This window comes from Trachurus trachurus, assembly GCF_905171665.1.
Source record: "Trachurus trachurus genome assembly, chromosome: 1".
Classification (NCBI taxonomy): Eukaryota; Metazoa; Chordata; class Actinopteri; order Carangiformes; family Carangidae; genus Trachurus; species Trachurus trachurus.
In genome coordinates, this window is record NC_139891.1 from 6,609,849 (window position 1) to 6,731,744 (window position 121,896).

A 121,896-nucleotide genomic window follows, 5' to 3' on the forward strand; every position below is an offset into this window, starting at 1 on the left:
AGTAAATGAGAATATTCTGCATAGATATTCTTTTTTTGTATGTCCGCTTATTTAAGGCAAGTGTTTATAGGTCTCTATATGTTACACACATCAAGATATTCACATCCAGTTTTTTCTAATAGGTAAAGGAACTTCCTGGCCACAATTATGTCAAGTTTCAAAGCTGTCAGAGCTTGTGTTATTAAAGCAGACGTGAGTGATATATTTGTGTTAATATAAGTCTTAAATAGTTATATCTTCCGACAGCAATCACTTAGGCTACATATGGCGCATTTCCACTAGCACGGCTCGGCTCGGTACGGCTCGGCACGGCACGGCTTGGCTCGGTTTGGTTGTGTTTCCATTACAACTGAGTATCACTAGTACCGCCGTGACGTCATTTACACGTCGCCGAGCAACGCTCTAAACTCTGTAAATATATAACTTTAGCAACATTTGAAACATTTTCAGGCGAGAAAGTAGTCGTTTAGATCCCCAACGTGTTGAAAATCTGACAAAATACCAGCTGTTTACAATTTTGTTTCAACGAAGTCGGCGTTACTAAAGCTAGCCGTAGTGAGCAACGCACTTCCGGTTATTTTCACAAAATAAAATACCCGTTGCCTTTTATCATAAGGAAAGCCATTACGATAGAATTGGTGCTTTTACTTTGAAAACAGGAAGTGAACCTACCCTCGCTGTAGCTAGCTTTAAACCGCCGTTTTGACTGCTCTCGTCTCGTCCCGTTAACGGCATTTAACCGTTCAATATGCCTTACCGGAGAGTCTTGCCAGCTCTGAGATCGGCCTGGTTCATTGTAAAACATTTATTTATTGATGTAAATGTGGTGTTTTCTGTGCGTACAGACCCCAAGGCAGTGCTGCTCGTGTGTCTAACCACAAACAAACTGCTGCTACAGCCACAATTGTTAGATTTCATCAATGAGACCAACATTTAAGAGTTTAACCAGCCGGTGGTAAACCTCTAAAAGCCATCGGGTAAGTTAATTAGCGGTCTGTTCTCCTCGGGGTGACGGTGGTAGGCTGGCCGGCGGAGCACGTCAGGAGCCGGGCTGCTGCCTCTGTGATGTCGCGGTCGCTGCTCGGACCTGGAGCTTCACACTCGAAAAACATCGGGGCAAACTTCTAAACAGCCGTCGTTTGGATAAACTAACCGCACATGGGGATCTAAACAGTTACTTTCTCGCATGAAAAAATATTAAAACTTAATAAAGTCACGTAATATAACAGAGCCAGTCTAAATATTAGAAGTTCTCTGGTAATAACAGGCTTCAGGCTTCAGCAGGAACATTTCTGTTGTCGGTCGTCGCTTCCAGTGACGACACTCATCGGCCAATCAGTGGAAGGCAGTCGGCTGACGTCACGTTTTCGTAACGCTTCGGCTCGCTTGGAACCAGGGCTGAGGTGATACCAAAAATGTACCCGGTTGCAGGTACTGCGTGCTAGTGGAAACACGCAATAGCGCGCCGAGCCGTGCCGTACCGAGCCGAACCGTGCTAGTGGAAATGCGCCAATAGAGTGTTTGGACTGAAACACGGGTCTCTCAGTCCCTCTGCTCTGCTCTGAGCCGAAGAGAAAACATTTATCGTATCCCACAGTTTTTATCCAATGAGGAGAGAGAACGGCATGCAGGGCTGTGTGTGCAGCCAAGGAACGCCGTGAATGTGGTGACGTAGCGACGAGGACTGTTATGGTGCGTTCAAGGAAACTCGTATTTTTCCGACCGTGAAGTGGTACCAGTTCGATCTGGTACGAGTTCACCGGTCGGAAGTTACGAGTGGCCGTTATAGTGACTTTCACCGGTAAAACAGGTCGGAAAAACACGAGTGGGTTGCCTGGAACGCTACAAAGTCGTAAGTTGTGACTTGAAGCTGTAATTTACGATTTCAAAAGCCTGCCTGGAACGCAGCATTAGCGAAAACGACCGGACCACTTACTTCTGCTTTAATCTACATGAGTTTATGTGTCTTAACTCCCATACGGCCAGGCTGTATTTTTGTTCTTTTTTAAGTTTGGGGTGTATGACAATATGTATCAATTTAACAATGTTTGCAGTAAAATATTTTAACCTAAGAATCCATTTCATATATGGGAGACCTTGGAGATGAGGAAAAACATTGTTAGGTTTTGTTCTACCTCCGGTAGGGGTATCTCAAAAACTAAAGCCCTTTTTGACAGTTTGTCACTAGCCTATTAGCCCAGGCTCCCTGCTCCTCTCACCCACAAACCAGAGCCCTAAGCTGGGCTGCACAGTGACCTACCCCTTCCCCCCGGAGCTTTGCACCGGGGGGAAGGACGGCAACGATGACGGCGGTCCGATAGCAGCGGGACCGGCGGCGGCGGCGATGGTAACCCGGCGGGACCGCCCGCCACCGGACACGGCAACAGCACCGCCCGCGGGGGCAGCGACACGGTAACGGGGGTCGGGACCGACCGCGGCGCGGCGAGGAGGATGACCGGTATTGTTTAGCGTATTTTCAGAGTGTTTTCCATTAGTTCGTAACTTTAACATGACAGGCTTTGTCATAGTGTGCAGTGTTGTGCAGAGTCAGAGTAGTGTGGCGCTGACTGTCTGTAGATTGGCGGAACAGGTTCACTCACAGACGCATAGTAACAACGCTGCAGTAACATGTGAACTGCGGCTTGATTTGTGAATTTGTGACAAATCTGCGGACGGAAGTGCAGCACAGCTGTTGTTCGGTACGGTAACCAGTTAAATCAGACACCAGTTGGGCCATAACACCGGTATTTTTGAAGCAGCAGGGAGCAGTGTGTGTTTTTCTGCCTTGTCCTAAGCCGCGGACAGCGGGGAAGTGGATTGTTTTGACCGCCAGGGGGGCGTTCCATACGGGCCGTGACGTCACATGAAAGCTATCAATAGCATGGTATGCGGTATTATTGCACCTTCCCCTTTCATTTCTTTATCTTTTTAGCACATTGTTTGTTAATCAGTAAATTACTAATCTCATTGCAATGTTGCTTTTTTAAAAGACACTACTAAAATGAGATGTATGAGGCACTAGAAGTAGTTTCTAAGAGAATTATATTTTAAACATTTTGGGGTCAAACCGCTGCACCTGTCTGGCTCCAGACAGGCGCAGACAAGGTACTTCCTTGTGTGACGCCGCATGTATATCTGAGGTTAAACTATAATTGTGCTACACCTGCAGACATCATGTAGCCCTCAGTGCATTCTTATTTTTTAATGCGAAAGTGAGCTAAAAATCAAATACAGAGTTAAGTGAGGATGGTGTAGGGTAGCTAAAGTGTCTGGACCAAATATCTAATTCTGAGTCATCCAGTACATTGTGTTGGGCACATCTGAGAACAAGCTGATGTGGTTTTGTGATGAAAGACAGCTCCCTGGAAAATGAGGAAGAAAGGTTCTGTAAGGCTTCTGTAGTTCCATCTTACCACGTTCATCAACAGCTTCATTACAGACCAGCAACTGAAATATGGAGATGGTTATCCATGACGACAAATCTGAGACATCCACGGAATATGAAAATGTCCACAATGTTAATGACGCATTAAAGAATCGTCCTGGAGAAGACAGTGAGGTTCAGGCTTCAGCACCTGGTGAGACAGAAATCTTAAATGTTTTGATGTTGACTCACATAACTGAACATAACAAGGAATCTCATGTCGTGCTTTAAACTGAAAATTAGAATTTTAGCAATGAAGCCTACAAAGGTAAAATGAGAGACTCAGTTTGGTTGTTCTTGTTGTTTTATTCATTTTCATATAGCTGTGATGCTCACTTATACTGCAACGTGTAGACTTACGTAGTTCAAACCACAAAATCTTATTGAGTCTTTAAAAAACTCCAGTTGAAGTTTTACTTATTTGTTGTTTACAATGCATTTATAATGTTATTGTATACAAGTATATAATTTGAGGACAGACTCAAGCAAAATTCTGAACATTTCTATGAAAGAGGAAGTAAAAGGAAAAGGCAGATTTGTTGTAATTTCATGCACTATTACTTCCTATTTTTATCAGATGTTTGGACTTGAACTAATATGATCAGGATCAGTGAAAGTCGGCACTTGATGTAATCATGATCATGTTACTTAAAGCAGAAGTAAGCCGAATGTTTGTGTTAATATAAGTCTTAAATAGTTATATCTTCCGACAGCAATCACTTATATAGAGTGTTTGGTCTGAAACACGGGTCTGTCAGTCACTCTGCTCTGCTGTAAGCCGAGGAGAAAACTTTCCTTGTATCCTACAACCTTTATCCAATGAGGAGAGAGAACGGCATAAAGGGGCGGTCCTCTCTGTGTGTGCAGCCAAGGGATGCGCGTGAATGTGGTGACGTAGGGACGAGGCCACGAGGGCGGGGACTGCTAACTCCATCAGCTGACAAGAAGTTAGCCAAAACCACCGGATCGCTTACTTCTGCTTTACGTAACTTACTGTAAAATGTTGTGTGTGTGTGACACAGGAGTCAGACTGTTCAGACTGGTTGCTGTGACTGTTGGACTCCTGTGTATCCTGCAAGCTGTGGTCAACATTTCCCTGTGCCTTGTTCTCTGTGAGTCCTGTTGACAAGCATCTTTGTTTCTAATTTGACTGCTCCCCTCTGAATGTTACATCACAGTTTCACATACAAAGTATGAGAATTATTTGACAACTTGGGTGTAAAAACAATACAGAGTGGATTATGCATTCAGGGGTAGTAATGTTTACTATAATGAATCTTTGTTGTACAAAATTTTTTTCTAGTAGTCCTGAGAGTTGCATGTAGAAAGCTACAGACAGAAACCAACATCACAGCAGATGGATCAATAACAAATATGGAAATTCAGTTTCAGACACTGAGGCCAGATATAAAAACCTGACTGAAGAGAGAGCTGGTCTGGAGAGGAAGCTGGAAACCTTGGGTGAGTATGAACCTGTAAGCCTCTGTAACCCCTTTTTCCCTTAGTGTTTATAAACTACACTGTGGTCACACCCAATAAAATAAAACAGGTCCTAGGTTCTCAGCTAAAGATGGTGAATTCGCTGTGGTTCTGAATTAAACAAGGGAATTTATCATTAGAGTGGGAAAAAGGAAATAACTAGCGCGGTGCCTCCACTGAAAACTTACTATGCTAGGTGATTTATGTAAGCCCTCAGAAATACAAATTACTCTTAAAAGAATGTTAAACCACAATATGTAAAAGGTAAGACACAAAACATTTATTTTCATTAAACCCTTTTTATAGTTTGTGGAATGATACCTTTAAATTTAGCAAAGCTTCAGCAAATAGAAAAGAATAAACAAAAACACTTCCTGTATGCTTTTATCAAAACAGTAGTACCTGAAGCTTCAAAATGCTTTCTTTTTACCCTTTTTATATCAAAAGAACAGTTTCTAGTTTATTTCAACCAACCAATAATTTTTCATCACCAAATATATCTAAGTTTTAATCAAAAGAGTGTTTTTAACCCTTTCACCTTACTTAACTGAAATGAATTTGTTTTAGTTTGAGCTCAACCCAATCTTTTAAATGAAAATAATAAAACCTATGAATGAGATCTTTTAGCTTAGTTTTAAACCAAATCACTTATGAAATAATTAGGATGTGTTTTTAATATTTCAACTGTATTCACACCTTTTAACTGTTCAAAATGTGATTTCAATAACCCACATGCATAGAAATATCAACCATAGTGCTTTTGTGCATTCAAAACACAGTAATTGTACCCACACCTGTACCACAGTATTTTTCAGTTCACACAGATGATAATGATACCAGAAAAAGTCTAACCCAAGCGCTTGGATAATTTTCCTAACCGTTGGGGCCCATTTGAAACGTTGGTGCACATGAAGTTTTATCCAGTTGTGAGAAGAAGAGTTCACTTTGAAACCGAGTCTGTTTTAACACAGTCCCGTGCCTGTATCCTGCACAGGGTTCCTACACATTTGAAATTTCCAAATTCCATACTTTTTCCAGACCTTAATTTCCAGACTTCTCGGTAAAAAAAAAATCAAATTATTTGTGATATTTGAGTAAATAGATGTGCATAATATTAAAAAAAGCATGCAATTTATCATTTGTTTTCATTATTATGAATGGATATGCCATTATGTAACCAAATCATTTCCTGGAGATTGTAGCTAAGTACAATAGCGCATATGAAATAATTAACCCAAATAACTTCAGATGAGACCAAACCCAGATAAGTATTAAGATAAATATATTTCCATACAATAGTTTCCATTTTCCATACTTTTCCAGACCTGGAAATGTATAAAATCAAATTCCATACTTTCCATACTTGCGTAGGAACCCTGCCTGCACTCGGTATCGTTCCAATGTCAAGTACTCACGCAACCTCTTGTTGTAGAAGCAACATGGCGGTGTAGCCAGCCAGGCCACAGAGCGATACCTGCGACACGTCCTCGTTCCCTGCTGTCGACTCGTCTGCTCGTCCGGTCCGTCCGGTCCCGCACGAATGTCCGGTGGCGACTTCCTCGTGTCCGTGTTGTGCAGTGTCTGGTTTCTCTACCGAGGAGCTAACTGATAGCAACACTGCTAAGCTAATCTAATTGATAGCAACACTGCTAATATAATCTAACTGATAGCAACACTGCTAAACTAATCTAACTGATAGCAACACTGCTAAACTAATCTAACTGATAGCAACACTGCTAAACTAATCTAACTGATAGCAACACTGCTAAGCTAATGTACGGAGATAATGGCGGAGACCACGCTGTCGCGGCTCGTAAAACTATACATCGTGTAAAGTAAACACAGTCAACTGAGATAGGCCTACATGACAAGAATATGCTGACCGGTTAAAGTCTCTCTGGCAGTGCAATATCTAGGCCAACCCAGAGCGAGAGATATAACAGTTATAGAGCGATAGATAGTTATATCTATCGCTCTGGGCCAACCTTTAGTCCGAGTCTCCAGACATCTCTTTCTGCTGAGGAAAAACGCAGCCAGCCACCTTCACTGTCCCGGTGAACTGTGGGATACTTCCTCCCGGAGAATGTTCTAGTCTCTTTTTTATTAAACAGGAAAAGTTAACCTTTATCATTTTTTTTAAAGACCATAGAATATTTTAAAACAATATAATACATGAATTACAGAGTTAATATATGAACAATATTGCAAAAACGAGAAAAAAACAGAGGATTCTGGGAAATGAAGTCCTACTTTACTGTCTTCTAGAAGCAATATAAAAGGGATAATCTGTATATTTTTAACATAACTGAGATTATAGAAACCCAGTAAAATAAAGAATGAATATTTATACACATTTTATACACCCCCCCCCCCCCCCCGATGTAAAATAAAATAAAATAAGGAACATCATACTGTAACTTCTTTTACATGAAATACTTTATTATATTTCAGTAATTTAATAACAGAATGGAACAAACAATCAGGAGAATCTGTGTATGATTACAACATATTTCTTCAGAACTTGTACTTTTAAAAACATAATTGTGTTTTTAAAAGTACAAGTTCTGAAGAATATGTTTTTTCTCATTGTTCCATGCTGTTTTACAAATTCATTGTGACTGATATTGCCCTGCTGTATATTATGTATTTAATGTTTTAAAACTGTTGATATTCAATCATCTATTGATATAGGCTTATAATTTATTTGTTTATCTATTTAAATACACAAATAAATGTTTAATGTGGCCCTTGAATTTAGTTGATTTTGTCACATATATGAATTAAATGCTTAGCCTACTCATTTATTTAACATTTTCATTATATCAAAATTATTAAACCCCTTAAAATCAAGAGGGCTTCGCGACCCCCCCTGGATCTTTGGCGCCCCCCTTGGGGGGTCCCGCCCCCCAGGTTGGGAACCACTGTTTTAGAGAACCCTACACCTCATTGTGTTATTTGGAAAGATCTCAGTTAAAGGGACAGTATGGGACTTTATTGGCTTTTTATTGACAAAAATCAAATATCGCTTTCATAAATACGTATTTCACTGAAGTGGAATCGCGCCCGCATACAAACGAGCGCTTTCTCGTACCTTAGAATGAGATGTTACAAGTCGTTACAAACATACAGGGGGGGGTTCACCGAACCTTCTCTGCCATGTTAAATCGCCATGTTTTACGTTCAGTGTCACCGTGGCTGTAAGTAACCTCAAACTCGGGCCGCCGGAGCTTCTCGGCTCGGGGAGAAAGTTTTCCAGACAGCGCCTGTTAAAACTGTCACCACCGTGTAGCTAGTGTGAGGAAGGACGGAGGCACTGGTGTTGCCTTCAGGTGCAGTCAGACACCTGAATGACGCCGTGAGTGACGCCGTCGGCAAACCAACTGGATGTTATTTTACTCGACGAGAGAAAGCCGGTAAAACGTGGGTCAGGTAAACAATACGACATCACCATGACAACATATTGTCACGCCTGTATTGTTTTGCCTTGTGCTGGCGGACCGTTTGTTTACATAGAGGCTTGTTTATCCTGATACATGCAGCGTGTGTTGTTTTTCTGACTTCTGCCCGAGTTTACGTAAACGCAACAGCAAGAATACGTGCCGACATGCAACCGCACCGCTAGATGGGGGTAAATCTCACATACTGTCCCTTTAAATATTTTAATGAATAGGTTCTATCCACCTCAAACATGAAAAATATGTTGTTGCAGAACTGAATAAATACTAATGGAATGAATACATCATGTCCTAATGGAAAGTTAAAGTGTTTAAGTGAACTGTTGATGATATAACTGTAAGAGTTTGAAAAGAAAAGTCATCTCTTCTCCTGAATCGACAGTTTCACAGCTCAGTTCCCTGACTGCAGAGAGAGACCAGCTGAAGAGGATCAACTCTGGTAATAAAAATGAAAATGCTATACAACACTAATGGACTGGATCCAAAATTATACAAGAACAATTGTTTTTATTGTATGAATGTAATCTTTTTGAGAAGAGTTGAGAGTTCCATGTAGAGAACATCAAGAGTGAAACCAACAATGCAGCTGATATGATGATGGATTCATGAAAGCCTCTGTTTCAGATACTGAGACCAGATGTAATATCCTAAGAGATGAGAAAGAAGCTGTTGAGTTGAGGATGAACACCACTGGTAAGTGTGATGACAGAGTACACAGATCTTGAATGTTTCCTCTTCAACTGGCTGACTTAAAGCAGAAGTGAGTGATATATTTGTGTTAATATAAGTCTTAAATAGTTATATCTTCCGACAATGCAATCACTTACATAGAGTGTTTGGACTGAAACATGGGTCTCTCAGTCCCTCTGCTCTGCTCTGAGCCGAAGAGAAAACATTTATCGTATCCTACAGTTTTTATCCAATGAGGAGAGAGAACGGCGTGCAGGGCTGTGTGTGCAGCCAAGGAACGCCGTGAATGTGGTGACGTAGCGACGAGGACTGTTATGGTGCGTTCAAGGAAACTCGTATTTTTCCGACCGTGAAGTGGTACCAGTTCGATCTGGTACGAGTTCACCGGTCGGAAGTTACGAGTGGCCGTTATAGTGACTTTCACCGGTAAAACAGGTCGGAAAAACACGAGTGGGTTGCCTGGAACGCTACAAAGTCGTAAATTGTGACTTGAAGCTGTAATTTACGATTTCAAAAGCCTGCCTGGAACGCAGCATTAGCGAAAACGACCGGACCACTCACTTCTGCTTTAAGAAAAATAATGGTAACCTGTTCTCCTAAATCAACAGTTTCACAGCTTAACTCCCTGACTGCAGAGAGAGACCAGCTGACGAGGACACTGAGAACCCTAGGTGGGTATGAGACTGAAATCAGTTATTATCTATAATCAAAATAACAGTGGAACGTTGTTTTGTTTTTTGTTTTGTTGTTTACAGTGGAGGTACCAAGCAGAGTGTGATTCTCTGAATTATTATAGCTGACCAAAGTCTTGTCTTAATGCCGTCTGCCTGTGTTTCTGAGATGTCAGGAACTTGAAGTTACTCTGTTGGATAAGGCTTCTGCTGGCTGTGTTGGAAAAACACAAAAGAAACATGATTATTAACAGCACAGCACATTGCAACAGTTCAACCAGTAGCTGTTGCTGCGTCCCCTTTTTTCAACATTACAAACTGCCCTCTCATCCCTAATAAGAAATAATTTGTTAATTCTCGTTAATGAGACATTCCTGTTGTTCTCTTTGCTCAAAAAGGATGGCAGCGTTTTGGCGATAGTCTCTATTACATTTCTTCGACTGAGAAGTCCTGGAATGAAAGTAGAAGTGACTGTGTTGAAAAAGGTGCACATCTGATGATCATCAACAGCAGACAAGAACAGGTATATGTATATGTGTGTTAAAAGTATATTGATGAGTGATACATTAGATTGATGTTTTATTCTCTCTGTATAAAAAAGGAGTTCACAAGACAATTGACTGAATCTGCATGGATTGGACTCACTGATGCAGAGAGGGAGGGGACATGGAAATGGGTTGATGGGACTGCGCTGACAACAAGGTTCACACATTTTTCAGTCTCTAAGCATGAAAGAGTAACATTTTCTTGTGAGAAAAGAAAGTCTTTAATACATTACATTTGAACAGTACAACTCAACATGTTAATGTTTCTTGGATTGATTTTTCTAAGAGAAATACATATTTTGTTTATGGGTTTCAGCTACTGGGCAAATCGTGAGCCTAACAATAAAGGCCATGGAAATAAAGAAGAAGACTGTGCAGAAGTGACACCATTGTTAAAACAGTTTTACTTGTACCCGTATGACGGTGATAAAAGATGGAATGACAGAGGATGTGAGGAACCAAACCGCTGGATCTGTGAAAAGACACTGGCTCCATAACTCAGCACTCAAACTCACTGGACGTCTTTGTTCTGTACCTCCATCTCATTACAACTTGTTCAACCAAAAAAACTAACACGTTTACCTACTAATCCATTTATAACTTTTGTTGATGCAAAATGACTTACTTAATTAACAAAGCTAAATGTGAAATAAAGTGATCCCATTCTACTTCTAAGAGCTGGTTTATGTCTGATTTGAATTTCCTAAAAAGTATATGATTTGCATTCCATCCATGGTGGAAAATTCAGCACTTTCCTCTTTGAGTAGACCACATACAGCCATAAATTGTTATGTTATTATCATTTCTATTATGTGTGACAAGTGGTTAGATCCCTGGCTCCTCCAGTCCACATATCAAACTATCCTTGGGCAAGATGCTTAACCTGAAAACGTATCCCCAATGCTAGAGTGTGTGTCATTGTTAATGTCAATAGTCTGTACTAGTGATGGAGTCAGTCAGTTGAGCCTTCATCTTCCCTCAAGGACGGCTGTAATCAGCTTGTGTTGTTTTACTACAGTGACAGATTGGTGCTACTGAGACCTCTTGTGGTAGAGGATTGTTACCACATCCTGAAGGAGTAGAAAGTCCACATGGAGGCCATACTGACAAAAGGAATTATCTTGACAGATTGAAATATTGGAATTTGAGAAAAACATTGGGTTGAATTAACTTGTCTATGTTTAAGAGATTATTTTCAGAGGAAATTTTCTTGTGACACCTGTAAAACTGGCTCAACTTCTGAGGTGCATTGAGAGGTCAAAACTTAGCACTTTTGACTAGATGAAACACATGTTAGTGTTTAAACTGCAGAAAAATATGAACCCTGTGCTTTTGTTTTTGCTCACACATTTCACATGTTGGCTGCCAGAGGCTATCAGTTGGCTCCACCTGCAGGTTCTGTCAGCTTCAGTCTGGACCTCCAGCCATCTCCAGAATCCTGCAGTGGCAGCTCCGCCTTCTGTTTCCTCCACCTACAGTTGGACAGCTGTAATCCAAATATTCACCTACAGCCTTTTCAAGCTGCCAGCACTTGTGCAAACACAACTACTATCTAAAGTATCTGCTTGCAACCTACAGCAACTGCTTCTCCACATCCAGAACTTTAGTTACATCCACTAGTTACCTCCCTGCATCTCTGAGACTTTTCCATACTATACTGTTGCTCTTCCCTTTACCTACTGCATGTCTCTCAGTGCACATTGCTCATTGTTGTTTCACACTTGATATAGTCTTCTATATCTGCCTAAACACAGAATAATGATATTGTACATAAAACCCAGTGTAGTACTATTTCTTTGATTTTTATTTTTCCCCATGCAAGAAAAGTTACACGGCTACATGGTCATATGAACAACAAAAAATATTATATAGTACAATAAGACAGATAAATATTTGGTCCTTATTCCACCAAACAGTTGAAAGAACAGATGATATCCCCTTTTACCAAACGTATCTTGTTTTAGTATAACAAGCACAAAGAACAAAATATATAACCTCCATCCTTCCACCTTAAAACAGGATATATTATTCTTTTTTGGAAAAATGCAAACCTGATATAGGTTCTGCATCACACAAGAAATTCACTATATCCTACAATTAGATACATACAGTATGTGTGTCTGCTGAGAACAACACAGACCGACTATTATAGCACTGCTTGAGAAATTGTTAATAAGTGACATATAGTGAGTGGAAGGCATCTTAAACAAACAGTAAGTGCATCTTCATTTTATAGCAGCTATTCTACATTTTGGAAGCAAAGATGAGAGCTGAGTGCTGCAGATGAGAAGCCCAGCAGATATTCAACAGATTCATAGATCTTTTACATCTTTAACCCTCTTAACATCTTTAAAGGCTGCATTCCTACACAAGGTGAGCAGCCACAGACACATTAAGACAATATCATTCAAACAGGTCTTTCCTTTGGGAAACAGAAACATGGAATGTCTGAAGATGGTAATTATTGGTAAAAAAAACAAAAAAAACAAATAAAAGGAATTTAAGGGTAAAACATGGAGTAGCACCCGAACAGCCAAACCATCTGTGATTGTCTGTCTCGTGAGGAAAGGAAGTGCCCTTTAATGACCTTTTGATTGACTCTGCTATGACAAATTCTTTACACCCAAAGCCCTTTCAAGCTTCATATTATAAACCTAAATGTAGGTATGATCATCCTTCATCTGTACCGTGACTTGAGATGTGTCATCCTAAAATAAAACTCTCTGGACAGAGTAAAGCACAATTTGACCATGTGCAAATGTCACTGAGCTGACGAGGCGCCTCCTGCTGGCAGTGATGGTCTGGTTCTCTTGGCAGCAGATTCCTCCACAGTAAACGTGTAGTTATACTTGAATAAAAATGAAAACAAAGCAAAGTGAGTATATTCTTTGTTGAAAAGTGGCGTACTTACTTTTCCATTAAGAACTGATAGATTTAGATCATAGGTGCCAACCTCATTTTCAATGTCTTGGAGAGACTTTATACGGATGTTGCTCAATGGGGAGTTCAGCTGACGAGTCTACGAGGGAGTTATGACAAACAGTACATTATTTGATGCTTACGAGGAGAGATGGAGAGATAAATCAAGAGGGGTAATGTTTTACGCACCATCCCATTTGCCTGGGCATCATATTTTGGGTGCAGAGAAAAAGGAACTCCATCTAGAGCTGCAGAGAGGGAAAGCAGGTCGCAGGTGAGGGATTTTGTGATACATCAATAATAATGTTTTTGCGTTTGAGAGGAGACTGGGAGAACCTGTGATTGCTTGGAAACTGCTGTCAACAGGTTTGTCCAATTCGTCCTTGGAACTGAGGCTGTGGCGTCTCTGACTCAGTTTGGTATGCGGCAGTGGAGGAGGGTTGCTGTGGAAACAGTGGCATTTTTCTTATTTTGACCTATATTCTTAAATAAGGGGGACCTGCTGTGAAATGATGTTTCACCTCTAACACGTCTATAGAAGAAGCTCTCCTTCTGCAGATTATGAAAGAGTCTTGGAGAACTTCTCTGTATATTCAATGTTAAAATAAAGTACTATACCTGGGTCTCAGTGGTAGAGGAAGCTTTGGATCCAGTGACATTTTCTGGACGTCTAAGCTCATACTGCGAGGTTTGGCTTGGGGCACGGGGCTGGTAAAAAGTCCCTTTCTGCACCATAGCACGTAACCATGGACGTCTCTGAGGGAAAAGGGGCATTTAATGATATGTTTAAGTCTGTATGGTTAGGTAGTGGATGGATAGTTCAAAGGAAATAAACAAAATGTCTGTGTGTGTGAGTGTTACCAACCCCACATATGTGTAATGCTGCAACATCATTTTGCTTCTGGCTGTCAGCTTGATGTCCAACACAGCTGAGTCCACACTGCCGACCGGGACGACGCGCACACACACCCGCTTCTTCTTTGAAACGGTGGACTCTGCAGACACACACACACACACACAAAAAGAGAAAAACTGTGAGTAAAAGCCACACATAAAATCTGCATCAAATTTTAGGAATGTGTGTGTGTACAACTGTGTGTACTCACTGGCTTCAAGGTGCTCTGCTATGAAGCAGTAACCATGAGGAATAGAGTCCTTGTCTGAAATAATCTGAATATCTGACACTACCATACCACCTGTCAGGTCCTATAAAGAGACAGAGACACAGCCTATGTATGAAGACCTAAAGGATAAGTGCAAGGGCTGGTGGGAAACATACATGTTGCCCTGAGGTAGAACTAAGATAATATCATTACAGTAGTAAAGAGCAGGGCTGCACGATTAGTGGAAATATCATTGAAATCTCAACATGGTCAAGTGAAATAACCACATCCCATGTACAGCAAAGGTAAAACATGAGTGAAACATTGTGGTGCTGCACATGGCCGAAGGGGAACATGCTTGTTTGGTACCAGCCCAAGCAAAAGTCACAGCATCATCATCTTAAAAATATTTGCCAATGATAATGAAAGTCAAGTATTACCATTTCAACTAAAATCGTAACTCGCAAATCTCAAACTTTGCCAAAGTAATCATTATACAGTGGGGGGAAATAAGTATTTGATCACCTGCTGATTTTGTAAATTTGCTCCCCGACAAAGAAATTGACATCTATAGTTTTTCTGGTAAGTTCATTTTAACAGAGAGAGACAGAATATCAACAAAAAATCCAGAAATAATATCATCATATAAAGGTTATAAATTAATTTACATTTGATTGAGTGAAATAAGGGCAACAATCAGCAGGGGATCAAATATTTTCTCCACTGTATGATTTGTTTTGCATGTGATTCAGCAGTTTCCAAAAAGTGGGCGGGGCTCCTCATCACTGTTACCTTGCTGTAACAGAGGTAATACCCAGACCTCATTGCAACAAAGCTGCGAGTGAAGTTTGCCGCTGCACCGTCCTCTGTGATGCTGATCTGCAGGGGAGAGAGAGAGAGAGAGAGGAAAAGTTATAAATAACATCAGCAGCATTCCTCATTAAAGTAAAAGTAGCCAATTAACAAGTTGATGCATTCAGAGAGCTGTTTATGGCAGTGGTGTGTAAACACTTGGACTGGTAAAGTCACAAAGTCACACTTATACATTCATTTTACTACTTTCCTTCAGGCACCACTCCCATTTACCTGCAGTCAGTTTGATCCTAAGAATGAGGCCGTGGCTGAGGCTGAGCATTTTCACTCACTGATATACAATAAGACTTTTATATCCGGAGACGGACATTTACAGTCAGTCAACAGCACTTTTAAATAACATCTGTTTCCCAGAGGTCGAGCTAAACACTCAGTCTGTCCTGCTTAAAGTTTCCAACAACATCTGACTCAAAGAATGCAATAGAGTCTTATTACTGGGTCCTGCTGACACACAGTAGCCTATATTTGTGACCGTCCTATGTCTATAATTCAAAACACTGAAATAATAGAAACATGTGTTTCCCCTTTTTGCTTTCATTGTGAGATTTTTTACTGTAGATTTAAAAATCTCATCTTCCTTTCATTTTAATCTGGAGGAACAGATGTCAAATGTACAAATGAATGTGTTACAAGCAAATACAGCTGCTTGCATACTAGCTGAGGCTAAGGACATAGCAGCCTTGTTGGAACCGCTCTGGCTACATGTCAGAGTGGATATTTCATCTTGTCAGCTACTAAAAGCATGAACGCTTTGGTGTGTTGACACCATTGAACTATTGTACATAGATAATTGATATCACTTGTTAATCTACATCTCTGTTCTTACCATGGTGAAGTCTTTGGGGCAGGTGCTGGTGTTGGAAGTCCACGCCACGGATGTAATCGGGCGGACTACCCCACGCTCCATCATGGACATCTGGGGAAGAAAAACAAAGAAATGTCTAACAGGATTATAAAAACGAAAGAGGAGGGATTCAAAGCCACAGATCTATCTATCTATCTATCTATCTATCTATCTATCTATCTATCTATCTATCTATCTATCTATCTATCTATGACACCCCAACTCTTTGCGTGTGCAGGAATGTCCCCACTGTGGGACCTTATGGCATCACGAGGGCCAAGTCCATTGTGTCCATGTGACAAATGTGAGGACTATCATAGGTAAACAGGAGCTACGATTCAGTCTGAGAATTCATGCCATTCCAAGGCTGCATTGTCAAGACTGAGAGATCCAGTTCAGTCTAAATAGCTGCGTTATCGTTACCCTTTAAGGACAGAGAGGAACTGTTCAGCACGAGAATACATCCCTAAATCCAGCTCCAGATTAGCTGATGAGGAAGTGGAAGTTTACTCTGGGAAGTTCAGCAGGTTCCTTTAGGCTATATGAGATGTGTTTTTCTGCAGAGTGTCCCCATTTTTGTAGAAAGCACTGGTGGCTGATGAAAATCTTCAATGTAGCCTATCATCATATTGTGATACTGCATGTTGTGCTATGCTACATTTTTGCTAATTAGAAACAAATCTGTGGTATACTTCATAAATAAAAGAATAACATAACACGTTTGTAAAAATCGCATGAAAATCCAAAATGGGCCTTCTAACTGATTTGATGGTAAATATTAACACATGGATTTATTCTGATTATTAGTAGCCTATCAAATCGTCAATACTGCAGCAACTCTGAACTTTTCTGTGTTATCACTGTTTGAAATGTCACGTTATATGCCTGAAGGCAGCTTTATCCTGTCTCAAAGGTGTGAGCATGTATCAGGAATGTATTGATTGATTGGCTCGCCTACTTACATACGTGGCGCCAGAGCGATAGCTAATAATTGTATGAATCCTATTTTTGGACCAGCCAGATGCGGGTCATCAATCCTGACTGACAGTTTAACTGCTTTACAGCAACTCTAACGTTATCATTTTTACATTGTTATATTTTTCACAGGTTACCAGACATCCATAACAATAATAAATAAAGTAGCCTATTAATAAAGGCTGTTTTTAGAGTCTTATTCCATGTGTTTAAATGACAAAACGAGTTCACCTTACAACAGCAGCGATTGTTCCATTGACAAAACTTCGCTGTTTCTGGTTCAAAACGAGCTCGAATGTTTTTGTTTCAGGAGCCAACGAACGAAATCTCAGAAATATCCACTTACTTTGAGTCCGTGTCCACTTCTCTCTCTCCGAGGTGTTGTGCTTTGCTGGGCAAACAACTTTTTAGTTATCAGCCGAAATGTCTTGGTCTTCCTCGTCAAAGCAGGAAGTACTGAATCCATTCTGACTCCAAATCCCGTCACACCACGGGGCGGAACCTCAGGTGTCTTTAATGCATACTCAAACATGAACGCAAGAGGGCAGCATGTGACATTGGAGGGTCCATTGTCAGAGTTCTTCTTTCTTTCTTTCTTTCTTTCTTTCAACAAAGTAGACATAAACACTGTGTCTGTCTGATTTAGCTTGTCTCTGAGGGCCAGGGCCGGCTCTAGGATTTTGGTGGCCCTAAGCAAGATTTTTGTTTGTGGCCCACTCTAAGCGCAAACACCAAATCACTGGTTAAAACTGAAAACAGACATGTTTATGCCCTCTGAGGTTTGAGGCCATTTTCTCAACTTTTACATATTTTCTTAAATTGATCTTTTTAAGATACTTGCAGATGTAACAATACTCAAGTGTTTTATGTCTAAATATTAGAACCTCCGCTGTAAGCACACTGAGGCCAATTTGTCCTAGAACACTGTATAAAGAAATAATTTCGGCCAAATGCTGGAAATTTGGGGTCTGCTTTTTGAAAAAAATTCAAATCCCTTGTGAAAACACACCTTCAGTCATGAGAATGAACTGTTTTGGTGCTTGAAATAGGATATGAATACAGTAGCTAATATAGAAGTGTAGAAAACAAGTCTAAAATGAAATTGCTTTTTGAGCACAAATGTTGTCATTCTGCCATTCTATTTTCACCAAATGTCTCAAATGTGAGATAAAAGAAGCTGAATATTGACTTCAAATGACATATAAAGCTCATAGCGTGCACATGCAGACCTCAGGATGTTTAAATGACTTGAATGAACCCCAGTACCTTTCTGATCATGTGGCCCCCCACCTAACGGCTGTGGCCCTAAACAACCGCATAGAGTGTTTATGCCAGGGGCCGGCCCTGCTGAGGGCTCTGGATGTTTGTGCAGCTGCTGAGAGAGCAGAGGTTTTAGGAGAGAGAGGAGTGTGAGAGGAAGAATAATAGAAAAGATGTGGGTCATCCCTCTTTGCAACAGACCTAAGAATCTGCATGACGTATTCCTTCATCAACTTGATTAATTTATTTTACGTCATTGCCACATAGCCTTCACTGTACTGCTGTTGTAAATATTCACTAATAGGCTACTCACTAGGGCACTAATGTGTAATTATCCACTGTGGAAAATTGTTCCCCTAAAAAACTATTTTTGTAGCATTTTGTTTAAAAAGTGTCCATCAGTTTTGGAGAAACCGGGCCCTTTAAGAGATACAAGAGACACCAAATAGTTCAGACCTCTTCTAAAAGATTTATGCTTCTGGCTAAATTCAGCAGGCATGGCATGGAGCTGAGTGCCACAGAGAGAAGAATGAAAAAGATGGACTGGTGATTTAAGTCCTTTAATGGGATTTGCTGAGAATAAACATATAATGGTGCTATCTTTATCTTTTTATGCTTTCATGCGAATATTTTATGTTCAGACATAAATAAATATTAATAGGCTATAACAGGAACAGCTGGATCAAATCCAGAGAGGGACTATTTTAAACGAGCACACTATTTTGGCGTCTTATTCTTATTCCCATGGTGACAGCACAATCAGTTGTGAACCAATAAAGTGAATAATCTGATGAAAAAATATCCAAAGATCAAGAAAAAGAAGAGACTCTTTATTTTCATCCTCACACAACATGGAGGCAACGTACACAGGCTCGCTCCATCTGAACATGTGAGTTCTTTATACCATTAGGACTAGGATGTATCACACTCCTAACAGACACAGACTGGACTGAACCTGCTTTAATGTGTGAGTGTAAAAAATTGAGAGGAGGACACTTGATTGGAGCATCCAGAGGTGCTCAGGCTCAGGTCCCTGTTGGCATGGCAACAAAGAGAGCAGACCACATGGGTCAGATGTAGGGGGGGGATGTTGGAGCAGGTGGACTGTTCCATGTTTATGACCAAAGAAATTTGTGTTTGTTCATAGTATTAAGCTTCACTGGTTGATTGGCTAATTGATGAAAATGAGCCAATCTGCTGAGACTAAACCAGGAGGAGAGGGAGGCAAATAATAATAAATATATAGGTCTTGTTGTTGGTGTTTTCTGCCATCTTGACGCAGCTCTCCGTCAGTGTGCGTCGGCGGGCTCCGGGGATTGCAGCGGTTTGATTTGAAACCGCGAAGAGCCCGTCGTGACAGTGCTGTTCACACAGCTGCTGACCACTTCTCTGTTTTTAAATGTAAATGAAATGATCTGTTCAGGATATTGAGACTGAAGCTTCACGTTGTGGCTTCTGAAATGTTACATAACTTCACCACTGGTTCTTTTATTTGTGGTTTCATCATGATAATGTCAGTAGGCCTAAATTGTTCAGTATAGCCCAACACCAAATTATTGTAGCCTTCTTTGGAAAAAAAAAGAAAAATAAATAATAATCATGTGTTCATTTTGATTAGGAGTTGAACTTGATTAAACACCAGCAGGTCACAGAGGCAGGGCTGTTGCCAGGAATTCTGGGCCCCCTTAAAGAATACTAAAGTGGGCCCCTATACCCCTAACTTATCCAGTTTTTTTTTCTTAGATTGCGTATGTATTATCATTTTTTATTTAGCCTACTTTGTTTTTATGCTAATGAAGCATTACTAGGAGTATTAGTTAGGGTTTTATGCAGAATAAATCAGTCATAAAAAGATTTGACTACTGGGCTTTTTTGTGGGCCCCACTGGGCACTGGGCCTCTAGAATTATCATCACCTTTCTCCCCTATACAACGGCCCTGCACAGAGTTCTTTGTGCATGTGTGTAATCTCTGTGTGCACACGTGTGACAGTGTAGACTTGATTGATCGGACTGAATAACTTCATCCCTATGAGAAGCTTGTGCTTGAGTTCACATGAGTGAGTGCATGTGTGCTGCCACCTCTGCCCCTGATAGGAGGCCGACTTAATGGAAAAGATGAATGAAGCCCAACACTAGAAGCCCATAACTAGTGGCTGAAACTGCTCTCACTCACTCTCATTTACTAACACTCACACACAGGCAGATTCACGATGAGGAGGAGGACACACACAAATGCACTTGCTGGCAATTTGCCTCCCTCTCCTCCTGGTTTAGTCTCAGCAGATTGGCTCATTTTCATCAATTAGCCAATCGACCAGTGAAGCTTAATACACAAACAAGCATGACGTTACTCTGAATGATGTTAGTTAGCCTGAAATGTTCAGACAGTCACACACATGCACACACACTTGAATTCCAGCTATAAATTTCATAGGTAGGAAAACTTTCAACCATCTCACACATTCTGAAATTTGTGGTTGTAAAGAACAAATTTCATCTATACAGTGATGTGGCCTTGTTAACAGAGGAAAGATGTCTGTCTAAATCAAACCAGATAAAATCTTACACAAATTAAGGTCTGGATAGTGTGGCATTTGTGTGTTTAGTGTAGTGTACTTTACCAGCCCTTGGCAGGTGATCTTTAAACACATCTTCTCCATCTAACTATCTCCTTCATTTACTTCAGAAAGATACTCTCCACTGAAGTCCTTCCAACATCCCACTGATCGACACACCCATCACCAAACGAAGCTCTGTGGTCTGTGGCCTCCCCTGGCCCCTTGCCCCATCGTTAGAGGTATTGTTCAACCTTTCCTGGGAATTTTTTTTTTTTTAAAGGGACAACGAGGAGTCTCATATTAATGTGGATGAATCTACGTCCACTTGTTAATGGGTCAATTTTCAATAAATATGTTGTTTTGTCTTTATAGTAATTTTGATATTATTTAGTGGTCGGCTCGCCCAGCATTTCCTACTTTCGGTTTCGCAAACACTGCCCGGCGGGTCATAGGAATAACGCTGTCGAATCACCGTTTATGGTCGAAACTACGACGGTATCTGATCGTCTTTGAACCTCCGAATTTTATTCTTGATCAATGAAAACATTCTTAGCAAATGTTTTCGCTTTTTTCGATCTTGTGCCGGTCCAAGAATTTCACCGTGCGCGCGTAAGCTCATGGGTAATGTAGTCTGAAAACACTTTGCTTTCCAAAACTCCTCATTGTCCCTTTAAGTTAGTACATGGCATAAAATTTGATTCAGTCTTTAACTCTTTGAAAAGTGTTTATGTTTCAAACATTTGTAAGCACTTTGTACTTTCATATTGTATGAATTGTATTGTTGTATTGAATTAATTGTACTGAAATACTACAACTGTTGTTAGTGAAACTATGAATTTCATACTTGAATTTGATACTGTTTTGATTTTTTAAAAAGTTTATGTATTGCAAAATTTGTACTGTTTTTGTGTGTATGTTTTTAAATAAAGAATTTGAATTTACTGCATATCACTGTAAATATTTTTTATTTTACAGTAATCTACAGGCCACTGCAGTTCAATAATATACATCAATATTTTCAGTAATACATTTCTTACTGTAAAACGGTATAACAGTAAGGATAATTTACTGGCAGCACCGTTGCCTGCTTCATACTGTAGTTTTTGTTTACAGTAACATATTGGCAGCACCGTTGCCTGCTTTATACTGTAGTTTTCATTTACAGTAACATATTGTAGTTTTTGTTTACAGTAACATACTGGCAGCACCGTTGCCTGCTTCATACTGTATTAGCCGTTTACAGTAACTACTGTAACAGTCATTTACAATAATAAGCAGGCAACGGTGCTGCCAGTATGTTATTGTAAAACAGCAGGAAAAAGGCTAACAGTGGTGAAGTTATGTAACATTTCAGAAGCCACAACGTGAAGCTTCAGTCTCAATATCCTGAACAGATCATTTCATTTACATTTAAAAACAGAGAAGTGGTCAGCAGCTGTGTGAACAGCACTGTCACGACGGGCTCTTCGCGGTTTCAAATCAAACCAGTGCAATCCCCGATTGCCCACCAACAACAAGACCGGAACTTAATCAATATTGTTTTCAGAATAAAAGTAACAAACCAAAACACTGAAAATTGTTTCATATAGGCTATTCATATTTTATCTGTTTAACAAGACAGAGAAACACAGTAATATCACAATTATTATTATTTCAGAGAGGTTAGTTTTAATGAAGTTCCAGGCTGTAAAATCATTTGGCTGTGTAGCTACTGGACAGAAATTATTATCCATGTCTAATATCCTCATAAAAAGTTGGCATGTGTTTATACAGCACTGATGGTTGACTTGACCAGAGCACACATGCCTCCTTAGATCTAATTCTCCACATTGAAAACACGTGGAATTGTATTTTTATGCGCCAAACAGAGCTAGACCCGCGATATTAATTTGAAATACTTGAGCGGAAGTTACCTCTACTGATCTTGTGTGAATTGACAGTGGACAGTGCCGCTCCGTGGTGTTTCCCAGGGAGGAGTGGAGCCGCGGAGCCCAGCGCCGTGTGGAGGAAAGAAAGCAGGACTGAGCTCCATCTTATGGCACAAAGGCCGCAGTGTGGAAGCACTGGACCGAACCTGGTGGATGAAGAATACCTTCACCAGGCCGTCTCGTAGCGGCCCACACTTTCTTTTAATGACCGAGCAGGACTCATGAATAGGAGGAGAGGAGAGCAGGCAGAGACGGCGACACCAGAGAAACTCCCAGGTCGTTAGATAATAACATTTAACACCACTCGGGGAATGCTGTGTGGTTTATTTAAAGCGTCTTCTTTTCCTATCTAAGAGATAGAGAATTGGAAAAGGATCTTGTCATCTGAGAGGCAGGACTGAGTTTGCTTTGTAAACACCCAGTTTTGGTAATTGCTGCCGTTTTATTTCTCATATCAGACCTGACCCACTCTCCTTGTGTGTCCACCACCAGTTTATTCTCCTCTTGAAGCTCTTCCAGTTCTTCCAGCTCCTCCCAGCCTCCTGCTCCTCCTGTTCACTCTCCACAAAGCAATACAATCATATTGTATAGCAAAGAAGAACTACAATCTGCAAAGCCATAGCTGACTTATTTTTACCCTGTTGTTGAAGAAAATGGTAAGATTGCTACTCTGTTGTGTGGAAAGACATCCCTCTGTCTGAAGCAACATCTGCTCTCACCTTTGAGACCTGTGTGTGTTTTCCTGAAAAACTTTTCAGCTTCTCTGTAATCTAAGCGCTGAGAGCTCCCGCTTTGTAGACCTCCTCCTTCCATCTCTCCCTCCACACTAGGACAAGAGCCACATTGGAGCTATGGGGGACCAGGGCCACGCTGGACTAACTGGACTGTCTCAGCGGGATGCAGGTGATCCTGTTGCCATGGGGAAACATCATTACCTTGGCCAGCCGCAGCAGGACATGGGCCACATCCTCCAGCAGATCATGGCCATCACGGATGAGAGTCTGGAAGAGTCCCAGGCCAGGTAATAACAGAGGAACAGCCTGATAGAGGAAGACATCACAGTATCCCTCTGTTATATATAATACCAATCCCAGCCCCCAAATAAACAACTTTAACCCCACACATCTGATGTTTTTCAACTTCTAATATTAGCAACAGATGTTTTCTTGTTTTTAGAACCACCTCTGATTGACAGGCCATTAACGCAGAATGACAAAAATCATAGACGTTTAATCATAGAGCTCTAACTCTGACTTATGATCCCTATGTCACAATGCACATACCCCTATTACACCTTGAAGTTCCTATGGGGTGCTACAGTGCCAAGATAATATTACAAGACAGCACTGTGATTTGTATTGTGTCAAATGTGTGTACATTAGGGGGGAAATGCATGCACTTACACTAAGTTAAGTTAAGTTGAGTTACACTAAGCGGCTGAAATTTAGCAGTTGTGCTAAATCCGGCACATTTACACTGATGCTTAATGCGTCAGTGTTGATGCACTGTCCCAATCCAAGAATATTCAATTTACTATGATATGACACAAAGAAAAACTGGCAGTCAAAGATCTTTAAGGTTCATCTGCTACATTAGGAAACACCCGCAGTTTTAGAGTAAAAATTGCACTGTGCCATAGTGTGTAGCGTCATCCTTGTCTAAGTGAAGAGCTTTTGTACTTTACAATACAGGGACCTTTAAATTCACTCTTTATCATAATACTTATAATGTCTGCAGATAGTGAATGTTTCCCTCTCTTCATTTCTCCTTTGTCTCTCTCCTCACTGAGGCGCGGTGCGTTCAGGCTCAGGCCTGTTTTCAGTCAGGTCTGGTTACACACTCAGTTCAGCACTAACTTGCTTTATTCAAGATCTACTGTTGTTGTGTGTCAGTGACTGTAACATGTGGTCTGTAGAAGCTACCAAATAGTGTAACAAGCTGTTTCTCTGCTCTTCATTCCCGTACAAGGAAACACGCTGTAAACTGCCACAGAATGAAAGCAGCCCTCTTCAGTGTGCTGTGTGAGATCAAAGAAAAGACAGGTGAGTTGTCCGTTTGTTATGTTTCCACACAAGCCAGTGAAGAAATAAAGGTTTGCATGCTGATAAGATGAAGCTCTTTGAGTAAAGTCGGGATTGTAGTTGAGATTAGGTCCCACAGTTTACATACTCTGTGTCATGTTGTGCTTCCAGTGTCAGGCTTAAAGCAACTCCATCAAACTAGCAGGGACAGTGAATACAAGTGTGGGGGTTGTAAAAGGGAAATAAAAATAATTTCATGATATTTTGAAGATGTAATTCACTGTGATTTGTATTTTTGACATTGAGTCTTATTATGACACATCTGCAACAGAGCGTGAGAGAGAGAGATTGGAGACACATAAGATGATTTTGTATTAGTCTACCTGCTCATTCACCTCTTGCTCTTTGTTATTAATGCATTGTCTCTCTTTCTCCCTCTCTTGCTCTTGTGCTCAGTGTGTCGCACACTCGCGCCTTCACTTTGTGGTGGGATTTTTCTAAAACTCATCCTCTGCTCGCTGCCTTGGTGGTTTTTGGTGATGATCTCCTCCAAATGCTCAGATGGTGCAAAGGGCTAGAGGCTACTACTGCTGGAGGGGCGTCATAACAACAGACGCTTTTGACTGAGAAATTCATTGGAGCAACAGGATCATCTAATCTGGGTGATTAATATGAGGAAGTAGCTCTGATTTCATGTCAATTACAGGGTTAAATGGAGCAGTGTCAGGATTGTTGATGCAAACATTTAGAGCCAAGAAGATCTAAATATTATATTTTGATCCTGATGCACAGCAGTGGTTTACTTCATGTCTGAGTGGAGTGATTCTTCCATACAAAGCACAGGGAGGTTTTTGAGCTGCACAGGAACTCATTATTAACTCACGTCATTCACTTGAAACAGGGGAGCCTGAGGTTGGCAGCAGGTGGTACAGAGGTTCTGTGCAACTTGTTGTCTGTTATCCAGCTTTTTCACACGCGCACAGCTTGTGAAATTTACAGAACTGTGGCACAAAACCCCAAGTCAATTTGTACCTATGGAGGATGTTCTTCAAAAATGGGCCACAAATACAGAGCATGGTGTTTTAGTTTCTGCGTGGTCCTCCCAGTGTTACTCACACAAAAGTTAACAGTGGATTAACTGGTGACTATTATAGAGCTGAGTGTTTAGGGCTGCAGGACAGTGTATGAGATATTGACTCAAATAAAAAGAAGACATTTTGGATGAAAAAAAAAAATCTAATTGGCTTTTATGAAAGTGAAATCAAAACTCTCACAGCACAGCAAAAAGACAGGAGAAACAGTGTGAAGCAGCTAGCCAAACACTCTACCATGCAATGTTTTTAATTTGTAGGCTAACAAATCTTGTTTGATAAAAGGTTTCTGTCGCCTACATCTGTACCAATCAGTGTAACACGTCACATGACAGCTGCAGTCCAAAACACTGCTCAGGTCATGCACCACCACATCCCCCTCCTCTGGGTATTTCTGCCCATGTGCCTCATTCCTATTTCCTCCTCTCTCCCCTCCTTCCTTACATCTTTGTCATGGGAATCCTCAGGTAACACACTGTTATTTTTGTACATCCGCCTATTTTGTGCATGAAGGCGTAACAGTGCTCAAAGCAGAGAGATGGCGTCAGAAGAGTAAGGTCAGTGATGGACAGATTGATGGATGAGTAGGACATGGAGGCTGTAGTGGTTGTGTTTTCTGGTTTGGCAGACAGTTGATAATCTCCAGAGTCAGTCTGTCAGTCAGCCACTACAGTATAAACAGTTCACCACCCTGGGCCCAAACTGGACTCAGAGAGCTGGATTTACTGCACCGCTGCTCACCTCCTGATGTACACACAAACAGTGTGTGAGTGTCTGTGTGGATATTTGCCCAGTGTCAGTAAGTGGGCAGCCTCGGAGGCTGGAACAAACTAATTAGGAATCAATTAAAGAGATAGTTCACCCAAAATTCAAATTTCACTCATTATCTACTCACCCTCATGTCGACTAAGGGGGCGGGAGAATTTTCAGAGTCCTCCATACCTTCTCTGAGTTACGGGGGGGTCCGTGCAGCAGTATTTGTCCATATAATGGTTGTCAATGGATACCAACTTTTTTCGTCCAAAAAGACACACCAAAAAACATCCAAATACCTCCATACTGCTTGTGTGTAATGTCCCTCTTGTATTGAAGCCCCGTTGAAGCCTGTTGCTGTCTTATAAAGCATTCTGTAAATCTGCTTTGTCGCTTGATACTTGTTTGACAGAGCGGTAAAAAAGTGTGTGTGAATGCGTGCATGTGCGTGCACTGTAAAGGGGAGACAGATGCGGAGGCTGTCATTGCCATCGTTATGGGATTATCTGTGTGAGTCGATTCCTTGAACTGACTTTTAATTGCCACCTAATTTGCATAACAGCGTAAATTAACGACGTCTCAAATGGGCCCTCGTTTTTCGCAGAGTCGTTAATCGCTCCTTGCTAACTGCTGTTAATTATGGCTGTGTGTGTGTGTGTGTGTGTGTGTGTGTGCAAGCTGGAATACCTGTGTATGTGTGTCTTTTTTTGATGTGGGGATGCCAGGTGAAAGTGGCATTGCTACCACAGCAACAGATACTGTTTCTCTTTTCTTAAATCCCGCCCCCTGTCAGTGTGTTTTTGTTGTTTCTGTCCTCTCCTCTCTCACTCCAATTAACAGATGAACAGATGCTGCTTTAGACTTGAAGTCAACGACACACACACACACACACACACACACACACACACACACACACACACACACACACACACACACACACACACACACACACACACACACACACACACACACACACACAGGTCACAACATCCACTGTTAATTGTTGGCTCTTCCTGAGCTGTTATTAAACTGGGTTTCCCTGAACTTAAGCTGCACTGTCTGCTCCAGTCGTGTGTCTGAACCAGTGGTAAACCAGATAAATAGATACATTTCTTTATAGATGATTATAATGTTTCCACCAGAAGATCAGTTAGTGGTTACTGGAAGAGACTGGACCAAGATAGAGCAAGTCTAAAGCATGTGAGTCGGAGAACTGGTTTCTTGAGCAGATCAGTGAGGCGCATTTAGAAACATATTTTATGAAAGATCCTAAACGTAACTTGGAAAGAATATGTGGGTTTATGTATTGTGACTTACTGTCACCACATTCACGCGCATCCCTTGGCTGCACACAGAGAGGACCGCCCCTTTATGCCGTTCTCTCTCCTCATTGGATAAAGGTTGTAGGATACAAGGAAAGTTTTCTCCTGGGCTTACAGCAGAGCAGAGTGACTGACAGACCCGTGTTTCGGACCAAACACTCTATATAAGTGATTGTTGTCGGAAGATATAACTATTTAAGACTTATATTAACACAAATATTCCGCTTACTTCTGCCTTAAAAAGCAGTGACAAGCGAATTAGGTGCTAATGATAAAATAATCTTATTTATCCATTTACATGGGAAAGACTCAAACATGTTACTTACCAACAGGAATTGCAAGTGTTTTGAAGCAGTTAAAACTTGGGTTGCTAGTGGGTTGTGTATGGTCCATATCATAGAGATGCAAATATAAAAAAAAACTGATAATACATAATTTACATAATAATAACCAGTAACTCTATTGAGTGGTTGATTGGGGAAAAAAATGGCTGTATTGCATCAGACACTGTCAAGAATGTCTAAGTAACAGAAAAATAAATTTAAAATGATAATATCGCCAAAGTGGCGATAAAAACTTTAGTATTCTTTCAGGGGGCCCAGAATTCATAGCAATGGACCTGGCTGTGTGCAAATAGTTATTTTTTGCTTCTCATTTTTCAGCCTTTATTGAATCTATTGATGAGTTTCACTCTTTGAGCGTATAAAAGTTGATCAATGGATGACCCAGGTAGAATATAAAAAACAAGGACTAAATCAATATGAGATGTGGCTATTGACAGTGTCTGTCCATCTCCACAGCTCTGAGCATCCGAAGCGTCCAAGAAGAAGTCCCTCCAGACCCTCAAATCAGACTGGACAACATGCTGTTGGCAGAGGGGGTGTCGGGTCCAGAGAGGGGCGAGGCCTCTGCGGTGGCAGCAGCTGTAGCAGCAGCGACTGGAGGTTCACCTGACGATGGAAGTTACGAACATGCAGACTACAGAGAGAAGCTCGCTCAGATACGACAGATCTACCACACTGAGCTGGAGAAATATCAACAGGTTTAAAATTTTCAGCAAAGCTGTTAGGATAAGAAAATATGCACAGTAACTATGGAATAATTACACTGCACTGTTTTTTCTGAATTTAGTATTTATCTTTTGAGATATTTCCCCTCATCTACCTCCCCCTCCTTGCATGCAGGCCTGCAGTGAATTCACCGGCCATGTGATGAACCTGCTGAGGGAACAGTCCCGCACACGGCCCATCTCACCCAAAGAGATCGAGCGAATGTTGGAAATCATCCACCGCAAGTTCAACGCCATCCAGACGCAGTTAAAGCAGAGCACATGTGAAGCTGTCATGATCCTACGCTCCAGGTTCCTGGATGCCAGGTTATCTATTTTCCTGACACCCTCCTCTTAGCCGTAGTCGTCCAGTGTGTGTCACAGTGTGTTTACAGTATGACACTGTGCAGAAGCACATTTGCCGTCACCTGACAGCTGCATGTTGCAATGGCTGCTTTTCTGACAGGCGGAAACGAAGAAACTTCAGCAAGCAGGCAATTGAGATTTTGAATGAATATTTTTACTCCCACCTGGCAAACCCCTACCCCAGTGAGAAAACCAAGGAGGAGCTGGCCAAGAAGTGCTCCATCACTGTCACTCAGGTAAGAGAATCTTTGGAGTATTTAAGTGAATGAAGCACAGATTTAGTACTTTGATGTGGTTTAGTGTAATGAATCAAGATGAATCTCTTGTCTCATGATTTACTTTCTTCATTTTTTTTTACTGCTTTAACTCTCTGAGGTGGCCAACTGGTTTGGAAACAAGAGGATTCGATATAAAAAGAACATCATGAAGTTCCAGGAGGAGGCGAATGTGTATGGTGCTAGTGGGTCTTCACAGACGAGCCAAGCCTCCTCCCCGGCCACACCAAACTCAGGTACAGGTACATGCACACGCAATATTTTTTTTTCGTAGGATAGGTCCGGGAAAGTCCCACCTTCCCCGCCTCTGATTGGCGAGATGAACTCTCCTCCGATTGGTTGTTTGATTTGGCCGTGCAACGTCATCTCACAACAGTACTGCAGTAAACTAAAATATACACAAACTGAAATTCCTAGTGTGTTCAGACGCCATGGCGTAGCGGTTTTAAATTTATATTCCAAGTTTACATTTTGAGTTTGAGAGAAGTGTAATTGTGCCATTGGTTAGGTTTAGGCAATGAAGAAAGGAGTTGGTTAAGTTTAGTAAAAAGACCAGGTAGAGTGTAGACAGGCCAGATAAGTAGAGAGTCCAGGTAGATCTAGGCACTTATCACACTTTGCCGACAGCCTGCGTTTCACAGCCGTTTCACAGCCAAAACAAACAACCAATCAGGCGAGAGTCCTTCTAGCCAATCAGAGTCGAAAATGGAGCCCATCTAGCCAACCAGAGGCGGGAAAGGCGGGACTTTCCCGGACCTATCCTACGAAAAAAAGAAAATTGCACATGCACACACATCTGTGGCCCCCTTCCCTGACAATGTAGTGTTATGAATGAGACACACAGTGCACACACGCCCACATCACACCCACTCAGGCAGGTCATTCATTGGCTGGACCGGAAGAGGCGGGGTTGGGTACCTGAGGGCGTACGTATGCATTAAGCGACGAACGGTGCACCTGTGGAGAGACAGACGAAGAAGCGAGAGAAGAGAAGAAGTGGCGTCTCGTCCCCCTCCCCTCGGGTTTTGTTTTGTGTTAACTATTGTTTAGAGACTCACCTACGCTCGACGAAAGAGACTTTTAAGAAAACCTGAACGCTGAGCCACAGAGGCGACGCAGCCCTCGCGCTTGGGCTCGCCGTGAACGCCGTCGGGGAGAAGCAGGTGAAGGCCTGGCGTCCGGTCCCGTCCCAGCCAGCCACCGTGAGTAACCTAACCTTGCTCCTCGATACAGGTCCAGCCATCCATCTCATCACACACTACACCACAACAGCACACAGGTAGTGAAGTCGTAACAGTAGCTACTATAAATCCAAGAGAGGAGAGAGAGAGATGTATAAAATCATGTCAGCCTGGGTTTGATCTGAGCCAACTTGGACAGGTCATTTCAGACTGTATCAGTGTAGCATCAGCCTCATGTCCCACATTCCTGTCTTTTGTCTGCTTAGGTATGTAGCGCCTGTTACCTGGTCTGACTCATGTGCTCATAAAATCTGTCAGTTTGTACTGTAGCTGGAGGGCCGTCCCTTCCTGTTCAGGTTGTGGTCATGTTTTCATGTTTGTCACATTCTAAAGTCTCTCTCTCCATGTGTGTATAATCTGCTAACCCTAACCCAGCCCCGTGTTACACTCCTGACTGGAGCTTGTGAGGAACCATCTTCTCACTGTCTCCATGTGAGTAGCTACATACTTACACACTGTTGCTATAGTTACACAGTCCCTGACTGAGTAGTCATGGCAACAGCCTTTCCCAGTTTTTGCATGTAGTACGCCATTACATGTGTGTGTGTCTGTGTTTGTGTGTATAGTCCTTTAACATGCTACATACTGCACTGTAGCAGCTGAACCTAAACATTCACACTAAGATGTAGTAGGGTTAAAAAAAAGAGCAGGTTATTGATTGTGCACTTTATGTTTTTTAGTCATTTATTTGTTTTGTTCATTGTTAGTTATTTTTGTGGAGAGGATTTTCAGAAATAAAAAAGCATTGCAAAGCTTCTTGTTCTAATAGCACATGATGATTAGATTATGTAAGCGAACATAAATACAGTGAATGTGGCTGCAACAAAACAACTTTTTCTCAATGTAAATGCACTGAACTTGACAAAAATGTATAATATTACTATAACACAGTCAATGTACCCACTGAATGTACTGAATGTCTGTTTCTGCAGTTTGCTGGTGACTGGCAGGACAGTGGTGAACTCGCCTCACCCAAACATCTTGGGCAACATGGTGGGTGGGGCATCACCTCCACCTGATGCTGCTGCCCCCTCCCTGCACCTCATCCTGCTGCTCCATCTATATACAAAGTCAGACTGTAGGCTGACCTCCAGCTGAGCCTTGAACAGACTCTCCAGCGATTCCCCAAAAAACACAAGTCTTTCTAAAACTTTGTGGTGCAGATCCTGTCCTCTGCCTTTAAATGTTTCATCCTTTCATATTTTCACAAATATGTAAACACTATTTCTTTTTCCAAATAATTACTCATTTGTATTCACATACAAAAATAATTGTCACTTTTTTCTATTAACTTCACTGTGAAGTTAGTTTGTATGTTTCCATGAACCAGATGTGGATTCATCATTTTATTTTACACAATAATGATAAGACAAAAAAGTAGTCATTTCTAGATATTAGAATAGTTTTTGTTTTCACTTTTTACGTTTCTTTTAAAAAATTAAATTGTGATAGAAAATGAAGTGAAGCATGCAAGCTAGTTCAGGCAGCCAACTCGCTGCAATAAACATTTTAATTGTGAGTTCTGACTGAAATGTTTGAACTGTGCTACAACCAAATCAAAATGAATAAACACATTGTTGCTTATTGGATTTTTGTACCCTCTGTCGTTTTGGGATTGTGTGCTACTGATTATTCTGTGATGGTAAATACATAATAACCAGGCTCACAAAATAACCTTTACTCTACAGCTTCCTGAATTCTCATTTTTGCTTTTACTTCTTTCTTCTTCTAGCCCATTTAGTTTTATCATCAGTGCTGAATATAAGTCCTGATTCCTGGTAAACAGAGAACTAGCTTCAAATCTAACTGATAAATAATTTGTCCTTATCTCTGCGTGCTGCTGATTCTTAGTGTGAACAAAGGCATCACTACAAATGTAATTATTACAATATATTGCAATTGTATTTGTTAATGCAATGCATAAATGAGATGACGTAATTAAAAGTAGAATTATATCATTATAGCTTCCCAGCAGCCACAGAAGGGTGTTATGTAACTGTATAAAATTACACACCCCCCTTAAAAGCTGCAGTGTCTGGTTTTGGTAAACGTGTAATTTGGTGTTTTAAATATTTCATTTTTCATCCTCAAAAGCATTATTTCAGTCTATTCAGACTCAATTATGCCTGAAATCTCAAACTCTGTGATAAAAATCAGGTCAAAAACAAAGGACGATTGTGCTCTGAGTGCCCTTTGAATTCACTTTCATCAGCTGCTATCACTGCTGTGGTCAATACAGACACATGGAGAGTGAACTCATTTTCTTGGAAAGCAGAATAATACTCTGAAGACTGAAGTGATGAAATCATTGTCCCCAATGTGCAGCAGTTTGACACGCTTGCAAATGAGTCCAGCTTTTGTATTTTTCATCCACATAGTCCTATAACTCCTCTACATGTAACATCAGTGCCAAACACAGTGTTGCAGTGAGACTCTTCATACGTGACTGTTCCTTGCAGAGAGTGTTTGAATAAGGGAGGGGGGTAATGGTAAACCAGGGGTTGAAGGTTGAAAGTGATTGTATGAAAAAGAGACAGGGACAGTCAGAGAGAGACAGAGGTTGCACACTGGGGAGAAAGTGGGGTTGTTCTCTGCTCATCATGGATTTATCATCTGGGGCTGTGATCCTGTTTTCTCTATTATGTACAGGTAATGCATCTGATTTGATCTTAACAACAGAGACACATCTGTTGTAATGTAGCTGCTATAGCAGATGTGTATTTCACCTTGATGGTTGTTCTGTGAATCTGCTTCATGAGATGTGTGTAACATTTCTTCATTGCTACATACTTCAAAACTGGTGCGCACATGGCTAAAACTTCACCACTGTGATTCTCCATTACCCTGGATAATCCCTTTGCCTTGCTGCTTGTGCGTGTTAGGGTTAGGGTTAGTGTTTTTTTTTGTTTTTTTTTTAAATTATTATTAGAACAACTCAATACTAAAAAGTTCCCATGAAAGTGCATTTCCTAGATTATCCAGAATAAAGGTGACAATCAAAAACCCCACAAACAAAGTAGAAAACTCAGAATCACAAAACCGGAACAATCAGCAGGACCACCATATCTCAAACCACCCTTTAATATATATTGTAAAAGCCTCTCTTTTTTTTTTTATCTATAAAAGAAAATACATATTCCTCTCAGACATATCATGTCATAGAGAGATATGTATTTTTCTTTTAACAGAACCTTGTAGTTGCTTTTGGTTCATTTTCTTTCCTTTTATTTTATTTTTTTGCTTTGTCATCTGATTCTGTTCAATCCATGTGTTTGCTCAAGTTGTTTGCTTTGGGGTGGCGTTTGTTTACACTGTATTTTACCCAGGCCTGTCTAAAGGTCCACAGACTTGCACTGTACACATCTGTGTGTGTGTGTGTGTGTGTGTGTGTGTGTGTGTCTGTGCAGTGGCTGGCCAGGCTCCTGTGGTCACCGTGGAGCCCCGGGCTGCTACTGTGCGCCAAGGGGAGTCTGTCAGCTTCAGGTGCCAAGTGGGCAGCGGTGCACAGCCAATCCAGCTGGAGTGGAAGAAAGCCAACAACCATGCACTGCCAGGTCAGGAGGAGAAACACCTAAACACAAGACCTGCTGTCACATTATCACAAACTGTGGAGTTCATTCTGTTTTTCCTGCAGACAATGCTAAGACGGGCCCTGACGGCTCTGTGCTGACGGTGGCTAACACTCGACCTGGGAACCAGGGCCAGTACCGCTGTGCGGCTGCCAACTCTGCAGGCCGCAGCACTGCCACAGCTGTGCTCAATGTCAAACGTGAGCTTGTCTTTATATCTTAGTATCTCTTCAGCAGCTTTGTATGTCAGTGCACTTGCATAGCTGGAATCTGTTTTTATCAAAAGCAAAATTAGAGAAATAGATTTTTAATTTTTTTATTAGATTTTTGTTCTTCAGTTAAGGTTTTTATTTTTAATTAATATTGATTTGATTTAATCTGTTTTATTGTTTAAAATATATTCTTCACATATTTAGTGTACTGTATGAGCATGACACAGTATGGAACAGCAATACAAGACTGAATAAAATGATTGGACTGGCAATCAATTTATCATCTTTACATAAAACTGACTAATAATAAAAAGGATGAAGGTGACTAAATATCACCAACACTAATATTTTGATTGATGGACAAAGATTATAGGTTTAAAAGGAGTTGACAAAATTAGCTATATTAATTCCCACAAACCCCACCTCCAGCTGTACTGCACTGTGTGTGTACAAGTACACCTGATATTGTTTTGTGTTCGGTGGAAGTTCTTTTAACCTAAACTATGCATACTGTACGTGTGACCATATGAAAACAGTGTGAAAGGTGTCTCTGTAGTGATGAACATAGAGAGAATTATCACCCAACAGAGCTCTATATAGTGAGTTTCAGCATAGTGTAACTTGTTTATTATTTCATTGGGTCTTTTTCTGCTGGAATAGACAACAACAGGTGAACACAACTGGGTATTAGATGGTGAACAAAGTGACACATTTCGCAGCAAAAGTGATATTTCTCTGAGGCAAAACAGAGAGAGATATGTGTCCACAAATACAACTCCAAGTGGGTGTGTGAAGTAACTATCTCATCTTACTATGAAAGATGGACAGGTCAGTGTTGTGTTTACTACTTGTTCCTGTTGCCCTGAGGAGGCTGAAAAAGTAGAGTCTCTACAGGGTTAGGTCTTATAAAGTGCCTTGAGATGTGTATAAATGTGTATTATGATTTGGTGCCATACAAATAAAACTGAACTGAATAGCTAGATGTATCAGTCACATCCCTGTGTCCCTTTCTAAGATGCTCCTAAAGTGCGGCTGACCCCAGCGGGGCCCCTGCGAGTCAGGATCGGGGCCTCTGTGTCAGTGGAGTGTCGTGCCACAGGCAGACCACGCCCCACCACGACATGGAAACGCCAGGGCTCCACCTTGCAGCTGGTTACCGTGGAAGCAAATGATGTCAACACTATACAGGTGAATTATGGATATTTTAAAGGGATAGTTCACCCAAAATTCAAATTTCACTCATTATCTACTCACCCTCATGTCGACTAAGAGCTGTGAGAATTTTCAGAGTCCTCCGTTCCTTCTCTGAGTTACGGGGGGGTCCGCGCAGCAGTATTTGTCCATATAATGGCTGTGAATGGATACCAACGTTCTTCGTCCAAAAAGACACACCAAAAAACATCCAAATACCTCCATGCTGCTCGTCTGTAATGTCCCTCTTGTATTGAAGCCCCGACATGAGAAATTGTTCCGAAAAAAATTAAATAAGTCTTAATTTTAAGCTTGCTTGTAGCGGAAGCTCCCAGTGTCTCGGTTCACTGCTCTTCTTGTGTACTGACCGGTGGAACGATTTCTCATGTCGGGGCTTCAATACATGTCTTTTTGGACGAAGAAAGTTGGTATCCATTCACAACCATTATATGGAAAAATACTGCTGCGCGGACCCGCCCCCCGTAACTCAGAGGAGGAACGGAGGACTCTGAAAATTCTCACAGCTCTTAGTCGACATGAGGGTGAGTAGATAATGAGTGAAATTTGAATTTTGGGTGAACTATCCCTTTAAGTAATGCTGCAGTGTATTTTCACATTTGAAGTGAATAAATGTAACTTTAGCGTTGCCATCTCCGTCTCCAGTGGGCCGCGGTGCGTCCAGAGGACTCAGGAGTTTATATCTGCCAGGCTGAGAACAATGAAGGGGTGACGGAGGTCAAAATTGAAGTGATCGTTGAAGGCGGGGCTGGAGCACCAGTAGCTACAGTGAGCAACACAGAGATGACAGTAGTGGAGGGACAAACTGTCATAATGGAGTGTCAGGCCACTGGTGAGATATCAGCATGCTTAAAAATGTCCCAGCGGTGTTCTCACTTCTCATTTTCATTTTCATCCTCCTTACTTTCTCTTCCTCTTTCCAGGTTCTCCTACACCTGTCATCGCCTGGTCCAAGCTCCGAGCACCGTTGCCATGGAAGCACACAGTGGCTGGCGGTATTTTGACACTGACCAGCGTGGGGCGCCAAGATTCGGGGCAGTACATCTGTAACGCGACCAACATGCACGGCTACAGCGAGGCGTACACGCAGATGGAGGTGGACAGTGAGTGGACAGAAACAGACACTGCACATCCATGTTGTCCATCACGCACAGAGAAAAATAGGGGTACAGAAGGGGGACATTTCTGTACTTAAAAGTACAGCTCTGTCCTACTGTAGCCTATAGGGCCAATTATTGTACTCCAGAGTACCTATGTGTACCTTTTGGTGGTAGAAAAGGCACATAAATGTTCCATAATGGCAAAAGGTACATATGTACTCCTAAGGTACACGTATTTACCCCCTAAAGGTACATTATCAGAGACAGTGTGTTAGAAAAAATTAGTAGCCTAAGTAAATAAGTCTGATAACCTATGAGGCGACTATTAATATGATTTAACATAGGGATAATAATTAAACATTCAACTAATTCTTTTTTAAATATATGTAATGGAGGTCCGCAGGTGTGCCACAGTCACGAGGTACCAGTAAGGAGAAGTGACAGGTTGTGGCGGTAGCGGTACTGGAAGTAAACTCACTCACCCATAAAAGACGTGCTAACCAATTTGTCAAGTGGTTGTCAATGTCTTGGCGAAGTGGTTAGCATCGCCACCTCCGATGCGGGAGGTTGTGGGATCGTTCCTCGCTCAGGGCAGGTTGCAGAGCAAACACACACCAGTTACATATATACAATAGACTGTAAAAAGAATGGACGTAGCATCCGTGACGTCACCCATTGGTTTTGGGGAGTCGTTTTTTGTGACTCAAATATGGCGGCCTGAAAAGCGCCATGTTGGATTGGCCGGCCGAGAACCCGCCCACTGGCCTCGAAGCAGCTGTCCACGGAGCTGCTCGGACCTGTCACTCAACGTTTACGCGCCCTAATTGGCCAGAGTTTTAACCTAATAACAGTAAAACGGTAGAGTTAAAAAAAAAAATTTGCCCCCCTCAGAGTGTGTGCGGGGGTAGAAACTATCGATTGAGACCAAAAAACGTTCTGACACCAGGCTTTTAACATGTTTACTGAGGATGTAAAGTCAGCGATTTTAACATGGGGGTCTATGGAGAATGCTGCTTTCTGACACCAGCCCCCAGAGGAAGCCGAGGGGATTGCAGTTTTTTGAACGCGGAAGTGAGCTTCACTTCTCAGACCAACAACTGCCCCCTTGATATATACCCGTTAGATGCTAGGTGCAGAATTGTACTTAAACTGGTACATTTTGAAAAGGTACAAAAATGTACCGGCACCAATGGGTACAAAATTGTCTCTAAAAAAGGTACGCCTGGAGTGACAAGGGTTTGTACCTACATTTTTGTACTTCTATTTGGTTGACGGCCGCCGTCCTCTCCTCCATGCAGCTCCTCCGTACGCCACCTGCCTGCCCGACCAGGTGAGGCTGCGGCCCGGCGACGCCCTGCAGCTGCAGTGCCTGGCCCACGGCTCTCCCCCCATCCAGTTCGTGTGGAGCCGGGTGGGCAGGGGGAACATGCCCGCAGGAGCACAGACCCCCAAGGATGGAAGGCTGCTGGTCGCCCACGTTAAGCTGAGTGACAGTGGAACATACAAGTGTGTTGCCACCAATCACATCGGCACCAGTGAGGCAACAGCCAAAGTCGTCGTGAAGGGTGAGCTTTATACTTCAGACAGGTCTGACTTTCTCCTCTTTCTTTTATCTGCTAATTGTGTTTCTTCTCTTTCTTTTTTTTTTACAGCTTAATCCAGTGTGATCACACTCTGTCTGACTTCTACAGCGCTCACAATTTCCACAGGCCATCATGGTTAATACTGAGAACAGATGAAATTATATTTAATAAATTCATATATATGTATAAAGGTGAAAGATATTGATACAGCAGTTTCAATTGTTTGTTTTTATTGTGCATAGAGGGTTAATTTTGTACTTTTATAGAAAATTGACACTGTTGCCATTGTTGCTCCTGTCTGGTGTCTTTCTTTGGAGCTCTCACAGTGTGTGTGGGAGTTGTCTCTTCTGCTGGAATGCCTCTGCTCCATGTCTTCCTCCCTTCATGTTGTCTGCTGAGTTTACACTGTTGCGCTTTCAACTCTGAAAGAAGGGCACAAAACAAAAACGAAACCTGATTTACTGAAAATAACCTTTGCAAACTCAATAAAGATGATTTTGATATATTACAAAATTGTTCTTTATTGTACATCCAAACTAGGGACTGTACAAAACTTATTAGTATGGGAAGGGGAGTCAGAGAAGTGGGAGGTTGATGTACCTTTTCTTTAGGCTAAAGGATGGAATGGTGTTTTTCAGTCTTCCCTTTCAGTACTGATAATCATAAATATTTATACTATACTTTTTTTTTAACATTAGTAACAAGACCATACAGGGTTTCTAACCTAAAATCTTGTCAGAAAAGAATTGGCATTGGCACTGTCACTCTGTCACTCACTGCCAGTCGGAATAAAACAATAGGTCACAAAAGATCTTTAAAAAAGATTTTTTATTTTTTTTTATTTTTTACATGAGGAACTTGAAATCAACACATAATTTTGAGAACGTCATTGTTTTTTTAGACACCCCTCCCTCCACCCTCAGTAATTTTCACATGGTCCCTTTATGTTTAAATTTCCCCATGTGCATAATGAAACCATGTCCAGCTGAAGTCACATCTGAGCATCACTTTAACCACATGGTGGCAATATGCAGCTTTACAGCACACACGTTGTCTTCAGGCCAAAGAAAAGCAATTGAGCCCCTTAACAACTAGGGACAGTTGTGTTGCACAGTCAAACAAATTATTGCTTTCCAAATGACTGCATGTCATCCTTAATTAGAATAATAATGATAATAATAACAAAGCAAAAAATCTGGCTGATCACTGCAGGCCCATATGAACTGTAAACTCAGGAACAGACAAAGTTCAGTTTGATTAGACAAATGTGTTGCAAAATGAGGCACTGAGGTTAAACTGGTTAAAAAGAATGTCGAGCAGCTCCACTTAAATGAGGTGTTAGCTCGACATTTAGGGATTGTGGCTGCAGCAGAAGGCTGGAAAGAGAGCGTTACAGAAGTGAGCCTGCGTGTCATTGGGGCCTCCCTTGTGAAATACCTCCAACGAGTAACAGGCTTTTACCCTTTCCACTATTCCCCCCTCTATCTTTACAAGCATCTTCAAAGCTGGGAAGGAAACATCTGCCCTCTGTCACCTCATTCCACCCCCTCACTTCACAGACGGAGAGAAGATGAAGGAGACAAAACAAATGCACTACGGAGGATGGTAGAGGAGGGAAGCACACATACATTTCTAATTTAAAGAGGTTAAGAACCACTGAGGTGTAAAAGACAGAGGGAGTATCAGACAGAGAGGAAGCCGTAAGTCATTAAAACCACCCCCTTTCTTCTCTGTGGGCCTTTGTATACATATTAACTAGACGTAGACATATGCTCTCTAATGGAGTCTGATATAAACAAGGAGATTCATAAGAGTTCAGATGACGCTCCAGAAATAGGAATTGCGCACACACTCACACAGATAGTTTGTCACAATTTCAGAAGCATTACGTTAGTTTATATTACTAGGAGTACACAACAGCGCTACATTTACTCTGGACCACACGTTGCTTAAGAGGCTAGAAAGAAAAAAAAGGTCAGTTTTTTGGGCCATATCAAGTCAGCATACAAAGAGGGGTGAAATTTTCTTATTGCTTTTGTTAAAAGACTTGCGTCATGTCCCTGCAGTAATAATATGGGAAAACCAGATCATTCAGGAAGGGACCAATGAGGTGAGAGCTTCCTCAGGATGTGACAGGTGGAAGAGGGGCGCCTGTCAAGTCTGTTGCTATGGTTTCCACTCGGTGAACTCAGATACACTGAGGTGCGGCAGAAACAAGAGTATGCAGAAACAAGAGTTTTTTTTTTTTCTTTTTCAGGAAGGCAGGCTGATGGGGCGATACAGAGCAGCCTGTTGTGTCAGCATAAAGCCACACACTTTGCTTACTTTGCTTAAACTGATTTGACTTTGTCAATAAAAGGTTTGGTCATATGCTGTAATGAAAGAGGAAGTGAGTGTGTGAAAATAGGATTTAACTTCTGACAGGAAATGCCTTCATTAAAGGTGGCCCAGTGGCAAACAGATCCCTGAGGAAGGAAGTACTATGGGGTGCATAATGGTCAACTGAAGGACTATTTCTCTCTCCTGGAGCTGGATAGATGCAAATCAGCAGACAGAGAAAGGTAGAGAGTAGGTAAAATGAGTGAGACATTCATAACATAGAGTAAATAACTGTTTTTATTTTTGTTCAACACACCATCAAAACCTGTGACATGAGTTCTTGTGTAGATGAAAAAGAGGTTCTGAAATAGGTTTTTAATTTAGATGTTTTGTACTTGTGTAAACTTTGAAAGACCTGTTGTAAAAAGATAGAATAGAGACACATAGGGATGAACGTATTGTAGATAAATGTCCGTCTGATACTTGAATCTTGCACATGCACTGCAAGCGTCCTTTGCTGCATCATTTTCACACCTTTTTCAGCATCTGCCACAGATTTCCTTCAGCAGACTAATCATGACTTTCATACCGTATGTTTTCTACTGTGTAAAAAAACTACTGTAAAAAAAAATCTGATTTTTCATAATCATAAATATTTATACAGAAAGATTCACTTCAATGTGATTTTTTCCCCCTTTTTTAAACATTTGTAACAAGAGCATACAGCGTTTCTATATAACACTGCAGTAAAATAATGGATTCAGACAGCAAGGCATTCACGTGTCATACTGTATAACCTTCATGACCAATCCTGTTGACTTGTATGGATGGGGGCGGGTAAAAACAAACCTAAAATCTTGTCAGAAAAGAATTGGCATTGGCACAATCACTTACTCTGTGTCACTCACTGCCAGTCGGAAGTAAATAACTGTTTTTATTTTTGTACTTGCTCAACACATCAGAGACCTCTATATGGTTGTGATCCATCAAAACCTGTGACATGAGTTCTCGTGTAGATGAAAAAGAGGTTCTGAAATAGGTTTTTAATTTAGATGTTTTGTACTTGTGTAACCAATGTACTTGTGTAAACTTTGATAGACCTGTTGTAAAAAGATAGAATAGAGACACATAGGGATGAACGTATTGTAGATAAATGTCCGTCTGATACTTGAATCTTGCACATGCACTGCAAGCGTCCTCACTTTGGCTCCTTTGCTGTAAAGCTGTGCATCATTTTCACACCTTTTTCAGCATCTGCCGGCCACAGATTTCCTTCAGCAAGACTAATCATGACTTTCATATGTTTTCTACCGTGTCTTTTTCTATAACTGCTTTCCAGAGTTAATAGTAAGGCTGCTAAGGATGTTGTAACACAGCCAGATCTATCCGGCCACAAAGAAGCTGCTGCTGGTTGTTGCTATGCTGGGCATCATAAACACAAGCCAGTGTCAGGATGTTCTGTCATCATCACAGCTCTGAGCACTTCACCTGAAACTCAGACCACAAAAGCGGCTCCGTTAATCACACATAGGGTAAGCAGACTTTTACTAGCCCACTTCTTCCTTTTGACATTATGTCAGTGGTGTTTGTGGTACCAGAGAAAAGCCACTGGGGGCGGAGGAAAAGCTGAGGTTGAGCGCAGCTACAGGTTAAAAATACAGGGTATAAAAGCAGAAGAGAGAGGGACTCGCTCAGATTCAGATCGAAAAGCCACAGCAGCACAGCAAGCCTATAGCACAACATGTACACAACACATCACAACACATGGTTGTCATGACATGATGAACAGCAACATGCTGTCCTGTTTCCTCTGTTTTTAGTGTTACAGAGTGTAGAATGTAAAACAAGTGCTGTCACTTGCTATCAACAACAAAACAAGTGTAATATAACAAGCTATTTTCTTTGCAATTTTGACTACTATTATTAGGATTAATAATATTTTTGTAGCGACCCACCATCAATAATAATGACATAGGAAAACAGGACTCATTTTTTGCCCATTTACAGTAATTCAACTAGAAAAGATATGAGCATGAGGAATGTTGAGTCAATTCTGTACATTCTTACTGAGAGCAAGAGCCTGCACAACCATGAACTCTCTGTAACCATATGAGTTTTCTTTGGTTTCACAAAGTTGTATTAAGTGAAGAGTTAAGACCATTGGAGCGGGACAGCAGAGATAGACACAACATCCTTGTGACGGGGTAGAAAGCAGTAGGAGCTGGACGGAATGCAGGGTGATGACACTTGAGAGGAAAAAAGAAGTAAAGACAAAAACTATGCGTGGAGAGAGAGAAATAGAGGGGGAGAAAGAGAGATAGAGGGGATGTGGCACTGGAGTGGATGGTGACACAGAAAGTTGAATCTACTTACTGTAGCTGTTCCCCACTTCCACCACTGACTGTTGGAAAGTAAAAAATATATGAGAGTTGACCAGAGCTGGTGAAAAACCATTGAAAGCTCCAAAGCTCTTTTCCACTGCTCGTCTGTCTCGATGCCCGAGTCTCAGGATGTAAACAGCAACTGCAACTGTGTGATTATGATCCACTGACTGCGTTTCCATATGGAAAGATCCTGTTTGTCTGAGTGTGTGTGTGTGCCAGTGGTTCCTGGCACTAACATGTGTGCATCTGTCAGTATCCTAACGTTTTAAAAGACAGTACTGAAACTTTCCACCAGTGATGCAACAGTGAAGCAGCTTTCACACACACGCTACTACGCCATGGCGATGAATTCTTTTATCCTCGACCAGAGATTGAGGAATAAACAAAGAATATCTCTTGCAAAGTAACAGTAAATATGTGGGCAGCTGAGGGACTGCGAGGAAATATTTCTCTGAGAGTTTGCCTGTTGCTGACGACAGCTGATTTCCAGCTCATTTATTTGTGACCCTTGGGGATTCCTTTAAATTCTCCCATGACCCAGGGGAAGGGCTGTGACCCTTATTTTAAAAAGTAGTGACATGAAACACTGCTTATTCTTTGATTGTACAGTTGTAATATACATAAAACATCTTGACTAATTATACAGTATATTAATTTACAGTCACAGGCACACACACACACACACACACACTGCCAAACTATGGGTCACATTTCTGCATTACTGTTGCCTTGTGTCCTGACTTCACAGTCAACACACTGATGTTAATGTTAATCTGATCAGATATTTCTGATTGAAGTTTGTGCTGTTCCAGAGCTCAAGTGATGCTTGACTTGATAAAGCCTGATTAAACTGATTAAAACAACATCAACTAAAAACGAGGCCACACTGATTATCTAGAAACTCTGATGTCCTGTTCTGTCTCATATCGCTATGTTACCAGCTTTTTGCGATCCTTTCAGACCTATCACACTGTCTTCATCTGTGGTTTGACTTTTCATAGAGAAAGATCTTCTGACAAGCGAGCTCAGTACTTGATATGAATTTGCACACGGTACTTTGAGGGCTTGACAACTGAGCAAACTTAACCATAACATGGCAAATAATGTGATTACCAAAGAAGTGTAAAAACACTGCATATAGCTATTTTATGCTTCAAATAATAACAAATAAGTACTGTCTTAGGAATTTGCAAGATGATTTGTAGTCATAAGTCTATTGTCTCCCCAGTTTGTAACACAGACTTTCTGTTTGTAAACTGAGTATGAAGCACGTCTGTTTTCACAGGCTGAATATGACTCACATTCATGGAGTAAAGACGAAACTTGTGTGAGGCAACTTTTATAAAGAAGCAATAAGGGGCTTTGAGAACAAAGTTCCTCTTTTACGGTATCATTTTGAAGTGCCTGTGTCACCACCTGGAAATGTCCATCTCGTGATGTAAAGCTTGTAAGGATTAGTGCAGTATCTATGTACATAATCGTGTAACATATGTGCAACATATGTACACAACATATGATCATGAAGAATGGATCTTACAAAGTTGGAGAAGGTTTTTAGTTTGAGGACACGTGGACGGGTGTTTCCAAGGTTTAGATCAGGACACAAACTAGAAGGATAAAATAAACCTTATTTTATTTCTCAAAGACAAATCTGCACAACATGTGTTCATGTCTGGGGTGTTGCAGCCAATTGGCTGTAAAATGAATCCAACAGTACAACAAAGTACCAAACTACTTCTTCAAATAGCCGCTTGAAACTGTCTCCCTCGTTAAAATATCCAGATTTACAGCAGAAATGAAAATGTTTACAGCCTGGTGCTGAATATGTTTTGGCCTCTATGACTATGACAACGGTACGTGGAGTGATTTTATCGAGGCTTAATGTTCTGCATAATATACAGCATGCCGCTTATGTTATGTTGTATTTATTTCATATGGACATCACAAATACATTGAGACTGTTCCAGTGGACAGACCAGACGCTTTGCTTGGGTGTGTTTAGCACATGCGCTAATTTTCAACACCACCAGTCCATAGGCGGCTAATCTACAAGCACAGAGCATATTATCAACAACTAGTCGCCTAGTTGGCATGCACTAAAGTGTCAGCTTCACATGTGCCGCTCCCCTTTGACAATTTCTTTACTGGCAACGTAGAGATGGCAGGATGGCCCACTCTGATGCTTCAACATCAGAAACCTGGGGGGTGAAGTCTCACAGGCTACGTCTATCTTTGTTTAGCCTAGTTCCAGCCAGTTGCTTACGTAAGTGACATGGGTAAGTGAGCACATTGATCAACCACTTCCTATTGCATTGGGATCCAGTGGTGGTCAGGTCGGGGCTTTCAGTTCAGTTATTTTGATCTAATGACAATGTGTCAGTCACGCTCTCTCATGAACAATGCATGTCACAACTAGAAAGTAAACCGAGGGCTTACTGTGACCACAAGTTCAGCTTCCTCATAACTAGAATGCTCACTGCTACTTGTTAGCCTTTGAATAAATAACACTCCCCATGACAGATCACATTTTTCCCATGCAAGTTTTTCCTCTTGGATGACTGATAGTCACAATGGGCAGACGTCCATCAAATGCATGAGGGATTAATGTTCAGTGGCATCCAACGTGATTGCACACACCCATGCAAGCACGCACGCACGCACGCACGCACGCACGCACGCACGCACACACACACACACACACAGCGGACCTCTCCATATGGAAACACCAAAGTTCTTTAATGGCACACTTGCAGATGATGTTGTTTTTCACAGCCTCACACACTCACTGAGACACAGACATGAACAAATAAAGAGAGATTGGTGGATACATGCCACACATATACACAAACATACACTCAGATACACACACACACACACCGGCGCCTTATTACCAAGATGTATCTGCTTTTATTTAGCTTTTTGTTTGCTAGATGCTGAAGGGACATGAACTTCTCTCATCGTCTTCCTGCCTGCATGTGCTGGTGATTTGTCTGTCTCCATGTGTCTGCTCATTTGTCTCCTCATGTCTGGCCCTCTCCAAGAGAGACTGAAGGGAGGAAAAGAGGTCAAATGAGCTATAGCTTTTCTCTCACTGTGTATGACGATGGCTGATGATAAATGATCAGCTTTGTAATGAAGATTGCTGAGGCTGTTTGCAGCAGCTATGTTGTGGCTACGTTGCGTTACTCACTGGTAATAGAAAGGAGTTGCATATCAACCACCAAATAACTTCTACCCGTTATCTGTGTCACATGCTGTGTTGTAGCCTACTGTGATGTTGCATTTTGCATCTTTGTTGGTTGTTTCTACTGTAGTGGTGCGTCAAAGTTTTACAGAACTTGTCTGTGGAACAATTGATTGTCAGTCTTTTTAACAACCAGCAACACAAGCTGTGGTTTCCATCTCTTCTGCAGCAGTAACTTAGTGTTACTCAAATCAGAGCGCCAAGATGCACATTGTCTTAGTGTGACAGTTGAGGGTCCTGTCACTATGCCTCCAACTGATCATGCGCCCTGGCTACTTTGCCAAGGTGATGTCCCTTTGGCCAAGTGGTTAGCGCGCATGACTCTTACCTGTCAGTCTGGGGTTCGAAGCCCACCCAGGCCCACATTAGATACAGATTCTTTATTTGTCATTCTACATGTTAAAAACATAGAGAACGGGGTTCCCTGGGGTTAAAGGTGATATTAAGAAATATCCACTTTCATATTTCCTCACTGTGTAGCAGCTGGTCCTGGATGCTAATATCTGTCAGTTTAGGTTAACATTAGCATCTCTGCTCCTCAATTGATTTGGGAAGTTGCACAGAGGTCAGCATTACCCAAGCAATGTGTTACGTTGACATTATCATATTGTCCCATTCTAAAAGTCCTTTCTTTTGCAACATCTAATGTAACACTGCACTGAATAGTGTTGTGTTAAGCTAAGACGTCAGAGCTTTGTTTGAACGAAATACGACTTTGATTGCCCAAACAAAGTAAAGTGTTTTATGGGCAGAAACCTCCTACTTTAAAAAATCAGCAACAACATCATTTCACATTTATTATCATTCTGATTCACGCATTTGACTGGCTTTTTCATCATTGTAGCTGAGACTTATGGCTTCCTCTAGGCAAGGAGTAGTTAGTCCCAAATGACAGACAGTAAAGGTTGGCTCTAACACAAAACTACTATTTAACAGTCTAATTGAAAAATAAGTTTTCTGGGCCAGGCACGTGTTTCTACCAACTCACGCATCTTCGTCTAGCTACCTAAAGCTAATCAACCGTAAGAGAAAATTGCTATAATTCAACAGTTTAAAGGGATAGCTCAACATTTTTGGTAAATTGGCCCATTGCCATAATTCCTATTGTCGCGACTGCACGTCACTCTGGAACTAAAGATTTTAATGATAGAGCTCCCGTCAGTCTAGGCTACAGGGATGACGCAGGTGCGCATATTTGTGTGAATGGAAACTGGAGCTTGGTGGGAGTCGGCTGCCATAATGTACAATATTTGACTAACCGGGTGCTTTCGTCAAATGCTCGCCACCTGTAGCTCAGTCCGATAGGCCTGGCGTGGGAATGCCGGCGTCCTGCTTCCGAGGCGTCAGGTGCTCCAGCTTCCTGGCTGTGTCGACCTCCGTCCGTCGACTCCCGGTCACGGTTTTAGTCAGTTCATTTGTTGGGTTTAGATGAGACAACAACTGAACATAATTTACTCTGGAGGTTGAGGGGGCTTTCTCCCAGGGATCTCTTCCTGCTCCTTCCGCTCACGTCACATTTTAAAGCGGCAGGGCAACCAAGCAACCAATCAAAACATTCTACAATATGGCAGCCCCTCAATTCCCAGAAAGTGAACTTAATGGGGTCATGACCTGGTTTTTTACGTATCCAGTCCCACTTGAATTGCTTTGAATCAATTCTTAAAACTTATTAGAAACATAAAAAAAAAAAAAAAAAATCAAACATAGAGCTTGTTCTGACACTTTTTCACACGGCAACTTTCTCTCATGAGAGTAAGCGTGAGGTTTTGACTGGTCCGGATGTTCATTGTATTACAGTAATATGTAATGAGGCGCGCATTGATTGGATGCAGGAAGGACAGGAATGGTGGCTGGCCCAGTGGGCAACATGCAGGCTGTATTGGAAACCGCATACAATGCTGCTCTCTGTCGTGTACCGTAACCATGTTATATAACTTACTGTAATAAAATAAAACAAAATTTAATCAGTTCATTGTAAAACATGAATTTTTTGATGCAAATGTGGTGATTTCTGTACGTAGGCTACAGAGCTGCTGCTCTGTGTGAAGCTTCACTTTTCATTCAAACAAACTAATATGACTGCCACAATTGTTAGATTTCATCAATGAGACCAACATTTATCTCCTTAAAAAAGAGTTAAAAAGAATTTAACCAGTCGGCGGTAAACCTCTACAAACCTGCGGGTAAGTTAATTAACGATCGGTTCCTCCCTGGCATGACGACGTAGTTTGGCCGGCTAAGGAGCTCTGCAGGCGGGTTGCTGAGGAGCCGCGCCTCTGGTGGAACTTCACTTCTCCCAACGCGGAGCAAACTTCTAAACAGCCGTCATTTGGATAAACTAACCGCATATTGGGGATCTAAACCCTTACTTTCTCGTATGAAAAAATATTAAATTACGTAAAACATAATAAATTAACAATTGTTTCCTCCCCCGGCATGACGACATAGTTTGGCCGGCTAAGGAGCTCTGCAGGCGGGTTGCTGAGGAGCCACTCCTCTGGTGCTCGCTGCAGCTCGCTGGAGCTTCACTTCACCCAACGTCGGAGCAAACTTCTAAACAGCCGCCATTTGGATAAACTAACCGCACATTGGGGATCTAAACCCTTACTTTCTCGCATAAAAAAAAATATTAAAACTTAATAAAGAGATGAAATAACAGCGCTACAGTGGGAAATAAAACAATAAGTAATGGCGGCGGCGGAAGTCGGGGTGGTGGAAGAGAGGTGTGTTTATGAAAACAGGCTCCTATGGTGACGTCACCATAGGAGCAGAGTCAAAATCTGGTAATTTTGCAGTGTGCAGCCTCATGACCTACTCAGGCTAAAACAAAGAGCCCAAACAAAAAACCCAATCACTTTCAAACTCCAGATTTTCAGGCAAGTTTCCACTGAGGTCCAACACCAATATACATGCAAGGAAAAATGTGATTTCCGGCCCGGGTGATCCTTTAACACTGGTGACTCCTTTAACACTGGAGTGGTTTCATTACCTTTAATTGTCGGTGCAAGCTATTTTTAGAACAGCCGAGCCGAGCCGTGAGCTGCTCAGAGCTACGCTACGGAGGCTCATGGGATTTCTTGGTTTCCCTCATCAAATACACAATCCAACAACTCCAAAGCGCTCTTGTGGACTAGTTCTGACCTGCACATTCACCATATGAGATACTGCATTTGCCTCGAAAACAAGTCCGTCTGGTAATGTTGTGTTATTATCTCATAGCGTGGTGAATGTGCAGGTCACAACTTGTCCATGAGCGTAGGGATTATGGCAATGGGCCTATTTACCAAAATGTTGAATTATCCCTTTAAGGTTATACAGAGGAAGCTTGTTTGTTTTTCTGCCGCTGTCTGAAACCACTGCTTGAGAAATGCAAATCATTTCTTCAGTAAATCTGTAATCATTATATTCATAAGACTTGTCACTTGAATTTGGTGAAGGGCTAAATATCAAGGGAGGAGAGAGGAAAACGTAGGAGGAGATGGAGTAGGAATTGGGGGAGTAGGGGAGCGGATATAAGATTACTTACTGGCAAAACTCAAGTACAGCAGCAGCTGTTTAGACCGAGTGTTAGTCATCGCCCCCCACCCCCACCCTCTCCCGCCTCTCTTCTCCTCTCTTCTCTGTCTCTCATGAGAGTGTTGTGAATAGCTCCTGAAATAGAGCCCACTGGAGCGTAGAGGAAAATGTGAAAGACGGGTTTGTGCCTGCAATGCGATACGGTGCCAGTGTGAGAAATGTGTTCACATGGAAAGATATGGAGTGGAAGAAAAGAGGCGAGTGTGTGGTGTGGAAGACAAGGCCACACAAATGAGTGAAAAGGAGAAAAAGAGAGAGAGAGAGGGAGGGGAGAGCAAGAGAGATCGAGAGAGTGAGTGAGGGAGAGAGAGAGAGAGAGAGGGGCGGGGGGTGTCACGGAGCGAGAGAGAGGCATGCTCAGAGTCTGAGTCTGAACCAGGCTGGTGAAGGTTCACTGTTACTTTTCCTGACACACATACTGAACAAAAGGGATTTCTTTTAAAAGATCTTTTCCATATTAATTTTTTGTTTCATTTTACTGCGTGGATTTTGTCAACCTTGGACTACACCAACGTCTGAAAAATCTATCCTAATATCTTTTCTGAACTTTTGTGAGATGAGTTAAGCTTTATAATCTCTGGACATCAACCAGTAATTTTATTGAATTTCACTGCTTTGGTTTTTTTGCCTTGGACATGGGGTTTGGAAATAAGGAGCTGCTTTTTCTTGGTAAGTCAATGGAAGCGCAATTCATGTGTGTGAGAGAGAAAGAGACAGAATTGGTGTGTTAACCTTTAGAGGGAAAAAGGCACAAAATAAAGGGAAGTTTATATTGTGTAAAACTTCAGTTGGGAACTTCAACTTTTTTTAAACTCAATTGCTACACGGCTTTATAGCCGTAGGTGTACAGGAAAAAGTAAATAATTAATTGTATCCCTTCAGTAGATTGGCATTTGTTTCCAACCTTGGCTAGTACGGTCACTATTATCACAGGCAACAGCTTGTAAACTTGATAACAGAGGGCGTGACATTTTTAGAAAGCTTTAATTCCACATGTGTAATGTTCACGCTGTCAGAAGGTGAACACTGTCCAGTTGTGTTTACTGCTGTGATGTGTGGACAGAGGTCACAGAGAGACTGAATCTCTGTCAACGGTCTGACCAGATCAGAGTTAAATAAACCAAAAGTCTGAGTCTGATGAGCCACAGTCACCTTTTTGAGTATGCCACAATGGTGTTGATGGGGATGGGAGTATTTGTGGTTTATCTATCTACATCTGGCAGATTTCCGCATCACCATAAAAAGCCATAGTGGTTCAACCGGTATACCACAGGTGACAGTATTCCCCTTGGTAGAGATGTTATAGGTTAAACTGTAAACCTGCCATTATTAGCATTCATGACATGACATACAAAGCAATTTATTTATTTAAAAGGGATATACTGCAGCACTGTACATTGATAATATTGTATTATCTGAAATCTGTCACAAAAATTGTCACATAGGCTATCCCACTCAATGATCACAGTTTGGTTTCCTCACCACTCACCGCCATGAAGTTCTTGTTTCCTTTGGCCTTGGTAACAGCAACAACAAACACATACACACATACACACATACACACCATGAAGTACACAACACAAACTCAACACTTACATCCTGATTTACTCTACTTCAAGAGTGTGTTTGCTGTGTTTTTTTTATTTGCCAGTAAATCAAATCTTCATTGATATTGTCTCTGTTTGCTGAACACACACCCAGGTTTCCAAGCAACAAAGACGCACGTGCAAAAAAAGGAACAGTTTTTTTTTTTCAGTGCTGCGTTTCCTTAGATCAGCTGTAGCAAAAATGCCCATGACATGAGTTTGAAACAGGTGTTGAACAATAAACATGAGACTTATATTGACGACAAATGATTAAATTTTACTTATCAGAATAAAGTGACTAGTTTTCAGGAAATAACTGAATGGCTTTGACATTTCTGTATTATCTGGAACTGCAGCTGCTTTCACGTGAGTGAGGGTTAGGGTACATTGTGTTATGGTGTAGCAACAACTTGTATATGCAAAATGGAAGTGTGAGAACTACTGAGCGAGAGTAGCAAACGCTTCGTTTGAATGTACGACTTCCACTTTCTGTCGAGCTCAAATATGCAACAGGAGGAGAAACAGACAGAGAGCAACGCATCTCACAGCTCAGAAAAAGATAAGTTAGGCAGAAGTGAGATACAGACAGGACAGTTTCTGTGACAGACTAACTATTATTCACCACTGTGCTCACTGGTGAATGGAAGTCAGCTGTGCATAAAGTCTGGCCTTGTTCCTGTCTGCAGTGATTTAGTCATAAACTGAGACTCAGTCACAGTGTTTCATACACTCGCTGCCGCTGTCAAACTCTGCCTGGTCTTTCTTAAGTGGTGTTACTGTGGGAGCTGCAGGCTCATCACACAACAACAGAGGGTTCATTGTGTTTGAGGGAGGGGAAGCACTGGGAGCTGGGAGTATTTTTTGACAAACACCATATGTGTGTGTGTGTTTGTATGTGTGTGTGAGGGGGGGTTGGCGGGGGGGCGACACATTGACTCCTGCCTCAACCGTGACTCCTGAGACTAAGATTTGTGTAAGCAATGTGAGCCCAACAAATGGAATGGGAGGCTGAATGAATTCATCTTGAGGTCACAGCAGGTAAAGTGGATTGCAATGGCCACGCAAAGTGAGGGTGAAAAACACTCACAAAGTTTACAGAAACTTTTTCAACCACTCTGCAGCATACAGTAATCCACATTTCCACTCTTTTTCGTATTTTCTGCATGTAGTGACTCAAGAAAAATCATTATCAATCATCCAGAGGACGTTGGAGCTATGAGAAGGCAATGCATAGAAATATAGTATTTAGTGGTGTGGAGTGAATCCAAGATGACGACGAAGAATCAATTTACAAACTTTTCAGAGAGCTACAGTGGTTCATACAGACTGCTTTTTGGGGGCCACTTTGTGGGCAAGCGGGGGTTTAGTTATTCACAATGAATGACCTCAATTTGAGAATGGCTGGGGAGCTTTGTTGTATTGTGCTCCCCTTTTCTCCCTCAACTCATTTCCTGTCAAACCTCTATTGTTAGCCCAAAAATAAACACAGAAAATGCTCAAAATGCTTTAAAGTTAAAGGGATAGTAGCATTTTTTTTTAAAGTGGGGTTGTATGATCTACAAATAGCCCCTAAGTACTTAAATTACAGTAGAAGACTCTCTGCACTCCTCCCGTTAGCAACGCCAGCCTATAGCCCTGCCCAGAGATTTACAACATACAGTATTGTGAATGGACCCAAAGAAACGGCCTATTTTCGTGGCCTAAAAGAGGTTTTACCTGAAAAAAAAAATACACAGTTCCATTGTCCGCTATAATATAATTTTTTCCAGCCCCTCAAAGTGCAGGAAAATCGCAGTTTTTGGACCTAACCAACTGCTGATCGGCGGGCGCTAATCCTGGGCAGAGGGATACGTGAGTTGGTTAGGTCCAAATAAAAACTGCGTTTTTCCTGCACTTTGAGGGGCTGGAAAAAATTATATTATAGTGAACAATGGAACTGTGGATTTTTTTTCAGGAAAAACCAGGCAGGGCTATGGGCTGGCGTTGCTAACGGGAGGAGTGCAGAGAGTCTTCTACTGCAATTTAAGTACTTAGGGGCTATTTGTAGATCACTTTAAAAAAAATGCTACTATCCCTTTAAATATCTATATCTATACAGTGGGTGTGGTGTTGCTTTTAGTAAAGGAATAGCTTGGAAGAAAAACAGCAAAACATCATGGGACATTTGTTATATCTTGCAATTAGTGCAGGGGTGTGCAGACACTCTAATGTGCTGAGTCAAGAAGTGACAACTGCAGGCAGGCTTAGTGTTAGTGCTGATCTGTAAATTACTGTAGCACCATGGGCCAACCTGAGAGTAACTTCTCGAAAGATTTTACTTGGCTGAAATGGTCACTCTAAGTTTCTTATAGGGGCCCCCCTGGTTGCACAAAGTCTCACGTGGTTATTGTGTCTTCCTCATTTGCTTTGACTGTCAACTGCACTAACTGGCCTCACTCTCTGTCTCCACAGGGTTAATGTTGATGCTGGGGAAATGTCTCTCTGCCTGTGACCCGGGCTTCGGCAAAGACAAAAAACAAAAATGTGTTGGTAATACCCTGATTTTACACATCCCTCTACTAAAGTAGCTGACACACTAGCTTTTTCCATTTTAGGCACTTAGCATTGCTCATGTCCAGGGCAAATGGCGGTGAAAACAACAGTAGTAGAATTCTTAGATCACCGCAGTTTCAAGCAACTGGCTCAAAGAAATGCTCGCGCTCTACTCTTCTCTGACAGCAGTGACCTCAGAATGATAATCTTGGTGGGCAGAGGAGCTGGAAGAGATCATAGGATTTAAAGTGACAAAATACTAATTACCCATTGACTAGTGAGAGACAATGTCACTGCAAATGTTATATTTTAGCTCATATTTTCTATTCACATTTACAGATGTAGATGAGTGTGAATTTGCCTCAGACTACTGTCACGACAACGCAGACTGCTTCAACACCAATGGGAGCTACTACTGTGTGTGCAAGCGTGGGTACCACAACATTGGAGGGAGTAATAACTTCACAGGCCTAGATGGACAGTGCCAAGGTGAGTGTGTGTGTGTGTGTGTGTGTGTGTGTGTGTGTGTGTGTGTGTGTGTGTGTGTGTGTGTGTTTGTGTAACCTGTGACTCTGTCCGATCATTCTTAACTGCCCTCTGAACTTCTGATAGATTATAATGAGTGTATGCAGACTCCTGGTATCTGTGGCAATGCACCTGACTGTAGAAACCTGCATGGGAGCTACCAGTGCATGTGTCATAGTGGGTACATCTTTGACAGCAGTGAACCTAGAGGCTGCAGAGGTGAGCAGTGCCTTTGTTTTGTCTGTCTGCGCTTTTCCCTCGAAGTGGGGTTGTGCTGTGCTGAAATAACAAAACAACATGAGTTCAATAGAATCATCAATGATCAATCAATGAAAATTGGCACACCAAGCCTCCAACAACATTTGCCACTTTTTAATACAACCCATGTGACAGCCTGACTGTATAACGAACTGCTACATGTTATACAGTAGGATTTGTATGGTATATGCTGAGATCCAGAGGTTAAATCTTCTCACAGTCATATTTACCTTATACAACAGTTAGTTCTGACCAAGTGATTTGGGCCTTTTAACTACATGTATGACTCTGCTTCAGTTAGCTCTTAATTCACATTACATTAACATTGTTATCTCTCTTAAATTATAACAAAGACAGGAAAAAAAATCCAGAAATTAATATATTGGTGTCTTAATATATTAAATCATACAAGGATAATTCAATGACCTGAGGTAACAGCTGTGATTGTTGGTACTAGTGAATTACAGATGTGCTCATATTCGCTACACCTCTCAAGTTATAGTGCAAGCCTGGGCACCAAAACATTTTTTGGGCATGTTGATATGACAGCTGGACAGTGCCTAGGTGTGTGTGTGTGTGTGTGTGTGTGTGTGTGTGTGTGTGCAATGTTTGTAACTTGTGACTCTGATCATTCTTAACTGCCCTCTGAACTTCTGACAGATTTAAATGAGTGTACCCAGTCTCCTGATATCTGTGGCAACACATCTGACTGTAAAAACCTGCCTGGGAGCTACCAGTGCACGTGTCGTAGTGGGTACATCAAAATCGGCACTGAACCTGAAGACTGCAGAGGTGAGCAGTGCCTTTTTTTGTAGTTTTTTTTGTCTGTCTGCATTGTCTTTTCCCTTAAAGTGGGGTTGTGCTGTGCTGAAATAACAAAACAACATGAGTTCAATAGAATCATCGATGATCAATCAGTGAAAATTGGCACACCAAGCCTCCAACAACATTTGTCACTTTTTAATACAACCCATCTGAGCCTGTATAACCAACTGCTACATGTTGTACTGTGGAATTCGTATGGTGTGAGATCCTGAGTCATATTTACCTTTATACAACAGTTAGTTTTGACCAAGTCATTTGATTTGACTACTGCAGCACTGGGCCTTTTAACTACATGTATCACTCCATTAACTCTTAATAATTCACAACATTAATGTTGTCTCTAAATTGTATGGATCATTTAGTGTTGGCATACTGTATGGTAACAGCTTACATGCATATTGCTATTTGGCACACCACTACCAAGACATAATACTTAAATAAGGTTTGAGCTAATGTTGGACACCACAAGCTTCTGGTCATATCAGACTCATTATGACTATAGCAGCAGCACATTGGTCATGTCATGTGAAAAAAATCTGGAGCTACTCAGTACATAAAAGAAACAACTGCTCGGACAATACTCTTACTGATCTCACATGGACGTTGTACATTTTTCTCATTGCCTACCCTCCGCTGGCTATGAACAGGTCTTCCTGCGTGTTTTTGTTCCATCAAGATTCAGCTATTACGACTCCACCTCCTCTGACCTCAACCACAAAGCCATCTCCTGTCTCATGCTGGCTCTAATTGCAGCTCTTAACTAACTTGAAATGTCAAAATCTCACGACACTGTTTACCAGGAACATCCGAACCTGTTTTTAAGATCCTACTGCCATTACTCACAGACACACACAACCGTGGCCCAGTTACATTGCAGAAATGTTTGTTCCATTTTAAACTAAAGGCACCACCAGCTATTTTCAGATGTGAATCTGCCTGGTCAGTCATTACTTATGTGTCTGCACCCTGTTTGTACACAGATATAAATGAATGTGAGAAAGCTGAAATGAACAGAGAGGAAATCTGTGGAGAGAAAGGCACGTGCAAGAACACACAGGGGAGTTACTGGTGCAAGTGTCAAACAGGATACACCAATTATGGCAACAACACAATGCCATGTGCAGGTTAGTGTGGGCATACACTGTTATATATATATATATATATTTTACATTGAGTGTGCATTTCACAACCTTTAAATCCTCTCATTAAGGCTATACTTAAGAATTCTGACACATGTTGTTATGTTCTCAGACACACAGAATATGAATCTTGTCTGTGTATCTTATTGGTCTCCGTTTCCTGTTGCTGCAGTGAATACTTGCTCTGCCTTCACTCTACTTTCCACAGTGACTTGTTTGATCTGTATTTCTCACAAGCCCACAGAGATAGATGACTTGTGTTCAGTGTTGCTGCTTTGCAATCTTGCTGTTTTATCAACACTCATCTTTCATTTACTACACAGTGCGATGGAACTCGTTTGGTTTGATGATAATGTCATTTTCCGTTCTGTTCCATCTAGAGCTCAAATGTGATGAATTCAGTGATGAGGGTCGGCCTGCACCGGTAAGCTGCATGATTAAATACAAGATTGTTGACAAAATAGACAAACAGCAACATTAATAATAAATTATATTAAGATTATATATAGATTTTTAAATTTTTTTTTGCTCTTAAACCAGTGTCCATTGAAGAAAACTGCCACTCATTACCTCCATTTACCAAACCATCCAACAGCCCTGCAGGGTTTAGCATACAGGAACTTAAATTTAGGAGAAGCTGAATAGTGTCATTATTCTGTCTCTCTCTCTCTGTCTTGCAGGCACTTGGAGGCTTGGCAGACATTCTGTCTATGATGAGAACCAGCTGTCTGGATCTGTTAAATCCAAGTGCCGCTGGCTCAGGGAAGGCTCATGGAGAGGCGCTACTGGAGGTTAGAAAATCAGATATGAAAGACACACACACACACAATGAAAAGGAAATAAGAAATAGATCCCATGTGGGAGCAAGAAATGAATATAAAGTAAATAAAAAAGAAGTCAATAGAACAATAGAACAGAAGAGTTGAGATGATTCAGTCTCTGATCCCCTGAACATAGTTCCTTGTATAGGTCCAAAAAAGATCCCATCACTTTCTGCTCCCTTGATTCCCCTTCCTCCTAATACTGACAGTCAGTATCTCAAGAAAGACTACAACTAATAGAGGGCTCAGAGAGCAATGGCAATATTTGTAATTTCTCCCTCTTTGTGCTATATCTTGGGCAGAAACTTTTCACAGCGACTGATGCCATCCTGTCCCCTGGTCCCCTGAGCAGCAGCCAAGATGTGAGCAACTTGCTCAGTACGATGGAAAACTCCATTATGTTCATTGGTCCTCAGCTTAAAGTAGGGGTCTCCAATTTGGAGACCTCTGAGACAGGTAAGTGTTCTTGTCCCTCAGTGATAATAATGAATGAATGACAGCGGAAATATTTTGTGTGAGAAAATAAGAAATGAGTAATTTGCTTGAACAGAGGTAGCGATCGCTGTTGAAAAGGGAAAGACCCCACCCACTGGACCAATCAAATTGACCAATGAGAACGCAGAACTTGACACTGACTGGGCAACGGCAACCGGCGCAGGAAACTATCCTGGTAAAATCTTCTCCTGCTCTTCTGACAAATAGATCACGATTTTCATGTGGATGAAATACTATCATATTTCTTATTGTCTTTTACAGGTTTTGCTCTTGCTGCGTTGTTGAGCTACAAGAACCTTGACCCCTCAGTCGACGGCTCTTTTGATGAGCTCAAAGATTATAAAAAAGATGGTGCGGACCCCCCCACCTTCAACGTCTCCTCCAGAGTCGTGTCTGTTGTGGTCTCTAACCCCTCCACTCAACATCTGAACCGCTCTGTTAACATCACACTCAGGCATCTAGAGGTAGTCCAGCCTGTCCCGTAGTCTTGTCCTCATTCTATCAGTAACTTATTGTAAACGTACTATTCAAGTTCTTTATCGGTGATGGAATATGAATCACAGTCTGTGTGTGACATGTTGCTTTTGTTTTGTGCATTAGGACATCGAGGAGTCCAACGAGGTGAACTACATCTGTGCGTACTGGAACGAGAGAGGCGCCTGGTCGACAGATGGTTGTTATCAACAGCACTCCAATGCCTCATATACTGTGTGTACATGTGAACATCTGAGCAGCTTTGCAGTGCTCATGGCCCTGTACCCCATGGAGGTAATTACACACACACACACACACACAAACATACACACACACACACACACATGAACACGCACACCATAAATAAAATCCTGACTTTACAAAATAATAACCAGGGTTCACTCATAGAAATTAAACCAAAAGACCTCCTCTTATTTCTAGATATTGTTTCACTCTTACTAACCTTGTTTCCATTTTTGTGTTTTCAGTAAAATGCATGTAAAAGATAGATATTTCCCTCAGGAGCTTGTGTGTGCCTTTCCAAACAAAACATGCTGCGTGAGCTTTACTCCCTCGCTCCCCTACTGTATATGTCCCTGTAAACACATTCACATAATTGTGTAAATGATTCCCATATGTGTGTAGTCATTAATGTCAGGATCTGCCGTGTCCTCTCTTCCAGCACCCCTTTGAGCTCGTTTTGCTGACGAAGATAGGCCTGATCATCTCCATACTGTGTCTGATCCTGAGCATCCTGACGTTCAAGTTCTGCCGCTCCATTCAAGGCACCCGCACCACCATCCACCTGCACCTCTGCATCTGCCTCTTTGTGGCTGACGTCGTCTTCCTGGCCGGAATTGACAAAACAAAACCTGAGGTATGTTTGTGAAAGCAAATCATGACTTCAGTTAGACCGAGCGCAGTGATCTGACTGTTGACCTCATTGTGAACAAGAATGTAATTTCATTAAAGTGTTTACAGTGAGATGACCTAGCTGTTTCACTTAGCTTCCTGTTGTGCTGCAACAGCAAAGTGAATGATAGCTACAGTGAAAAATCCCTCTGTTTATCTAGAGTCGCAAAAATGAAAATGAAACATACTGAAAAGATCATTAGGAGGCACAGACAGCGAAGCTACTGTAAATATTCCAAAATTTCCAAATGAGACATTTGTTTGTATAGGCAAGTAGTGGAGAACAAGAACATCAAGGCAGACAATGGAACAACACAACATCTGTGTTTCATCCAGTGGTGGAAAATAATTATGTGTCAGAAAAGTCTGTATTACTTTAGAGTATTTAAATGTAATTCTATTTTAGTTTGCTGATATGATTTCACACACTAAACATGTGACCAATTTACAATATATTATTAAATATTTTATTCTAATATTGATGTGATGTGATTTAGCTCCAATTCAACCTACAACATATGTCCTGCATCCAGTGACACTGTATGGATAGATAGAGGGTATAGCTGATGGATGTATATCTTACATTTGACTGACTTACATAGGGTTAATTGCTTATGTTTGTGCTCAAAACATTCTGCATTCTTGACATCCCTTAAATAAAGCCTCTAACTACTTCTTCCACCCTTGGTCTTAATGTAATCTGACTTGTCTCTTCTCTGATCTTGTCATGTCACACCACAGGGTGGCTGCAGGTTTGTTGCAGCGATGCTCCATTACTTCTTCTTGGGGGTGTTCACCTGGATGCTGTTGGAAGGCGTGCAGCTGTACCGTATGGTGGTCCGGGTCTTCAATGCCACCATTCGGCCTCTCTACCTGTTCCTCACCGGTTATGGAACACCTCTTGTTATTGTCATCATATCGGCCATCAGCAGACCACAGGGATATGGCTCTGACAAATAGTAAGTGTGTGAAGAAAGCATACGTTGAGGGTTAAGACTTTACAATAACTAGGTTATTATAATTAGGTTTAAGTTAGTTTAAGAGTAATAATTAAGGTTAACGTTAAGGTTATCATTTGTTTTGGATGGTTAAGGTTAGGGTAAGGGGCTAGGGAAAACATTATGTCAATGAGTGTCCCTACAAAGATAGCCATGCAACATGTTTTTTTTTCATTAACCCTTTGATGCACAACATATGCACACCCCCTCTAATGCGCAACATGGGTCTAAAATGACCCGCATTCATTTTCCATGTGAATTCATGCTGGGTGAGTGTTTCTTTGTGGTATCTTTTAAAATCAATATATTTTATGATTGAATCCTCCAAGTATCATTTGAATATCTTGTTTTTAATTAGTACAGGGTGTTATTTCCATTTTTACTTTCTTATTTTATGAACAAATAGACAAAAAGTCTCAGAGAGTGGACCATTTAGCTAGCTAGCAGTTGACATTTCTACATTCTACTGTATTAGTTAACTACAGTAGAACATGTCACCAGCTAGCTAGCTAGGTAGCTGTTGACATGTTCTAGCTGGTGTCTACAATAGAATATTATTCTATTGTTGTCACCAGCTAGAACATGTCATCATGTTAACAGTTAGCTAACTTGCTAATATTAAGGTATTTCCCTTTATGACAAGTAATGTAGCTACTTATTCAAGGTAACTAAAACCTTATCAATTATGCACAGTTATCTTTAATGAGTCATCAAATGTTTCTTTAGGTAAATTGGAATAATTGTAAAACAAGTAAATATGATTATATGTGCTTAAAAAAGAATATTTACTGAAGAAAATGATAAATACTGTGCAGTGATTTCAAAGATATAACATTGAAATAGCCTACTCAGATAGAATAAACTATGGCTAGCTGTTGACCACAGTAGAATATGTCAACAGAGCTATTAATGGGGAAAAATGACAAGTAATGACTAGTCATTATTGATAATCAAGGAAACAATGGTCTGTTGTTGGTATAGATAGTGAGGGAATGCTAAAATTAAAGTATTCTTGCTATACTTGTTTTTTCAACTGGTCCACTCACTGAGACATTTTTGTTCATTTTTGTTCACAAGTAAGAAATGAAAAATGGAAATAATGACCCCACTAATAAAAAACAATATATTAAATAATACTTGGAACATTCAATCATAAAATAGATAGATTTCAAAAGTTACAGCAAAGAAACTATCACTCAGCATGAAATCACATTGGAAATGAATGTGGGTCATTTTAGACCCATGTTGCGCATTAGAGGGGTAGTGATACAAAATGTGTTTTTATTAAAAAAGTGAAAAAGTAAAAAATAAAATAAGGATGTATTATGATCAAAAACAAGTTAATTGAGGAATACCTGGAATTCTATATGATGAAATACATTTTTCGCAAAGATATAGCACAAAAAAACTCACTCGGGTCACTTTAGACCCATGTTGTGCATCAAAGGGTTAAAGGTGTACAGAAATGGCCGTTTGTCCTGTTTGTCGCGCCGAGTTGTCACGAGCTGCAACACGAGTTTACCCGAGTGAGGAAAACGAATTTGATTGGTCGTTATCGAGCGGGCGGGATATTCAAAGCTTGGGGCGAGCCCGAGCTCCGTGTGTGTGTGCGTGTCTCAGACGTTTGAATGACGGATGACGGATCCAATATCAGTGGCTGGTGAATCGTGTACAGGCTGACGTATAATCCGTGCGCCTGCATTATCCAATGCGAAAAAAAAAATACACACTTTCATCCCGGATTTACTCAAAAATAGAATTTTGCACAAAGTTTGGCCTCCAACGTCTGAAAGATGAGTTAATACATTAATTTTATGACCCAAAGTGGGCTCAAATTCAATTTTCTTTTCTGTACACCTTTAATTGTTTATTTGACAAGGACAGTGCACATTAATGAACAATTTGTGACGCGCACATCACGTCATGTAAAAGTGCCGGATTTAGCTCAAAGCTAATTTCCATCCGTAGTCCTCACATTAAAGACAGACAGACATACCATACAAAAAGATAACAGTAGGAAGCTACCTGCATAAGTTTGAAAAAGCATAGTATTAGCAGCAGTTACAACAATAATAATATAAGAGAGGACAAAGTACTAGCAGCATTTATATCAGTAAAAGAAATAAGAAAACAGATAACAATGCCATGCAGCGCTGCATGGCATTGTTATCTGTATAAATATAAGAAAAAAACTGTGTCAGCACACTAGCTTGTGTGATAGCGGTTACATCAGTGGATTATACAGACCTGCTGTTAAATATCTATCAGTGACATGATGTTTTTTTTCCTCTTACCTAGTTGCTGGCTGTCTACAGACGACGGCCTCATTTGGAGTTACTTTGGCCCTGTGTGCGTCATCATCATCCTCAACGTCTACTTCTTCATCATCACTGTTTGGAAGCTCGCCCAGAAGTTCACCAGCCTCAACCCAGATCTCTCCGAACTACACAAAATCAGGTCAGTCCATGTGTTGGTTTTCCTGTGTGTTTTACAGTGCATTTTTTTTGTGTTGTTTTATGTGTGTCCTCTCTAATATCACCCTCACTCAGTCAGTCCCCTGCACAACCAGCCACAGACTTGAGATATATTTTGGTCCAATGGAGCAGATCTGGGAGCTGAAAAATGCATGGATGGAAGGAATGTGAGAGTTTTGTGAGGGAAACATTTGGGGAATGTTTTCGTAGCCCCGACTCTGCTCTCTAATAGGTTAACACTGCCATCCGCCATCAACTCGGTCTCTCCAGTTGTAGACATCACTGTATAAACAATCAGATGTGCTGCTTAGTTCTGGGAATTGGGAATATGATGTGAACGTACTGCTATAACAGCATGTGGGTTTCTCTCCCCCTTTATGTGGTTTCTGTCTGTGGAAAAAGGTTTTCTTCCAACCCACAACTCTCTCCTTGCCTGAGTGATGAATGTTGGTGAAATGGTGAGCGTAGAAAGAAACAGCCATTAATTATGAGAAGCCTGATTCAAAACCTGTGCTTCTCTGGTTTCTTTCTACCAATCCTTTTTATATACAGATGTTACTGGTTCAAAATTGCGGGGTTTTTCCTGCACTGCAGGATCGCGTGATCGCGTGACTTTTCACCACAACTGTTTTCCTCTAGGTGGCAGCACCGTACTAAATACTGCTCAGACGTTTTGGGGACAATGCTGACAGCCTGATAGCCGCGATTAGGAGTGGCGCTGTTCATGATACAGAATACAAGAGGATGAAAGGAGAACTAGCTGCAGACAGTAAATAATATAGTAGCCTCGTTTTTCAATGACAAAATGTAACGACGGCAGCTACAGTAGACTATAGCCCACGTCTCACTCTCTTTTTTCGGTCATCTGTCTCGTCATCTCCAAAATGTGTTTTTAAAATGAGCCAACTACAGTACTGTGCAGTAGTGCCGCAGATTTCTCACTCCGCACCTTGTTTGAGAGTGCAGCTGGATGATTTCTTGTGAATGAACGGGTCTGTGTCACTTTGGGGCTGGGCGATAAAACATAGGATAAATAACTTTCCCTCGATAGAAGACGCGGCCGATACAAAGTCTATAGGTTTAATTCATCCATTTTTTGACAGACAACACAAACAGCCAGTGATAATGAGAGTGGTGACACCGTCAGCCATGCAGCCGGCCTGGACTTTTTATTTTTAATTATGAAGGATCATCTGCGCAGAGGAGGGACGGTTGAAACAGCATGTTTTAAACAGAAACTACTGACATTACTCTCGTTTTTATGAAGCATATCGGACAACATACTAGTGTACTTGTTATTGCCAAAATGTCACATAATTTCTCACAATATAAATAGGTCAAATAAATATTTTTGTCCCGTGCGCAATTGTCAAGATCCGCATTTCGATTAAACTCGCCTTTCTTCTTTTGTACGAGTTGTTGGACAACTGCATTTTCATTTAATTTACTTATTTCCCTGCCCTAAGTCATGTTTATGGATACACAGTTGAACATATTGTCATTTTTCCCTCGGCATTTTCCCCTCACTTTGCTGAATATCTGTTGATTCACGTCATAAACACGAACATTAAAAATATGTGGTGTTTATTAAAAATACATGTTGTTCATTCAAATCGGTTGTTGTTCATTGCAAAACAGTTAGGCTATTAATTTGGTGATTTATATACAGATATTGATCGCGCAGTGTGACCACAATCACTACGCACGGTGGCGTGAGGGACATTTGAAACAGCTGTATCAATCGTCCCTCCAGCGACTACTGACAATAAAACCTGTTTTGCCTCTAAACTTCAAAACTATGACATTTCATAATTTAGGACCTGTTTATGTACGAATTCATCTGTTGTTAGGTCATATTATTATTGCATTAAACACACAATACAACTTTTGATCACTTTCTCCCCGGCTACGTTGGTGGAGATCTCCCACACAGTAAAAGATTTAGGCAACACATTCTTCCAGCTGGCTGTTTTTCTTCCAGTTACAGAAAATAGCCTATGTGCAAAGTACCACATTAACATCTCTATTCATATAACGCCCATCGAAACAGCTGATTTACATGTCGGCCGTTAAGGCAAGGCAAGGCAAGGCAATTTTATTTGTATAGCCCGTTTTTACAAACAGTTTGTCTCAAAGGGCTTTACATGGCATCGTAGCAACATCCTCTGTCCTTAGACCCTCACATCGACTGAGGAAAAACTCCATGGAAACCCTTTTAACAGGGAAAAACAGGAGAAACCTCAGGGTGAGCAACAGAGGAGGGATCCCTCACCCAGGACGGACAGACGTGCAATAGATGTTGTTACAGACAAGAAAACAGTTTACAGTTTGTCACAGAATGTGCGGAATATGGAAATGTTAACACATGGCGATTGGCCATTCACGCGGCTTTGTTCTTGGTTTCGGCCAATCAGCTTATAAGCACATGGCTAATTATCAGCTTTCAACCAATCGCACTGTTTTAATGTGTGTGTGTGAAAGTTATTTTCTTTAGTTCATTTTCGTTTCTTTTGGATTTTTTTTACAACAATGTATCAATATAATATTGTTTTCGTTTCATTTCGTTATAAAAATCAATCCCTTTTCTTTGAAACAATGAGATTGAGCAGCTAAAACTCAATAAACTCAACCATGGCTTGTCTTATTGTTAATCTGAACGCACATGTATAAAGGGCAGAGTCAAGGCAGCAGATAAATCACAAAACATCAACGCGTCCGTGAGCGCAGCGCACCTCATTTTCTCCTGTGAAGAAGAAGAGAAAAAATAACCCCATGGTCCGACCTGACCCAGTTATTTAATGTTTAGGTTTATTTAGAAGAAGTCTGATTATGACTGCTGTTCTGGATCAGATTATTTGCTCATAATTCGGGTTATTTTCAAACAGTGGCCAAACAACAGATCAATTAATTATTATAGACTATATTTTCCATTTTTGCTAAGCGGTTTGTTCTGAATTAAATAAAAGCCTGTCCCATACAGCCGCGTGTGTTACGCCGTGTTTTGTTGATGCTATCATCTTTGCCTTGCGCAGATGATCCTTCATAATTAAAAATAAAAAGTCCAGGCCGGCTGCATGGCTGACGGTGTCACTTTGTATCGGCCGCGTCTTCTATCGAGGGAAAGTTATTTATCCTATGTTTTATCGCCCAGCCCCAAAGTGACACAGACCCGTTCATTCACAAGAAATCATCCAGCTGCACTCTCAAACAAGGTGCGGAGTGAGAAATCTGCGGCACTACTGCACAGTACTGTAGTTGGCTCATTTTAAAAACACATTTTGGAGATGACGAGACAGATGACCGAAAAAAGAGAGTGAGACGTGGGCTATAGTCTACTGTAGCTGCCGTCGTTACATTTTGTCATTGAAAAACTAGGCTACTATATTATTTACTGTCTGCAGCTAGTTCTCCTTTCATCCTCTTGTATTCTGTATCATGAACAGCGCCACTCCTAATCGCGGCGATATGTGATACATAATCATCAAGTCATAAAGCAAGACAGGCTTTATCATATTACAATAGTTTCTGTGATTTAGGCAGTGTATACAGTAGTTAGTTCTAGTTTAATAGCCTAGAGTTTAAGCTGTGGATTACTGCACAGATCACTGAGTCATCCGCCTGTCGTCCTCCGTTCTCACAGATGCCACCTGGCGGTTGTTTTGGCACATTGAGGCTTTTCATTAAAACCTCTTGTCTCGCCAAAGAAAAAAAATGCATGAGTCTTGTGCCGTCTCGCGTGGACCACGCGTGAAGTCCGCAAATTTGAACCAGTAACATCTGTAGAGTACTCATCTGTTACCTCAACTTTGCCCTCTTGATCATCCATGACCTTTCTTCTACATCCTCCTCTCTTCAGGGGTTTTCCAGACACTGCAGCGGTAACTGAGTCATCGGTGCGTTTCAGCTCACATTAATCTTTTCTTTCATTCTCTATCTGTTGCCCTTTCTCTGATTCCCCTCCCTCAACCCCTCCCTCTCTCCTCCCCCTTTTCCTCCGCAGAGCGTTCACAGTGACAGCTATAGCCCAGATGTGTATACTGGGGCTTATGTGGGTGTTTGGGGCTTTCCTGTTTACTGAGCAGTCAGGACCAAACATGGGGGTCGCATACATCTTCACTATTCTCAACAGCCTGCAAGGGGCGCTGGTGTTCATCATGCACTGCCTCCTGTCTAAACAGGTAGGATCCAGTAGCTAAGTGGGTACTTCTGTGTGTGTGTCTGTGTGTGCGTGTGGCTGTATGTGTAACTGGGACTGAATGCGTCAGGCTATGACAGACAGAGATTTACACAAGAGATAAAATTGTTCCGTTTGTTACACATACAAAGGCAAGAATGAGTGATGATAAAAGGCTAGTTGTGTACATCAGCATGAGTTTCCAGCTGTGGATTTAGTTTCCTGATGTTCTGCTGCCCACTGCAGGTGAGAGAGGAGTACGCTCACTTCCTCTCCTGTATCTGCACAACACCCAAGAAGAGATACTCAGACCTGAGTACCACCAATCCCTCCAGCAGCCAGTCACAAGTAAGTATGAGCTGATCTCACTTCTAGTCTTCTGTGACTATAGGTCACAACCACATTTAGTCAGCCACACACTTACTAGTGTGAACTTATATCTACTTTTAAATATCTGGGGTTTTTGATTGATGACCACTTGTCTTTTAAGGCACATATTCAGTATACTGTAAAGAAGCTGAAGCTTTTACTTGGATTTTATTTTAGAAATAAGTCTTGCTTTTCTTTTAGGGTGAAACAGAAACTGGTGGAGTCAACCTTTCTTCCGATTATTGATTACGGTGATGTGTTATATATGAATGCCTCCGTTCAATGCCTCCACATGTTGGATAGTGTGTATCATGGTGCTCTTAGGTTTATTACAAACTGTGGAGCTCTAACTCATCATTGTGTCTTGTACAGTAAAGTAAATTGGCCATCTTTATATGTGCGCAGGCTCGGCCATTGGTATGTGCTGATTTACAAGGCCATTCTTGAGATGATTCCATCTTATTTATCATCCCTTCTAAACTTGACTAACAGGGCCGACAGTCTCCGCTCTCAGGACTTTTGTCATTTTACTGTTCCTAAGGTGAGAACAGAAATGGGGAAGAAAGCTTTTAGATTCTCTGCTCCGAGTACATGGAACAGTTTGCAGTCAGAGCTCAAACTCCAAAGTCTGGTACTGTATCTCTGAATGTATTCAAGTCCATGATAAATTCCATCACATCCAGGCTTCAGCAGTGCAAATGTTTTAAATGAGTGCAAATGTTTGACTAATCTTGTAAATTATTTTAACTAATTTTGAAAATTCTTTTTTTTGTTTTGTTTTGTTTGTTCGTTTGTTTTATGTTTTTAATTAATGTGACTATGTGTTGAAACTATGTGCTGCCATTCTTGGCCAGGTCTCTCTTGCAAAAGAGATCTTGGATCTCAATGGGACAAACCTGGTTAAATAAAGGTTATAATAATAATAATAAAACTAGATTATGACTTAACATACAAAACAGACAATCAGCTTCAAAAACACGATGAATTGTCCGTTGTCAGATCATCAAGTCAGTGAGTCAGTGAATGAGCCCTTACTGCCCCCTTACCGTAAGTCAGCACCAATGCTGACTTTGGGTAAGCAAATTACCCACAGTTCATAGTGTTGTGAAGTCAAACACATGGGATGCCGTCGGAACGCGAGTGTAAAAAAATGAAAAAGAAAAAAGTAAATTAACACACGTAGACAGAGAGAGCTTGGCCAGTCTCTTTATTGTTAATGGACAGGAGCAGCAACAAAAAAAGAAAGAAAAAATATAGTATATAAGTTTACTGTCAGTATTAACGTGCAGTTTGTGATTATTATTGATGATAATTTGATCAGATCTGATCCAGGAACATTTTGTTTTGAGTCCGTCCCCCTCACACACGTTGTGAGTGTTGAAAGTACGGTAAATTATCGGCCCATGACCGGAGTCAACAACATTTTGTTGTCAAGGTAACGTGTTGTGAGAGTGGGTAAGTGCTGTTCCATTCATGTTTACAGCATCTGGACCCTCTCAGACTCTCACACTCCGTCACTTAGAGCTGACGTTACTTAAGTCAGTGAGAGTTCAGGGCTTGAGTCTTTAGGGGATGGATTGGAATTGGGCCCAAACAAATACACATCATCTTACCATCTTTCAAATAACACTTGTCTGTTTGTGTTTGTGCAGGCCTCTCGGAGTGGGGACCAGACCGGTGAATCCCAGATATGAAGAGCTGTGTCTTTTATTTCCCCGCCCCCAGAGACAGAGTTTCACTTCTTTGGCCTGAGGGAGCTAAATTAAGCCCTGATCTGAAAGGTTCAAATCACCTCAAATAAAGATTCAGTCATTACATATTTACCTCAAAGTCAGTTTAAACTGTGTTTATTATCATAATCAAAATTAAAATGATGTGCACTTTTAACACATGGTTTTTCAAATCTGAGGAATTTTAACAAAGTTAATGTTTTGGGAGTATTTTTCTCTCCTTTGTTTCTTGTGAAATACATGGGGACTTTAATAAGTTCAGGCCTCTTTATTCATCAAACAAACACATCTCTCCCTGGTTGAACTCTTAAAGCCCATGGACATGCAGTATGTGATCTGTGCCAGCAGGCTGCAGTACTGTATGTCTTGGCTTTAAAGAGTCACAGGACAAAAAGCTGGAAACCGCTACGTTAAACACACCAGTAGTCAGTAGTTAAATTTCTGACCTTTCAGACCCAATTGGAGTTAATGGGATGAGTTATTCTGACTCAAACCATTCATCTGAATCCAACAAACGTTGTAACCAAGCATAACCATGCAGTTGCTTGACACCATTTTATTTTTCTTCATACAAAATATTATACAGCCCTCTAAAGTAGTATCAATAATGACTGAATTTTTATATAGATGTGATGTGTAATCCTGTAACATGTTATTGTTAAAGTGGGCAAAAATATACAGTTCTTCACTGCACTTCTTACAATGTTTGTCCAGGAACTCAGTAAGTGAAAGTGAAAATAATTTAGTAGCTCATCAGTTCTGCCAGAACATATCACAGTCATCATATAAGCTGTATTCCCTTTGAAGTGATTAAAAGTGATAAAGATCTACATTATTTATTTTCAAGTGCAGAATATAAAGTCTATGTAGACTACAAGAAAATATGAGCAATGCTCTTGATGTTTAATGCAACAATTTGTGCTGTATTTTATATAAGGTTTAATGTAAAAAAAAGGGGGGGGGGGGGGGGCTTTTTGTTCATGGGAGAGTCACACAACAGATGTTCCTATGTACTGTATTAACAGTATGTGGTAATGGGAAGAAACAAATGTGGAAGCAAATCACCCATGAATTGCCTGTGGTGGTCCCTCATGTTCCTTCTGCAAACCTCATGTGGGAATCTGCAGCATGTTGTTTCTTGTTTTTTGAACAAAATAAGTGATTTTTCCAAGCACTTGTGGCTATTTCTTAAGAATCTATCTTGGTTTGATATCGAGCTGTGCCTTTTTTCACCGTTATGTGAAGTTTTTTATTGTTGAAAATGAAAATCGAGACAAGAAATCTGGTCTGAAAAGACTACTTGGACAGTTCACAAAAACAGACCCACCCATCTGATAAGCCAGCAGCTTCCTGCAATCAAACTGTGTTTATGGAATAAGAGTACATTCATGTTTTTGTTTTTTTATATAGCCGTTAGCCTGTGCCTCAATACATTGTCAGAGACTGTAAGGTATCACATTCCTAAAATGACAATTTGGAACATTTCAGTGAGGTCTACTGGGAGTTGTACAGATTTGAGTTTTATTATTCTATTGCACTTTCAGTTTGTCAGTATGATAGTCCAGCACATGTTCACCCAGAGGGTGCATGGGGTAATCAAGAAGACTTGAGAAGTCCCACTTACAGAACCGGAACAGTTTACTTGAGCTAAACCTACTGTTTATAGATGTAGATCAGGTCAAAAGACACTGATCTACAGAACATTCATATGACTGGTGTTGTACTGGTGTTGTTTTGTTTCTCCTTTTCAATGTGTTCAGATTACTGTATGATTTGGTTTTAACAACTAAACTGTTCTTTGGTTCTTAAGCGGGCCCCCACTTTTTCGCGACCATCAATAATGTTGATTCATGCATTGAAAAATGTATTTTTATGTGAAAAAGCTACATGCAATTTGCAGCATATTGTGAATGTAATATTGTTAGAATATACTATGTGTTCTAGTTTGAAGGTATATGAGCCTATTTTTCTACTTTGTTTTGTTGTACTGGTACTGTTTTCTTTAAAGATTATGCAACACAAATTTTTATTAAAGCTTCTACTTCATCTAAACGTCTGTCTGTGGTTTATTAGCACATTTATTCACATTTATTCATTCACAAGTCATATTTGAGGTACCTTTTGTATCAATGATATACAGTATATCTACACTTTAATGGGAAATAAAGGTGATCTTTATTCGACTACTTTTAATTGACAGCTCGCTTGAAATTTTACCATACACACAAGGCAAGGCAAACTTATTTAAATAGCACATTTCAGCAACAGGTCAACTCAAGGTGGGTTATATGTAGTGCAAAAGAACATAAAAGTCTTATTTGTACACACAATATTAAAAAAAGAATGAGAAAAAAAGAATACAGCTGAAGTATTTAACATTTCCTTGGACGATCTGCTAACTGCACTGAAAGTATTTTAAAGGGATAGTTCAACATTTTGGCAAATTGGCCCATTGCCATAATCGCTATAGTCATAGCAGTAGGTTCGTTACCTTTATTTGTCGGTGTAAGCTATTTTTAGAACGGAGGAGCGGAGCGGCAGGCTGTTCAGAGCTACACTATGGAGGCTAATGGAATTTCTTGGTTCCCTCATCAAACTCATCAAATACAAAATCCCAAAACTCCAAAACGCTTTCGTGGACAAGTTGTGACCTGCACAATCACCACGCTATGAGATAATAATGGAACGTTACGAAACGGAGCCGTTTTCGAGGTAAATACAGAGTCTGCTTGCTGAAAAACTGTCCCTGAACGCAACGCGCAGCAGCGGTTTTGCATGAATTTACCTCTAAAACAACTCTGTCTCGTAACGTTCTATTATTATCTCATAGCGTGGTGATTGTGCAGCTCACAACTTGTCCACGAAAGCGTTTTGGAGTTTTGGGATTTTGTATTTGATGAGTTTGATGAGGGAAACCAAGAAATTCCATTAGCCTCCATAGTGTAGCTCTGAACAGCCTGCCGCTCCGCTCCTCCGTTCTAAAAATAGCTTACACCGACAAATAAAGGTAACGAACCTACTGCTATGACTATAGGGATTATGGCAATGGGCCAATTTGCCAAAATGTTGAACTATCCCTTTAATGGTATTTAAGCAAGTTATTAATATAGAACATATTACAACAAGTAACAACAACTATTTGTGATTTTTGAGTGTTGTTCATAAAATGAACAAATTGTCTCTATCAGACATTGATGATTTTATAACCCAGACTCTGACATTTTGGCCGTGGGCTAGTGAATCACTCTTTGTTGCTCAGACCAACAGCAGCAGCAGCAGCTACCTCACCGACGCATGCGATTGTGAGTTGAGACCTGTGCTGCTCTCTGCTGCTGCGTGCTCAAGCTTATCAGGCATTTCACTCTTAACGGCCGTGCTGAGAGCATCTGATCTGACTGAGCTGCTCTGGCCACACAGAGCAACTCAAAGGTTAACTGGCATTGCTCAGGACCTGCAGAGAAGCTTCAGAGCTTCAGAGCTGCCTGCTGCTGGAAACTCATTTTTTTTGGATGAGGATTGAAATACCTGTGCAGGTAAGCCTCTGCTCACCACATCATAATGCCATTTTCTGTTTGTTTTGGTGCAGTGAAGCCACTGTTTGTATTCCCACAGATCACATTATGTATCTGATGAGTGGTGTCATAGTGTGCCTCAGTGTTTTGGGGGCTGTGAAGTTGCTGTCATTGCCCTGGCTCTGCAGCGTGCCGGCGGGGCTGGGGCTCTGCCTGGCCTGGAGGGGTTCCTGGAAGTTCCTTCATGTAGCTCTACGCACCATTAAAAGAGACCTGATGTGAGTAGGTTGTATGGACGTGGATGCACGTGTGTTTCTCCTGCTGGTTTCTTCTCCAGTTTTATTTTTAACCTCTACTCCTCCCTAAGGTGTCTGGCTGTTATAGTGCGAGTCAGGTTTTCCATGTATCGCAATCTGAGAAATAAAAGTTCCATCCCTGCCCTGTTTGCCCAAATGGTGAAACAGCACCCAAACAAACCCGCCTTGATCTATGAAACCACAGGGGAGGTGAGGACGTATCCCAGATTATAAAAAAAAAAAAAAAAGGCAGCATCAGTACCTTTGCTGAATTGAAAATGAAACGCAAAACAGTTATTTCTATGTTTATTCTATTAGGTTTGGAGTTTCAGGGAGCTGCAGGAGCGATGCCATGCTGTGGCACACTGGGCGCTGGCACAAGGCTGGGCAGAGGGTGATGTTGTGGCTTTATATATGGAAAGCCAGCCTTTAGTAGTGGCTCTGTGGTTGGGTCTTGCCATGGTTGGAGTAGAGGCAGCGCTCATCAACCACAACCTTCGACAAAACTCATTCCTGCACTGTCTCAGCGTGTCAGGTGCTCGGGCCATGGTCTTTGGGACAGAGCTGACTAAAGGTGGGAGCAGGTCATAGACAACAGAGAGACAGATGTTGTTAGCAGAAGACATTAACCGATACACTGCAAAAACTCAAAATCTTTCCAAGAATATTTGTCTTACTTCTTGTCAAAATGTCTCGTTTCTAGTCAAAACTAAACTCTTCCCATTTAAAATGAGACTCATCACCTAAAAAATGATTGTTTTTAGATAATTTTCACTTGTTTCAAACAATTATTTTACTTAAAATACAAGAATCTGCCAGTGAAAGCAATTTTTTGTGCTTGTAATAAGAAAGAAAGACTTGCCCAGATTGTTCTACTTATTTCAAGTGAAAATATGCTTGAAAGAAGTTGAAAAGTGTCAAAAACAAGCTACTTATTATTTGAAGTATAATGAGATTTGTTTTGACTATAAATTACATTTTGACTAGAAATAAGACAAATATTCTTGGTAAGATTTTGAGTTTTTGCAGTGTAAGAAGTATAAAAAGTGCAGCAAATGATGAATTTATTGTCTGTGTACCATTGTATTTGTTCTATATTTGTAACATTCAGCACTGTCAGAAGTGAGCAGCTCCCTGCAGCCCAGCATGGTTTTGTTCAGCAGTGGTGAGCAGCAGAATGAGGTGAAGCTGGGCAGCCTCCGTGTTCAGAGCCTTGACGCCCTGCTGGCTGCCTCACCCGTGCACCCGACAAACTACACGCTCAGGAAGGAATTCAACGGTGAGGCCCTGTGGTGTTGTTGTTTGTGCACGAGGCTGTCGATACGTCCTTGCTGCCAAAACATGCTCTTATGTTACATATAAAAAAGATTTGATTGCAACACCTCCTCCTTCTGCTTAGCAAGTCTTTGCCTGTCAGAGAAAACTGCCAGACTTCCCTCCCTTATCTTCTCATGAGACTTAATCCGCTTGATAGCACAAGAAACACACACTACTGTCAATCAAGTCATCAGCTAAATTCATCAAGAAACATAGAATCACGTACATTAAGTGTGAAAGCGACTTTTGTTTTTATTTGATCTAAGAGACTTCAATATCTTAACACCCTAAACTGCCATATTTGTGCAATAATCTTTCTCTTATTGGTGTGCTTATTTGTATTATTTTATCACATGACATTCCTAAGTTATTACTTTTCAAGTCTTTGCTTGCAAAGCCTGTCATACATTCTACACACACTTGAAACGCTGACAAATAAACAAAAGACAAAGCATTAGCGTGAAAAGCATGTTTAAGTTTCCCTGCAAAAACTCACCGGAGTGTTATGGCTCTGTCCCTGCAGACAGACTCTTTTACATCTACACCTCTGGTACGACAGGAATGCCAAAGGCAGCTGTGGTGGTGCACAGTCGGTGAGTTTATCTGTCATCACCTGAACTGACTCTGCTATGTTTATTTAGGGAGGAAACTTACACATGTTTAAATGACACTTAGCGGAAACCAGAGCAATGGTAATGGTCCAAAGCCTAGGCGATTTTATCAAGACTGTTTAATTTCCTGTTTTGTCTTGTTTTTTTTTCCATTCTCATACTGACATTAAAGGGATAGTTCACCCTAGAATGATATTTCGCTCATTATCTACTCACCCTCATGTTGACTAAGGGCTGGAAGAATTATCAGAGTCCACCGTCCCTTCTCTTAGTTACAGGGGGGCCCCAAATTGCGTAATTGTCCCGAAAAAAATTTAATAAGTCTATATTTTAAGCTTGTTTGTAGCGGAAGCTTCTCGAAGCTCCTCTTCCTGGTCCGTCCAAATATCGCGTGATTTGCGCCGGCGTCAGTGCGGTTACTGCGAATCACGCGATATTTGGACGGACCAGGAAGAGGAGCTTCGAGAAGCTTCCGCTACAAACAAGCTTAAAATATAGACTTATTTAATTTTTTTCGGGACAATTACGCAATTTGGGGCTTCAGCACAAGATGGACATTACATACGAGCATCATGGAGGTATTTGGATGTTTTTTTGTGTGTGTTTTTTTACGAAGAGCTCCGGTGTCCCTTTGCAACCGTTGCATTGAAATTCACTGCTACGCCGAGACCCCCTGTAACTAAAGCCGTTTTCCCACTAAAATTAGCGGGTCGACGCGGGTTTTTTAAACGCGGGTTCGACCCGCTAACAATCGGCATTTGGCCCCTTTCCCATTGACCAAAATGAGCCGAGTCTGACCCCCCCGCTGGGGGATCAGACAGAGCATAAACCAGTCGCCCCGCTCTCATCCGCGGTGCAAGAGACACACACAGTCATGCCACAGCCGCCCGCCGCGGAGTGTCCGTCCGCCGAGGCAGACTCTCTGGCTGGCTGACCTGGAGCACCAGGACCGCGGAGGACAGAGAGTCTGCTGCGGCCGGATGACGGACGTCCGCGGCACAACACGTCAGTTAAACAGACTGTCGCTTCTTTTCTTTTCTTTTTTTCTATCGTTTTTGGTCAGTGTTCTCTGATGTTTTGATCCCAGTCTCGGATGAGAGCAGAGCGGAGCAGAGCTTTGTTTTGGTACGTGATATGAGACGCTACCGGCGCGATGACGTAGCGTCACGTAACGTTCAGTGTCATCACGTAAATTAGCGGGTTGACGCGGGTCTGGCGTTCCCACTGCAAGCCGTTCGGAGCCGAGCCGATTAAAGGCGATTTTAACCCGCGTCGCTTGCCGAGTCGTTTGACCCGCGTCGACGCGGGTCAACGCGGCTCGGTGCGCCTTTCCCACTGCCACCAAAAGCCGATTGTTAGCGGGTTTAAACGGGTTTTTTGGCCAGTGGGAAAGGGGTATAAGAGAAGGGACGGTGGACTCTGATAATTCTTCCAGCCCTTAGTCAACATGAGGGTGAGTAGATAATGAGCGAAATATCATTCTAGGGTGAACTATCCCTTTAAGGATAATAAACAGGAAAGTTATAACATCAGAGTGACAGAGTTGTTCTAACAGTCAAGTGTCTCAGGCCGAGTCAGGACCATCAGTGTCTCATAATGAGATCTTCCTTGTCAGGTATTTTCGCATCGCTGCCTTTGGTTTCCACTCGTTTGGCCTGCGACATGACGACATCATCTACAACTGCCTTCCCCTGTATCACTCTGCAGGTATATCACTGTTTCACCTCCCTAATTTATTTCGTTATGTTTTAAATTTGAATGGATGAATAGATGAAAATGTATTCTGGTCCAAACAAAGTAAAAAAGAACAGAATTAAAAACTTGATTTGTGACCCAAAGGGTGTAACTTATTATCTGCTTTTTCATTAAAGTCATTAGGCTATTACTATATACAGTACTGTATATATACTGTGCATGTCTTCTTCCTGTTACTCTTGTTTGCATCATAATGACTGGATCAATATCCTGATTTACACTAGTCAAAGATGTTAAGCTTTAGAGAGAACTAAACAGATGATGTGTGTGTGTTCATGTGGATGCCTTCAGGTACCATTATGGGTGTGGGCCAGTGTTTGCTCTTTGGTTTGACTGTTGTAGTCAGGAGGAAGTTCTCAGCCAGTCGCTTCTGGGATGACTGTGTCAAACACAACTGCACTGTGAGTACTCACTGTCATAAATGTGTTACTATTGATTTTCTTAAATCAACACTGACTGATCCCTATTTTGAAAAAAGTAATAAAGAATATCATATTGACCTGTTCTTTGTCCTCGTGTTTGTGTGCATGTCTAGGTAATCCAGTACATAGGCGAGATATGCCGTTACCTGTTAGCCCAGCCAGTCCGGCCATCCGAGGCCATTCACAGGGTCCGTATCGCCCTCGGTAACGGCCTTCGCCCCTGTGTGTGGCAAGAATTCGTCCAGAGATTCAGAATCCAAAAAATTGGTGAATTTTATGGTGCCACAGAGTGCAACTGCAGCCTGATCAACATAGATGGAAAGGTATGTCTGTGTGCGTTATCTTTAATGATTTAAAGGGACATTGTGTAACTTGTGTAACTTCTCCTGTTATCTATTCACGAAAATCGATTATTTGGTTCAAAAGTCTGTTTTTCATTAATCAGTAACCCCCCCCCATCAACAAACTGAAGTGTTCCTTTCAGCTCTGAATTAGCCGTTCATATCATTCATATCTCCATGGAGCGGGTAAGCTCGGTGCTGGCTGCCATGTGGTGTCACCATGTTTTTACGTTCAGTGGCAGCGTGACGGTAGGAAACCACGGAAACTCAGCGGAGACACCGGAGCTGTCGGCTCAGGTCGAGGTGGTGTCTGTGAAAAATCACCGCGGTAACGCAGTGAGGAGGAATGGAGCGTTACACTGATGCTGCATTCACCTGCAGTCGGGCAGACGGCCGTCGCTAACAAACCAGATGTCATTTTAGTCACAGAAGTCCAGAGAAAGCCGGTAAAACGTGGGTCAGGTAAACAATACCACATCGCCATGACAACATATTGTCACGTGTATTGTTTTGCCTCGTGCTGACGGACCACTTGTTTACATAGAGGCTTGTTTATGCCGTTTCGTGCAGCGGCTGTCGTCCGACTGCCGTCTGCCCAATTTCACGTGAATGCGGCATGAAAAATACGATTGAGTTGCTTGCGATATACAACCGCAACGCTAGATGGGAGGAATTCCTATACAATGTACCTTTAAGTACAGATTGGAGAGAAGTTTCTTTCAGCTGTATCCTGTATACACTTGTCTTCACATATCCAGGTGGGGGCATGTGGGTTCAACAGTCGCATCCTCCCAGGCTTCTACCCCATCAGACTGGTGAGGGTGCAGCAGGAGAGCGGAGAGCTGCTCAGGAATTCACAGGGACTCTGTATACCATGTCTGCCTGGTGAGGACACACACGCACAGAGCTGCAAACTGGCAAAAAAAAAAAAATCCTATAAATGAAATACCTTAATCTCTTTACTCTCCTTCCGTGGCTCTCTCTCTACAGGTGAGCCAGGTATGCTAGTGGGACGCATCAACCACACAGACCCACTCAGGAGGTTTGATGGATACGCTAATCAGGATTCTACCAAAAAGAAAATAGCTCACAATGTCTTCAAGATGGGAGACTCTGTGTATGTCTCAGGTATGTGTTATTCCATTACTTTCACTCAGGACTGTTTTGACGATGGACTGTATAAAACAATAGAATTGGAGGTTGAAAGCTGCTTAGAGGTGAATGAGAGTGATTCACTATTACCCATGACAAAATGGGAATCATTCTGTGAAGTTACCCTTCCTATATATATTTAGTGTCGGAATAAACTCCAGGTTCCTATGAGTGGAAAAATGATGACTGATGATTAATGGAGATGATGACCCTGCTTTTCCCTTGGTGTAGGAAATATTACGTTCCACTTCAGTAGTTATTGCTCCTGATAATCTTCCATAATAACCATTTTTACACAATATTTGTTATACTGCCTGGTCTGACATAGAGGGCACAGTGACTCACCATCATTTAATAACAAAGTCAAAACAGTCCTGGTGAATCACCATCACTACAGACGTAAAGTTGGTCTTACTTGCTCTACAACTCCCTGCAGGGATGATGCAATGGCACTGATGGTTGTTATTATTCCGGTCTGTCTCTGTCTGGTTCCCTCTGTCTGTCTTTTTAGGTGACATATTGGTGATGGACGACTATGGATACATTTATTTCAGGGACCGCAGTGGAGACACGTTTCGATGGCGAGGGGAGAACGTCTCCACCACGGAGGTGGAGGGAGTCCTCAGTGGCCTGCTGGGACACACTGATGTAGCCGTCTATGGAGTTTCTGTACCAGGTGGGAATGAGATTCAGGATCCTAACAGCTCAGTGTTGGGCGTGACATTATGTCCTCTCTGCTTATTACGTTTCCTGCCTGTCTGTGTGCAGGTGTGGAAGGAAAGGCTGGGATGGCAGCGATAGCTCATGCAGGAGGCCAGTTTGACCTAGATGCATTCTTGACTGCTGCACAGAAAGCCCTGCCATCCTACGCACGCCCAGTCTTCCTTCGACTCATGCCATCTGTTGACACTACAGGTGAGACAGCAATACAAGGACATGCAAACACATACGCATTTAAATAAGTTGTTGTTGTTGTTGTGTCAAATTCTTTCTGAACCTTCGCCCTCAGGTACTTTCAAAATTCAGAAGATGCGACTGCAGAGAGAAGGATACAAGCCACAAGACCCCAGTGAAAATATTTATTTTCTGGACAGTCGTGCTGGGTGTTACAAGCCTGTTACTGATGAACTGCATGATGCCATCGTGGAGGGAAAAGTGTCTCTATGAGGAGGACAAGTGGAACACAGAGCCTGCTGAAGAGGATATGAAAAAGAATGAAAGAATATACGCAGATGTATTTCTAGGGATTTTAGTAATGACTATATCCCTATAATAACCTGCTGTTGTTATTATCAAACAAACTATTTCTTTACAGAGCTTAATACATTTTCTTATACCTATTGCATCAGTGTTTTTTGTTACTCAATATCCTGTAATAAGTAAATAATACATTTAATTAAAAAAGAAAACTCTAAAACCTCTCCCAGTAAATGTAATTTAAGGACAACATCAATAGTTTTACCTCAGAAGACATGAAAAGAAAATTCAGCCTTCACCTTCGAGTGAAACTCATTGGTTATTAGTCTCAGACATGTTTGAACCAAGTTTCATAATCATCTAATTGAGAGCTGAGATAATAAAAAAAATTCACAACCACAAATATGAACTTCACACAGTGCTGGAGGAAAAGTCAAGGATCATGGGATGCATGCACAAAATCTCCTGGCAATCTGTCCAACAGTTGTTGAGCTACTTTAGTGTGGAACAAAGTTGACTTACTCAAGTACAACTAACACTGTCACCGGGCCAAACCACTAGCACAGATAAAGCAAAAAACATACACAAATGCAAATGTAAAAAAAAAAAATAGCGTAGGCTATAGTATAATTTATTATTATACAATTATTCTTTGCAAGTAGAATGTTTCAGATCATCAACATCCATTTGGTTTTGCTTGTGATTGGCAGATTCTTTGTTGAAGATGTTTAAGGTTTTATTCAGTGAAACATGGTAGGTCAAACTGAACCTGGTCTTGCTGCTCTGTTTTTTCACTGCTGGTTTACTGTCTGTTGTTTTTCCCTTTCTAGTTGGTTTAGCTTTACTGGGCTGGTTCTTTGTCGTGGATCTTGGAGGTTTGGTTTTCATTTCCTCTCCCGGAGAACAAATTGCTGTATTTTTGTGCTCTGTCACACTTGTGCAGTCGTCTGGTATTTTGCTGCTGGCATCAGTCGATGGCGATGCAGCGTTAATGTCTCCCTCAGCGGAAGGTTCGCTCTTTATCAATTGATCATCAGTGATAACAATGCCCTTTACAGGGACATACTCTGGACCCACGGTGACGTGCACGCTCTCTGATAACACAGTAAGACCCCCACACACAGAGATACTCTCAAAATATGGGTGCACCTTCTCAGCAAAGCGATGCCTAAATGTGAAAAGATGTGTATCAGTATCAGTGTTCCTGAACTCTACCGTCCCTTCATCCCAGTCCAGTCTCACACGGACCCTGCTGAGGTGCTGTGAGTTGTCATAATGTATGCTCTGAGAGGGAGTGGTCAGAGCTTGGTACTTGCTGTCTCTGAGGCTGATGCACCAGAATCCTTCCTCTGGACAGGCCTCAAACTCATCCTGTCTGGATACTGACTCAGCAGCCACACCAAGCGTCCAGTTATTGATGTCACCAACCTGTTAAAGTCAACAGAGAGTCTGTCAGGCAAAGTGGATGTAAGAACAAATGCCTTCAAGACTCAGAAAGGCATGCATATACATTTTGGCTCATATTATTATCTCTACAGTACTCAGCAAAAGAGAAATATTGGCTGATATTTGACTGTTCAAATACACACAAAAAATGGCTCAACAAACAATTTGAGAGGAAATTTTTATCATAACAGATTTGTGACAAATTGGTAGCTAGCCTTAGGTAGGACGTTTAACACTACAATTATTCTTTATTAAAGGTTGATTATGGAGAATGAGCAGAATACCACCATCTATTGATCAAGATAGGAACTGCATACTGAAAAGAAAAATAATTCCTGCAGTCGGTTGCCAGACCGTTGCTAAGCATAACACACCGTTAGGGACGCCACACTGATCAGAGGACCAGAGGACGCAGGATATTTACCTATTTCATTATTAAACAGCTTCGGACTAATTGTGGGGTTAGATAAATGACTTGTAACTTGTTACAGGGAGAGTGGAGGCTCGCTTCTACATTGTGGCTGAAAACCAAACCTGTATGATTAGAGCCTCGGACCGTCACAGCTCTCGTCTCGGTGGCACCACGAGTCCGCGACACAAACGTGCCCCATAAACCGCAATCTCTTGTTTATGACAGATAAGACTACTGTACATTAATGAACACATTGTAACATGTATATGATAATCCATCGATCCACCGATTGATTACAAAAGGTTTAATTGAAAACACCCTGGTGAAAAAAAAGTGTACTTTATTGTATTTCAAGTATATTCGTATTTTGAATAGTATATTGAAAATGTAATTATACAAATTGTACTTTATATAAATATATAAAAATTACACTAACATCACACTTTCACGCTAACACTTTTAACACACTTGAAAATAATTATACTATATTACACTTTATAGAAATATATTAAACTAAAATACACTTAAAGTGAAATTTATGTGTAATTTCTAAAGTGTACTTATTTGAAATTTGTTTTCACACATACTTTTGATATATTTTAAAATGTATGCTAAAATTGTCATTGTAAAATACAATGATAACATATTTTGAAAGTATACATTTTAATATCAACACTGTAATATTAAGTTTGAGTGTATTTTAAGTTACATTTGAGTTTAATTATAAAGTGAAGTTATTTATGCTTGTAGCCTACTTCAGGACATTTTGGAAAGTGGTATTAGCCTATGCACCTAAACCCGTTTATTAAATTTTGTGCTGTGTGTTTGGCAAAAAAAAAAAAAGATAGGCTACAACCTTACATGCATGAAATCACATGAAACAATACACTTAATTAACACTTAACAATCATCCACAAGAGCATTGTAGAGTTGTTGGATTGTGTGTTTGATAGTCTCCGTAGCGGTAGCTGGGCACCCCGCCGATCTAAAAACAGCTTGTAGGTTACCGTCAATTACAGTAAAAGTAACTAACCCTATCCCTAAGACTAGGGATTAACGGGCAAATCTGCCAAAATGTTGAAATATCCCTTTAAGCACATTGTTTTAATGTTATAATGTCTGTTGTAACCAAGGTTAAAAGTCTGTATTAAAAATTCGTTGATTGCATATTAAAACAGCTGAATTCATATTTAAAACGTTAATTAATAAATACTAAGTTATGTTAATAATTAAAAACAGATACTTACCTATAAAAAGAAATTGAACAGTGATAAAATATTTTTTTATACGTTTATTTTGAAAGAGATTGGCTGGAGATGAGCTGTCAGCCAATCGGGAAGAAGCTCCCGCCCCTTGACCTGCTCAGAACAAGGTTCACTTCCTCCGGAGCCGTTGACAGGAGAGCGAGCAGCCCCGCATCGAGCACGACACTTAGCTTGTGAAGAGGAGACACTAGTAAAAGTTGATAAAAGTGATTAAAAACTACGGGATAACTCCGGTGACGCCCTGGACCTGTGAGAGTGAAGCTAGAGGGACCCGACATCTCCACCAAGAAGAAAACGCATCGGTGAGAAATCGTTTTTTCCATGCTAAATGCTAACCGCCAGTGCTAATCAGTGCTAATACCAGAGACCTTACCCACTCGTGTGAATCACTAGCGTTAAAGCTAGCACTAGCTTCATTTTGAAGGTGCAATATGAGACGTTTTGAGAATTTGTTGCACACTGAACTGTAAAATCTGATGATTTAGCACAGTATCTGCGTTTTTAGCACGCCGAGTCACTATTTTATGCTAAGACATGGCAGAAGGTGCACACTGTACGTCTTCTTACTGGTATTAATGTTAATATTTGCATGCTTATTACTATGTGAAGACGTTATTTTTATATTATTGATGTGGAGAAGTTATTTTAATAACTTAATCTCTGATATTTTGAGAATGTTGCTATGATATTATTGGGTGTGGTGTCATATTACAATGTTTATTCAGTTAGAAATATTCTCTGTGAATTGAGTGGATTTAACATGATTTATATATTGTATTTCATGATTGAGAGTTGAGAGAATTAAGAGAATGTTCTGACATTACTCATCATAGGTCAGGTTTTCCTGTTGGATCCTTTGAACCTTGGACCTACCCGGATGTTGGAGCCTGGATCGAGACGTTTGATGGCGAACCACAGCCTGGAGGACAACTAGAGATATGGTGCCCGCAAAGAATCAAAAACCTGGATCCTTTCATCACTTCATTACACACACACACACATACACATATCCAACACATTCAACCATGCGGTAGGATAGATCCTCTTCACTTCCTCAGTGGACTGAACATTTCATACTGGGAGTGACTGAAAAAAGAGGTGACTTGAACTTTCAAACATAGCTGCAATTTTTTTTTTTTTTTTATGTTCCTACTTACCTGGGTAAGAATTGTGTTACACTGTGTATGTACATGTGTTTTGCTTATCCTTCTTTAAAGGACAATTCCAGGCAAATTCAACTTGAGGGTGTATGTTCTTATCATTTTAAGTCTAAAAGAAGGAATGTGAAGATTTTCAGTTTAACGTCTCCTGTTTTGCGGTAGCTGCGTCTGTCCCCGCATCGCTACGGCAGCAATGAATGGGAGCGGATGCAAGTTCCGCTGGTTAGGCTATTTACATCCCTCAAAGCCGCAATTTTTTTCCACAGACAGCGTCAGATGGTTACTCAAACATGCACTGAGAAGTTTCTTTACTTCAAGCAAGCCGACATGCTTGTAAAACTAGATCTAAATTCAAAGTCTCACGCGAGACCCTGTTGCCGTGCTCGGTGCATTCAGGGGTAGTCAGAAAGCTACCGTTTGTGTCATAAACACAGGAATATCGACTCTTGACTTGCTTCAAGTAAAAAAACCGTATCGGCGCATGTTTGAGTCGCCACCTGACGCTGTCTGTTGAAAAAAATGTACACTTGAAGCAAGTAAAGAGTCGATATTCCTGTGTTTATGACACAAAAGGTAGCTCCTACTGCACCTGAATGCACCGAGCACGGCAGCAGGGTCTCGCGCAAGACTTTGAATTAGATCTAGTTTTACAAGCATGTCGGCTTGCTTGAAGTAAATAAACTTCTCGGTACATGTTTGAGTCGCCATCTGACGCTGTCTGTGGAAAGAAATGCGGCTTTGAGGGATGTAAACAGGCTAACCAGCGGAACTTGCATCCACTCCCATTCATTGCTGCCGTAGCGATGCGGGGACAGACCAAGCTACCGCAAAACAGGAGCGATTAAACTGAAAATCTTCACATTCCTTCTTTTAGACCCAAAATGATAGGAACATACACCCCCAAGTTGAATTCACCTGGAATTGTCCTTAAAGCTACAGTTGGTAAGTTGACGAAAGTGAAAGTAAACTCCGCAAATTAGCCATAAACGCACCCACAGAAGACGTACCGTATCCATAGCAACCGGAGACTCCATAACGATCTCGCCTCTCTCTCACCCAACACAGGGGGAGGGGGGTTGACAGAAGTGAAAAGAGGGAGCTGAAGGTGTATCGTCTTGAAATTTCTGACCAAATCGCGGACTTTACTTTCACTTTCGTCAGCTTACTACGACGTGTACGAGCTGCGATTGGCCGCTCCTCCTGCTCCCTCTACCTGATTGGAGGAGAATCGTCGGTCGCGGTGGATTCTGGCAAATACGATTACAGGCTGTAGGTGGAGCCAGAGGAGTTGGATTTTGCCCTAAATTACCCATTTAATGTCCAACTATCAGAATATAGTGACAGTTCCAGCAAATATGACTGAATAATTGTTACCAACTGAAGCTTTAAAGGTTTATTTGTAATGTTTAGGTCTGCTGCCTGAAATAAACCTATTTCTATTTTCTATTTCCTATGTACGAAAGAAGCAATATTTGAAAATGTGTTATTAAAGTTTTCCTTTGAAAATGTTTAAAAGCCATATGTAAATGTTTATACATTTAGAGATAGTACAAGTTTCTGTATTATTTGCAATGTATTATAATTTGGATGTGGTTTAAATACATTAAAGTATGTTTTTTTTACCTGGAAGTAGTCCCACAAGTCTTTCAGCCTTTATTATACTTGTAACACATTTGCATGAAGGTAGAAAGTAGTATACCAAAAGTATAATTAAGTATATATTTTAATACACTAACATCTAATTTTTAATGTGCTTGTAATACAAACAAAGTACACTTTAATTTAACTAATTAGGCATATATTAGTACATGAAACGTCATGTACTTAAAGTGCACTAAATATACTTTAAGTTGTTCCACTTTAGTACACAAAAGTACACTAAATACACTTTAAGTTGAGCTTTTCTACAACTTAATTACAATTTAAATATACTTAACACAAAATTAGTTGTTCCAATTTAGCACTCTTCAAGTTAACTAATCTTAAACACACTTGAAATATAATGATGATTAGTGCGGCTTGAAGTACACAAAAGTATGCTAAATTTTAGTACACTTAGTACATTAATTTTTCACCAGGGCAAAGACACACGACCGGGAGGAGGGTTAGCAAAACAGCGGAGGACTGACCCCCAACGCCGGCTACTGGCTGGTACATGATAAACAGGAAGTCACTGTCAAACCTGTCAAAATGTCTTAAATTATTTAATTCAGACCTAATATATATTTTTTAATGGAAATGCAATACTTGTATTCTGCACCGCTCTAAACGCCCTGTGGTATATTTGTGAAAAAAATATAGTTTTTAATAAGCATTCTCCATATACAACCTATAGTGTCACTAACAAGCATTTATTTTTAAATTAAACAAAACACCTTTTGCAAATGGTCTGAGTGATTATGTGTTTCCATCCATCCTATCAATCTATCCATTACTCGTCTTTAGATTCATATTGTCAAATTTAAAGCAGGGTTAATAGAAGCACTTCTTCTCATGATACTTAAAATCTAAAGTGCAATTGAAACTGTGCTACTGATATAAGCTGCTTTGGTATAAACATTATGCAAATACCTCAATATCCCAACAGTGCACTCCTGAGTCAAAGCCCTCTCTTGCCAGAATGCAGGAATAAGGGTGGAAACGTTCCGGGTTGGCTGGGACAGGGACAACCTCAGCCATACTCTGCGAGGGCCCAGGAGTTATCTGGAGACTGTTCAACCCAGGAGACACCCTCAGAGACCGGCCAGCTGTTCTGGGATCCAGGGTCACTGGTGCTGGAAGAAACAACGGAGGGTTGAACAACTGAAGGAGAGAGTGAGGAGACGGTGAACAGGAGGAACACATGCAAGGGAATAAACTGACTGTAGGGGGTGATGTTTCTCATCTTCTCCCAGACTGCATAGTGGAGGTTACCCAGGTGTTTGGCCACATTTATCAAAGGCCTGCAAAGCTTCTTTGGTTTCCTGTGACTTATCCAGGCACTGCAGGAAATAAACATGGACAGGCCAAGAGTCACACGTGTTGCATCTTATGCTAGTGAGTTAAAAATCAACAAGAAGAGTCACATACCTATTCATAAAGTCTTGATACCGCTGTAAAAGACAAGCATTATGTGTTTATTGATTTATACATCAACACCTTATTGACTGATTATGTATCATTTGATTGCTATGACCTGTAAGAACTCAGCTCCATCTCCTCCTGCGTCAAGCTCCTCTTCAACCAGTTGGATCTTCTCCTCCAGTGACTTTATCACCTGGTTCAGCCTGTCCACTCGTTCTTCAGCCTCTCTCCTCCTCTCCTCCTCTTCCTTCTTCAGCTCAAGTATCCTGGCTGCTTCCTCCTCTCTCAAAAACCGGTGAAGACTCTCAAACTCCTTTTTCATCTGCTCCTCGGTCAGTTTGGCCTCAGCCTGCATGGAGAAGATGGGCAATGTGAGGAAACAGTGAGGATAATGGGAGAAGAAGAGATCATAAGTGACAAACAGTTGAGTTTTGTTGCAGCAGTTCTACCTGGTTGTATTTGGATGAATGTTCACACGTCTGTGTGACTGTCTCAACGTGAAGCAGCTTTTTCTTGAGTCCATTTAACAGTGGTCTGAGCTCCTCCTAGTTGTTACAGGCAGAATTACATTTGAGAACATGCAGAAAACATTACAGAGGCTTAGGACTGCACTTCACCTGGTATCAGTCATCCTGCACATGCTCCATATGACTTCACAACTAAATCCATCAGTACACATGACTTGGTACATATTAATACTAAAGTTAAATGTGACAGAGCAGTTTTAAGTTACACTTGGCAGGAAGATACATTCAGATTAAAATACTGAACAAAACAGTTACAATCCTTACATGCTACAACATGATACTCTAAGTGTGTGTTGATATTACAAATAAATAATATTACTATGTAATGTGTGGCACTACTCGTACTTTTGCTTAAATAATGTTTAAACACTGGCTAACAACATACGACTAATACAGTTGCATGCAGCATATTCATGAGCCACCCATGTATACAGACAGTATTCATAGACGCGTAACACACACATCACACATCAGCATTTTGGTGTGTGTGTGTGTGTGTGTGTGTGTGTGTGTAGGTCAAATATCATGTGATGTGAGATCTTAACATGTATGATACGAGGATAGCAACAGTAATTAGCAGCTTAGCTTTCAGCATGGTGCCTCTAAAACCTACTCTAAATGCTGCTCGGATAAACTAATCTTGGATTAACACAAGGCGGCATCTGTTTGAGCAGGAAAATGAATATTTACAGAGGCAGAAAAAATGCCTGACTGCCCTTCTGTCTAAATGTCTTCTAACTGTGGTCACAGCAGGCATGTAAATGAAAAAGTAACAGACACAAGAGGGCCCCCTTAGTCATGGTGAAATGAATAGGCTTAAGATCTTGGAGGAGCGTTCGCTGTCGAGAGCTCTGCTGTCATTTGATGTCTGTGTGCTTACTGTTTGGTTTGGCTTTGCGGCAGCAGGGCGACTCTAACTGGAAAACCGGCATTCAAGCGCTCTTGTTGGCACTCGTCCGCCCTGCTGTAGCGTCCTTGAGAAAAACAGTGAATTCCTGCCAGCTGCTCTGATCCGTCAGTATGAGTCTTTAAGGCTTTCAGTGAAGGGTGGCCTGTTCCAGGTCTGTTACTCATGAGGTCAAGATAATTAATGGGGTAGGAAAGAATAATAATAAAAAAAAGTTTTCATGTACAAAAAAAAACTTACTTTCCCTGATTTCTCATCAATTATTCTTTTTTTTATTGTATATTTTTATTTACTGAGGGTCAAAACTCAGTTTAAACTGCAAGGGAAAATACTTTTGCTTGAACTGCCCATGACTCATGGACAAATACGACTCTGACAGGAGTCTCTTGAGTTGTATATACACAAGAAAAACGTTGGAAAGAGAGTGTTTGACTTAAGTAAAAATAGCAGATACATTTTAGAAGGATGATTCATGCATTTAAAGTAGAGTAGGTAAACTGTAGAGGAATCAGTCACATAATATTTTCATCATGACAGATTTAAAGACTTAAGAACCCACAGAGGATTGAAGATCGATAGTAAACAGATGCAGTATTAACTAAACTAGCTCTTAAGTCCAAGAGACTGTCAGAAGAAAAGTACATTAATCATTAAGTGTTTCTGGTCTTTATGCACTTTATTTTCCCTACTCCTTTACAATAATATTCTCAAGGGCTCAAATAATGACATTCTTTATAGCAATATGAATGTTTTTAGTCAATGAAAATGTGTTGGAGTCTTAGTTTTTGTGATACATGATTCCTACCTTGCAGTCAGTTGCAGCCTCAGTTAAGAGGTAAACCCTGTGTCCTGCATGGCTCACAGCTGCACACTGTTTACATAAAGGCTCCAGGTCATCCAAACAGAACAGAGACAGGCTCTCTTCATGTTCCTCACACTGGTCTGGAGAGTCGGCCCACCAGGGAGCCGAGGCAAGGCCTTCTGCCTCTGGTCCGGGATGGGATTCAGGGAGAGGGGATTGGCAGCTCATGGAGCGGCTGCTGGTGGTCGGAGTTTTCATCTGTGAAGCCAGTTTGGTTTTGTGTCAGACCGTGTCAGAGGAGAGACTGCAATAAAGTGTGTGTCCATGCGTTTTGGTGTTGGCGTTGCATGTGCTGTTGCCATACATCAGTCTAGGAGCGAGGCGAGGGCCGATCTGCTTACAGACTCAAACTTGAAGCTCAGCCGATGTGCATGTGCCCACACCAGATGTAGCCATACATCACCTGCAGTGTCAGTCTGACTTTCACAACCCTGTGATTTATGGGATATTCAAACGACCCGAGGCCAAATTCATTCCCGTGCCTTAGCCTGTGATTTTTACTACTTCACCCCTTTCCCCTCACGGCGGTGCAGCAGTTCTTTCACTGAATGGAATATTTTACGAGCATGAGTAAAGTCAGGTGTATTTGGCTTCTAGTGATATTTTGTGGTTTACTTTTTTTTTTAATGTGCACATACTACACACAGATTTATTTGTTTTGTTTTTTTTACATTCAATTCAATTACATTCAATTAAAACCTTATCGTATCTTTGTCTGAATTAGGATTTAATAGCAAGAATGGGAAAGTAACACCCTGCATACAGTACTGAAAGCCAAGTCTGAGTTATGTTAAATGGATCCAGTTTCATTGCCCTTTAACAGTTTGAGCTGCTCAGATTCGGAGCACATGTAGAACAGATCGGTTTTGACAGTTGAGTCATATTTCATTGAATCATGTGACCTCAAGTGAAATAGATCGGTCACATGCAACCTGATTATTTCTCAGACTGATCAGGTGCTTTGTCCAGAGACTCACACACACACACAATCAAAACTGTAAATGTACTACTATTACAGTAACAGGTCTTCAGTCTCAGCCTTTGGTATGTCAGACTTACCGGTAAATATGTGAAGAGATTCAAAGTGATGAAAGTGATGCTGAGACAGATATAGATAGACATGGCCCTAAGTATGTCACCATTAATCTTAGACATGCAATATAATCCTTTACACCATCAGTTGAAATAAGTCTTCTAGTTTATTGTGTTGTCCTTGACAGCCACTAAACTAAAAGACTTCTGCTAACGCCAATCGGCAAGGCATCAAAGCACAAATTTGTCGATACATTCTAATCTATACATTCATAAGAGATATGAGTGTACAAATAAAAAGTTAGTCCAGTTAAAGGTGGTCTGGTCCAAATAAGTGGGCACCTTCCAAAGTGTGGTCAATTTTTATACACTATTATTGCGTCACTGCACAGTTTCTTATCTGTGCAACACAAAGGGAGCTCATTTTGTACTAGAGGCTGTAACCTCCAATCTGTTTGAGTAGCCAGAGCTACTGAAGCCTTAAATAAATTATTCCACAGAAAAAGCACAAATTGATTTAATGTTTATATGGGAGTGTGAAAGGCAGAACCTTACTAAAAAAATCGATGAAACATCAGCTGAATCATGTAGCCTATGTAGTTTACATCAAATGGTAACATAAAACATTTTACTTTACTTACTTTTACATTACTTAATTATCTACTTTTTAAAATATACTTACGTTTCAATAGGCCTATGTTTTTCTTTTTAAATATGCACAAGAGTGTGTGTGTGTGTGTGTGTGTGTGTGTGTGTGTGTGTGTTTGGAGGTGCAGTGTGTTGATATGTGTATAGATATGCATGTTTGTCTTTACATGGGTACTTGACAGAATAGATGTAGGTATGAGCAGTAACAACTGCCTTGCATATTATGCACCGGGTTTCCGGCTGGGACAGAAAAAAAGAACAAAACATTGTGCGACACCGTAGAGTATGATAAAGGAAAAAACGTGGACCTATAGCCTTTAACTGTAAATGATTTGCTGCAACACAAAGCTAATCTGGTGATTTATTTGGCCAAATGCCAGAGCAGTGGCCTCTTGTACGCTGGCTCAGACAAGATGGAACACGTCACGCACCAGTAGGTGTCTCTGCATGTGTTTGCATGCATTTCCTATAGCTTTCGTCGGAGCAGCGTGTTGCGTGTTCTGCTCTGTCAGCTCTGTCTCCGCTCTCCTCTTTCTCAGCTCCAATAATCCTCTGACAGCTGAGTGTTACCTCTATCTGTCACCCCCTCCTCTCTCTCTCTTGGTGAAGTTCGAGGCTGCGGTGTACTGCTCCTACGAGTGGTTCATTTGCTGGAGCACACAATTTTCCTCTCTTGACTCCACAGCTCTGTCATCAGTCTGCCCAATTACAGCAGCTGATTCGGGGCTGCGCCACTTAACAGGGGTCACATTATACTCGCAAAATGGATTTTATGGCTTGACTCCAAGGTGATGAGAGGGTGAAGCACTAGAGAATGGGTGAAGCACAGCAATTCCCCTGTGTCCTCTTTACCATCCCTCCATATCTGCCAGGTCAGTGACATCTCCCACACAGTCCATATGGTCTCTCAGCTGCAGATGTGCAGACTGTGACCTGAAGGGGTGTAAAACATGACCAGCTCCTTCACACACTCATTTAGCAGAAGATTCAACTTCCTTCCATCTGTTAACACATCTTCTGTTGCAAGACAGGGTCGAAGCGATGAAGGCGGAGGAGGTCGCGGTTCAGAGAGGTTCTGGCATTTTTACAGTGGTGAAAATGAAAAGCTATATTACAAGAAGAGACAAATGAGGATCTGATGAGACATGAGTGTGAAAGGAGGAGGGTGAAGGACGAAGATACTAAGGATGATTTAAAGCAGTAAGCGGAATGTTTGTGTTAATATAAGTCTTAAATAGTTATATCTTCCGACAGCAATTACTTATATAGAGTGTTTGGTCTGAAACACGGGTCTGTCAGTCACTCTGCTCTGCTGTAAGCCGAGGAGAAAACTTACCTTGTATCCTACAACCTTTATCCAATGAGGAGAGAGAACGGCATAAAGGGGCGGCCCTCTCTGTGTGCAGCCAAGGGATGCGCGTGAATGTGGTGACGTAGGGACGAGGGCGGGGGCTGCTAACTCCATCAGCCGACAGGAAGTTAGCCAAAACCACCGGATCGCTTAATTCTGCTTTAACCTGCTCTTCCACTTTTAATATTTGCCTGCAGTTCCTTTAAAGGGACAACGAGGAGTTTCTCCATCGGCAGAACGAAAAATTCCACGACAATAAAAAAGTCTCACATTAATGTGGATGAATCTACGTTACCCACACTTGTTAATGGCTCCATTTTCGATAGATATATCATTTTGTCTCTATCGTTATTTTGTTATTATTAGTGGTGGCGGAAACGCTGGGCGAGCCGACCAGCATTTCCTTACTTTCGGTTTCGTGGCGAGTCATGAGAATAACGTCGCCGAATCGCCGTTTATGGTTGGAACTATGACGGTATGTGATCGTCTTTGAACCTCTGACTTTAATTCTTGATGAATAAAAACTGTCTGTCTTGCGCCGGTCAAAGAATTTCACGGTGCGCGCGGAGGCTCATAAATGTAATGTGAAAACGCTTTGCTTTTCCAAAACTCCTCGTTGTCCCTTTAACTGTTGCATCAGATACTGTTGATGTGACTATATTTGCCTAACATATTAAAATCTGCAACACTATATCAGAGCTACTGAGAAAGGTCTTCTCTCTCTCTCCCTGGTATAGTTATTCCCGTCCTGATTCCATTGTTAAATGTTGCTGCAAATAAACCAGAGGATGGTGGCATCAGCGGGGTTAGTTGTTGTTTTGCCACGTTTGTCTCGGGTATTGACTGTCAACATGAATCACATTTGTTGAGTCCAACACAGTGGAATGGCGTGCGAGGGAAGGAAGAGGTGTGGAGAGGGTGATGCAAAGGGTGAGAATAAACCATCACGACTGATTGGAATAAGAGGTTTGAGCGTGACAGGAGAGAAACGAGAGGAGAGGGATTAATGAGGGGAGGATGGGAGGGAAGCTCACCCATCACCTCAGCTCCAGAGAACAGCGGTACATCTCAGGTAAGTCTGGAGGGAAACAGAAGCAGTGTGAAGCATTTTGGAGCACGTTAACAGAGCTCTAATGACAGGACCAACAGGCCAGCTGCATGTTACTCTTTCAAGATGAGAGTTATGTCACCTTTTTAATGGAGTTTGTTTGTTGTTTTGGTTTGGTCTGCTTGAATACAATCCACACACACACAGATAGAAACTCAACAATTTACTGTAATCCTCATATTCCCTCTATGTGTGCTCAGTGTTCAGGCTTTAACCCAGTGGTTCCCAACCTTTTTGGCTTGTGACCCTATTTTGACATCACAAATTTCTGGCGACCCCGCGATCACATGCAGTCACATCAATCAAGATGCATCAGCTCAGATATTTTTAGATGCTGCATTTGATTTGAACTCAATTTATATTTGAGAAAGTGAAAGTATAGAATACAGTTGTTAAAGACTGTGTGTGGTGTTTTTAATCATAATTTCAAAAAAGAATAATAATTAGTTAAAGGGACATTGTGTAACTTCTCCTGTTATCTATTCACGAAAATCGATTATTTCATTCAAAAGTCTGTTTTTCATTAATCAGTAATCCCTCCCATCAACAAACTGAAGTGTTCCAGTAAACTCTGAATTTGCCGTTCATATCATTCATATATGGAGCGGGTAAGCTCGGTGCTGGCTGCCATGTGGTGTCGCCACGGAAACTCAGCTGAGACACTGAAGCTGTCGGCTCAGGTCGAGGTGGCGTCTGTGAAAAGTCACCGCAGTAACGCAGTGAGGAGGAATGGAGCGTTACACTGATGCTGCATTCAGGTGCAGTCGGGCAGACGGCCGTCGGTAACAAACCAGATGTCATTTTAGTCACAGAAGTGGAGAGAAAGCCGGTAAAACGTGGGTCAGGTAAACAATACGACATCGCCATGACAACATATTGTCACGTGTATTGTTTTGCCTCGTGCTGACGGACCACTTGTTTACATAGAGGCTTGTTTATGCTGTTACGTGCAGCGGCTGTCGTCCGTCTGCCCAATTTCACGTGAATGCAACATGAGAAATACAACTGAGTTGCTTGTGATATACTGTACAACCGCAACGCTAGATGGGAGGAATTCCTACACAATGTACCTTTAATAATATATATCAGTCATTTTCTTATCAAAAGAAATTTCAGGCGACCCCATTTGAATTCCAGGTGAGCCCACCTGGGGTCCCGACCCCAAGGTTGAAAATCACTGCTTTAACCCTTCCCTTCCTCATGTTGTCATTCGTGCTCAGTAACTTTAGAATACTGCAATTTGCCAAACAAACACCTATCAACTTTGTATGCGAACTGTCACTATACTACTAGAAAGGCAGGTGACAAATGAACCAAGAAACCAACATATTCCTGCAGCGTCTGGGTGAAGAGCTCTTTCTAACATGGGTTCAGTTTGGTGGAGATGCTGAAAAAGTCTAAACCATATGAGTCATTTTCATCAATCAAAGCATTGAGATTTGCTGTTTATTTTCTACATTTTTTTAAACTTAAATTTGTTGCCTCTCTGTCCAAAACAAGCTGTTCCTGTAGGCTATTGGTGAAATCTAGTCTTTCCTTATGTGAACAAACAGAGCACATTTCTGACCTGATGGAGAATCTGGCTCCTCTCTATCGACGTCACTACAGCTCAAATCTCTTAACCCACATGAGGAGCAAACACATGGAGCCCGCTGTTCCACGACCTCTCATCCAGCACCCTGTGAGAAGATCATTTGATCAGATTTGATATATTCTATCTCTACATGTTTTTTTTAATAAGCCACAAACCTCCACGGTGCATGTGTTGGTGCTGTGGTTCTAACCTAACAACCTGCATGACCTCCTGATCCAGGATGTTGTTGCACATCCTGGGATTGTGTTGGAGGGGACTGTGCCTCAGTACTTAGATGGGATCTGGACACATCGCCACCTAGAGGTCACCAGCAGTTTTACAGTTGAGAGCCGTGATGCCAAACAGGTAAAAACATAAATCCAGGAACTGTTTTGTCTCCTGTCGCCTGATCTGGATATGTATACATGTTTTTTCTGTGACTTCACTCCAGGTATTTGAAGGTGGTTGGGGGTGTAAGACCGAGCTGGTTCTCTCTGGCTGTCAGATCTGCACCTCCATAGAAGACCACCGTGTGTTAGTGGATGACATGTGCCGACACATCACAGGTGTGCTAGTAGACCACAGCATCTTCCCGACAGCCAGTATCAACATAGATTCTGACACTGATGAATTATTCTATCCAATAACCACACTTTAATAATGTGTGTACATGTTGCTTTTGTGTGGCCGTGTGCTCCAGGTAAATCAAGTGGAGCATTGACATGTTGGGATTGCCCCACAGCATTCCCTGTCTTCATCCAGCACCCTTACAGTGCCCCAGTGTGTCTGGCTACCGCATCACACCGGGAACAGACACGGTGGGCCAATATACTACGGGTTGCAACACAACATCAGAGCACAGGTACATACATCTCTCTATGCTTCAAAGCCTCCTTTGAAGGTATTCTTCTGTAGTCTATTGACTTGATATCTGCTATCTGCCGCCCGCCAGCGCTCTGGTGCGAAGATTCACCAGAATCCAGGGCCTTTTTTGATGCCGTGTTTACTTTGAAGAAGCTCAGAGAAAACTGTCAGACACACGTTCATCCAATGGGCAACGAGGAAGAGGTGAGAAAAGCCATCGGGTGTCTTCATCATCTCATTACAATCTTGTTTTCTCACCTTCTTATTCTCTGGTTCTCCTCCTGCCCACTTTAAACCACAATACTTTCTGTTGTCCTAAGTGTTTAACCCTCTACTAATCATCAGATAAAGGGTTTGCTGTTTTCACCTACTTGTGTGTGTCTGTGTGCTGACACATATGAAGGAATTGTTGTTGTTCTTTTCCAGACACAGGAGCCTGACCGCCCCTCTCATCTTTCAACTTGTGTCTCTCTGTGCTCCTCCTCAGGTGTTGGTGTGCATGCTGATGGAAGAACTGATGTCCTACCTGAAGGATCAAGTCTTCCCCAGGATTGCCGTACTTGTACATCACAGCAGCAGGAAGCAAGCTTGGATAAGGGTGGGTGAAATGGATGAAAAATATTTAGGCTTATGCAAACACATAACTATACACAGGTAAACCGGTGGACTTGTATTTCTTCCACTTGACATCTAGTATGTGTATTTCTGCCTGTCAGCTGCTGTCTGAGGTCTACACCAAAGCAAATCAGCAGGTAAAAGCTGTGATGACAGCTCTGAAGGAGGAGCTGTCACTTTATCGTTTGGATCTGGAAAAACAGATGTCTGCAGGGCTGCAGCAGGCCGGTCTGCTGCACGACCACATCGCTCACACAATCACAGGTGTGTGTGTGTGTGTGTCTGTCCGTGAAGTCAGAAAGAAGCTCTTGTCATTCTGATCATCTTTGCTGCTCTGTTTCTTCTCATCCCAGAGGACATGTGTGGACACATGTTACAGTCTTTGCAGCACGTGATCATCCCAAGACTCGACCGCACTGTGCAGGAAGTGGCCACGCCCATCTGTGATGGGTTTGCATCAACCTGGCAATACTTCCTGGAGACATGTGATGACATCATAGACCTTGGATCAATGAGCATATCAGTAAAAGATATTAAAAAAGAGGTACACTGGGTAGTTGTAATGGTAAAACTTATGACAACTTTCATTTCATTATTTTTCAAAGATTAAATATTAAAAATTGCTAGATTTAAATTATGTATTACGACCTCAGTGGGTTCAAGGAAAACTCCAAGAGGTCCTAAAATATTTCAATGAATAAGAGAAAAACAACAGTTAAAGAGAATTATGTTTTGTGTGACTCTAATTTCTGTATTTCTTTTTATATGTGATACTTTATTATATTTTTTTTAATTCTTGGAAAACCATTAAATGAAAAGTCATCCTCTCTTTTTGGTGGAACTGGTGACCACTGACACACTAACTCCACGACCTGTGTGGTCCAAAAAGGGCTGCGAGGGCGACTCAAACGGTGTGGCTGCCAATTCTTTTTTTGTTTGTTTTTTACACTAAGAAGCAGCAGAGGAAGGATCTGTGATAAAAACTTCCCTCAGGTGACAGCTGAGGTGTTTTTATAGTGTCTTTAGCCCACTTCATTACTCGTCTGGCAGGAATACAATTCAAGAGCTATGTGGTGGAATGTGAAGTCTTCACTTGGCTTCAGGCGTAAAATGCCTTGATGGAAGCTCGTATAATGGCTCTCTTGAAACATAAATAATATTTTATAGACACTGATATCTTATGAACCGTCTTCAATTAAACCAGGATGGAATTCATCATTTTTACACCAGATACAAGGATTAGATAGTCTAATGGGAGAACCGCAAAACTAGCGGCTGAGTCTCCTACAGGAAACATTTAGGGTGGCTTAACACTCTCTGGTAAAATTGAACATGGGATGTTTTGTATCCGAGGTGCTGACACCTCTGAGTGGCCTCGGGCCAGATGATGGCAGGATGTGGCAGTGCCTGAACAGATTACAGCTGAGCTCAGAGGGATGTGCGTGGCTACAGGAAACATGGGGAGTCCCCAGTGGAGCATGGAGACCATTGGTACTCAAAGCCCAGAACGCTCTCTACAAGGTCATTAAAAAAAACAAAAAAACACACGCACATTGTCTGGGTTAAGGCAATCTTTTTTTTCTTTTCTTTTCTTTTTTTTTTTTTTTTTACAGTGCTTTCTTTCACATCCATCTGCTCTCATCTCTCTTCCAGGTGGTTGACATGTGTGCTGTGATGTTCTGCAGGTTGGTCTCTCGGTATCCATGTGGCTCCTCTGACTCTGCTCAGCTCACAGCCGTGCTGTGTAGGGTCAAAGACAGAGTGACCAAGGTGTGTAACAGTGTGAGCTTGGGAAAAACACACATCTCAAAATGCTGCTGTCACTAATCTCAGATTTCTCCATCTCAAACTGTTTTTTCCCGTTATGGTGGCAGTATAGGCTTGTGGTTAGACTGTATCCTGACCCTATGTATTGTGTAGAAACTGTAGGTACATGTACTGTAGTAGTGACTAACTATCTAGCTTGTTGAATACACTTAACTTTATCAACTCCTGTGGTTCTGGATAAAACTTTCAGGCATCTCTAAATGGTCTATATTGTTGACTAGCTTTAAACTTAAAGGGATAGTTCACCCAAAATTCAAATTTCACTCATTATCTACTCACCCTCATGTCGAGTAAGAGCTGTGAGAATTTTCAGAGTCCTCCGTGCCTTCTCTGAGTTACGGGGGGGGGGGGGGGGGGGGGTCTTAAAATATAGACCTAAATATAGGGGTCTTAAAATATAGACTTACTTAAATTAAAATATAGACTTATTTAATTTTTTTTCGGAACAATTTCTCATGTCGGGGCTTCAATACAAGAGGGACATTACAGATGAGCAGTATGGAGGTATTTGGATGTTTTTTGGTGTGTCTTTTTGGACGAAGAAAGTTGGTATCAATTCACAACCATTATATGGACAAATACTGCTACACAGACCCCCCCGTAACTCAGAGAAGGCACGGAGGACTCTGAAAATTCTCACAGCTCTTAGTCGACATGAGGGTGAGTAGATAATGAGTGAAATTTGAATTCTGGGTGAACTATCCCTTTAAGCAAAAGGTATGTTACTAAGTACAAGTTACTAATGTTGCTAGCTGATGGCACACACTTTCATTTTCAATACTTAATACATTACTTTTTTTTTTTTTACTTTTCTCTGCTGACCCTTCACTGAAGCCGGCTCCTTTTCCTGGAGAGAAATTGATCATCTGATTGCTACTGTACAACTAACACTTAATGTAATGAAAACCTTCTTATACACAGCAGCTGGATGAAGAACTGTTGGCTCTTCGATCTCAACTAATTCTGGAGATGACCCTGCAGATAACACTGGCAGCATTTCTGCACAGTGTGGGTGAGCAGGTACAGTATTTGTCTTTATGTATTTGTGCATTAAATGTTTGGCCTTTTTTGGTTTTCATCTGTAGTTGATTTCTTGGTTTTAGGATTTGTCATGTTACAATACCATGGTGAATTCAGAGAAAGCTGTCTTCATCCACCCTGACACGATCTTCCACTCCATCCTGAAACACAGCCTGGCCTCTTACATCCAGTCAGGTACAGTGTATGAAAAGTGATTTTTGTTGTCGTTGTTGTTATTGACTGGGTCAAAACAACCTAACTGCTATGTGTGTTTTTTGTCCCCTGCAGTGATGAGATACTCCTTGCCATGGCACTTTGTGCCTCTCCCTGTCAGTCCCACTCATCCCTGCAGCTCTGTTGCTCTCTCTTTTTATGAATCAGCAAACGAGCGGCTGCCTCCTGGTGACTGCGAGCAGAGCGTCTGTCAAACCTCTGCCTCTATCTCAGGATCTGAGACACTTTCACCAAGCACCATGCCTTACCAGGACAACACTTTAACCAACTTGGAAAACCACATTGTCCCAATACTGGATGCAGGAGAATATGTGCGTCTCTCTGAGACATGAAGAAACGGTAGCCCAGCACAACTGACCGGAGTGCAGGGCCACAACCTCCACATAAAGTAATAATGTTGGTTTACAGTTATTTCAACCCTTTACATGTTTATTTGTTCAAATGACAAAGTCATATCATAAACTATGTCACCTGCATGTTAGTTTTGCAGTTAAATAGCTAATTAAATATGTGAAGCAACTTATTGATTGGTCAATACACACAACAATAATTAATAAATTAAGAACTACCAATCATCACTTGATACCAGCTTCTAGGATTAACCTCTGCTTTACATCACAGAGACGTAATTAGTGTTTTTAGTGGTACCCATCCTGAGGATGATGATGTCATAAGGAATCACAGGATTCAAATAACTGAGAAGAAATTTTTAAAATAATCTGTCACACAGGTCATTCATTTTCCAGGCTAATTTTCCAGATGTTTTGCCTTTTTTTTTTTTCTTGTGAAAAAGAAAAAGCAATTTGAGAAGAAAGACAAACCACTCTATGGTTCAAGTGTGCACAGCTCTTGTTATGAGGGGGGCAAACAGTTTTACTTTGAAACACCTCTGTATAGTTGAGGTAGACCATCCCCATTCTTTTTAATATAGGGAACTTCTATCTTCAGGGGTACAGGCCTGTTGTAGTCTGAAACCCGACACGCCCATGGCTCTGTAGCTGCTTTCTACAGCTGGATCAGTTCTTAAAGGGGAGGACAGCAGATTGTCGGGTGTAGTGGCTACGGCAGGTCATTTTTTATATGAAATATCTGAATCTAACCTGAACCTAAACCCGGTAGCAGCTGCCTGGTGTGATGCATTTTTTTTTCTTTTTCTTTTTTTTGGCCGTGTGGCGCAAACTCACGGAGGCTGGCCTACGACGGTCTTCAGAGAGCAGCGAGTTCCCCTTAAACCAGCCCAGACCTGCCCTTTAATTCAGCTGCTCCTCCGCCATGTATCCACTGTCGGCATAACACAACAGCGGGACCCTCAGCCTCCCTCCACATCCCCCTGAAGCTTCTCTGTCCGCCGCGTCACCACCCAGCGCCTGTCCCCTGTCCCCTGCCATGCCCCGGGTCGGCCGGCTGCTGCCCGCCCTGCTGTTGGTTCTCCTGCCGGGCCTGAGCCGGGGCTACTTCCCGGAGGAGCGCTGGAGCCCCGAGTCTCCGCTCCTCGCACCCCGGCTCGTCATCGCGCTGGTCTGCCGCAACTCGGCGCACTCTCTGCCGCTGTTCCTCGGTGCCATCGAGCGTCTCAACTACCCGAAGGACCGCATTGCGTTGTGGTGAGTGTCATCAATGTAAACCTTTAAAAAAAAACAAAAACAAATAATAACAGCCACGAAAATGAATAATAATATCAGAGCGAAGTGCGCAGGTACATTTAATGAGTAATAAAGTAGCTAGGACAGAGTGATTTAACGGTTGGCTGAGCTCATTACAGAAACATAGAGACACGTCAAACCCACGCAGGAGCAGGCTAATAAATTATGTGGTGAGATGTGGCCAGGTGGGGACGCACGAGCGCCTTATCTCCATTGTTAATTAACCAAGTCAGAGGTCAAATGACACGGGCGCGCGCGCTGGGGGCGTTCTGCGGTGTACTGAGGGTCGTGCCCATGAAAAAGTTCCATTCAGTCCCAGATCCCGTCTCTCATCAAACCTCCGGATTTTCCCCCCGTCAACCCTCCCCCCCTCTTTTCTTCCCCCTCCCTGTTCCACTTCCACATCTTCTCCTTGTTTTGCAGACTCGGCAGGAAACAAAATGAAAAAAAATAAAATAAAACAAAACAAACACAAAAAGAACCCAACTTATTTTTTTTTTTTTTTAAATCAAATCACATAAGGGTACAACAAAGTGTGTCTATTTGGTGGTTTACCTTCCTGTACTTCTGGCTGTTTTCTGCCCCCCACCCCCCCTCCTTCCTTCCAGATCATTCTTTTCTCCAGCACTGTGCTCGTTTCCTCTTCTCAGTTTGGTCTCCTGCCATCAGATCTGTTTGTGAAGATTGAATTAATCTTCACACCTGACAGGTTAGATTATATATCAGTGCCAGCACACAAAAGAAAGGCCAACAGCCTCAAGCCAGAGTTGGATTTGATGTGACTCTGAGTTTGGATTAGATGTTAATTGATAGTTTGATCCAAGAGACCACTGTGCCTCTTCTGCATGTTGAACTGACCTCTTCCAGTGAGAGATGGAAATGAGGCATTCAAGTGCCCGCCGTGTGCCTCTTTAAATAAACCAGCCTGGATGTTGAGTTCTTTTTTTCCCCCCCTCGTTGTATTTTTGCCAGAGATTCAGTCTCTGTGTCTGACTCTTAACTATGCCCATGTGGCAGCCTGGGTTTGGTTTTCAGTGTGGTTGCTTTGATCTGAACCATGTCCCCTCTTTCTGTGGAAGAACTGATACAATATGTTTTGCAATGCAGCGTGAAAGACATAAACGGAGCTGCTATAGCCGGCCGCCTGGAGTTATCGGCGTGACAAGTTAAAATCAAATACTTGGCAAGCGGCAACACAGACACACATGCAATGCACACACACACTGCCCAGTGGTGAGGGTGTGCTCTGCAGGAACATGCAGGATGAATATTATCAATTCAGAAATCTTCCCTTTTTTTTATCCCTTCATCTCTCTCATATCCGTTAGGCACGCTTCCACTGCTGGCATGCAAGTCATCCCAAATATTTGCTTGAACCTTTTTTTTTTATTGACAACCTCTGCCCGTTCAGAACTTCACAGCGATCCATAGTTGACTCACACAGAGAGGGAAAGTTAGAGAGAAGGAGGGAGAGAGGGGGGGGGGGTCAGTCACATGTAGGTGCTGGGACGGCACTGCTGTGTTAAAACACCACGGACAGATGGGAAAATAACACCTGCAGCACGCCGACTGTCACTCACTGCATGAAGGGGTCTTCACTAAATCAATTCCTCTCACATGTACGCATTCTTTCACTCTCCGACCCCGTCTGTGTCTCTGCAGCCCCCACCCGACACACACTGAGATTTGTTATGATAACACAGACAGCAGACGAATGCCACCCCTCCCCTTCTCGACCCCTATTGTCTGTCTTTGTTCTTCTGTGTCCACATCTGATGTTGGCGATGTGCAACTCGGCTGTAATGACAACAAGCCCCCTCAGAGAATGAGTAGAAGAGCTGCGTAGTAATAATATTTGATTGATTATCGCCTGGTATTTGGTTTTTTATTATCTGTTTATCTTAAAGGGATAGTTCACCCAAAATTCAAATTTCACTCATTATCTACTCACCCTCATGTGGACTAAGGGCTGGGGAGAAGTTTCAGAGTCCTCCGTGGCTTCTCTGAGTTACAGGGTCTCGGCGTAGCAGTGCATGTCCAAATCACGGTTGCAAATGGATACCAACTGTCTTCGTAACAAAAAGACACACCAAAAAACATCCAAATACCTCCATGCTGCTCGTATGTAATGTCCGTCTTGTATTGAAGCCCCGAAATGCGAAATTGTCCCGAAAAAAAAAAAAGTCTATATTTCAAGCTTGTTTTGTAGCGGAAGCTTCTCGAAGCTCCTCTTCCCAGTTCGTCCAAATTTGACGAGCCCTTAGTCGACATGAGGGTGAGTAGATAATGAGTGCAATTTCAATTTTGGGTGAACTATCCCTTTAAATGGTGTCTTGTCCATGTCTGACTGCATTAATCTCTTAAGCTGCACTGATCTATATTATTCATACTAACAACGGATCAAGGCCTCATTCATAGTGATGCACCTACAAAGAATTATCTCCCATCTCGGCCGTCTCCCTCAGCACTATGAGCGTCTTTCACCTCATTGTTTTGTCTTCTGTGCAGATCACCCTTATTTTCTCACAGGCAGGAGACAGCTATTTTAAGTTTAAAAAAACAACAACCTAAAAACAGTCGCATTTCTACCTGTGCAGCCAAAACAGAGCGAACAGTGGATAGTATATTTTGGCTAGAAACACCAAATGAATACTAACGTCATTGGACTGGATGGTTGGATTTGTTACCAGGCAGGTTTTTGACAACACCTCCACCCTAACAGCTTCATAATACCATAATATGTCACATTATGAGTCTGTAATCCCCCAGGTGACAAAATAAGACTGAACATGAACTGCTGGTTTTCTACTGTGCCAGGGCTAATGCTGAAAGTTCATGATTTGTAGTGCAATTTATTAACAGTAAATTGTTCAATTTATTTTTGGTTTCATTTTTAGATTGCAAATTATTTTTAGGCTGAGTGGTAAGCTGCTTCCAAGGAGCTGATAGCGATTCTCAATTTACTGTTATATATTAATATTTACATGTTTATTTTGAAATTGGGATAGAGTGAATAATCATTATATAATTCATTATATAACCATATTGAATGAACAAACGTTTTAATTTCTGATTAATCTCTTCATTGTTTTCTGATTAATCAGTTAATTGTTTAGCCACAAACAAATGAAATATTTTTCCAGAGTGTGTGGTGCCATCTATAAATAGATATAAAGATGCTGGATTTATAATGATATGAACAACAGACAGGCATGTTTAATGCATACCTAGTTACAGAGTTTCAAGTAACAATTCATGCAAAGACATTACCTCATTGCAAGAAATGGATGGACTGGACCTGAAACAATGGAGTTCCTGTTTTTCAATTGCCATATGAGTTGGAGAATAATACTTGCTGACAAATATTCATAACCAAGGGAATATCATGCACAGGCTTTGCTGAGGTGCCCAGAATTCAGTCAGTGTCCCAGTGCAACGCAGTGAAGGAGGAATTTTATAACAACAGTACAAAAAAACAGTTTTTATGAGTCTAATCTCAAGGTCAGTATCAGGACAACTGTCATCTCCACATGCTGATGATATGATTGAAGATTTTCTCCATATTTCTGCCTATAAACCAGAGTAGCAGTAGCTCATTGTCTGCAGATCAAGGTGCATGCATGTTTGACTTGTGGTTGTTTTCATCCTCCCACAGGGTGGCGACAGATCACAACATAGATAACACAACGGCAGTCCTGAGAGACTGGCTCATCAAGGTGCAGAGTTACTATCACTATGTGGAGTGGAGACCTGAAGATGAACCCAGGTATCGTGTGTCTGAGCCAGCGAGCGTGTGTGTGTGTGTGTGTGTGTGTGTGTGTGTGTGTGTGTGTGTGTGTGAGATGAACAGGTAGCTTAATTGGTCTGTCTGTGCTTGTCTCAGTGCCTTTGAAGATGAGGTGGGGTCTAAGCACTGGAATAATCTCCGTTATGAACACGTAATGAAGCTCCGCCAAGCAGCGTTGGACACCGCCCGCGAGATCTGGGCCGACTACCTCCTGGTATATTATCATCCACTCAACATCTTTTATTATATATATTTTTTATTTTATGTGTCACAATCTGATTTGACAGCACTGGACTCTTAAAACATCCATCTGTTGTCCATATCTGCTTATGACTGTTCAGGGTTATGGGGTAAAAATAAAAATGTAGAACCATAGCTTAATATTTTACATGGAAAATAAAAATGACATGTTGTAATTAACTGTGGGCACTCTGAGCACACAGACCTCTACAAAGCCAATGTCAAACAAAATACATCAGACTTCAGAGGTAAAAATAAAATCCAATTTATGGCCAGTGGCTCCATTCTGGAAAAAAATGTAACCAGTGTCCCATCCCCCAACCAAAAACAAAGCAAATCGGTTCATTAGTTTTACAAGTAATTCAGCAAAAAAACATCCATTTAACAGACACAGATGAAAACATAACAGTAATATTGTTTTATTTGAAACTTGTGGCCGATGTGTGGACAGTAATAAGGCCTAGGCTAAAGTGGTTATGCCTGATGTTGATACTGTTTCTTGAGAGTTGAACATTTTTAAATCAATTGTGCAATTAGTCAGACATTTACAGTTTGAAAACAAATTTGTGATGGCAACACTGGCTCTGAACCTTAAACAATTTGTCGGCCCTTCTTCGAGCATATGGTCCCTTCTTATTGGGTCATTGAGCCAATACACATCTGTCTGGGATAAACAGAATATCAGCTAATGTTTCCGCAGGCTTCAGGTCAGGCTCTATAGTTACAGTTTGAAATGTCAGCCGACGAATGGCCTCGGCTTTAAATTGGCACCAGGAAGTGCACTGGACAAAATATTATGGCTAAAGAACATTTTAGTTTGTTTGGGAGCAGCCTTTATTTATTGGAGCTGCTGTTGTTGTAGATGCGCTGAGCCAAAACATATATACTAAGCTTTAAATGTCAAGGTTTGACACTGACAAAACTGTTCTCCCCTGGACACGGAGCATTTATTCAAAACACACCTGAGTAAAGTACAGTGTGTTGCAAATGCAGTTCCAGTCTGCTGGTGAAGGTTGTTGCTGATGCAGAGGGAGCTGCTCTGTGGTCCCACCGTGCTGCTGTGGCTCCATCCATCATTCAGAGTCGGTGGGTGACATTTTGTCCGTGCTCGCGTGTGATAGCCGTCAATACTGTGGCCGTCTCCTCCATGTGTAGGTGGCTGACTGTGACAACCTGCTCACCAATCCGGATGTGTTGTGGAAACTGATGAGGGAGAACAAGACCATCGTAGCTCCCATGTTGGAGTCCAGAGCTGCATACTCCAACTTCTGGTGCGGCATGACGTCACAGGTACCACACACGCTTTCCTCGACCTCTGACACCTCCATCCTTTTTGGACCAGATTTAAAGGTATATTGTGTAAGAATTTCTCCCATCTAGCGGTGCGGTTGTATATCGCAAGCAGCAACTCAGTCATATTTTTCATGCTGCATTCACGTGAAATCGGTTAGATGGCAGACGGACAACAGCCGCTGCACGTAACGGCTTAAACAAGCCTTTATGTAAACAAGTGGTCTGTCAGCAAGAGGCAAAACAATACACGTGACAATATGTTGTCATGGCGATGTCGTATTGTTGACCTGACCCACGTTTTACCGTCTTTCTCTGGACTTCTGTGACTAAAATGACATCTGGTTTGTTACCGGCAGCCATTTAGTCCTCACAGTCCTCACTGCGTTACCGCGGTGACTTTTCACAGACGCCACCTCGACCTGAGCCGACAGCTCCGGTGTCTCCGCTGAGTTTCCGTGGTTTCCTACCGTCATGCTGCCACTGAACGTAAAAACATGGCGACACCACATGGCAGCCAGCACCGAGCTTACCCGCTCCATGTAGATATGAATGATATGAACGGCAAATTCAGAGTTGAAAGGAACACTTCACTTTGTTGATGGGGGGGATTACTGATGAATGAAAAACAGACTTTTGAACGAAATAATCGATTTCTGTGAATAGATAACAGGAGAACTTACACAGTGTACCTTTAAACTTTCTGTATGGAGTGGCTGATACAGTATGGGTGTGGTATAAATATTCAGCTTTGACTAATGTAGTAACACCTGTGACAGCCAGATGGCAAAGGAAAAACACCTGCAGTGAGCGATCAGAATTTACATTAAATATTTAAAATAGTCAAGGTCACTTTAAAGTCATCCAAGCAGCCAGATGCTTTTAAGTCTCTGTAAAAGTATTAAACAAATGTTATGCATGGGACTGAAATGATGAATAATAATATCTCCATGAACCCAAATGAAGTCCAGTATTAAATCTCTTCGTCACTGATGGTGAGTTAAATATCAATTTTCATGCGCAGCTGCTGAATAATCGCGCGCATCTCCTGCCACCTTCACAACACACAGATTTAATCTCGAAGGAATTTTACACTTGATTATTTTTTCTTATGCATGAAGAAATTGAGTTTGTGAAATAAGTCACTTCAGAAATGCTGCAAGTGAGCTCTTATGAGAGCATAGGAGGGATGTTTTCTGCTGTATGCTGTGGTAAATATGATTTGTAAATCAAAGCAAATGATTTTCTTTGTCTCACAGCAGAACTGAAACTCGCCTGATCTGATAACACAAGATTAAACTCCGATAAAAGTGGATGACATCAGTCGACTCAAAGACTAGAGGCCTCGGTGTCTTTAAATGTTTGGTTGCCTCATAGGTCATTTAAATTCATGTTGTAAAAACTTTTTGATGTTTGGATAGTGTGAGTGGAAAATTCAAATTATTATCTCGAATGTGCACACACAACACACACAGGCAGTTGTGTCAGCATTAGGGGTGTAACGGTATATGTATTCGTCCCGTGCCGTCACGGTACGGGGGTCACGGTTCGGTGCACACAGTCACACGACGAATACGTCTGAATGAATATTAAAAAAAAAAAAAAAAAAAAAGTCGAGTCCTCACTCGAATCCAGGTGGCGGTAATGAGCCTCGAAGCTGCCTGCAGCCGTCATAGCAGACGAGGAAGAGAAGTGATGAGAGAGTGAAGTTAGAGGAGGAGAGCTGTCTGCTTCATTCATGTCACTGTGGCTTCTCAATGAAACAAACGGCGGCGGCGGCTCGCGACCATAATACATCCATGCTCGCGACTGGTCCACCGGACAAAGTCCGTCGGCGATGTTTCACGGATGCGCGGTGCGTCGCTAGAAACGCATCAAACACGTAGCGCATGTTCAACCCGATATGTCAATCACTGGTGCAAGTAAAAAGACAAGTTGTGTGCAACAACTTATCCCGCAGCTTTTAAAGGGATAGTTCAACATTTTGAACATAACCCGCCTCCCCTCCCTCCCTGCCTCATGTCAATCACTGGTGCAAGTAAAAAGACTAGTTGTGTGCAACAACTCATCCCGCTGCTTTTAAGCCTCTTGACATGAACACAGACAGGTGAGGAGAAAAGGAGACCGCACACTTTATATAATCAGACACATTGTCTGATGAAGGGCTGACGCCCGAAACGTGTGAGTGACATTAAACTGTCACGGGAGCTTTTAACTAGTGTGCGGTCTCCTTTTTTCCTTACCTGTGTCTTTCTTGGTGGTCCAGCACCTAGTCTTCAGTTTTTTGGGGGATGTGCGTGTAGCTGCCTAATATGTTTTATGAACACAGGCAGGACCAGAAACATCACCAAAGTAACTGCTAGTCTAATTTAACTGTGTAAACCAACATTGATGTCAGTTTATTGTTTTGTTTTTTTAATAATAATAATTTAATAATTCGAATAATAGTTGCCAGTTGTCAAGTGCACGTTTTTTTTCCTCTAGAATTAATGAATGGCATTATAACACTCCTAATGCACTTGTTTTATTTTGTATTCTTTTTTCTTTTAACTTTTATAACACAAGACAGATTTTAGTTTTACATTCAATTAGTGTCTGTTGTACCGAAACCGTACCGTACCGTGACCCCTGAACCGAGGTACGTACCGAACCGTGACTTTTGTGTACCGTTACACCCCTAGTCAGCATGCTTCTGACTAATCAAACTTGCATATCTGATGCATCACGCATGCCGTCTGTGATCTATTTCTGTCTCAGCAGGATGCCTTCGAGTACTCATCTTTGCTTCTTTACAAATCAGAGTAGACATTCGGACATTGTCTATCCTGCAGCCCAAAATAAACCAACTTCAACCCAGTGTCAGGTTCTCGGATTCCTCCGCACAACATTGTCCACATTGACAGTTAATAGGCCTGTAGCCAAAAGGCAATAAGCGCATGTTGTCAGTCTCTTTTTCTGTATGTTGGCATGACTCCATACCAGTGTATTACATTGTTTTTACAATAATATTTCAGTAGGCTCAGACTTTGTGCAGCCAGTTTCCCACAGATGAGGTTCCCCTTGGCAGCTTTTGTTATTTCATGTGAAACTGTACAGAGAATAGTTTGTTGCTGCTCCCTCCAGGGTTACTACAAGCGTACTCCAGCCTACATGCCCATCCGTAAGCTGGAGCGTCGCGGTTGTTTCGCTGTACCGATGGTCCACTCCACCTACCTGGTGGACCTACAGAAAGAGGCCTCCCGTCAGCTGGCCTTCTATCCACCGCACCCGGAGTACAGCTGGTCCCTTGATGATGTCATCGTCTTTGCCTACTCAGCTCGCATGGCAGGTGAGATGAACACCTGACCGGAGAGACACAAGACTCTGGAGGCTGACGTCCCTTCCTGGACGGACATGCTGTGTTTGTGTGTGTTAAGGCATTGTTTGTCCTTTCTTTATTCTCTCTCAGATGTGCAGATGTACGTGTGCAACAAAGAAACTTATGGGTATTTCCCAGTGCCGATGCGCTCCCACGCAACCTTGCAGGATGAGGCGGAGAGTTTCCTACATACACAGCTTGAGGTCATGGGTGAGTCAAGAGGTTGAAGAGGTCAAACACCAGACCTCAATGCTTTCTTTGTGCTCACTGCTTTTGCTAAATGGTGAGTTTACTTGTGACAAAGCACGTAAACAGACACTACACTGTGATTGTGGTGTGTGTTGGTTTAAGATTGATTGATCTGTTGTCACTGCAGCCATCTTTCTTTTGCTTTTAATGGCTTTTTTCATCTCAGGCTTTGAAAACAGCCTATAATCAAACTAAATGTTTCTGGAAGTGGCCAAAAAGCAGTGTAAGGGTTAGGGTAAGGGTTAATTACAGACATTACTTCCGTTAAGAAGTTTCTGCAGACAGGTTTTTCCTATTGAAGCTTTTGGCATGATAAACATGGAAAGCTATGATGCTACAAACGTGTGTGAGTGAGAAAAGCTTATGCCAGTATAATGCTAAGGAACTGCAGTGACAGATCACTTCCATGTTGTCAGAATTGTCAGGTGACATGTTAGTAGCTGACTTTTGAGAAATGCATTTTGTCACTGTGGAGGAAATGTTTCCTTCTCGAGGTTAGTGTCGGCTCATGAGAGCCATGAGCATGTCATGAGAGCAGTCGTTTATTGTCTGTCTCTGGGATTGCTGGGAAGACACTGATATGGTCCAGCTGGCCCAGTCCCCAATGGCAGTTGGCATAGCAACCAAGGTCATAATGATATCATGGACTGAGACTCCAGTCCAAGGAGGGAATAACCATAACACAGCCGCCCTTCAGTTCAGGGACAGAGCGTCTGTCCTCGAAATTCCTTATACAAAGCAAAGCAGGTAATGTACAGTAGGGCCATGTTTATAGTTTGGTGCCCAATACAAACTGTACATTTGTAAGGTTAGATACTGTGCTTATATCCTTATATGGAGATGTGGGAAGTATTAAGTAAGTTGTGTAAGTGTTGAATACGCCTTACCGGGAGCATGACCTTCAGCATCGGGTGGTATCTCAGATCTGTAGTGAATCCTAAAACATCTTTTATCACAAGTTGACCAGTCTATGCATCTCAGCTTAATGCTCTGCTGTATAGCCAACACTGTATAGATGACGGTTAAGGGAAACACCTGAAGAACATGCTGTGAATCCTACAAAATGAGTAGTGATAATAATGATAATGCCAATTAGGATGACTTTATACATTTGGTTTCTATACATACTCGAGCTTGTAAAATCAAAGCAAACGTTAAACTATGCTTCATTTCGGGAGCTCCCTGTGGTTCCCTGGAAGACATTCTGAGCCCTTGTTTCAACATATTTCACATTCTCTTTGTAACCTTCCCCTCTTTTTTCTTTGAAAGTGAAAAATCCTCCGTTGGAGCCCTCCAGCTTCCTGTCTCTTCCTCCCAAGCAGCCTAACAAGATGGGCTTTGATGAGGTACACACACACACACACTAAATACCCCAAACATGTGTGTGTGTGTGTGTGAGAGAGAGAGACTTTGTGTTTGTGTGCACCCAGGTGTTCATGATAAATCTGGTGCGGAGATCTGACCGTCGCGAGCGAATGCTAAGAAGTCTGTACGACCAGGAGATCAGCTGTAAGGTTGTTGCTGCTGTGGATGGCAAGTACGTTTCTCATCTTCTTTCTCCTTCTGTCTGTGTCTTTCTGCTCCGTGCCTCTGCAACATGCAGCATAGAGTGATGTAGGCAGGCAGGGCTGAGACAAACAACCAGGTGAAAAGCAGTGGGACGTTTGCTGTCATCTAAAGATTCCCCCGAATACACAGTTATCGCTCCTCTGGATAAAATCCAATTCTAATGCTTATGTAGCACGCCCTGTTCTTAGGGTGTGTCGTGTTTTACATATTTGATTTTGTCTACTCAACACCTGCATGGCTTTTGTTACATATGCATTGTAAACTCTGCCCTTTCACACCCACATCCCGTCCATTCAATTAGGGATGTCACCATTATACATTTTCTTAAATAAATAAATAACCATGGTACTACGATTATCACGATTATTATGCACTAATTAATTTCACAACACTATGAATGTGTAAAATCAAATATAGTCAAATAGCCTATTCATTGTTTACATAAAGTATCTATTAATATATGACCAGTTCTTAATCCCCAGGGGAAGTGTTTGAAATATCCAGGTCATAAATTGTCATCTATACTAAATGTTAATTGCATTTATTTTAATTGTTTTTTGTTCTGTTTTGCTTTTTTTTTCATTAAAAATTACACGCTAACATCTAAATTCCTACCAATTCAATGTTACGTTAGTTAAATGGACCAGTATCTGTGCATTTACCTTTATTTTGGCGCACATCTGCCAATACGGTTCCAACATCAAATCTTTGTGAAAGTAACAGTATTTATTAATATTTACGATAAATTATTTGTGACGTTTAATACCATGATTAAATGTGAAAACAGGTAATCATGACATCCCGTCCATTCAATGTATTATTTCCACTTCTGATCTGGGTGTCCATCCCGTCTTCTTCCTCTCAGAGCTCTGAACAAGTCTGAAATAGAGTCTATGGGGATTAAGATGCTGCCGGGGTACAAAGACCCTTATCATGGCCGACCTCTTACCAAGGGTGAACTTGGTTGTTTCCTCTCTCATTACAACATCTGGAAGGAGGTGAGCTGTTCAGACGGGCCTCGGGCCTCTTGCTTTACCTGTACATGGCAGATAATGCTTACTGCTGAAAAACACAGTAACTCAGCTCGTGTGAGGACAGACAGCGTGTTTTATTTGTTTCAATAAATGTACCAGTCTATCGCTCTTCAGGATTGTTTTCGTTGTGGTTTTACTGCCCTATTTTTCAGGGAAGAAGTCCCAACTGAACGCTACAAGAACATAAAGGATAAAAAAGTTAGGAGTACCAATTGTAATTAAAACCAGTAAAGGATTAAAGAATCTTTTCAATCATACTAATGCTCGATTTAGACTGTAAAATGTGTAATCAGGCTTATCAGCCTCTCAGCAGAATTGCAATGCTCTAAATCCATATGCGTGTGTTTAGATCGTGGACCGCGGTCTGCAGACCTCCCTGGTCATCGAGGACGACCTCCGCTTCGAGGTGTTCTTCAAACACCGTCTCCAGACTCTGCTGCAGGAGGTGACGACACACAAGCTGGACTGGGACCTCATGTGAGTCATGCTTCAGTGAACGGAAGCAAATCACCACGTAGTAAACAGAGAGGATTATCGCTCCCCCCGCAGTGAAATCCGTCCATCTGCCACACATGATATCTCAGATAGCACTGTTCTGATGCTCAGTGATGCATCCCACCACTAAGCACTGTGTGCTCCTTATTAGAAAGCCATTTAATAAAAAGAATAAGGTGCAAGTCTATTAACATTAAAATACAACCAGAGAAGGTACACATGATTCCCTTGGAGAGCAGCACTACTAACTGCAGTGATGTTTTGGAAAAAACAACATTTGTTCCAGATCATTGATACTGTATTATTTAAAGCCATCTACTAAACCAACCCCAAAAAACATAATTAGTCAGGATCACAGTGTAAACTAGAAAATTTCCTCTCGGGAAATTTTGAATGGGCCACGGGAGCTACTGCGGGTTGTGCCATCTCTGTCAACATGGGAATCAAACCCACGATCTTAAGGTCAAGACAGAGCTGATCAGACAGACACATGATCATCATTCTATAAGCACTGATATGGAGGAGCTGTAATCACATTAGGTTAACTGTGTGTGTGTGTGTGTGTGTGTGTGTGTGTGTGTGTGTGTGTGTGTGTGTGTGTGTGTGTGTGTGTGTGTGTGTGTGTGTGTGTGTGTGTGTGTGTGTGTGTGTGTGTGTGTGTGTGTGTGTGTGTAACTGTAATCACATGAAGCTGGCTCTAGAGTCTGTGTGTGTGTGTGTGACTGACTTGACACATAGTTAGTTAGTAGCTGCATCCTGTGTCAGTCTGATTTAGCTGTGTCGGTGTTTATAAACATTTAAACGAGCGCCAGGTGGATTGTTTATGAAGTTAACGAGCTCTGGCCTGAGGATCAAAGAGGTTACCACGGCGATAGGGGCCCCCGCAGGCTGAGACAGACAGAAACGTGGAGAAAAAGAGCCATTTTCTGCCTCTGCACCGGCCTCACAATTAGGCTTAGCATGAGAAAACTGTAACTCCTATCAGAACAAAACACAGATCAACGTTGCTCTAAGGACTTCCTGAAACTTTTGGTACGATTTGGTGTTTCTACAGTAAATATTTTGGCGACGCTGGCAGTTTTAAAACATCAGGCCGTTCTGCTTCTCTCAGAAAATATTTGTATTGGAGTCTATGAGGAGCAGAGACAGACGTGGCCGCACTTAGAGGCTCAGAGTTTAAATTCTGTAAGTCTCTCTGATATTTTGAGCAGATGATGAGTGACAGGACAAGTTTGTCTTACAAATTCTGAAAAAAATATGTGTGTAGAGTGTAAATTGTGGCCGGGCCGAGTTTGGAAAGAGAAAAAATCTGGAGTTTTTCTGGCATCTCTCCCACTCTAACCGATGATGTCACGCACTCTGACACGAACATTCCGTGCAATACACACCCATTATAATCTCATAATTTCTCCAAAAATGATCATGGTCATTGAACAGGGATTGATCAAAAACTATATGACCTATCAAAACGTGGAGTAATACGACAATACACAAGACTTGTGTCTACTGTTTAAAGTTTAAATGGAGTCTCTAGGTGAAAGTATGCCTGAGCAGTAGACGTTTGTTAAACTCCAATGATTGGTCTTTTTCGCTCTTTTTTTCCCGCCCGTCCCATTGACTTACATGCAAAATTTTGCGCAGTTTTTCGCGACTTACGTCGCGAAAAATTCGTAAACTGTTGAAAAAAGTAAAAGCATAGCGATCCCGATCAAGACGCACGTTTTGATATATAATATGTCCTGCAACTCTTCGAGTTGCAGGACTAGTCGTGAATCGAAAAAGCGTCCGGAAGATGAAAAATAACTAGAAAAAGATAGCATTTCCTGCAGAAAATGCGTGTGAATGCTGAAAGCAGCTGAACGCTATTGCTGAAGCAATGCTGAATGAGCTGAAGAAATTGTTGAATCAACGCTAAATTAGCTGAAGAAACTGCTAAAGCAATGGAAAAAAGGCATAATAGCTGAGAAATAGCAGAAATAGAATAGAAGAAAGAAGTTAAAATACAGATGAAGGGGTAGAAGAAAGAAAGACAGAAAGAAAGAAAAAGAGAGAAAAATTAGCTGAGGAGTAGAACATGTAAATAGTGGGTTTAATGGTGTGAGATGGTTGAGAAGAGCCTCAGTAGTTTAGGATACGTGTAAAACAATGTGTTCAACATGACCAAAATGGGGAAATGTGTATTTTCAGTTTAAATAGCTAAAGAACAAAATTAACAGCAACGAGTCCATTAACTACAACAGGAAGATAGAGAGGTACATACAAAACAGTCAGACAACTGTAGGAAAAGTGTGTGTGTGTGTGTGTGTGTGTGTGTGTGTGTGTGTGTGTGTGTGTGTGTGTGTGTGTGTGTGTGTGTGTGTGTGTGAGAGGAAGATATACAAAAAGTTCTGACCTGACAACTGTATGAAATGTGTGTGTGTTGGACGTGTGTGTCTGTTTGTGTATGGTTAGTGTGTGTCCATTTGTGTGTGTGTGTGTGTGTGTCCATTTGTGTGTGTGTGTGTGTGTGTGTAGTAGTTAGTGTGTGTCCATTTGTGTGTGTGTGTGTTGGATGTGTGTGTATGGTGAGTGTGTGTCCATTTGTGTGTGTGTGTGTGTGTGTGTGTGTGTGTGTGTGTGTGTGTGTGTGTGTGTGTGTGTGTGTGTGTGTGTGTGTGTGAGGAAGATATACAAAAAGTTCTGACCTGACAACTGTATGAAATGTGTGTGTGTTGGACGTGTGTGTCTGTTTGTGTATGGTTAGTGTGTGTCCATTTGTGTGTGTGTGTGTGTGTGTGTAGTAGTTAGTGTGTGTCCATTTGTGTGTGTGTGTGTTGGATGTGTATGCATGGTGAGTGTGTGTCCATTTGTGTGTGTGTGTGTGTTGGATGTGTGTGTATGGTGAGTGTGTGTCCATTTGTGTGTGTGTGTGTGTGTGTGTGTGTGTGTGTGTGTGTGTGTGTGTGTGTGTGTGTGTGTGTGAGGAAGATATACAAAAGGTTCTGACCTGACAACTGTATGAAATGTGTGTGTGTTGGACGTGTGTGTCTGTTTGTGTATGGTTAGTGTGTGTCCATTTGTGTGTGTGTTTGTTGTGTGTAATTGTGTGTCTGTTTGTGTGTAATTGTGTAAATTGTGTATGTGTGTGTGTGTGTTGGATGTGTGCGTATGGTGAGTGTATGTCCATTTGTGTGTGTGTGTGTGTGTGTCCATTTGTGTGTGTGTGTGTGTGTGTGTAGTAGTTAGTGTGTGTCCATTTGTGTGTGTGTGTGTTGGATGTGTGTGTATGGTGAGTGTGTGTCCATTTGTGTGTGTGTGTGTGTGTGTGTGTGTGTGTGTGTGTGTGTGTGTGTGTGTGAGGAAGATATACAAAAAGTTCTGACCTGACAACTGTATGAAATGTGTGTGTGTTGGACGTGTGTGTCTGTTTGTGTATGGTTAGTGTGTGTCCATTTGTGTGTGTGTTTGTTGTGTGTAATTGTGTGTCTGTTTGTGTGTAATTGTGTAAATTGTGTATGTGTGTGTGTGTGTTGGATGTGTGCGTATGGTGAGTGTATGTCCATTTGTGTGTGTGTGTGTGTGTGTCCATTTGTGTGTGTGTGTGTGTGTGTGTGTAGTAGTTAGTGTGTGTCCATTTGTGTGTGTGTGTGTTGGATGTGTATGCATGGTGAGTGTGTGTCCATTTGTGTGTGTGTGTGTGTTGGATGTGTGTGTATGGTGAGTGTGTGTCCATTTGTGTGTGTGTGTGTGTGTGTGTGTGTGTGTGTGTGTGTGTGTGTGTGTGTGTGTGTGTGTGTGAGGAAGATATACAAAAGGTTCTGACCTGACAACTGTATGAAATGAAATGTGTGTTGGACGTGTGTGTCTGTTTGTGTATGGTTAGTGTGTGTCCATTTGTGTGTGTGTTTGTTGTGTGTAATTGTGTGTCTGTTTGTGTGTAATTGTGTAAATTGTGTATGTGTGTGTGTGTGTGTGTTGGATGTGTGTGTATGGTGAGTGTGTGTCCATTTGTGTGTATGTGTGTGTGTCCATTTGTGTGTGTGTAGTAGTTAGTGTGTGTCCATTTGTGTGTGTGTGTGTTGGATATGTGTGTATGGTCAGTGTGTGTCCATTTGTGTGTGTGACAGACAGACAGTCAGACAGAGAGAATGTGTGTGCGTTGCCATGGTGAGGTTGCCATGGTGAGGTTGCCATGTTGAGGTTACCATGTAACTGGTGGCTGGTGGCTTTATGGCATGGTGGCAGCTTTAACCATAGGCTTTAACTGCTCTGTGACACCCTCAAACAGATCTAATGTACGACAAATCTGTACTTAGTACGAGCAAAAGGTTTACATTTTCCGAACCATAAGACCTTGCTGAACGCATCCATGTCACTTTGGTATTTCTAGAGTAAAAATTGTTGATTGTGTCGCAGGTTGGAAACTTTGGGACGTTTAGAAAATCAGCGCCTACTTTTTAATGGGAGTCAATGAGAGGAGAGAGGGAACTGGCTGCACTCGGAGGCTCCCAGTTTAAATTGTGTAAGTCTCTCTGGTTTTTTGAGCACATGAAGAGATCAAGGATGAGCTTGTCTACAAACGTGGCGGAAATTATGTGTGTAGAGTGTAATCTGTGGCCGTGCTGACAGGATAGAGAGAAAAATGTGAGAGGATTTTTAGACCCTCTGTCACTCTACCAACTGCCAACGTCCGAACATTCCGTCCCATTGACTTTCATGTTAAATCTGAATTTTGTCAGAAATTTTAATGATTTTAAAACTATACATATATCTGAAACTGTTGAAGATATCAATAAGCTGAGATATAGCTGAATAGTTGAAAGGTTTGTGAACAGTTTAAAAGTTGAATGAAGTCTGTAGCTGAAAGTATGCTGAAGCTATTAGAGGCTGAATGAAGCAGAAGATTTGAAGAGTTTGAAGACTGTTTCAATGTATTCCTATGGGAGAAAAATTGCAGAAAAAGTTAAATATTTTAAAAAGTATAAATAGTTGAAAAGAGAAAAATAGTAGCATAAATGTCCTGAGAAAGCTGCACGTTTTGATATATGAATTGTTGAAATAGCACAAAGTATGAAGAAGGAGTTAAACGCAGAAAAAGGGTGAAAGAAGTAAGAATAATAATAATAATAATAAGTATAAAGATTTGAATAACAATAGTGTGAATGCTTCCAGCATTCACACTAATAAAAACTAGGAAAAAATCCACACAATAACAGTAGTGCCCGGGCTGAGCCCGGGCACTGGTCCCTGCAGCTATTTCATAGCTGTTGGGACCAGTGCCCGGTGCGATTGCCCGTGGCCCTAATAATTCCAACTGAAGGTCTCATCCTAAGCTTTTACACTGTAAAACTCAAGTATCTTACCAAGAATATTTGTCTTATTTCTAGTCAAAATGTAATTTCTAGTCAAAACAAATCTCATTATAATCTCATTATACTTAAGACTCATCACATAAAAGGTAGCTTGTTTTTAGACACTTTTTACTCCTTTCAAGCATTTTTTTACTTGGAATTAAGTAGAAAAATCTGATAGTGGAACAAGTTTTTCTTTCTTATTACAAGCACAAAAATCTTGCTTTCACTGGCAGATTTTTCTATTTATTTTAATTGAAAATGATCTAAAAACAAATTCATTTTTAGGTGATGAGTCTTATTTTAAGTGGAAAGAGATTAGTTTTGACTAGAAATGAGACATTTTGACAAGAAATAAGACAAATATTCTTGGAAAGATTTTGAGTTGACACTTTTGTTACCAACTAATACAGCGGCTGTCTCTATATTGGACCTTTGGACACTGGTGTTAGACATGCCGTTTGACTCGCTCCTAACTCTGTGCTTGTGCTTGTTCTATCTTTTGTTTCCCTTTACCATAACGTTGTACAGTTACATCGGACGGAAGCGCATGCAGGTGGACCATTCGGAGAAGTCTGTGCCCAACATACACAATCTGGTGGAAGCTGACTATTCCTACTGGACTCTAGGCTACATGTTGTCATTACAAGGCGCTCGCAAGCTCCTCAAGGCCGACCCTCTGAGCAAGACACTTCCGGTTGACGAGTTCCTCCCCGTCATGTACGACAAGCACCCCATGTGAGTCCAACCCCTTCGATCTGCTCCTCTTATCTTTGCCTTTTGATTCTGTCTCGTAGCGCTCTTGTCAGTCTAATCATGTCCCAAATTCCTCACCCATCAGTTCAGAGTACATGGAGCACTTTGAGCGACGGGACCTGCACGCCTTCTCTGCCGAGCCTCTTCTGGTTTATCCGACCCATTACACAGGAGACGCCGGCTACGTCAGTGACACGGAGACGTCGGTGGTCTGGGACAACGAGACCGTCAAGACCGACTGGGACCGAGCCAAGTCGAGGAAAACTCAGGAGCAGGAGGAGCTGAGCTTCGAGGCCCAAAACTCTGACGTGCTGCAGTCTGAACTGGAGAACTGGAGCGCACGGGACGAGCTGTGATGAGTAAGAGAAGATGAAAGGGGGAGCAAGAGCAAACTCTGGTGTGCAGAGATAAGGATGAGGGCAATAGAACAAAGCTGTGATCGTGGGGGAAATGGATAAGAGAGAAGGAATAAAAGCAGAAGAGGGAGGAAAGGCAGAGTAGATGGACACAAGGCTGATAAGGGACACAAGGCTGATACATTTCTCTCTCCACTATTTGATCTCTCTCTTTAGAGATGTGGTGTTAACTCTTGAAGAGTCAGCAAGTAGCTTTTGTTTTATTTATTGCATCCAACGTACATCCCTGTACCACAGCCCAGTCCTTTAATAATTCCACACATCCATCCATCCGTCAATTGGCCATTCGGAGGAGGCTGAGTCAGTCCCAGCTGTCACAGGGACAGTTCCATACAATATCCAAAATAAATTCCCAATTGAGTGCTTTTACTAAACCAAAAAAAATGTTTTAGATATGTCATCGACATCTGACAAATCTGTCAACTCTCCATAATGTCAGTTCACCGAAACCTGACATGTGAAAGCTGCAGTATGTTTTGAGTTTAAAATTTGAGCTTCCAAAGTATAAAGACATCATATTACATCTATTTTTAGACTGAATAAACAGGTTTGAAGGAAGAAAACAGAATCACTAAAACATGGCCATATTTTCTCTCAGTGGTTCCCAACCTGGCCTTTCAATCACATGAACAAAAAGAGGAAATATTTTTCTGCTTTCCTCTTGTGTTAATCATGTGACACCTTGTAAGGCTCCTGACCCCCAGGTTGGAAACCACTAATTCCTCCTAGTTTTCTTCTTCTTCTTCTTGTAGTGACTCTTGTTTAGTTAGTTCCAAGTAGCTCATGTTATTTATTATACCTTTTTTGTGGTTATGACAAAATCTGTTTTTGGCTCATGAATGTATCACACTTTTTCTTTATCTTACCTCTACACTTTTAAAGCAGTTTGGTTTAGTGTCACACTGTTTTCCCCTCACTACATATTGCAGTTTTGACCTAATCTTGCAACATTTGTTGCATTTTGGTTGGTGAAGATCAGAGCAACAAATGGATACATAGGCCTATATCTTTAGTAACTTTTCACATTTTGTCTCTCTTCTATGTATAAAATGTGTCTTTTTTTTCTTTTCTTTTTTTTTCTTTTTTTTACCAAAGAACAAATAAAAAACTTATAATGAAAGCTTTTTTGTTTTGTTTTTTGTTTTTTAACAACTTAGCTCAAACTATATAGTAGCAATGTAAAGAATGCAGGCTCGTTTCTACCCAGAGCTCCAGTGGTTAATGCATGAAGACAATGCTCTGCACTGCTTCCTTTTCTGCCATGCAACATTTTAATTTTAGCACAGACATGAACGACCCACAACCCAGTTTGAAAGGTTTCTTTTAATTAGTGCCTGCTGGTGTTTGTCTTCCCTGCCGGTGCATAATGGTCAGTTTGGCCGCCATTGCTCCTCCTTCTCTGTGTTTCCGCAGACGATCCATTATACGCTGCTGACCTGCTAAGCATGACCCTGTTGTAATTACTCTTGCACACTTTCATTATATTTACATCTGGCAGTGGCACACAGTGTTGTTACTGAATAAGTTAAGCATTGTTAGAGGAATTTTACTCTTACAGTTTTTCTCAGTCGCCTTTATGCAGTTCACACAACAGAAACATCTTTTTCAATGTAGTTCTCAGAATAGCTTGACACATGCCAAGGCATTCTCCTCAACATTGTAACCAGTGAATAAAACCTTTTTACCAGTGCTTTCAGACTTTTTTGAGATGAAGATGTTTGGATATTTGAATAAAAATGTTACTCACTTTTGAAAAGAAGGCCTGCAACAATGTATGATGAATACTGTAGAGAAGCTGAACTGAAGGTTCATCACATAATTGAGCGAGTTTTACAGTGGCAATCATAATTTGAACTTTTGGA

The 121,896-nt window shown here is 41.5% G+C and overlaps 8 protein-coding genes and 1 long non-coding RNA gene across 11 annotated transcripts; 7 read left to right on the top strand and 2 right to left on the bottom strand.

Annotated features, from left to right (window-relative positions):
* Positions 1–12,100: 12,100 nt before the first annotated feature.
* mvb12a (multivesicular body subunit 12A) lies at positions 12,101–17,450 on the bottom strand. Its single transcript, XM_083972935.1, has 10 exons — positions 17,325–17,450; positions 15,986–16,075; positions 15,079–15,165; positions 14,290–14,389; positions 14,049–14,178; positions 13,802–13,939; positions 13,520–13,626; positions 13,373–13,431; positions 13,218–13,283; positions 12,101–13,112 (listed from the first exon to the last, which is right to left on the bottom strand). The coding sequence occupies exons 1-10, from the start codon at positions 17,442–17,444 to the stop codon at positions 13,026–13,028; spliced, it is 984 nt and encodes a 327-aa protein (XP_083829061.1). The 5' UTR covers positions 17,445–17,450; the 3' UTR covers positions 12,101–13,025.
* A 6,177-nt stretch (positions 17,451–23,627) lies between these two features.
* On the top strand, positions 23,628–30,884 carry LOC310993064 (pre-B-cell leukemia transcription factor 1-like; the record flags this gene model as incomplete). Its single annotated transcript, XM_083981331.1, has 7 exons — positions 23,628–23,746; positions 24,694–24,767; positions 28,713–28,954; positions 29,097–29,287; positions 29,427–29,562; positions 29,702–29,837; positions 30,835–30,884. Exons 1-7 carry the CDS (start codon positions 23,643–23,645, stop codon positions 30,882–30,884), a joined length of 933 nt encoding a protein of 310 aa, XP_083837457.1. The 5' UTR covers positions 23,628–23,642.
* A 21-nt stretch (positions 30,885–30,905) lies between these two features.
* LOC310988395 lies at positions 30,906–31,943 on the top strand. Its single transcript, XR_014595482.1, has 3 exons — positions 30,906–31,048; positions 31,218–31,274; positions 31,775–31,943. It is a non-coding gene; the product is annotated as an uncharacterized lncRNA (long non-coding RNA).
* Positions 31,944–33,348: 1,405 nt separating this feature from the next.
* On the top strand, positions 33,349–38,722 carry sid4 (secreted immunoglobulin domain 4). Its single transcript, XM_083980103.1, has 8 exons — positions 33,349–33,491; positions 34,250–34,396; positions 34,477–34,611; positions 35,639–35,811; positions 36,478–36,664; positions 36,756–36,935; positions 38,231–38,497; positions 38,585–38,722. The coding sequence occupies exons 1-8, from the start codon at positions 33,365–33,367 to the stop codon at positions 38,587–38,589; spliced, it is 1,221 nt and encodes a 406-aa protein (XP_083836229.1). The 5' UTR covers positions 33,349–33,364; the 3' UTR covers positions 38,590–38,722.
* A 9,314-nt stretch (positions 38,723–48,036) lies between these two features.
* Positions 48,037–71,381, top strand: LOC311002533 (adhesion G protein-coupled receptor E5-like). 3 transcript variants are annotated; one of them, XM_083993924.1, is made up of 18 exons: positions 48,037–50,707; positions 54,076–54,153; positions 54,496–54,645; positions 54,769–54,900; positions 55,600–55,731; positions 56,745–56,888; positions 57,284–57,327; positions 57,584–57,694; positions 58,027–58,180; positions 58,275–58,394; positions 58,481–58,683; positions 58,820–58,987; positions 59,376–59,570; positions 60,347–60,564; positions 62,902–63,060; positions 67,078–67,255; positions 67,498–67,599; positions 69,273–71,381. In XM_083993924.1, the coding sequence occupies exons 1-18, from the start codon at positions 50,674–50,676 to the stop codon at positions 69,312–69,314; spliced, it is 2,364 nt and encodes a 787-aa protein (XP_083850050.1). In that variant the 5' UTR covers positions 48,037–50,673; the 3' UTR covers positions 69,315–71,381. The 3 variants fall into 3 exon arrangements, with proteins under 3 accessions (XP_083850050.1, XP_083850051.1, XP_083850052.1); XM_083993925.1 differs by having other exon boundaries at positions 54,076–54,147; XM_083993926.1 differs by lacking the exon at positions 54,769–54,900 and having other exon boundaries at positions 48,038–50,707.
* A 1,589-nt stretch (positions 71,382–72,970) lies between these two features.
* On the top strand, positions 72,971–80,533 carry LOC311003109 (long-chain fatty acid transport protein 1-like; the record flags this gene model as incomplete). Its single annotated transcript, XM_083994794.1, has 13 exons — positions 72,971–73,140; positions 73,230–73,368; positions 73,477–73,732; positions 74,270–74,437; positions 74,999–75,068; positions 76,702–76,793; positions 77,133–77,242; positions 77,377–77,586; positions 78,363–78,489; positions 78,595–78,732; positions 79,268–79,432; positions 79,525–79,671; positions 79,766–80,533. 13 exons carry the CDS (start codon positions 72,971–72,973, stop codon positions 79,921–79,923), a joined length of 1,950 nt encoding a protein of 649 aa, XP_083850920.1. The 3' UTR covers positions 79,924–80,533.
* Positions 80,534–80,537: 4 nt separating this feature from the next.
* On the bottom strand, positions 80,538–89,910 carry LOC311003219 (E3 ubiquitin-protein ligase TRIM38-like). Its single transcript, XM_083994904.1, has 7 exons — positions 89,539–89,910; positions 87,749–87,844; positions 87,412–87,648; positions 87,306–87,328; positions 87,099–87,217; positions 86,808–87,010; positions 80,538–81,381 (listed from the first exon to the last, which is right to left on the bottom strand). The coding sequence occupies exons 1-7, from the start codon at positions 89,791–89,793 to the stop codon at positions 80,599–80,601; spliced, it is 1,716 nt and encodes a 571-aa protein (XP_083851030.1). The 5' UTR covers positions 89,794–89,910; the 3' UTR covers positions 80,538–80,598.
* A 3,733-nt stretch (positions 89,911–93,643) lies between these two features.
* Positions 93,644–100,199, top strand: LOC310993077 (protein Niban 1-like; the record flags this gene model as incomplete). Its single annotated transcript, XM_083981341.1, has 14 exons — positions 93,644–93,698; positions 95,288–95,415; positions 95,548–95,673; positions 95,759–95,873; positions 96,008–96,169; positions 96,260–96,375; positions 96,659–96,769; positions 96,888–97,050; positions 97,140–97,330; positions 98,140–98,307; positions 98,440–98,568; positions 99,535–99,633; positions 99,717–99,828; positions 100,015–100,199. The coding sequence occupies 14 exons, from the start codon at positions 93,644–93,646 to the stop codon at positions 100,197–100,199; spliced, it is 1,860 nt and encodes a 619-aa protein (XP_083837467.1).
* A 1,054-nt stretch (positions 100,200–101,253) lies between these two features.
* colgalt1b (collagen beta(1-O)galactosyltransferase 1b) lies at positions 101,254–121,029 on the top strand (the record flags this gene model as incomplete). The annotated part of the gene is made up of 12 exons (XM_083994678.1): positions 101,254–101,471; positions 105,166–105,276; positions 105,394–105,511; positions 106,693–106,827; positions 109,951–110,155; positions 110,276–110,395; positions 111,704–111,780; positions 111,865–111,971; positions 112,869–113,001; positions 113,387–113,514; positions 119,394–119,600; positions 119,704–121,029. 12 exons carry the CDS (start codon positions 101,254–101,256, stop codon positions 119,972–119,974), a joined length of 1,830 nt encoding a protein of 609 aa, XP_083850804.1. The 3' UTR covers positions 119,975–121,029.
* Between the last annotated feature and the right edge of the window lie 867 nt (positions 121,030–121,896).

Excerpts from the sequence above, each read along its gene's own strand:
- LOC311002533 (XM_083993924.1), top strand. The coding sequence starts at position 50,674 with ATGGGGTTTGGAAATAAGGAGCTGCTTTTTCTTG. Across the intron at positions 54,646-54,768 it reads CCTAGATGGACAGTGCCAAG|ATTATAATGAGTGTATGCAG; the intron begins GTGAGTGTGTGT and ends AACTTCTGATAG. Across the intron at positions 54,901-55,599 it reads TGAACCTAGAGGCTGCAGAG|ATTTAAATGAGTGTACCCAG; the intron begins GTGAGCAGTGCC and ends AACTTCTGACAG.
- LOC311003219 (XM_083994904.1), bottom strand. The coding sequence starts at position 89,793 with ATGAAAACTCCGACCACCAGCAGCCGCTCCATGAGCTGCCAATCCCCT. Across the intron at positions 87,329-87,411 it reads ATGGAGCTGAGTTCTTACAG|CGGTATCAAGACTTTATGAA; the intron begins GTCATAGCAATC and ends TGTCTTTTACAG. Across the intron at positions 87,011-87,098 it reads GAGAAACATCACCCCCTACA|CACCAGTGACCCTGGATCCC; the intron begins GTCAGTTTATTC and ends TGTTTCTTCCAG.
- sid4 (XM_083980103.1), top strand. The coding sequence starts at position 33,365 with ATGAAAAAGAGACAGGGACAGTCAGAGAGAGACAGAGGTTGCACACTG. Across the intron at positions 34,397-34,476 it reads CAACAACCATGCACTGCCAG|ACAATGCTAAGACGGGCCCT; the intron begins GTCAGGAGGAGA and ends TTTTTCCTGCAG. Across the intron at positions 35,812-36,477 it reads ATGATGTCAACACTATACAG|TGGGCCGCGGTGCGTCCAGA; the intron begins GTGAATTATGGA and ends CTCCGTCTCCAG.
- mvb12a (XM_083972935.1), bottom strand. The coding sequence starts at position 17,444 with ATGGATTCAGTACTTCCTGCTTTGACGAGGAAGACCAAGACATTTCGG. Across the intron at positions 16,076-17,324 it reads GAAGTGGACACGGACTCAAA|ATGTCCATGATGGAGCGTGG; the intron begins GTAAGTGGATAT and ends TTTCTTCCCCAG. Across the intron at positions 13,432-13,519 it reads CAGTTTCCAAGCAATCACAG|CTCTAGATGGAGTTCCTTTT; the intron begins GTTCTCCCAGTC and ends CCCTCTCTGCAG.